At 40.0% G+C, this 144,179-nt stretch overlaps 4 protein-coding genes and 1 pseudogene across 4 annotated transcripts in view; 4 read left to right on the top strand and 1 right to left on the bottom strand.

Annotated features, from left to right (window-relative positions):
• Window positions 1-14,761: 14,761 nt before the first annotated feature.
• On the top strand, window positions 14,762-72,666 carry LOC137259491 (centrosomal protein of 152 kDa-like). The gene is made up of 27 exons (XM_067797133.1): window positions 14,762-15,065; window positions 16,493-16,642; window positions 36,252-36,361; window positions 37,070-38,061; window positions 39,082-39,237; window positions 41,065-41,204; window positions 43,670-43,870; window positions 45,973-46,120; window positions 49,032-49,123; window positions 50,455-50,618; window positions 50,793-50,985; window positions 51,312-51,437; window positions 52,354-52,484; window positions 53,399-53,527; window positions 54,079-54,214; window positions 55,793-55,942; window positions 56,392-56,533; window positions 58,241-58,425; window positions 59,219-59,668; window positions 60,348-60,512; window positions 61,123-61,239; window positions 62,913-63,158; window positions 63,755-63,862; window positions 64,818-65,660; window positions 67,489-67,558; window positions 68,219-68,369; window positions 70,857-72,666. Exons 2-27 carry the CDS (start codon window positions 16,529-16,531, stop codon window positions 72,664-72,666), a joined length of 7,269 nt encoding a protein of 2,422 aa, XP_067653234.1. The 5' UTR covers window positions 14,762-15,065; window positions 16,493-16,528.
• A 6,074-nt stretch (window positions 72,667-78,740) lies between these two features.
• Window positions 78,741-85,980, top strand: LOC137259790 (mammalian ependymin-related protein 1-like). The gene is made up of 6 exons (XM_067797402.1): window positions 78,741-78,872; window positions 79,906-80,010; window positions 80,707-80,791; window positions 82,863-83,030; window positions 84,785-84,882; window positions 85,915-85,980. The coding sequence occupies exons 1-6, from the start codon at window positions 78,741-78,743 to the stop codon at window positions 85,978-85,980; spliced, it is 654 nt and encodes a 217-aa protein (XP_067653503.1).
• A 1,689-nt stretch (window positions 85,981-87,669) lies between these two features.
• Window positions 87,670-101,305, top strand: LOC137259788 (chymotrypsin-like protease CTRL-1). The gene is made up of 7 exons (XM_067797400.1): window positions 87,670-87,789; window positions 89,351-89,497; window positions 90,154-90,245; window positions 91,186-91,283; window positions 95,389-95,657; window positions 99,871-100,010; window positions 101,053-101,305. The coding sequence occupies exons 1-7, from the start codon at window positions 87,699-87,701 to the stop codon at window positions 101,260-101,262; spliced, it is 1,047 nt and encodes a 348-aa protein (XP_067653501.1). The 5' UTR covers window positions 87,670-87,698; the 3' UTR covers window positions 101,263-101,305.
• A 2,951-nt stretch (window positions 101,306-104,256) lies between these two features.
• On the bottom strand, window positions 104,257-124,471 carry LOC137259492 (histone-lysine N-methyltransferase PRDM9-like; annotated as a pseudogene).
• Window positions 124,472-135,735: 11,264 nt separating this feature from the next.
• The window catches only part of LOC137259789 (mammalian ependymin-related protein 1-like), a 10,161-nt gene continuing 1,717 nt past the window's right edge, over window positions 135,736-144,179 (top strand). The window contains exons 1-5 of the mRNA XM_067797401.1: window positions 135,736-135,889; window positions 136,802-136,912; window positions 138,821-138,905; window positions 139,433-139,594; window positions 142,742-142,839. Coding sequence (XP_067653502.1) covers window positions 135,755-135,889; window positions 136,802-136,912; window positions 138,821-138,905; window positions 139,433-139,594; window positions 142,742-142,839 — 591 coding nt within the window. The 5' untranslated portion in view covers window positions 135,736-135,754. The remainder of the gene's footprint in view (window positions 135,890-136,801; window positions 136,913-138,820; window positions 138,906-139,432; window positions 139,595-142,741; window positions 142,840-144,179) is intronic.

Consider the following 144,179-nt stretch of genomic DNA (forward strand, 5'->3'; position numbering starts at 1 on the left):
TATAAACTTTGGGACCCGTGAAGGTCCGCATTAGACTATTGGCCTTCAGTAACCCATGCGTGTCGTAAGAGGCGACTAATGGGATCGGGTGGTCAGGCTCGCTGACTTGGTTGACATATCATCGGTTCCCATTGCACAGATCGATGGTCATGCTCTTGATCACTGGATTGAGTGGTCCAGACTTAATTATTTACAGGCTGCCGCCATATAGCTGAAATGTCACTGAGCGCGGCAGAAAACTAAACCGACTGACTCACGTAGACGTGTGACAGATGTAGTGCTAAGATAGCTTTGTGAAACGTGGCCTACACAGCTGGAATATTGTTATATTTAATATATATCATATATTATATTTTGGAACAGGGATGATCAGGCATATTTATCCTATTTTTTAAATTATCTTTCTAAATAATGGCATGGCTGTCAACAGAAAGGAAAACAACGCAGTTTGACCATCGCTATTTTGGCCAGTTAATCAAAAGCCGGTTGGCCACTCAAGAGTGACATTTATGGATGAGGAGCGGTATACTACAGGCTGACCAGACATCTGTCACAAATGCCTCACGTGACAGTCTGGTCAGGATTCGGCCGATGTTAGGGATATATTGAGTATGCTTTGTGTTAGTCGAGACTTTACTTCGGACAACGGCTAGACAGGTTAGCTGACTATCGCCTCCCGAAGTGCCACCTTGCTCTTGTTATATCATCATGTAGCTCTACACATTGAATCATGAATTAAGTGTTGTGGACCCACGGATGGATTTCTTTACTCGAGAAGACAGTTATCCTTCACACGGGTCGGAATGCTAGCTTCCGTGGAAAGTCAAAACAGACGTACCTTTACTTGCAAGCGACTTGGTCACGTAGCTGTGACGCTCGTCCGTATCGAGGACCATGAGACGCCTTCCTTCAGCATTACATAAGTCGAAACACGCCCCCCAGGTCAGTGGGTCAGGGGTGACAATGAAACACAGGTTCACCGTGGGAACATACGTGTAGCCTTCGTCCAGACAGCATGCTGAAATAAGGAACTATACACGTAAATTCTGAAATATACCGAGTCAAAAAAGAAACTTCACAAAATGTAATTTTTAAAAATAATGAATAATTTTTCTCTGATGATACATCTATGTATCGGAAATGGGATCCCCATCTTCCGACTCTAGAAGAGTGTTTGCAAAACCCACTCAAATCTATCCATTCGTCTTGTAAATGACGTTAGTGGCAAATTAGGTTTTGTACGTGCAGTCGATCACGTGATCTTCGCATCGACGTTTTTTTTTCAATTGCACGTATTTGCATTGGCCGCAAGAATTGAAAAAAACCCACACTTTTAAACCACAGTTCTAACGGGTCTTTAAATGCCACGATTGTCAAATGTGCAACGTGAACGTGCCATTGGCAGATTGCAAGCGGGAAGATCAGTTATCGACGTCGCAAGAGCCTTGCGATGCAGTCGTCGTACTGTGTATGACTAGCGAGGTCGTCTACAACAAACTGGCACCACTTCTGATCGTCCACGTGTGACGTCACGAGCAGAAGACCGTCAAATCGTCCTAGTCACCTACGTGACAGATTTCTGACGGCTACACGAACCAGGGCTGAGATGTTTAGAGGTCAGCTGTCCTCACAGACCATTCGAAATCGGTGGCGGGCTGCCAATCTCTATTCTCGACGCCCATGTCGTGGGCCAACAACGTCAGCGTTATCAACGTCAGCGTCTGCTGCGGGTCCAACGTCACCTCCGATGGACCCAGAGGGACTGGAATCGAGTCGTCTTTAGCGATGGTTGGTGCTAATTTTTGCCTTCGTGCAGTAGTTTAACTTACCAGACATTACCACACCTCATGGAGTTGAGTGCACTTGAAAGTATGTGATACTTGAAAGTATCTGTCCGTACATACAGGTTAGTTTGGGTTGTGTGAGATGTGTGTTTTCAAATGCCACAAATCATGACACTAACTTCACGGCATGTCCTTGACGTCACAAATATGCGTGTAGTAATACATAAGTCAATCCCGCTGACATATTCTTCTGCTGATCACTCATCTGACTGCGGCAGGTCATGTAGTTCCCGGATTTATGCTAAAGCGTGTATTGCTGTCAACAAATCTTAGCTTATGTTTGAAAAAGAACAACACACTCGCATGGAACTTCAGAAATCTACAATTAAACTTTTGAAGAACACATCCACTAAAGTCTTCGCGCGACATTGTGCACCGGGATTCTGATGTTCACAAGCCAATAAAAAATCTCCACTTTTCAATCTACTCCATCTATCATAACCATGCATGACAGTTCACGTCATTCCGGGCACGATCACCGATCCTTGACGCCATGTTTGTTTACAGTGTGAAAGTAGTCCCCAACATTTGTATATAACCTCTCTAATTCAAATCGATATCCATATATCAGCACAATGTTAATGATAATACCCATTTGCTTTATTCTGCAAAGGACGCTATCCTAACATTGTATGATAAACGTGTCAATACATAATATTAAAATATAAAGTACCTGGTGGCAGGTTTGGGCCACAGGAGAGATCCAAGGCTAATGACGGTGAACAACCTGATGCCTGAACCTGTGTACAGGCTATATCCTTCATGCTTTTGATGATCTGTGAATTAGGGCGTGGTGGACCCGGTAAAGTACCCAGGGTACATGTAAATACACTAACCAGAACTGCTACAGTAACCACTGCCATGTTAACACCCGACTAGAATACCCGGATGTGGAGAGATGACAAGAAGGAAACTGACTCCTCGAGAAGCAGACCTCGTATTTCATGGCTTTAGGAAATGAATCTGTTACCTTAATAATGCACATTACCCGTCTCTGTCATTTGACATATTTATCGCTTCAGAAGGTGAATTATTGATATGTAAAGTCATCTTAGGTGCCTCTATGTAATTGCCAAATGTCATCCTTATACTCACGAAGCAGGGCGTACAGTCATCCCACAGATGGCATCCTCACCTTGTGAGCTTGCTGATGTGATTAACCTCTTTGAACATGTGGCCAAGTGTAAGACTACTGGATCGGGAGGTCTGTGTTGTGAATCCCAGCACTGGACTCGAAACTTTTATGACTGCTACATTGGCGCCCAACGCGGGGCAGTTGTTCCTTTTTGGTGGCATGAACTGGAGGAGACACGTGCATTTTCCAATCTGTCAGGTTGAAGAATTCCAAACATGTTTAGAAGTGTCAGTTGAACCGCTCCATTTTGACCATTGTCCATGGCATGGTATTGCATTGTTCTTGAACTCTTCAATCCGGTAAGTGCACAAAGTTCTTCCAAAGTTGGAGCTTTGATCCGAATGGATTATTAATAGTAAACCATCATGTACCACGAAACACAGACCATCGTGTCATTGCAAGGATTGAAGATTTTTTTAAAAGACAATAAAAACATTTTGGGATGATCCCCGACTTGAAACGCGTGTGCTTTATGTCAGGCTTTTTTCAAGCTGAAAAAATAATGAAACTTTCCAAAGAAACACCTATCTACTTTTCTTCTCTGCTCCAAATGCTCCTAAGTCAGTGACGGCAGGTTACTGTAACATCCAAGTTGAGACCTACATCCCCAAAGGTGTATCTACCTTTACATTGTCTGTTGTGTGTGTTCATTGTGGTGAGAAGACACACACAACAGAAGATTGTGACCGCGATTTTAAAAACTGCACGAACTGCTCAGGCGACCGTTCATCTTCTTTGAAACAGTGTCCAATTTGGAAAGAGCAAACCTGGTGAAGAGATCTGACCTTACAGAACGTTATGCTACAGTAGCAAATACATGATCTCTGTCAAGCTAAAAAATAATGAAATCATCCGCGAGGTGCCAAACTACCTTGACCTGGGTGAGTTGCGACTCTCCACAGCTTTTATACCCTGCTATATCATCACAGACTGAGGAATCACTGCCTGGTACATTAAAGTATTCTTCCGATCATAAATCATCTTCACAGTCACGCTCCGAATCTCAGTCGAGAACTGATAGACAACAACTTGCTAAAACTATACCCAAACCTGAACCTGATGCTTAAAAGCAAAGTGGCAGAGCCCCGAAAGGGTCACAAAATAGAATTCAGTTGTTCAACAAATATGGATCTCTTAAAGACATGGACATATCTGAAAACGTCCATTCCAGCGCACTTAGCTTGTCGCCCTCAAAAAAAGTACGGGATAGATCCCCAATAAATCCAGAAGATACTTTATTCCAATAACATTGTACAGCGGAACTGCAGAGGACTGAGAACTAATTTCAATGATTTACAGCTACTGGTCCAAGATCTTACACCTTCAGCGATCTGTCTCCAAGAGACCGACTTAAAACAAATAGATATTTTTGAGCTTCGTCATTACAAGGCATATCATTGCACTTCACCTCCAGGTGATAAGGCCATGGGAGGGTCTTCCATTCTCGTCAAACAGAACATTATCCATAGTCATGTTTCACTTTCTACTAATCTTCAGGCCGTTGCAGTGCCACTCACGTTGCACGTTGCGTTTACATTATGCTCTCTCTATATCTCTCCGTCTTTGACGTTTCACAAAACCGATCTTCAGCTTTTGTATGACCAACTCCCGAAGCCCTGCTGTATTATAATGGGAGATTTGAATGGGCACAACCCACTCTGGGGAGGTGTAACTACAAACTACAAACGCTAAAGGTAAATTACTGTTCTGACAATGATTTATGTATTTATAATGCTGGTTCAAACACATATTTACACCCTGGTACAGGAACGTATTCTGCTCTCGACTTGTCAGTCACAAATTCAGAACTACTAAATGAATTTGAATGGTCAGTCCACGATGACTTTCGTGGAAGTGACAATTGTCCTACTATACTAAAACCTGTAACTCCATCTCATGTTCCTCCATCATCAAGGCGGAATTTTAAAAAGGCTAACTATGAAACACTATGTGCTTCAAAACTTAAACCTGAACGTTTTATTGACGTTCCCGATGCTATTAAATGTTTTTTCTGACGAATTGAATTCCATAGCTGATGAGTGTATACCAAACTCCTCTGCAGTTCCACATATCAGGAAACCATGCAAATCAGCTAGGAAGGCAAGGAAGAAAGCAAAACACTATTTTCGTCGCCATCCTATAATTTAAATAAATTTTGAATGCTAAAGCGCGGCGTACCTTTACACAGAATAAACGCCAATCTTGGCAAAATTATGTATCCAAAATAAATTCTCAGACACCCATATCCAAGGTATGGAACCAGAAAATTAAAGGTAAAGTTACTAAATCTAGTGTCCATCATCTTAAACATGGAGGTCAATTATTTACGGATAAATCAGATATTGCAAATAAACTGGCTGAAACTCTTGCTAAACACTCTTCCTCTTCGAATTATGTACCTAAATTCCAACAACATCAAAAGCAGCAAGAAAAGAAACCTATTAATTTCAACTCAGATAATGGGGTAGATTATTATGAAACATTTTCTATTCATGAACTTCATACTGCTCTTGGTCAAGCTCACTATACTGCTACAGGATCTGATAACATACATAATCAACTTTTGAAGCATAATCATGTTTACAGACACTCATATATTTTTGATGATATTTGGACTTCAGGAAAATTTCCTTCCTCATGGCTTGACGCTATAGTAATACCAATACCTAAACCTGGACGTAATCATACGGATCCGTCCAGTTATCGACCATTGTCATTAACTAGCTGTGTTTGCAAGATCCTGGAACTCATGATAAATAATCGACTTGTTTGGTACTTGGAACAAATAACCTTATAACAAATATGCAATGTGGTTTCCGTAAAAACACTGTTGAAGTAGTACTGTCGATCATTTGTAGAAACACTCTGATTAATAAACAACATGCTGTGTCATCTTTTTTTATCTTGAAAAAGCATATGACACAACCTGGAAATATGGTATTTTAAGAGATTTATATGACTTCGGACTGCGAGGTCGTTTGCCTCAGTTCATTGCAAACGTTTTAAATGAAAGACAGTTTCAAGTCCGCGTGGGTTCTACACTGTCTGATCATTACAATCAGGATCAGGGTATTCCACAAGGCAGCATTTTGTCTGTAATACTTTTTAGTATAAGATAAATAGTTTATCAAAAGTTTTAAACGATTCAGTTGATGGATCGTTGTTTGTGGATGATCTTAATATTTCTTGTCGTAGCAAAAATATGCTTACTATTGAACGGCAACTGCAGCAGTGTTTAAACAAAATAAATAGATGGTGTCTTGAAAGGGCTTTAAATTTTCTAAACCCAAAACTAACTGCATATATTATTGTAGAAAATATAAGTCACATAAGGACCCAGAACATGGCACTGACATCACGGTTGTAACGGAGGCCGGGTTCTTGGGCCTAAACTTTGACTCACACTTAACGTTTCTGACTCATAGTAAAGCCCTTAAACTAAACGTCTGAAGGCTCGTGACTTGTTGAAAGTTGTTTCCAACTCAAAGTGGGGAGGGTATTAAGCGTTCACTGGTCCGTTCGAAACTCGATTATGACCCCATCGTCTATGGTGAAGAAAGAAAAGGCAACCTTCAACTTCTTGATTCTGTCCACCACCAAGGTTTAAGACTTTGTCTTGGGTCATTCAGAACTACACCTATTGACAGTCTTTACGTTGAGGCAGATGAACCATCTCTTTCACAACGGTGTATAAAATTGTCTTTACAATACATTACTTAATTATACACTAATGAATCTGACCCTGCCTATAACTGTGTTTTCAGTCCCCTTTGTGAGGATTTAAACAACAAGAAATCTCCTCTTGTTTCGCCTCTAGGACAGCGAATTAAACCATTTCTTTCTTCGGCTAGCACTAGGTCGGAAAATATAGGTCCTTTCTCGTCTTCTTTCTTCTCCTCCTTGGCAATTGGTTAGGCCAACATTAGCTGCATTTAAAAAATCAGAAACTAATGAATTACAATGTAAACAAGAATATCATCAATTAAAAACAAATATAGCAATTATAAATCTACATTTACTGATGGGTCCAAGGACGGTAGTGCAGTGGTTTGTGCCACTGTCACTGGATCCGGAACAATATCTTCTAGACTACTGGATAACAGCTCTATTCACTGCTGAAGCTAACGCCATATCAACGGCTCTTAAATATATTCAGAAACATCCTAAACATAAACAATGCATAATCTATTGCGACTCTCTTTCGTGTCTTCAGGTTATTCAAAACGTATCATGTAAACATCCACTTTTAATAGAAATTATTGAATTGTGTAATGATCTTGATAGTGGGCAATACGACATCGTCCTCTATTGGTTACCCATACCAGCCCTGTAGGCATTTCTGCTAACACAATGGTCGATCTTGCTGCCAAAGCAGCTCTCAACTAATCTGTGACCCCACTTCTTATTCCATATTCAGATAATAAAGCCACCATTAGATCTTTTATCCGTGATCTGATGCAGAAGAAGTGGGACACACAGGTGGGTATAAATAAATTACATGCAATAAAACCTTACATCGGTTATAATTACTTGGGTTGTCAGTCCAGATTTGAAGAGGTTATCATGCGACGATGTCGTATTGGCCACACGTTTTATACTCATGAATACCTCCTGAAAGGTGAGGATCCTCCGTTCTGCATCCCTTGTGATGAAAAAATCACAAGCATGTCTTGCTTGACTGTGTTGAATATGCCATCACAAGTTATAAGTACTTCAAAGCATGAACAATGAAGGATCTTTTTAGTAACGTAAGTCCTCATTTTATTCTTGAATTTTTAAAAGAATTAGATTTGTCAAATGACTTGTAAACAAGTAAATATTTTATTATTGGCAGTTTATGTTAGTAACTGATGTTGTTAGTGGCTGTACCCTCAAAGGGGGTAAAAGTATTGTAAAATTGTTGTCCCCATGAGAGGGAACGTAAGTCCGAAAACTTTGGAAGTAAATTTGAACTTACTCGGATTTTTAAAAGTAGTATTTCTGTTATTTGGCTAAACTTTCTTACAATCGCCAGCAGCTGAGCGGATGGTGTAAGCTATTGTCCATGCAGGTAGCAAAGGTACTGTAAGTCCCCATGGTTCCTTGTATGGTGATCTACCTTCAGTTGTTGGCGACCTATAGCGTATTATTATAATTTTTTTTGTCGGTTAGAGTTGAAATGTTTTAGATATAATTACTAGTTTTACATGTATATCTGTGATATTCTAGCTGTTTTACGTTCCTTCGTTAACAGGATTGTATAATTTATGTTCTATTATTGTTAATCTACATATTGTTTTAGTCACGATATGGCTGAAATATTGCCAAAGTGACTTTATAAGTGAGTCACTCACTCACTCCTATCAGAAAGACTATGTAGCTTCAGAATTGAGACTTCAGCGCCCAACACAGACAGTGTCTGTAAATGTTCCGGGTGGCAATACAGAAACATTTCAGTCAAAGTCTGTCAGTTTTCAAATCAGTCTTGAAATGTCAGCACTTACAACGCGTGTGACAGGTGATATGCAGGTAACTGACTGGGAAAGGCATGATGGTAAGTGGTATCATTTGCAGAATATTCGTTTCCCAGTTATAGGATGGAATCCAAAAGTAGATCTTTTAATGGGATATTGATTACCTACAGCTTCATCATGCGAAGACAATCCAGATAATGCAGGTGATCCTTTCCCCAGAAGGACTCCTCTTAAGTGGACATGTACATATAAGCCAGATAGATACACGCTCTTGTGCATATTATATACATGGCCCTGGTGCTGAGTTATCTTCAATGGTGACGACTTTTGGGAGATTGCCTGGTCCAGACTCGATTATTTACAGACCGCCGCCGTATGGCTGGAATATTGCTGAGAGCTGCGTAAAACTAAACTCTCTCACTCACTCACTTCATATTCCTTCAAAATTACTTATACCAAACTATACGTTTTCTGACCAAATTAACGAGTTTCACATTCATGTACATGCGTGTGAATTTCCAACTGTATCTTATCTCAGGTAGTGGACTGGGACTCGATTGACACATGTCATCGGTTCCCAATTGCGAAGATCGATGCTCAAGTTTTTTTGGGTTTTTTTATCACTGGATTGCCTGGTCCAGACTCAAGTATTTACAGACCGCTGTAAATGTGTCTGGAATGTTGCTGAGAGCGGCGTAGAACTAAACTCTCTCACTCACGAAGGAAATTTGGTTGACTGGGAAGGATTCGGACGAATGTCTCCCACAGCATCTGCAAAACAAAATAGAACAGTGGACAGAAATACAAACTCTTTAAATACGATGTGTAGAAACAATGCATCTGCTTTGTGGATAATTCCCAGGATGCATACACACAGCACTGCAGTTTATGTTGTTTATACCGGGACAACAAAGCTTCCAGTAGGCTGGTATCTGCAACAAATCGAGTGGCTCCACTGAAATCCATAAGCATACCTCGCCTTGAATTTATGGCTGCAATTATGTGTTAGACTGGTTTCAGAAATCAGCAGTGTTCTTAAAGTAGAACAGTAATATTTTGGTCAGATAGCGTGAATGTTTTGTGCTGGCTCAGAAATAACAGCAGAACATTCAAACCTTTTGTGGCAAACAGAGCTGGGGAGATACATTGTGCCACAAATCCCTCACAATGGAGATATGTTCCCTCCATTGACAACCCTGCAGATATCTTAACAAGAGGGGTCTCAGCTTCATAGTTAAAAAGTAATTAGTTGTGGTGGTCAGGGCCGCCCTTTCTCAAGGAAGATGAAACTGAATGGCCAACAGACAAAGCTTTGTATGTGATATTGATGACAGGGAAAGGAAAACACAAGCAGTTACTATGGTTGCAGTTGTGGATCCTGATCCAAACTGGAGACTTCAACGTACAAGATATTCCAACAAAAGACTTACCCGTGTGAATGCGTGTGTTTTCAGGTTCATAACAAACTGTTGTGCGCCAGTAGATAGTAGGGTCTCAGGGGAATTATCTGTGGAAGAGTTAGAGGATGCTGAAAACAGAATCATTGTTCAAACCCAGCGTGAGGAGTTTTCAAAAACATATTCGTCGCTGATGTCCAAGAAACCTATACCAGGTTCTTCAAAGATCGCGCCTCTTCATCCACAGTCAGATGAACACGGAGTGATGAGGTTAAGTGGTCGGTTGACTGATGACAGAATATTTGCCCTATGCGGCACGATGTCCGATAATTCTACCTTGGAGAAGATGGATAGCCAAACTCGTTGTGAAATCATATCATGAGGCCATGTGCCAGGGACAAATTAGACTTTGGTAGCATTGCCTCTGCCAGAGAGTTTTACCAGAATGGGAAAGAGAGTGCTCCCGCTGTCATGTAATGAAAGCAAAGCCAGTGCAACAAGTTATGGCGCCTTCGCCCAAGTTCAGGCTTCAAGTATCACTTGTGCCTTCAGCAAAATAGCCTTTGATTTTGCAGGTCTGTTCATCACCATTCAAGGCAGAGGAAGAGCACGTAACAAAGAATGCCTATGTGTCTGTACTTGCTTGTCAACAAGAGCTATTCATCGTGAAATATATAGTTAAGAGTCTGGATACAGATGCATTTTTGAATGCATTCTTTCGGATGGTGAACAGAGAGGGCTACCATCTGACGTCATTTCTGACAATGGGACGAACTTTGTTCTGACTTCGACAATCCTCGAGTGGCACGGCAATGATACCATCTGTTTGCCTCCTAGACATTGATATAGGACAGCACCTAATCCTCGTGAACTGGCATCAGTATGGAGCTCATATGGGATAGAGTGGTCACAGTAACCTAAGACTGGCGTTGATGAAAGTCTCTCTTTCAGCTCCTGAAATGCTGCTTGTTGAGAATCACCGCACATCCATTCCACTGTAGATTTTCCTTTCTTGTCTTTGTCTAGAGACTTACATATATATATGATCTGGTATGTTGTAGGATCTGGTGCAACTCCATCCTTGGAAATGACCTGTCCAGCATAGGCAAACATGAAAGTAGTATGTTCCGTATGTTCTTCTGCAAAATCCAACATTTTGAAAAACTTACTGCCCGCGAGGCAGTCTAAAATTTCTCTATCCTCGGTAAAGCAAAACTGCTTCTGATAGTGGAATTGTTTAACTGTCTGAAGAGATCTACGTATAACTCCACAGGCTTGCAACAGTTTAAGATGATCTTTCACCTCCTGAAACATCGAGGGAGGAATACGTCGATGCTTTTGTCTGAGAGGAGTTTCATTCACTGACTCGGTAGCACATTGTACAGCAGATCTAATTCTCCACTTGAAAAGACATCAATGTACTTTGAAATGAGCTTAACACCTTTATCCAACTCCCCTGGGGTAATTCCTTTGTCATTGATTTCATAAGATTTAACAAAGACTCGTTGTTGGATCACTGACAAGCTTCGTCTCTTCTACTGATACTAAATAAAGTTCTGACTGAACAGACCTTGACGGAACAACAACACAACGAGTGGTTACATTTGACAAATGTACCTGGATAGGATCCTGTTTCATAGATTGGTACAACATAAGAGTTGGGGAAACATCTATGTCTGATGGAACAGTTGCATTATGAAAGAAAGAGCTTGAGGATAATTGGTTTCCATATGAACATAACCCGGACAATAACTTGTGAGTGTGCTGGAATAACTATGTTCCTGTTTTCGGCAGTCTTGACAAGTCCTAATCTCCAATAATTCTTTGCTAGTTCTTTCTCCCAAATGGCCATGACAAATACATGGAATGTGTGCTCTCTGTAGAAACCTTGGGCCCATCGTGTACTTGCATCCTTTAATCAAGATTGACAAGACACTGGTATCCAATAATATCGGCACTGACAAGTTATATCTGCTCTCTCGTACATCTCGTAGTAAACGCACACGCACACACAATACTTGTCAAGCAGTACCTCGTGTTGTCAATGATCGGAACCATTTGATTCCTTCAGATTTTGTCTCTGTACTCAATAGCAGTTAAATAGCACTGAAGGCACACATAGTTAGATTACTGTGTGGGGGATATGGCACCCCCACATCACGACGCCAAAATCCAAATCGTGCCCGACGTGAAGCAGACGTGTCACAAGATAAACATATAGAAGCCACACATGACAGAGGCAAAATGAGTCAGTGAAATAAATATGGGCAATAACTGTCAACTCTGGGCAACTACTAAGTTGCAAGTGTGGTTTCGCGATTTACCACCCCTAAAACAGACAAATAGCACAGTGTGAAGATACAAGTATAGATGTTAAGTCAGACAATACACAGGATCTGTAAGGTTCAAAACCCTTATATGAACAATTCTCTAGGTTCACTGATGCACATATGTAAAAATCAATTCTTGTTGAAAAAAGGATTAAAATGTCAATGTCAACAGAGTTTATGGTTCAGAGTTCAGAGTTCAGAGTTCAGCGGACGTCAACACAGGCAAAATATCAACTTGAGGCAAAGTCACTCATTCAGTTTAATTCAGGTTTATTCAGTAAAATTCAAGGCAGACAGGGTAGCAGCTGCGCCATGTGTTCCAGAAGAAATGACCGGAGGTATAAACGCAGTCCAGTAATACGAAACTAAAAGTACGAAAGTAAAACTACGAAACTGAAAATAACCGGTCCTGCTTAGTATATCATTTCTGCTTCTTACACGTTTACATTGCCATTGCCAGGTTTACACATTTCATTATAATGTTTATGGTCGTACATGTTCAGATAACGGTGAACTGTGTGTTGATCTGCCTATATGTTTTTGTTTCGAGTTCCAATATAAGTTTTCAACTTAAAGATTATATGCAACGCAAAACACAGGTTTGCATATTCTGATACCTTCCGGTATGGACTTACAGTAACAAATTATCAAAAGTGCAAATTCATCTTATAGTTTTTTGAAAAACGTGATGAAAAATTCATTTTTTTACACCCCAGCTACGCATGCACAATCCTTATGTTGCGCTGTTTGAACAGGAATGCATAGAAAGTTTATACTGCAGTGTAATATTTTTACGGCAATATTTCACTAGTTTATATGACGTCATAAGGTTCACAGTTATGGCGTCACAATGCTAAAGTCGCAGTGGCACTAGAGCTGGCTTGACTCCCGGAAAGCTGTGAGTCCTCACACTGTAGGCAATATTTCGCCACAGTTTCTATCAATTTATGTTGGAGAGTAATAACAGATTACTAAACTCGCTTCCTTGAAATACAATTTTCATTAAACTCGTGAAAAATTTAGTATCAAACTCGCTTTCGCTCGCGTGACACCAAATCATTAACTCGTTAAATAAAAAAAGGTATTACACGGAAGGTCGTTCAGTATCCTCTATTTAATAAATGATAACTGTGTTTTAATTATGTTAATTGTAATTTAATCATTTTTGGTTTCATCTAACGTTTAAGTGTCACTGTTTGTGCTTGATAACGTAGGTTCCAGTGATTTAGGTTCCCGTTAGTCGCCTCTTACGACAGGTACAGTCGCCTTAATTTTATGGCAAGCATGGGTTGCCGAAGGCCTGTTCTATCCAGGATATTTACGGGTCGATTTAAAAGTTAAATATTAGCTGTTCATATTCCACTCAGAGGCAATCGATCACGTGACGTTTGAGTGACGTCATGCCAGAAGCGTTATCCGCGCATCTTCTTTTCATTCGTAGCTAGTCGTGTCTTTCCAGCAAGCCGGATGCAGGTGACAGAAAGAGGCCAGTAGTTACGAATGATCTTTCTGTTGACAAAACAACCACAGACTGAACATAGAGACCGGAGGCGGTAGTTTCACCACCACTGAAACGCCTAGAATTTCGACAATGCACCTGATTTCCAAACACCATTTCACAACCCATGTGAATATCCAACAAGATGTATCTACTATCTGCCATGATTACTTTTTTATCCTACCTACCTTAAACAATATCGTGCTATTTTGTGGAGGTTTCGGTATGTGTAATGGTTGAAGCGGCGTTATTTCAAAGTCTTTGGTCCAGTCATCACCAGAGATAATCTACAACAGTCTGTATATATAGTCTCCTTGTCATGACGAATTGTTTCGCAGAAATCTCTCGTTTCGAGTGAGTGAGTGAGTGAGTGGTCAGATCGGTGAGTGAGAGCTGGTGTTGTGTTGGAGTAGGTGAGTTGTTGAGTGAATTTGTGTTATTGTCGTTTGATCAAACGTTTCAGTTATATCAGGCGTTGTCGAAACAAATATGAACAAAATCTATAACAGTAAAGAGGCCTTTTTGCCTTCTTTTTAAGAGATAAAAAGCTGTTCATTTCCCAAATACGAATGAGATTCAAGTCGACGGTTTCAAACGTCAGGTAAATAGTTTTTTCGTCAATATTTCCGGGTTGACTTTTCCACCTTAGTCGTCGGAAGTTTTCCTTCTGATGCATTGTGGGTGTGGAAATGGCGGCGCTTTCAAAGGAGGAAATAACACGCCTTTCCCGTGTGATTGCAGGCAATATCTGACGCAGAAACATACATTGATTGTGAATTGTCGCTTGGAATATTTGATTTTGAGGTGAGACACAGTGATTTGATGACATTTTATGTTGCAAACTCTATGGAGACAGTGTATCCATCTTGGAGCTCTGGTTCCATCACTACTACTTTCCTTACAGCTCATATCAGTAGAGTTGACATTCTGATGCGATAATTCAGGCGTCGCTGTGGTATAATGTTTGTTAATGGAATATTTCATTTAATGGGGTAATTTAAGTGTACATGTTTATAAGCGATTGGATTGTTGGAAAGATACAATTTAGACGAATGTCCAGCCATATGTAATGATGGAATGTTAGTTGTGCGGACAGTAATAGGTGCACGTTATGAACATGTTTCTACCTGAAACACGAACACACGCCTGTCAACACATTCATAGCACTGAGCGTCAGTGACCTGAGCTAAGTAGTAAAACCATTTACAAAGGGATCAGTGACACGAAGGGATAGTGTACCATGTGGCTGAAGGAATGTTGCGTGCCACAGCAAGAACTTGGTCAATTTGTCAACATAGCCTCAGATTCAGTCTTGAGAAAGTTGAGTTATTTTTCGTACATGATCGTGAACAGTGCTAAGAAGATTTTGTAAATCTCTAAGTCGGTTCTTGCTTAACAGACGATGAAGGTATGTGCATTTGACAGATATTCATATGTCTGAAGTTCATGATCATGACTGTGGTCTTTTATTTTGGTATTACTGGAATGAAAACAGTTTTTTCTTGCATCTTATAAAAACTAATTTAATTACGTTTACTCTCACAATACAAAGATTCACATCTGTGTTCATGTGCTTGTTAGAAACACTGTTTTTCTTTGTAGGCCATGCATTATGCATGAAAGTGACATGTTGATTTCATTTGGATTTTATATTTTTGGTCAAAGTTACCGCTCCGATGTTTTATTTAACAGTTGATATTTGGTTAGTGACCAGTGTCAGTCACTTATTTGGAAGGCAAATCCATATAAAATGCACATAATGATTTCTACAATTAACTTGTGCATTCAGCAGTTCAGGTTATCAAGTGATCACGGTCACGCTAGTTAAATAAACAACTGAAAATAAATAATACTATCCCTGTCGATTCTACTCACCAGTTTTGAGCTTCATGCCTGTTATCAAAGAAAAACAAACTGTATCATGATCACTAGTATTTTCTTACTTTTGAACTGGAAGTTTTGCAAGTCGTCGATGTTTTGATCGCTATGCTCTATAATTACTATTTGATCTTGCTGATTGGATTATCCCTTTGAGATCAATCTGTCAAAGGATTATTGATTTAGAAGAGATAAGCTTGGCAAGCTGTATGGATTTGAATACCCCTCCATGTGGGGGGTACAAATGTCCCGGTCACTGCAGAGTTGTATTCCTTGCATGTGCCAGGAACCAGTGGTTGAGCTTTAAAGTTTGTCAGCAAAGTTTTGGTTTCATTCATGTAAATTCTACCTGGCAATTTCCTTTCTATTTTTTCTGTTCCTAATTGAATAAACCAGAACTCCAGATAAGATTTAGCTTGTGTGGGTACTCTACCAACTGTATTTTTGTAGGAGTGAGTATTATGGATGTTGAGTGGGTATTTCATTTTCTGTTACCCACTACATTCAAATATCTGGTTATTTCAGTGATTCACTCATCTAAGTTATATGTCATTGATTAATTTGATTGATTAACTTTACTAGGTCGTTTTTTACTACCTTATGTCACACCTAATCAATACCAACTTAAATATAATGGAAATGAATTGATAAAACATAGTTCATCCTATACTGACAGTTCAACTCAGTAGCAATTGATGTCTTTTTCATTATGCAAAAGCGATTTTTATAGATATAATATTCTATATGCTTATGTTTTAAACTTTTTGGCATATCTATCATTTTAAATGTGTAATTGGTACGCAAAAATTATATTCAACTTAGGATAAAATCTGTTTAACAAGCAATCATAGTTTCAAATCACTGTTCTTGGTTTATTTGTATTAAATCTGAAGATTTATGGTAAACTCTAAAATCTCAACATGCTCATGATATTGAACATTGTTGTATCATGACTAGGAATGTCACCATGGGGAAGCTGCTAGAGGCTAAAAGATGAGCAATCTGAGCCTCATGAACCCAGGGACGAGCCTCAACTTTGATGGGGCAGCTTTACAGAACCAGGAGGAGGCGGAATACAGGAAGGAAGAAGAGCAACAACAGCATGAGGTCAGTGTGGAGTTGTCTCCCTTTCTTTAAGAGTAACCTCCCTTGTCATTGACAAGGTCACACAATACCAGAGATTTTCTCATTATCTCTGATTTTTCAAGAGTCACCTCCCTTTCCTTGACAGACACAAAATAACACAATACCAGATATTTTCTCATCGTCTTCAGTTGTTCAAGAGTAACCGTCTGTTTTGTAATCATCATCAGTTTGATATTTTCCCATTGACATAGTAATGTTATATTTTCAAAACAATTTACTGCAATGAATTATCCCAAATAAAAGCACTTGTTAACCTACCGATTCTGCTTTTATGTCGTATAACCTGTAACACTCTCCTAACCAGAATTAATTCCTCTTCTATGGCCAGCACAAAGATGCCAGGCACTCTGATTTGGCAGTTTCTTCAATTTTGTTTCAAATACAAAATCTGCTTCCTGACTTGTCTTTAAAAAAATCTGAAGTGTAAAAGAAAACCTGAATTTTTTTATGGTATTCAGTTATGTAACTTTTTAAGTTAAGAAGATTCATTGAGAGGACACTGGTAAAAAGCATTTGAAAACTTAGCATGTGATCTTTAGGGTCTGGATCGTGTGTTAAGGGCGACCATGCTGAAATGAATGCGTGTCCTAGCCGACATGTCGTAGGCAGCACTCAACCACAACTTGCACCTTCAGTGCTCCAGGGATGGCAAATCTGCAACTTTAAATGGAAATCAGTCGATCTTGGCCTGCCCTGGATGGGGTTGAGGGCCTGCGGTCCCCAGACTTCCAGCTGATTTTTCAGCTGTAATTGCTTTTACCCGTTGCCATTCCTGGTGCTCAAGATTCCTCTTCCAGTAGATTCAGGGTTGGCATCTCTGCAATCAACATGTGACTATTTGTCTCATCTTACCTCAACACTTAATCAATATTACTGAATGAGTGACTCTGGTTTAACGCTGCTTTTAGCAATATTCCATCAATATCACAGCAGGGTGGCACGAGAAATGGGCTTCACACATTGGACCCATATGGGGTATCGAACAGGGATCTTCTGCCTCACAGGTGAATGCTTGAACCACAAACTGACATAGTGAGGCATGAAACTGAACTCACTCACTCTTGCATGGGTTTATGTCTTGTTTGTATTGATACATGTCGTGTCACGGAAGGCTTACAGTGCAGTCAGTGAGTTGAGTTTTATGCCGCACTCAGCAACATTACAGCAAAATGGCGGTGATCTGTAAATAATCAAGTCTCGACCAGACGATCCAGTGATCAACCACATGAGCATCGATCTGCCCAAACGGGAACCAATGACATGTCAACCAAGTCAGCTAGTCTGACCACCCGATCCCGTTAGTCGCCTCTTACGACAAGCATAGTCGCCTTTCATGGCAAGCATGGGTTGCTGAATGCCTATTCTACCCCGGGACCTTCACGGGTTGGAAGGCTTACAGAGGGTATGCAATATGTTGACATGTCATGCTCTTCAATGTTGAAGGAACACATAAAGATCCAGTGTGCGATTTTTAATTTTTTAATATTTTTTTAATTATTCCCAAGGAACAGAATTGAAACACCAGTTCGTTTTTTGAGTTTGGATCCAGGTTGCAATTGGTCTTTATCAACCCTTTAGTATATTTTTGTCCCCGGCATGTAATGCAAGGGGATATAGATGACGCCTCATCCTTCTGTAATCATTTTGTTTTTGGAGCATAACTCAAAAACCCTTGAATTATTTTTCAACAAAAACTGGTAGATATATCAAACAGATCCTAATATGGTACCTTTTGGTATTTACAGGTATTTTTGAATTTATATCTTTCATGATTTTCATGGAAACAATTTGGAACTTATTTATGACACATTTTAAGGTTGACTTCAAGTGTGATGGTCAGATGATTGTTCTTTCAAATATGTTGGGGCAGGGGGGGGACTTGTTATCTTTTGATGACTATTGTCTATTGAAGTGTAACATGCACATTTTATGTACAGTACATAATACAATAATATAAACCTACAGGGTACTTATCACTTTGTATTAAACATGGCTCCTTTTCCCAGAATAAACGCAGTTGAGGTTTTACTTTGCTCGCAGGTTTTACTTTTTGCAAGCAAGACCTATTACCTGGTTTTACTTTTTGTAAGTAAGACCTCTTCCCAGGTTTTACTTTTTCCTTACTCTATATCAACGTCAACATCCAAATCCAAGTTCAGATGATCTCCTGAGTGTTTGAAATCAATTGAAAAATATCCTCAGAGGTCAAATTTAATGTGCAAAATGTCATCTTTAGCAGAATTGGAACCGCATCTGGTAGGTTGATAAACGGATGCTCTACCTCATGACCACTGACCCAACAAAGATGCCTGTGTTAAATTATCTATTTATAGTAAAGCCTACTGTCATTGCCTTCATTTTACTAGCGCTTCAGTTACTGTTATATAGCTTCATTACATCATCATCTAATTATCCATCATTGTGAAGCAAAGTCACTGCGTTCTGTAATCTGATTGATTGAAAAACATGATCAAATGGTATTTGATTCCGGGAAACTGCAAGACTGTTCGATGCGTATTGACACGAAACATCGCAAACAATTGTTTCGTTGTGTCTTCAACAGTGGTGACGTCATATAAATCATATTGTGACATAAAGTTAGAATGACTCAAATCTAACACAGGGTTCGTATAATCTTTAAAAAGCCTGGAATTTGGGTACTTAGCCTAAAAAAGTTACGAAAATCTGTTTTTGCCTTATAAAGCCTGGAAAAAGACTTAAAAGCCTCTAAAAAGCCTGGAATTTCACGTTGAAGAGAAGATTGTGCCTGTTAATGGTTAAACCCATTCGACACTGAAGGCCAGTAAGTCTTCTAGGCAGTAGTTGCATCAAAATGATACACAATTTTAGGAACTAATGTTAGCTGAGAAACAAGGGGTTTGGGTATAGGTTATTCATGAACATCTTGCCTTGTAGTATTTATTAATTACCTTTCTAAACTTATATATTTACCAATTCATGGGGACACTTTCTAGTCAAACTGACGAAAACAGAACTGTAAGTTGTGTTTGTTATTATTTTCATTAGGCTTACTTGTATAATTGCTTGTGTTATTGACGTTAATTTTACCCAGAAAAGCCTTTGAAGAGCCTTAAATTTTGGTGTTGAAATTCTGCACAAACCCAGTAACAGAAATTAACTCTTTTCATACCTTGTGACAATCCACTTAAACTTAAAAGATCACAACAATCATGTCTTTTCAATTTATTGTTTGCTAGATCAGTAAAACATTATGTAAACATGAGAGCTGGATTTGCTGAACACTGTAATGCCTGCAAGAATGGTTTTCGGCTTCATTTATCCCACTGCTCCAGATTAGGTCCGTATTGGCATATGTACAGCTTAGGGGTGGTTGATTGTTCATATTGTGCTATATCACCTATTGTGATGTGAAAGCATATATTGTGACGTGGATTGAAATATTTTTCATGAAATTTCTTTTCATAAAAAACAAACCTACTTACAATTGAGTTAATGTCTGATTTATAATAAAAAAACACAACAAAATCAATATTTGATTTATCTTTGAAAGAAACTTTTAATCATGACAAAATATAAATAATATTTGGGATAAATGAAAGAACAGAAGGAACAATTTAACATCAACACAGTGATTGCTAATTTGAAGTAGTTTCTCCACTCTCAAAAAAAGCCCCAGAGGTTGCCATTTTACTACCATTGGAGGACTTCAGATGTGAAAAAGGGAAATATCCGAAGATTTCCGAATGTAGCGAGGTTTTCCAAATGCACGTCAAAGTACTGTTTTTTACATTGTGCAGCCCTAGTAATTTTAAAAATATGTACGATATGGTAGGAAAAAATTTAGAGAATGTAGCTGATATGCATGACGGTAATGGTGTATGGTCTTACAATCATTTTCAGACATATTTATCTGAAAAGTGTTTATTTTTGTGTGTTTATTGACCTTTTTACACAAGCATATGAAGGTTTTGGAGCATATGTGAAATGAAATACAAGATTTCTGGTACTCCATTAAATTCTATTCAGTATCTTAATTTCTAAATGTTCTCTTCAAGTTTTCCAGTACTCCTATGTTGAAAAAATAAAGATGCATCTGCAGCTCAAGCCTTCCTTGTCTATCTTTTTAACCAATCAGGTGTCTACGCTGGGAAGTTGAGTTTACACTTTGACTTCTTAAATTTTCTAACCGATTAAACTGATACAGGTACTATGAAATGATACAGGTACTATGAAAGAGGTAGAAGGAGTTCTTGCATATATATTTTAAATGTCTCAGGCCTAGCAGTTTGTCTGCAAGATTTACTCTGTTATCTTATCTAGCTTGGTTGCCGGCTGATTGGCTGCTGTGAGAATGTGGAACCAACAATGGGAGATAATAAAATTATCATGCGAGCCATAGATGCATCTAGCCTACTTGTGGAGATTTATCATAATGTATATCCTGGAAATTATCAAGTGTTTATCCTGAACCTATGAACTATGTTATTATCCAAAATGTGTTACATGTTTTGTGCTCTAGAATTCAAAATGGAGACGCCCATGTTAATGTGTAAGATTGAGACTGCCACCCATTAGCAGTTTAATGGGGTGCAAGAATATTTGTTTTATCATTTCACTGTGTTACATTGATCGCTTTTTGCCATTGTGATGATTCGTGTAGTTTGTTGATATCATAATTGTAGTCATGCTTCCAGGCATCAGTCAAAATATTTCATGCGTGCCATTTCAAAATTTACCCTGCCATTTCACACAAATTAAGTACTATTTTGATTTAGGCCATGTATTGGAAAATAAATTTTATTGTAATATTTTGCAATTCGGGTACCCACATTGTGTACATATTGCGATAGATTTGACCGTCATTGAAACTCAGTCTACATGTGATGGTTCTGATAACATCAGTCTGAAAATTATGTTACATGGTCATGGATCATTATTTTCTTGTTTATTTATTTTTTATTTTATTATTTTATTTTATTATTATTATATTTTATTTTATTTTATTGTTTAAGATAAGATGAGATATGGTAATACAGTCAAACCCCATTGTCCCTGCCGATTTCCTTATATTTATCATTATTTTGACCCTGATGTGTCAAACTAGATGTGTCGAATTCCCGGTTGTGTCGAACTGTCAAGGCTGGTTGTTGCAACTGAAAACTTCAGTCGTGCAATCGGAAGTCATCATAAACATGCTACCTAAAGATCAAAAGCCGAACTTTCCCCTTGGCCCCGACGAGTTCGACACAACGGGGTTTGACTGTACTTTATTGTCCATATAGTGGAAATTTTTTTTGCACAGTTCCAGGTGTCAGTCACTTTATTTTCAATATGATTAAAACAAACATAAAAACAACTATGCACAACAACAGCATCAAAGAACAGCAATCTCGAACACAACTGTCACAAATATTTGACCACATTCCCTCGGTAAATAAAATGGTCTTAGTGAAAAAAAGGTAAATCAATGTTCTTTATACAAATCGTTTCATGAATGACAAACTATCATTAATGTAAATACACACTCCACCTTCCAACAGTTTTTGACTGTTTTCTCGGCCACCCTGTCAAAGTGAATCGGCTGTGAAAATGTGGATAAATAGAGTCGTTTAGCCACATTTCAGTGAAACACAGGAGACAACTGTCTCTCAATTCTTAGAAGTTTATACAATTTATTGCATTGCAGTATGTTGTTTTGTAATTGAACAATGAAGGAAAGTGAATGAAGATTTGAATTTAAACCATAAAGAAAATCACGGAGACTTCATATATGTCCTTTACCCAATAAAGACTGTTAGTCGTAAGAGGCTAGTAACGGGATCGGGTGGTCAGACTTGCTGACTTTGACTGACACGTCATCGGTTCCCAATTACGCAGATCGATGCTCATGTTGTTGGTCACTGGATTGTCTTGCCCAGACTCGATTATTTACAGACTGCCGCCATATAGCTGGAATATGGTTGAGTGCAGCATAAAACTGAACTCACTCACTCACCTGGTCTCTTTTCTTTCTTACAACTGGTCATGGCTTTCCCACCATGGGGCAAAATAACTCATGACATGAGCCAGCCATTGGCATATCAAACTCTTGAATAGGATTTATAACAACTTTGGTCATGAGTTAGGCTTTTAAATGGATTTTCTCAAAGGCTTTGCACTTGATCTGCTCTCTGGAAGGCCTGAAAATGATTAGTTTCTCTGTTTTGGATATTACCACTATTGAAGAATAATTGTATTGCCCCTTCGGCAAGAGGCAATTTCCAATCTTGGGGATATGAAATGAAATTGAATTTCTAAAACTCTGCCATGAGGTCGATTTGGAAATGAATCATGGTCTTCAAGTTCAATATGTTCAGGTGTTCAGTGTTTGTAACTAAATTTACTCCATGACATTTGTTAGAAACTTTAAACTTGGTGTTGTTTGTGCTGGCTTTGATCATACTATGTGTCTTAATTCTTTTAATTTTTTTACGCCTGTGGTGATGTTTTTTTTCATTTTTTAGTCATACTGTGTATTTTGTTTCATGCAGTGAGGAATGGGTCTTTATTCCTGTAGTGATAGTAGCATTGTGGTTGAACATTATCTTGTCATGTCAAAGGCCCAGGTTCAATTTTGCAGTTGCCGCTGACTAACTCACTCACTCACTCATTCACTCACTCATGCATTCCCTCGCTCACTCATGCATGCACTTGCTCACTCGCTCGCTCAATCACTCAGGCATGCACTCACTCACTCACTCACAACCTATCTGTTATATTGTTTACATTTAAGAGAGATGAAACCAGACCCAGACACTTCAAGTCTATTGAGGGAGTTTTTGTAAGCTCCAAATATACAAATACTACATGTCATACTCGGTTGCTGTCTTGGAACACTGGCTGTACGAGACCCGAGGAACTTACCTGGCAACTTGTGGGGAGAGTTCTGTAGTGCTGGCCTGGAGAGCTGTCACCAGTAGAGGGGAGACTGTCAGTACTCCAGGGGGTCGAATGGATGTGGGTGAGGAGGGTTGGGAGGGGGTAGGGACATGTGATCATGTGATGGGTCATAGCAACTGGTGGGGAACTGGTACTAGGTTGAGAGCTGTCACTAGTTGAGGGGGACACTCTCAACACTGCAGGGTTTATTACCAAGAGTTTTACTTATTGAGAAGAGAGTAAGGTTGCATACTGTATTGTAAACTCTCTGGGCACTGTGAATGTTGTCTTTTGCCACAGTCACCTTTTATCAAAGTGACTTACAAAGTTCAAGCCCTGACGAAATAAGCATGCAAATGTCTCCAGTGCAATTTTTATCCGCCCGGCATGTAATGCGGGGGGATATAGTCGACGCCTCGTCTGTCCCTCCATCCGTAATCATTTTGTTTCCGGAGCATAACTCAGAAACTGTTCAACATTTTTAGACCAAACGTGATAGATATAGTAATCTCAGCCTATAGTTGTGCCTTTTGCTATTTACAGATTTTTGCCATTTATATGTTTTTTGTTTTTCCATGGAACATTTTAGTGTTAGTCTTATGGTGGGGTGGGCTTCATTTCCAGAGCATAACTCAAAAACCTTTCAATATTTTTCTGCAAAACTTGGTAGATATATCATTCAGAACCTAAAGTGGTGCCTTTCGCTATGTACAGGTTTTTTATTTTCTCGGTTTCCATGGAAACGTTTCTGACTTACACTCAAAAGTGAGAGGTGGTTTTCATTTCCGGAGCAGAACTCAAAAACTTTTTAAAATCTGGCAGTAAAAATTGGTAGATATGTGTTGCAGACCCCAAAGTGGTGCCTTTTGCTATTTACAGATTTTTATGATGTATTATTTTCTCAGTTCCATGAACACGTTGCTGACTTCGTTTCCGGAGCACAACTCGAAAACCATTTCATATCTTTCAACAGATCTTGGCAGATATATGAGACAGATCTTAAAATTGTGACTTTGCTGATTACAGATATATGACATTTATAATTTTCATGAATTCCATGGAAACAATTCAAATTTATTTTAAAAGGCAATGAGTAGCTGTAAGATGATTTGTCCTTTCAAACGTGGGATCCGGGGGGATATGTCATCTTCTGATGACTCTTGTTTATTTGTTATTAATCATGTTGATAATGAGACTTTGGAGAGAATATCACCTTGTTGAATACACCTCTCCAAAACCTTTAAATTATTTCAACATACAAGATGCATCATCAAAATACTAAAACTTGTAAAAGACTCTCTACCCCACAGGAAGAGATACAAAACTTTTTCAACATTTGATATTCTGCCAAGTGATTGAGAAATGTACTGAAAGCAAGATAGACAAACACATTGAAATGGACAAATTGGTTGAACACTGAACACTTCTTAAATAATCTTCATTGGAAACATTAGTGGTGAAGTCATTGAGAAATGCACTCCAAGTAAACTGAACAAACCCATATAGTATGAAAGCAAATGAAAGAGTTAAATAAACCTAATTCCTAAACTTACATTTAAGGATGCATCAAAACCATTTCTAAGATGATACAATAAATGATACATTCAACACTGTATTGATAATATGTTTTGAAAGTATCAGTTTAAATATGTTTATATATCATTTACATGTTGCAATGGTATCACAGTGTTTTGTGTTACGTGCGTTATATATGATTATTTTTCATGCACAAAGATCGGAAATTAGAAATTTTTCATCTGTGAGAATAAAAAATATTGATCTTTTCATGGACAATCATAAAATATGAAATACTAATGTTCAAAATGTAACTAAATTTACGTAATTAAGATACTTATAGATTCATGAAATTTTTGTATTGTGACATCCCTACTTACATGCTTACATTCCAGAGGGCACTATGCATAAATTTGTTGACATTTCAATCCTGGAGGTGTCACAAACCACCCAGAAACTTCTCTTGTTCTTTTGCAGTGATAAGCCTTGGGAGAGACTGTGTCCTGGCTTTATCCCCTTGTTTAAAGTAAACATGTTGATTTAAATATATCTCAGTGGCATCGATGTCATGATGATTGATTCTCGCAAAAACACAACCACTGTGTTGCCGGGATAGTGGCAACAAGATGGAGTGGATCTGTGCATTTACGATTACTAATTTATTAAACATGTACACGCTCAGATTGCTGTTGCGGGGCTAAGTGACAGTTTTAGGTTGTTTAGAAGATACCCCCGGATAGTCCGCTTCAAACAATGTTTGGTTATCAGCTTTTCAGTTTGATGGGATCATGGTACAATGGAGGGCTCCAGGTTGGTATTTTCCAATGGTTTATGATTTTAATGAAGAAACTCTCTGTTGGTGGTTCTTGTTCATTGTATATTACAAGTTCTTATTAACATGTTTTATGATGTCTCTGTATATGTTTAAGTGACATGTTTTGTCGTATTTCATGATTTTGAATGTTAATGATTAAATGTTTAATAGAACAATGGTGTGTTTACAAATAGAAACAATGGGGATGAACCTATCTAATATGTCTTTTCACATCTAAATCATTGAAAATAACATAGTTAATGAGTTCTCAGGATACAGTATCCTGGTGCATGTTTAAACTTATGAGCCTTGAAATATCACACAAGCATGCTAGTAAATTACACTCACTTTAAATTTATCTGCAAGGTCTGAACATACTGTAATAAAATATTTCCAATTTCTCCAATGTTCATGTTTACGATGTGGTTATATACACTAGAGATCATGACATTCTTGTCATCCCCCGCAACATGTTTTGCAGGGGGTATTAAAATGGGACTCTGTGTATCCATCCATGCGTCCTCTATCTGTGTGTGCTTACGTGCACATTTGACTTTTCCAGAGCAGATCTTTACAACCATTCTCTGTTTCTTCATCAGACTTGGCACATATATAGGTCTGGTGGCGTACTGGTGTCTTCGGAAGTTTGGAATTCAGATTTAAGTGTTTTTGGCATTTCATGGCAACAAGTTTACATTGACTGACTGAGTCAAATTGGTGGTAGTGCTCTTTTCTGGAAGCAGTACTTTTCAACTGCTCTTTGTTTGTTCACCAAATTTCATACATAAGCATATCTAGTGGAGAACTAGTGCCTTTTGGTAGTTTTGTAATTCTGGATTACAAAACAATTTTGTTTTCATGGCAACAAGGTTGGTTTCAACTGAAATTGGTAGTAGTGTTCTCTTCCACAGCAGAACTCTTCAAATCATGCAATGTTTCTTCATCAAAATTGGTACATAGATAGGTCTGGTGGTGTACTGGTGCCTTTTGGTAATTTTGGATGTCTGAATTCAATACTTTTGGCGTTTCTGTTGCAACAAGTTTTACTGATTGAGTCAAATTGGTGGCAGTGCTTTATTCTGGAGCAGTACTTTGAAATCATTCTTTGTTCCTTTGCCAAATTTCATACATAAGCATATCTAGTGGTGAACTAGTGCCTTTTGGTAGTTTTGTAATTCTGGATAAAAAAGGTTGGCTTCAGCTGAAGTTGGCGGTATTGGTTCTTCCTGGAGCAGAACTTAAAACCCATTCAATGCTTTCCTGACGCTTTGCTATATATACCCTAAAACATTTGACATGATCACAACTAGTAGACATATGCTTGAAAATTATGTTGCCGTTCTAAGGAATATTGATGACTTTGTCTTCTTGTTTAATTTTCCAGTGAAGTAACTCACTTGCCCTGTCTCTCTGTTGTGCAGTCAGTTGTTCACTGCAATAGGTTTTTAAGCAACATGTAATTGTAAGTGTGCGTCTATTGTGTCTAGTAGGCACAAATGAAGAGATAGGGTTCAGAAAAAAGATTCACTGCATTGATGTCTTTTAGCTGCATTTCAACCCATGCTTGCCATAAAAGGCAACTATTCTTTTCCTAAGATGACACCTGTCATCGGTTCCCAATGACGCAGATTGATACTCGTGTTGATCACTGGATTGTCTGGTCCAGGCTCGATTATTTAAAGACCGTCGCCATATGGCTGGAATATTGCTGAGTGCGGCGTAAAACTAAACTCACTCACTCACTTTAGCGGCATTTAGAAGTTGTTCATGTGGCCAAGATCTTTTATGGATAAATCTTCTTTTAATTCTTTGACATATAATGTTGCCGTGTCATTTCAGACCCCTTCATCAGCAATTATACCAGCACTGATTTTCAAATTTCCTTGTAAGCAGAATATTACTACAATGATCAAATTCACTCATTCAGTTGTGGACCACCAAAGATTTTCTTACCAGTTTTCCATATAAGCAGAGTATTACTAAAACAGACATATAACCCAACTCGCTCACTCCAGCATTGATATATGTTTTGGGTTTTCTACAAAAGGTTTGCATACAATGAAACTTGTAATTGTGAGTGAATGTGTTGTGGTGTTTCATGTTGTTGATTTTGTGCATGGTTTGTTAAACTCATTAAGCCCGAGAGCAACTTCACTGCTCAACACCTGGAACCCCATGCTGATTGCCTGGCTGGCTGTGGCGAGACTAGTTAAGGCTATTCATGCCTGATATCCCTGACAGGTTTCGGAGATTACAGGAAACTATCTCGTCATACGAGCAAGTCCTGATTGTTTAATTGTTTAATTGTGTGGTAAAGATATATGTTGAAAGAAAGCAGGTATGAATACATATCACATATGTAACGTTTCACGTAATTTTATTGCACTTTCTCTTGTAGACCTTTGGTGGCGTGTACAGATATATTTTCTTATCATATGTATGTATTCTTTGTATGTAAGACATGAGACATACTTAAACAAATTGTGTGAGGTTAAATTGTACAAAACCTCAATGTCAATGACAGTAAAGAATTTACTTACATGCTTAATAATCCTCTATGAAATAGCATTTTCGCTGATTCGTTGCTAGTGTATACTGAATATTTGAAGGGAAGTACTAATATGCTAGTCTCTGACTTAAAAAGGCGCAGATTCACAGTTTTTGCTTTGGTTCATCTAGATTTAACGCAGAAAACATACATTATCATACAAACATACATGTATACATATTGTATAATACTATTCCTTGCAGCTCAATACTAATAATACTATTCCTTGTAGCTCAAAACGCTACAATACGATTATTATTACCGCGGATAACCCAATCCAACCATTGAGTAGATATAGTATTTAGCACACACTAGTACATCAAACGTAATGGCTTGCTGAACATTTAAATATAATTTGCTTATTGTTACGAATGAACGTATAATATATAATAATTAATACATGATTATAGAATTCAAAAAGGGACACGGTACTGATTTATTATAATGTATACACTTGCATTTGAATACCCCCAAATATTTATGAAAATGGGCATGCCTATATTTATTTTGAATGCAACCGAGATTCAGAAGATTGATAATGGACGTGACTGCATAAAACAGGTTGTCCAATGATGTAACAGCGCATTAGTTTGTTTTACACTCGTCACGGGACAAAACTTTCAACAAGGGCGTAACTGGACATGCATTCTGCCAGAGGCTGTTCAAATATCTCATTACTGTTTTCTGATTGAATGATTATAAACATGAGTATCAGTTCCATAACTGATGTATTATCCTGCTTTTATGGACGATGGGTCCAATATAGACTTGATACACGTGATAATTACACTGGATCAGATAATTACAGACATCAAGTACAAACACAGTGCGCATGTAAATTGCATTGAAAGATCACATTTCAAATCAACATTCAACAACACAAACTTTCAACAGCTCGAACAAAATTTGTATGGTTTATGTGTAATTTATGTATTATGAGTCGATGCAAGAGTTATCACTTCATATTCAAGTATGTAACATTATCAACTTTAGAATTATGAAAAATCAATTGTGAATGCTTTGTATGTCCTAGTCATTTCACATCTTGATTTATATTTATTAGGTAGTACATGTATTTGCATTTAGAAGAAGGTTTTGTAACCTTGTCACCGTTAATTCAAACAATGTGCAGTAATAATATTTTAGTATTCACTTCCAGTGACGAGTAACAAACACTTACCTCCTGTAACAACATCTCATAATCCCCTTTCTTGCAGACACATGTTCCTTTACCTGTATAAGCCTATGACATTGCTAGCGATTGTTATCAAAACACGTTAATACTTCTTCTGATTAACACAAAAGGTAACCTCTCGTAGGAAAACCTAATCTTTGATCCGTACTACTACATTGATTGAACTATTTGGTACAGTACGAATTTAAAACATAAAACGCACATGTGAGTCTCTCGTTGAATGAGAGGTACTTTCTGCTGATGAACATTTGCGGCTCTCGCTGAATAAGAGATGCTTTTTCTTACCGCCCATACACAGCTCTCGCTGTGAGAGGTTAATTAATTTGCCGCACATATGTGTCTCTCGGCTTTAATGAGTTAAAAAAATCCTGTTTTTGCTGTTACCTGTGAAGTTTTTCTTGTAAAGGTCCTTAGACTCCCCTTTCTCTAATGTCTTTTCTGTAACAGGGAAGCAGGAATTGAAATTATTTTGATTTATGTTTCATTTTTCCACATGAGAGGAATTTTAATGAATTGGGCATTAAACCCAGATTGCTCCATGATTTTGTTTTGTTGTGTTTTTTTTCAGTTAACTTTTACTCATAAAATATTATTAAAATAGGCATGAAACCTATCTCACTCACTGACTCAATTTGTCACACTTGTGGAACATCATTGGTTTTCCAAAGAATCATGCCAGTTTGCCATATAAGAGGATTGATCCTTGATATCATGAGAAGCACGTTCAGACAGGATTATGTAACAGAGACCAGTGAAACAGTAGTGACCTCATTGCAAACATGAAGCTGATCATTTGTTCAGCAACATGGCAGGCTAGAGATGCTTCTATTGAAGTCTAGTTCAGGGACCTAGTCCAACAGGAAATTCCTGAGCATCATCGACAGTTAGTGAAATTTTCATTTCACGTTTTGTTGAAGGATTATACAGGTTGCTTGAAATTTTTGTTCAGAAAAGTCAGTGTAGAGGATGGCCGAATGGTTTCTTTGTAGTTTCAAGGGCATGTATTTGACATGTTTAATGGATATTTGTAGAGGAGTGTTATAAGGTATATAGTGGTTTCTGATCTGGACCTTAAGTTTTGTATTTATGTGTAAGTCATGAACTGTTCTTTATGTGATTTCTAAAAGGGATAATTCATCACTGACTCAGTTTTTCCAATGTGGTTATAACTGTCTTATGGAATTATTAAGGTGTGTTTGTGGAGGAGAGTTTTGAGGTGTGTTGTTGTCCATTGTTGTCTATTGTATGTGCGTTTGGACGTAAGTGTATTTATTAAATTAAGGGCTATCCATTATATGATGTCTTAACCCTCATTTATTAATGAGTCAATCTCAGATTTTTCAATTTTGTTTAAAGTATCTTATTAAATGATGTGTTTAATGTATAATAAATTGTTTAGAGAATTTGTATGTACAGCTCGTCACGTTGAAAACCCGGGTTCTATTCCCTACATGGGTATCTCTCTCTCTCTCTCTCTCTCTCTCTCTCTCTTTCTCTCTCTCTCTTTCTCTCTCTTTCTCTCTTTCTCTCTCTCTTTCTCTCTCTCTTTCTCTCTCTCTCTCTCTCTCTTTCTTTCTCTCTCTTTCTCTCTCTCTTTCTCTCTCTCTCTCTCTCTCTCTTTCTCTCTCTCTCTCTTTCTTTCTCTCTTTGTGGGTGTGGGTGTTTTGGGTGGGTCCAGCGGGTTGTGTACTTATCTGCACTTTTTCTGGATTTGTCCCAGACTATCCTTCAACAGTATACATAATCTGAGATGTCCCTTCAATCATTGTTTCAGGGTTTTCCAATGTACAAAGAAGCCTAGCCAGTTTCAGTACTGTACAAATACCACCCAGCATAGTGTACAAATTAGCAGGATTAGACCAAGAAGAATTCTATTTGCATTGTAGGTTTAAATGACAGCTTGTGCAATGTAAGAAGGCAGCTTGTTTCTTATTTCTGCATATGTGATGTGTCCACTCAAATGGTCAGTGTGTGGAGGTCAGACTGTAGACTGGGGGTGGACTGACTGTAGAATCCAGTCCAGATATGTTCATTCTCCATGGTCAGTGTGTGTCTAAGAGATTACTGGCATGTCATGCAGGACATTTGGTAAACACGAACAATTTATTATTCTGTTATTGGAGGTTTCGGATTTTATGGAGGAGGTGTTGACAGGTTTGATGAATTATTGTAGATCATTTTTGTTTCTGAATTAGCACAGTAATCTGATTTTGCAGACACAGGCTGTCTCTTTGGCTGCTGATTTGATCAGAGATTGATATTACATTTGGTGGCAGTTAACTCATGGGAATTTTCACTTGACATTATCTTAAGTATATTGAGGAAGTACCTATATTTATAATTAAAACAAAGCTAATGAAAGTATCATAAACAGCTGATCATATTTGAAACAAATATTTTTGTAAGAAAGAGGGAACACATTCTGTGCTGGATATCACTTGATAATAGTAAAACTTCTCTAAATATAGCTCTGTCTCCTATTCTCGCGGGTTTCGTATTCTCGTGGTAAACATGTTTTCTGCTGAGATCTCCAATACACAATACTTAGCAGTTGTTTGCATCATTGACTGGTAACTACAAAGTGGCCCAAGTCTGCGAATGATCAAACGTTTACAATGTGATGATTGTTGGGTAGATTTTACCAACTTGGACAAATCATAACTTTTTCTCGCCTTTGCCGACATGATTCATCTAACTTGCACTTCATAACGTTACTTCTTTGTTATGCCACTAGAATAGGAGATGCCTCATTAAGTCAGAGGCCGATGACCTTGTTTTTCATCATGTTCAAGAGTGGTAATACCCATGATGGATCAAGCAGTTGATAGATGCAGATGTTAGAGGTGGAATCTCTTCATTCAATAACAACAAGCATTCATACGATAAGAACTGTTTTTATTATTTTGGAGCCGATATTCGTAAGTGCCGTAAGAAAAGGAAACAAAGTGTAAGTGAAGTCTACCTTAGGCCACCATGGAGGAACTGAAGGACATCCAAAGAGCTCTGCTACAGGTAGGTGTCCCAAAGGTGTCCCAGAGGTGTCTGTGCCATTACATCTGAGGTACACTTTTGTGGTTGTCTAGTAATACCTGGGTCCTAGGGGATGGGCGATAATACTGGTTAACCAGCATGTTGGAATTCAAACTTCACAATACAAGATGTTGCGGTACTCTTTCCGCAAACCGGTACACCCGACATTTGTATTTCATTTATATTATCATACATTAATGGCTCAAGAAAATACTGGATTCTGATTGGTTGTTCAGAAAAATAGCAGTTCGAAATTTTTTAATTGAACATGTGTCTGATTTCACGGCGCTTCACTGTGCATGTATATACAAGATTGCCGCACTACTTCAGCTTGACCACCAACATGACTGATATGAACACAACAGACGTGATGGAAATGCTGATAAACATTTATTCAAACTCAAAAAATACAATTATATGATATTTCCTCCACAATTCTGTGGGAATTTCACTATCATATTACCCTCTATTATAAAAACATTCAATTACAATACACAGCCCCTAACTTAAATAATATCTAACATATAAATCGGAATGCCTTGCCAAAATACACCCCTATCTATACAAAATTGTGCAGCAAAACGTTAGTAAACATTTACCTACCTGGAATATGGTATATTTGTTTCCATTTAGACGGTTTGGTTCCCATTGAAATTTAGTCGCCATCAATGCAGTACAGCATGTCTCTGATTTTCAAACACAGAAGGTTTATCTCCTAATTATCAATCGTAAAAAACATATTTTTGATTAACTGGAATTTTATTGTGTTGGTATAACACACTTGAATGAAGTAAATTGACCTCTAATCATGAAGAAATATGATCATGAGCTGATGATAAATGTCCAAGCCATGGACGGGACTGAGATTTTACTCCACTGTTGACAATTTGCCGGATTGGACAGATGCTGGTTTTGACAGCTTCCACTGTAGTTTCATTTTCACGACATTGGTAAATATTACTGTATCCAGTCTGTGAATAAGTTTTACATCTAACAGCAGAAATGCCAACCACTCCGATTTTGGAGGAGTTATTCTGATTTTCAAACACAAAATCTTCTCCCTGATTTGTCTGAAAATAACTCTGATTTTTAGAAAATGCAAATATGTTTATAAATTTCGAATATTTGAAAGAATTTTAGTAAATAGCCGGTTGGATATGCTCATTTGAGTTAAGTATTATCTGGTTACATATGCCCAGAAATTGCATATTTCCAGCAGACTAAATTTATTTTTGTAGGGGAGGTCCCCCAAGACACCCACTGTCAAAAGGGTCCTGGTCCCCTCTTACGCTCACCCCCAACTCGCACCTAAAGGGCTTGAGAATTGCTTTGGCTTTCATGACTCCGCTTTAATTTGATTCAGGGTTGGCATCTCTGTATTAAGAGCAGTGAACTGGTTTGATAATTTGTTTGATGATTTTGAAAAATACTGAACAGCATTAGTTTTTGCATCATGGATCTGAAGGCATCCATGACCTTGAACCAAAACTGGGGTACAAGAGGTCAAACCACAGAATGGTGTCAAACATAGAGGCATCTACAGGTGACTGCTGTAGAAAATAATATATTGACTCCAGATACACCAGCAAGAAAAAGGGAATATGAACTTAAGGACTGTAAGTAATATGTCAGGACATGAATCGTATGACACCTATCTCTAGTATTTCTTGGTTGGCAGTATCAGTGCAGTGCTCAAAACTTGACTGTTTCTGCCCTGACTCAGTTGCAGTATTGGAGAGAATATGATGAGAAGTACTCAGTCAAATAGGACAAATTGTATGGATAACAACTTTTTTATTGCATGATTGCGACGTTTCAGTACAGATACTTGTACCATTGTCAAGCATCATTCCTGCTTGACAACTGTACAAGCATCATTCCTGCTTGACAACGGTACAAGAATCTGTACTGAAACGTCACAATCACGCAATAAAGAAATTGTTATCCATACAATTTGTCCTATTTGTACACCTCAACTTCTAAAATGCCACTCAAACAAGTACTCAGTCAGGATACAAATCCCTTTATAAACTTTGTACTTAATTGCATGCCCAAAGCACATAAAATGTTGAATGGCACGAATGAAATATTTTCACAGTGCCATGGCTTCATGTCTGAAGTTATACAAACAATATTCACCATGGTTTACTTGATGAACAGTTGCAACAAATTTGACTTGTTAAAATGCCTCGAAATGTGTTCATTTCGTCCAATCAGACTAGTTATTATTGACACTCAGTCTCACGACTTAACATGGGTATTGCTGCATGATATTTAGGCACATTTTAGGGATTTGCATAGTTTGTCTCTAGGACAAATAATGCTTAATTATTCTTGCAGTCATTATAGTGTTTAAGAAATGTAGCTCTCAGGTTTATAGGTTTACATGTTGTTTACTGATTTAGCAAACTGACAATAATCATAATAATAATAATTCACTTATACAGTCATGCCCCTTTTATCCGAACGCTTGTGTTTTTATTGAAATCATCCGGATAAGCAAATTTTTGGATGTCTGAATCACAGGCCATATGTACAAAGAAACGAACATAGTATAGGCATCAGACATAATCTTTATTGATTACACTTAAATAAATATCAGTGCATACATATTACAATGTCTCGTACCTGTTCATGCTCGCTTAAAAAAATATCAGTCATAGCCTTTTGCACTGTCTGTGTAGAAAAGCGAGAGGACTTTGCTTTTAATAACATTTAGAGGTCTCACTGTCACACTTGTAATAGCTAATCAGCTGATCAAGGCAAACACAAGCTCCCTTGTCAGACACGGGTGAGGGAAGTGGCAACTGCTCAACTTCGTCATCATCAGCAGCATCACCATCCTAACACACTGCTTGGAGGATGTCAGTGTCATTCAAAGATTCGCCGGTCACTTCGTCAGTAATTATAGTGACCTACAAATTGACACGCCGACTTCTTTCTTGTTACGACACGTTGCGGCCCTCGGTAATTGCATGTGTAGACATACAGTGCTCAGCCATCCGGATATACGAGAGAAACCATGTACATAAATTGGTGTTTTGTATGTGAAAATGACTGTACGGTTACGGAAACCGGATTTCCAGATAAGTGAGTAATTTTACAATGTTGTGAATTGGTTTTAAGGAATTTTCGTTCGGAAGGCGAGTCTTCTGGATATTTGAGGTTCGGATAAACGGGGCATGACTGTAGTGCCTAGTATTCATCTGACGCTGTAATCAGAATCTGATTATTATTACCCCGGATAACCCAAGGCGCTCGAAGGTTATAGTCACATGACTTAATCTCACTGGATTATTAAGAAACTTAATAATCTAGATGAAGCAGTTGTATGGCTCCAGGGGACACTTGATGAACTTTCGTGAATACATTTGACCCATGACCATACTAGTGAGAACTGCTCATGCTGTTGATCACTGGATTGTCTAGTCCAGATTGCGATATAGCCGGAATATTACTGATCGTTGCGTTATACAAAACAAAACACTACTCATCTAAGCCCTAATTCTCCCACCAGCAGCTTGTAGGTTTCAAAGCGTATCTACATGATTTTTTCTTTATGTTTCAGCTACGGCAATTGCTGACAAATGCATTTGACGACCTCCTTGATGACGACATTTTGTCAGTGACGTCAGATGACTCTGTCAATGTCAGCGGATGCCAGGAGCTCACAGAAAGGTGAGGAGCTTCGTTTGCTGTTTGACTTTTTACAGCCATTATTTCACATTTATGTTTTAAGAAGTAGTTTGTTACATGTTGATGGTGGTCTCACCACATAATCTTGCTCTTGCGCTAGATATTATCTTGACCATGTAGGACAGAGGTTTTGAGGGAATTAATGGACATCAACGTAATGTGACGAAACTGATGGAGTTTGTGCTACTCATATTAGAGAAGTTGACTTAATGGTCATGAGGGCCCATGAAGGTCAAGGGTAGAATAGGCCTTCAGCAACCCATGTTTGCCATAAAAGGCGACTCAGCTTGTCGTAAGAGGCGAATAGCGGGATCAGGTGGTCAGGCTAGCAGACTTGGTTGGCACCTGCCCAATTGCGTAAATCGATGCTCGTGATGTTGATCCCTGAATTGTCTGGTCCAGAGTCGAATATTTACAGACCGCCGCCTTATAGCTGGAATATATGATCATGAGTGAATTGATAATGGTTTAAAATACTCCCCGTTCCACAAAGTGATCATGGCACCAAGATTATCGTAACTCTCATGGATGTTTATTGATAGCTTGACAAGGCTACAAGTTTGAGAAAGTGGTTTCAGGTGACAGTGTTTTTCATTCAGACGTACATCCCACATTTTGTACCCATTTTCTTTTGTCTGATGCCATTCAACTAATGTTTAAAATTTTTTCTTTTATATCTTGACTCATCAGTGGACGGACGCCTCGTAGAAAGAGAGCAAGTGGGCGAATCTCTGCAGCTAAGGCCAGTGGTCAGGAGTGGGGGTATCCCGTACCCCTAGCCAATGGCAGACGTGAACTGGGGTCACATGATCAAGATTACACACAGTCACATGGAGAGACGCCAAATTTCGGAGGAACATACAACCTTTCTTCCCAAGCTCCAGTACAAGATTATGGATCCAGTGAATACACAAATCCAGATTGTGTGACTGATTATAAAAGTCAAGGTTACCTGCAGTGGGGTGGCAGTGTGGAACACCTTGACCCTGGCAGAGGTCATATTGAGGTCACAGAGCAGGCTCAGAAGCATGAGCACATGCCAGGATTTCATTACCATCAGCCTTGCTTTGGCAACGACACTGAAAGAATGGATTCAATGGAGAATCGTATTATTATTGGTGTTGAGCGAGGGGAAACGGAAGGCGGGAATGAACATTTAAGAGCAGAAGCACAAAACCAGCTCTGGAGTCAGAATTATAACCAGCATTTCAGAGACGTCTACAGGGAAGATGACATCCCAGGGGGAGATAACTCTCACGAACAATTTCAAATTGGGGCCAGTACTTTCGCGAATACTCATCGACATCTTGATAATGAGATTCAGATTAACTTTGCAAATGGACAAACCCTTCCAGACAAAGCCTATGACTTTGGACCTGAATCAGGTCAGTTTTCGTTGAACAAAGAATCTCAACCAATAGAACCTCATTACAACCAAACCTACCACAGTTCCCTGGCATCAAATATTAATGAGGGTCTGACAAGACACATGACCCAGAGACAAGACGTTGGTGTTCCTCTTCAGGGTCCACCATCACCACGGAAACAGGATTACCCAGAATCCTACAAGGTTCAGTACAAAGCTCCTCAACCTGAGCAACCAATTTCATCAACCAATCAGATGCTGCCAGATTCAGCCAATCAGGAGAGTGCAGGGAATCATAGGGCCTTCCTGCAACAAGGTATGTTTAGTGTGAGATTTTCTAATCCACCTGAATAGCATCACATTTTCAATATGAATGTTACGGATTTGATTTATCAAAACTACCATGTTCATCTGATCATTGAAGAGTATTACCATCCATTTCATTCGCATAGTGAATCCAAATTTTGCTTGCCAGACAGGCTTCCTATGCCCAAAAGTTGCTAGTCCACAAAATAATGCACAAGCCCAAATTTTGAATAAAGAAACAAGCAAACGATAACACAGAGGTAAGCTGCAAATATGATGAAATTTAAGGATTGTGAACAAACATAACAGTTCCGACAGTGGACTTGCTTTGAGAACAATGCTTTGTAATCTGGTTGCAGTTGACTAAAATTACAATCTGCTGAATAAATATCTCTGTTACTTCAGTTCACAATAGTTTATGACTGAAACATTGTATTACATGGGCAGAAGCAGTCAATTTTATCAGACATTTTCCATTGAAAGTATAATGATAGAATGGGTATAAATTAAAATAAAAAATAGTAATAAAAAAGACCGATCCTGAGAAATTGTTGGTTGTCCTGAACAAAGAGAGGTAACTCATTGTAGCAGTGAACATAGTTACAGACAAAAGTTGTCTAATCTGGACTGTTTTACAGTCAAGACAAGTGACTCAGTACCAGGCCAGTCCATAATCGACAGATTCCACTATATTTGATTTCACTGACATGTTGTTGGAAGCTGAATTAAAATGCACACTCATGGTGGCCTGTGAAGATCTGTGGTAGAATAGGTCTTCAGCAACCCGTGCTTGCCATGAAAGACAATAATGCTTGTCGTAAGTGGCGACTAATGGGATCTGGTGATCAGACTCACTGATTTGGTTGACACATGTCATCGGTACCCAGTTGCTTAGATAGATGCTTATGCTGTTGATCACTAGATTGTCTGGTCCAGACTTGATTATTCACAGACTGCCACCATATAGCTGGAATATTTCTGAGTACATCTCAGCTCACTCACTCATTGTTATATGTGTATCTCTCGACAGACGGTGGAGAGGATGAGAGACAGCTAGGGCAGCTGCAAATCCTGTACAACGCCCGAGGTCGGCAGCTGGAGGACCTTCAAAGTGACCTCGAGACCCTCAAACAGGAGTCCGGCAGGGAGAACCGCATCCTCAAACACCAGCTCTCTCTGGCACAAGGTCTGTAGTTTCTAGGATCCTTTACACTGCATTTATTTTTAGCATAATTTAGAAACTTTTTTGATGTAAAATATATACATTTCAGAGACAAAATTCATTTCACAGAACAGATCTATGCTTTTCAGAAACATGTTTTCTTAAGACAAAATACCAGGGCCCTTATTTACGAAATGTTCATAGCCCTAAGAATTCTTAACTTTGATCGTAGCCAATGTGTTAAGAATGGACTTAAAAAGTTCGTAGGGCTACGAACGTTTTGAGAATGGCTAGCCTGTTACGTACAATGATACATTGCCATTTTACGTAAAGATTTGAGCCTTTATTTGAATGATTATTTGAATGATATGAATTTGATCATGTTCGTAATGAGATGTCTTGAAATACACAATAAAAAATCATGTCATTTCAAAATTATAATACATGGGAAATGTATGTGTTTGCTGATGTACATATGTGATTCAGTATTGATGGGTTATATAAGAGAGTAGTATGATAATTATTGATTCATGATGTTACACTACAGGAAGTAGGGTAAGAGACACAAAGATAAGGGCAATATTGATTGCCAAAATATACAGACAGATATTTTGAGTAACCTGTAGTTCTTTAAAATTCACTACAGTCTGTTATGGTGGACCGATGAATTGCAGTCTAACTGAAAAAAAACTATATGGTATTCAATGAAATACTAATCATAATGTAAACATCAGACCAACTCTGTGACTTTTTTTTTTTTTTTCAGAATTTTTGTCATAAAAATGAAAAGTTGTTTAACAAACCATCATTAAAACATTTACACAGTTCACTGTTTGTTACAAGATAGGAGTGCAGAGAAAGGGGCAACAAGGTGGATGTGAAACACGTGCACAAGTGCTGACAAAGTTATTTATTCATTTTACTGTGGTGTGCCATCTCCATTCTTTCTCGCACACCTGGCTGTCCCTCTCTTTAACTGGTCACTCTAAGTAAATTTACTCATTACACTCCACCACTGAGTCTAACAAACCCTAGTCGAAGGTCGCATCAGGTAACCTTGGAGCGAACCATGACTGTCCAATCAATAGCGAGATGGTTAAATTGATTTGACCAATCAGACAAAGGCTACTACTTAAGGATCGGAGGGACTTACAAAATAATCAGGTCACTGACACAGATCTCTACACAAGCAAAAATCCGCATATAACACAGTTATTTAACCTGCAGTATATACACCTTAGGGTTACAGTTGACATGGTTACCATTTTAATTAATTAATTAATATTTCCGCAAGATGACATCCTTGAATATTGCCAAAAACGCTGTTTTCAGCAACTGTTTACTCACCGTTGTCATGGTTGTATGTACGCCATGTGCGTCACCCAGAAGGAATTGTAGGCCAAATAGGATTTGGAATTGTTCGAGTACGAACCTTTTCAAGATAAAATGTTCAAAAGATATGTGCGAATGTCCTCTTTCATGATTTGGTAAGCTGTGTTCTGATTGGTCAATCTCAAAGGTTACCTGATGCGAACTCCCACAAGGTTTTGTAAGACTCAGAAGTGTAAATAAATATTAGTAAAGGTCAGACACTTTGTACATCCTTCCCAATAAGAATTATCATCACCCCCCTAGCCATAAATTATGACTGATCCCTTACGACATGAAAATTTGATTCTATCACTTAATCCTAATTGTGCAAGGGACATGTACAATGCCAGGAGAGTTAGCACTGCTAAACTTTTAGCATCAATGTAGAAGCTGAAAAATATTACATGTCAATGCATTGATGACTCAAACAGACATTTAATATTGCATGCAATAAAGATGTTTACCTTACTGGTCCGCCAGGTGCGAAAGAGGGCTTGGCATCCAGTTACCGCCAGTGTCAGGAGTTGCTGCAGGAAACTAAGGATGAAAATGCCCAGCTGCTGGGGAAACTACAGGCTGTGGAGGCACAGGTGGAGAGCCTCAACACTATCAGGGATGAGGTGAGATCATATGTATTGTATGCACTCACACATACACACACAGAGGCCCTGAAGGCACAGGTGGAGAGCCTCAACACTATCAGGGATGAGGTGAGATCATATGTATTGTATGCACTCACACATACACACACAGAGGCCCTGAAGGCACAGGTGGAGAGCCTCAACACTATCAGGGATGAGGTGAGATCATATGTATTGCATGCACACACACATACAAACACAGAGGCCCTGAAGGCACAGGTGGCGAGTCTCAACACTATCAAGGATGAGGTGGGATCAGACACTCGATATTTATCAATACACACACCACATAACAAATATTTCTGATGACATAAATACTTTATTCTTGAAATACATGGACAAATTCGTATAATTACAAATAATGACAAATTGGATGTAGCACTCCCGGATAGTTTAATCAGTGTCACATAACAAATACTTTAATTTTGACAAATAAACTTACTGGTGGATTATCGCATTGAGAAGACCGGATGCCCTCCATTTACGAATGATTGAATCCTTGTTTTTCTTCACACTGTCCAAGCTGGAAAGGATCCAACCGGCATGTAGAGGTTTCAATATACTAATGTGTAGATCAGCATGTTCATCACCCCCAGCCTTTAGATTCTTGGCAGCACAATCAGCATACAGTGAACTGTGTTTTCACAGCTGACTTAAACTCCGAATTAACAGACTGGTCCATTGGCTGCAGTTCGCCAGTGCAACCGGCTGGAACAAATTTGACAATGAAGTTCCGCTGCTTCAGCTTGCTCAAGAATGATTCACAACGATGTGCTACAAAAACGTCAAAGGTCAGCAGAGATTTTTGTTTCAGTGACAACTTGGGTTCTTTTTTCACAGTCTTGGTGTAAGGTCCAAGCACATTGTTAATATACTTGAGCATGCTTGATTCGTTGCTCCAGTGGTTTACGGAGTGAGTCACGTGCCAGGTTTCGGGGAATTTGACGTGGACGTGGCATCTATTAGTAAGTCCTTGGTAAATCAGCTGCTTATCTTCAAGGCCTACAATGCCCACTTGTTTTGATCCTTGAGTAGCTCATGTCCAGATCGGTACAACTTTGACTTTAGTTTGGTCAAAATTAATAACCAAATCCCATGGGATGTCATGTTTGGAGACAGGCCCCCCTACACCACTAGTGCACTGTTCCTTCTGTTCGGCAAAGTTGTCAGGCAATTTTCTAGCTGCTTTCGTACCTTTATGTTTGACAAAGCCTGCTCTCATTAAGAAAGATTCTGCCCATGTTTTTCGTAAGGAAATGGTGACTCCTTTTTCAGCAAGACGTGACCTATTTTCAAGAGAAACAATACCCTTAGCAGTAACCAAAATAATATTGTAATTGACAATGCCCCCCCATAGTCACGAATGGCAGTCACATGTTCTTTCACAAATTTGTCTAATTCTCCAAACAAGAGGGGGCGGCCACATTGTTTGGGCACTAATTCTTCGACATCAGCAGTCTTGTTTTCTTTCTTCTTAGCAAGGTAAGCCTTCTTCATGAATCTGACGGAGCTTTCCCCAATGTTCGTGTTCAAACAGAACTGAAGTGCCTGGCAGCCCAGGTATTTCTGTTGGCAGTCGCATACAATCTTGGCTCTTGTGGTTAGAGAGAAATTACTATTTTCTCGTTTTCGCTTGACACCACGTTTAGTAATGGTTGTGTCATGGCTACCGCTATTTAAACTTTCTTCAGTGGTCTGGTTAACAGCTTCCATCCTCTTGGCCTTCTCTGGTGTCGAGGCCTTCGAGCGATCTGGTAGCCCAATCTCTCCACACCTCTGTATAGTTACAAAGTTCCACATTTCGATGTTGTGAGAGATGGCCAATCTACCATTCATAGTCACATGCTGATGACACTGAGTTGATACTGTTCAGATCAAAGGAATTAACAAGAAGCGATGTAGTTTAAGGTTACAATGCTGGTTTTGCAAAGGCTCCTACTCTTGCAAAAATAATAGTCGCAGAACAGGCTGGGTGTACATTGATGCAAAATTTTCAAGGTGCAGAATATTTCCTGGTAACTTTCATCTGCAAGATTTTTGTTGGTAAGGGCATGCAAATTCTGACCAATGAAGAGGAATTAGGTAACTAATTGATATAATATTTTGTACAATCTCAAAGCACTCAGTTGCTTTCTCATATGTGTAGGGAGGGGGCCTTCTGGGTAAAGCATTCGTTTGTCACGCTGAGGACCCGGGTTTGATTCTCCACATGGGTACTATGTGTTAAGCTCATTTCAGATGTTCTCTGCCATGGTATTGCTGGAACATTACTAAAAGCAGAGCGAAATTGTACTCGCTCAATTATGTTCTCTGCTTCATAGGGAGTATACATTCCCAACTGCAAGAAGGGTTTCCTTTTCAATCTCATTCTACCAGGTACCCAGTTACCCATACCAGTGAAAATACTGTACTGTATCTGAGTTGAGGTGTGTTCTTATTTTCAGTATGTGAAGAAACTGCAGACGACCGAAACGACCATCGAGAACTTAACCCATGAGTTGTCGAACCTGCAGCAGTCTGACAGCCTGGCCCGGGCTCGCAATCAGCATGAGGCGGTGGTGAACAGCATGCAGCAGAAGTTTGACAAGGAGGTCCTGGACTTAAAGGAAAAGCTGGACATAGCCAATGAAACCATTAACCAAAAGGTAGCTATGGTCTCACTTCAACCAGGGTAGTGGTTGAAGTCGCCACTTGCCACGCTGAAAACCAAAGTTTGATTCTCTAAATGGGTGCAACGCCTGATGCCCTTTTGTAGTGTGCCCCTTGGAGATCTTGCTGAAATGTTGCTAAAAGTAGTGTTGGTTGAAAGGTTGGTGTTGATTTCTAGTAGGCATGAAAGTCTTGGCTGAAGTAGCTGTATTGAAAAGAAAAAGAAAAAAGTTACTTCATATCCAAAACGTGCCCATATTTTTTGTTAAATAATTAAATCGAAATCACACCACATTTCTGTAAACATAAATAATGCATTTCACTCAACATTACCAACTATGAGCCCTCTTGAACGCTACCATACAATTTATTCTCCCAAAATGTACATATTTAGATTACAATATTAAATTTGAAAGAACAAATGAAAGTATCAATGCAACTTTGTATTAAATCAAGTCTTGCTTCTTCTACCAGGGATAGAATACTCCTTCAGCAACCCATGCTTGCCATAAAAGGCGACCATGCTTGTCGTAAGAGGCGACTAACGGAATCGGGTGGTCAGGCTTGCTGACATGGTTGAAACATGTCATCGGTTCCCAATTGCGCAGATCCATGCTCATGTTGTTCATCACTGGATTGTCTGGTCCATACTCCATTATTCACAGACCGCCACTATATAGCTGAAATATTGCTGAGTGCGGCATAAAGCTAAACTCGCACACTCACTCACTCTTCTACCAGGTGAACATTACTTCAAGCAAACCCTAGTATTCGCCCTTGGAGCGCTCTTTGAACCATAACTATGAGGGTGGCCTTGTGGTTAGCATGTTTACCTATCACACTGAAAATCCTGGTTTGATTCCTAACCCAGGAACAATGTCCCCAGACATAATATTGTTTGAATACTGCTAGAAACAGCATGAGAAAAAAAGCTCTCTCTCACTACAAGCAAATGCATTCCAGTTTGTGAATTAGTCATACTACTGTATGACAACTTGTAAATAATGAAATCTGGATCAGTGACAATGGTTTTAGACTTAGAACACTAAATTGATATGGGTTTGGGCATATACAGTGAAAGCTGTCTAAACCAGCACTCATTGGGGTAAATAATCCAGTTTAGAGAATGTGCCAGATTGAAGAGCTGATTATAAATGTACAAGTCACAAATGGGACTGAGATTTTATTCCGGTGTTGACAACTTGCCGGATTGGAGAAATGCTGGTTTTGAGAGTTTCCACTGTTGGTGTTATCAAGGATTTTTGTTGCCCTTTGGAAGGCATGAGCAAATACACATCAATAGAATGAATTACGAAAATGCACCACACCAATGAACGTGTGGGTATCATACACACTTCTCTTGAAGTCGAACATACACGAATTGTCACCACCATCGATGGGTATAAGAGTTACTCAAAAGTTGGGTTTGTTGCTTCCTGCTTGACAATACCACGTTTAACTCATATTGAAAGAAAGGAGACCGTCAAACGTTTGTCCCAAATGTCTTTTCAACAAAAAAATAACCACAATTTAGCATCTGCAGCATTGATACAATGCTACTACACAGACCCTAAATGACCCTCCCTGGAGCCGTCATCCAAATGGCACCATCCATCAACAAGATTGGCACATTTCTTGGCAACACCAGCAAGATTCATTCTTGTCAAAACCTTTACCTTTCAAAAACTGGCATCAGTCTTGGTAGTCAATGAATTGTCTTCACTCAATTTTTGTCTGCCTGACCCTGTTTGTAATTCTTGTATTTAGTATTGAAAATTACATAAATCTATTTATACTTGACTTGCTTTACTTTTGCATGCGAGTATATATATACAATGTCCCATACTGCTAAGTGCAGTAACACTATCAATACAGGCATATGACCTGACTGTCTGATCCTTCTATACAGCCTTACAACCATCACAGTTTGCTTTTAAACAAGTCTGTCAAATACGATATTTTCACTTTGCACAAGTTAAAGGACAATTCATTTCTAGCTTTGCAAAGCGTTCGTTTCAGATGATAGCCGCACATTTAGTTATATCAGTGATGATGATGATGATGATGATGATGATGATGATGATGATGATGATTTCAGAATTCTGAAATCACCTCCTTGCGTCAGCAGCTGAGTGAACTGACCCAGGTCAGTGAGAAGTCTCAGATATCAAGAGCAGAGACAATCAACCGACTGACCCAGAGCCTGGAGGAGAGTCAGAGACGATGTCAGTCGCTGTTGGAAACAGGTGGGTCATGGTCACACAATACTACTCATGGAGTGATCTAGGATTCAGCACAGCACACCCTTGGAAGGGAAAAAATGGCATTTTGTTCAATACTGGATTGTCCAAAGTGAATGTTTTAAAAAATTTAGAGGTATTTTATCTTTGAATCCAATAATCTTATGGTCAAGGTCAGACAACAGCATTCACTTAATGAAATATCAGTTTCAGCACAGAGTGTTCATGGAAGGGAAATAGGGATAAATCATCATTTTGTTAAACATCTTGGATTGTCATTTACATTATTATTTTCTAAAATTTAGAGGTATGTTATCTTTAAATGCAACAGTGCCTGTTCCGGAATTTATAAAGGATTCAACATGGCGGCAAGATGTTAAAAATGATGTGTTTAGTTCTTAAACTTGGGATCAAACATTGTCCTATGAGTTCACATAGATAAATTCTTTATATTAGTACAAGGGGGTTCGTGTAGCCTTGTACTTAAAGTGTTCGCTTGTCATTCTGAAGACCTGGTTTCAAATCCCCACATGAGGATAATGTGTGAGGCCTGTTTCAGGTGTCCCCCACCGTGATATTGCTGCAGTATTGCTGAAAGTTTCATGAAACCATATTCAGTGAGTCAGTTAATCGGTCTGTCCATCCGTCATTATATCCGTCGTGATATCCGTCATATTAGCACAAGAAATAGCATTGAATGTAGTGGAGAGTCTTGTATGTTTTAAAAGTTTTTTTCATGGATGTGATGATGTTGATGGAATCAGTTGTACAGAAACAGTGATCGAAATAACGGCCTGCTCGACTGCCCGCGGCCGGTAAATTTTGAGTCGGGCTGCCTGGAAATTCTTTCCTCAGATTGTCTTGCTAAAATTTTTAAGATTGACCTACTTTCAGTTCACTCTCAGGACGATCATTCCATTTTAATTGTCTTGTCATACTTTGATTTAAGAAAGGTGAATGAAAGCTCCGAGCATATTCCATAATTATACAACTCTTCAGCCAGTGAAGATAGCAATAGGACACTAAAAGTGGCTGGCTTAGTAAGCAGCGCTATGATTGGACATCTGTAGTCACATGGTTCATTAAGAACCAATCAAAGAGATGGTTACTTAAAGGTGGGCAGGCAACATTTATGGGCCACCAGCCCGGCTGTCAAGTTGAGTTGAAAAATTATTTCAGTCACTGCTTACCTCACACATAAATGTCACCGTGTGATTGGCTGAGCATTCTTGCATTATTTTCGATGCACCCCGTGTACAAGCAAGGTGTACTGCATTACACACCCATTGCTAATAGCAACTCATTTGGTACTTTGTGGTAGTTACCTTGAACAAAATTGCAACACGCATGATGCACGGAAATTACCGATGTTTTATGAATGCAAATCGATGGAAGGGAGATAACTCTAAATCTATTTCTCTTGTGTCGTCCGCCATATCTAGCGATGGCTACGAAAAAATTTGCCTCTCATTTCAATAAATAAATTTTGACAAAACATTCAAATGTAGTTCGTGTGAATATTAATACAGGGAATTACATCAAGGTGACTTTACAACGACAATTCCTATGTGAAAAAACAGCAAGTTGCAAGATTAGAATCGTTTGATTCACAGAGGTTGGCTGAAGTGTATGATCCGATTCTAAGCTGCAAACAGTTCAAAATTAACATTGAAGCGATTACAGGATGCCATTTAGAAAGTGGTCAAATGCAACATATGTCATATTTATAATTTCACTCTCTCAGTAAAGTACAAATTCTAGTACTTCTTTGGGATTGAGTCCCATCGGGGATTAGAACCTGCACCTTCAGAGTCAGGCACCTAATCGCCAGCACACAAAGTCAGCCGCCTAGCCCGCTCAGCCACCGCGACTTCCAAAGGAATGAAAGTCGGACAACTGGTAGTCTAGAAGGCGTACTTTGTGTACCCCTCTGATAAGTGTGAACTGGCACGGCTCCCACGGCTCAGTGAACATATACAGACATTGAGGGTACCTCAACCCATGGTTACTGAGGGACCAGTGAACAACTTATGATATGTACCCTGTGTCAGTGATGTCAAGGTGGCAATATTAATAAAACACATACCATCTGTTACTGAGTTGTTCTCATTGTTCAGCTCTGATAGATTGATGGAAAGTCATTTTTTACTTGGCCTGTCCTTAAGATGTTGTGAGGCCGGAGTTTGGTGGTGTGAATTTTTTTAATGGTAACTTCTTTGAAAGTCATTTTAGAGGTTTATAGGTGAAGGAAAACCAATTTCTATAGATAGTCAACGTCTTGTTACAGTTAGTTCAGTGTCGATCTAGGTACTCAACACCATTAACAAGCAAGTCGACTATCCATAGACCTTGGCTTTCCTCAATTTTACTGATACTGAGAGTGTACAGAGTTATACTCCTTCTGCAGGCTGAAATCAAATACAGGACTGCATTGTAGTGTTTCTGCTAACTTTTAAGTGAGTCATCATTCGCAAAATTCCTATAGACTTGCAAGCATAATTAATATTAATTTTGTTTTGTTCAAATTGTTTTCAATACTTATCTACCAGCTGGGGAAACCATCTCAGCTACATACACATAATTCCCACTTATTTTTCTAATAATTATTACAAAAACCGCAACTATGTTAACGACATGTATTAGGCATACTAACCAGGGAAGAGATGAAAATTAAGTTGAACTTTTAGTACTTAATCAGGGATCATCAGGTAATCAGCAGAAAGATTGTGTACACATCGCTGAAAATCATTTCCAAAATGTTTGTAAAATATCAAAGTAAAATGACTTTTTACTCAATTAATGAAAACTATTCTTGCAACAGTTAATTAACATAGGGAAATTGCACTGTGACTCACTTATGACCAACTATTGTACTTCCATAGTGATGCTAATCTCACAAGATGAGTTTGTTTTGTAGCTTCATCTCAGGAGGTTAGCGAGTTGAAGATATCACTGAAGCAGATGACAGCGTCACAGAAGATGTCGTCAGAAATGTGTGATACACTCCAGGTATGTGCACAGGAGTTCCTACCAAGATCAACTTCCCTCAAAGTGAGTCATACCACTAACCGATATGCTACTTCTTGGTCCCTGTCTGGTGCTTGGCACTACTCACATAACCCTTCACATACCATCTGTTCTCCATCCACAACCCTATAATCATGTTCCAGTGTTGTACGTATTCCCCTATGAACACCATCCTCGATATCTCCAGGGTATACGTTCCAATAAGTCTCCACTATACCCTGGATGCATCGACGACTCAAAAATTTTACTACCTCCCTTTGCTGGCTCCGCATTCTGATAGTAGCCAATCAGCTAAGCCGCTGTTACAACTGATCTTGCCAGTGTCAACAAAGACAACAGTCTCTGATGCGAAGGTTTGTTTGTAGTGCGACTCTGATTTGGGGGAAATCATACAGACACATTGATAAATTCAGAGGCCCTGTGCATGGTTTGTGTTGTTAAGTGTAATTGGTTAGATAATTTAAAAAGCGAAAGTGAGTTGTGATTGGTTCACTCAACTTCCCAGCTTATACACCTGATTGAACAAAAAAGCCAGCCAAGGGAGGTAATAAATTCGTCAGACAGAGCCGCAGATGCATCCAGGGTATAATGGAGATTTATCAGAATGTATACCCTGGAGATATCGAGGATGTATCAACACCAGCCAGCTCCCATCCACGTGGCTCCCATCACTGTGCAGATAAACGATATGCAAGATGCGGTAGTGAATAATTTAGAAAACGTAACAGGTATGCACCACAGCAATTATGCATGGTTTTAGAATCATTTACAGACATATTTATCTGAAATGTATTGTTTTATTATTTATTGGCCTGTATAGACAAGTACAATAGTTATGTTGTGCATATATAAGACCAAACACAAGATTAATGGTACTCCATTGAATTCCATTCAGTATTCAAAATGTACTCTTAAGGTTATCCAGTGTTCCTGTCGTGAAAAAATAAAGAGTACTGCTTCTGATGTTTAATAATTATCTGGAGCCCAGCTCACCTACTTCCATACCCATCTGACTGACTAGCTTTCATTGACCCGTGAAGGTCCCGGGGTAAAATTGGCCTTCAGCAACCCATGCTTGGCATCAAAAGCGACTATGCTTGTCGTAAGAGGCGACTAACGGGATCGAGTGGTCAGGCTTGTTGACTTGGTTGCCACATGTCATCGGTTCCCAGTTGTGCAGATTGATGCTCATGTGCTTGATCACTGGATTGTCTGGTCCAGACTCCATTATTTACAGACCGCTGGAATATTGCTGAGTGAGCATAAAACTCACTCACACTTAACTGCCCCCTTCCCTGATCTTGTTGCTGCAGAATGAGGTAAAAGAGCTAAAGGAACAACTGTCAATGTACGAGTCCGCCTCCACCCTTGGAATCTTCTCCAACACCCAGACACGCAGTGGACTCGGTGACGACTCCATGACTGACCTTGGCATTCGGAAAACACTTGACTTCAGCACTCCAAGGTCACAAGCAAAGTATGTAGAACATATATTATCTTACCTTCATGTGACTGCATTTGCAGTTGACTGAGCGAGTGTGGTTTTGTGCTGCTCTTAGCACAATTTAATTTAATTTAATCATTCCTTTGGAGAAGACACAATTTTGAGCCAGTCATTGAGTGAGCTGACAATGCCAGCTTTGATTTGCAGGTTTGATGGGAGCCAGTCATCAAGCGAGCTAATCACGAATCTGAAGGTTGAGCTGGAGAGATGCTTGACCAGTAACAGACAGAAGAGGTCACAGATCAGCAAGATCCAAGAGGAGCTGAAGGATTACAAGAAGGAGGTCAAGGCCTTAAGGGGAGAAAACTCTCAGCTGGAAAAACTCACAGGAGAACAGAAGGTTAGAATATTATTGAATAGTCAAACAAATATACAGACCCCTTTTGGCTGTCCAAAGGAAATTTGTGTTGATGATCCTAGATGCTTGGAGGTCATTTGTATTGTGAGATATATGCAGTTGTGTCATTAAAAATGCAAATTGGATAAAAAACCATTACACCTATTTTCATGCAAATCCAGCTGAGTTGGCATTGTTGTAACAATTGAGATTGGATACCTCTGATTGGCCAATCAAAATGACTGAATTCATAATTCTGTGATGTGATTGGATGATGAAGTTGACTATTTCCCCAATTCATACTTGGATGTTACTTTTGTTTGTGACAGACGAAGCTGCAAGACTTCGAGGAACTGCTGCAGCCAGGGCAGAAGATAAGCGCGGTTGAGGCGAGGCTGCGCAAAGATATCGAAAATCTTACCCGTGAGAAGACAGCTATATTAGAGGATAATGAGGTAAAAGGAAGTAAAAGGCAATGTTGATTCACCTCAAATTTAACAGTGTCTGAATATACCATAGGTACTGTGTCTGAAATTAAGGATGTTCCTTGTTCCTATTTTACAATGTGATCTTGAATGCCAGGGTGATTGTAACTCACACACTTTCACAGAGTTGCATCTAGGCAACATAATTGTATACTTTGCTCAGTTTCAGTTACTAAACCCCTATTTTTATTTTTGATGAATCACATGTCACTCAAAATTAATGTTAAGCAGGCACTTTTGTTATAATGAAGTGAAATCTGTATAATTTTTCTCACCATAAAATATGGTTAAAGTAAGTATCAAAGATTCAAAATGAAAGTCAAACATATTTCGGTAAAAAACAAGCCTTAAAGTAGATATACTCTAGACATCTGTGAAGAATTAATAGTCCTGAGTGGCTGTCAGATATCATGTCTCAATTGATACCCACATTTGAAAAGCTGTTGAGTTGCCAACCCACATATGGTAATTCCTACATGCAACACTGCATAGGCTTGCAGCAATTGTTTTGTTATCGCTAAGTGGACACACTGGAAGAATGTTGTTCCTCTCTGTATTCAGTATTGTGCACAACTGAAATAGGTGAATGTGGTTTTGACCAAATGTCCACAAGAGATAATGATTGGACAACGTCATCTTAAGGCCAAACACTTAGTTATAATGGCATGGAACCTGGCTCTGTTGTATGTTCTTACATTTCAAGTATTTTAAGAAATTGAATTCAAAATGTTTTTCATCTCTTGGGTATGTGATGTCTAATGTGCTTTTTATTATATAAACTGTGTTGCAAAATATTCTGAAAGGAAATTTTCTTGAATGGCTTGTCAGTTGTATTACCCTCGAAACCCTAACTTGCTTTGTTCAAGGGAGATAACTTGTGTTTCAGGAGTTGAAAAAGAGGCTGGAGGAAGTGGGTGCTAATGACGAGCGATTGACGGAGATCAACCAGGAGCTGACAAATCAGATTTCTCAGATGGTGCGAGACTACGACCATGACAAGAGAGATGCCCTCGAGAGGTGGGACATTGGGGACATTATCTTGGGGGACATGGGGGACATTATCTTGGGGGACATGGGGGACTGCTTGCAAACTGATGATTGTGAATTGAGTTATCTAGCTACAGGTACTGATATGACCAGGATTGTCAGTGCTGGCAGGAGTGATAGATTATGTTGATAGTGCAAATAAATGTTTGTTATTTGTAGATCAAATGGACCCATGAAGGTCCGGGGTAGAATAGGCCTTCAGAAACCCATGCTTGCCATAAAAGGCGACTATGCTGAAAAAGAGGCTGGAGGAAGTGGGTGCTAATGACGAGCGATTGACGGAGATCAACCAGGAGCTGACAAATCAGATTTCTCAGATGGTGCGAGACTACGACCATGACAAGAGAGATGCCCTCGAGAGGTGGGACATTGGGGACATTATCTTGGGGGACATGGGGGACATTATCTTGGGGGACATGGGGGACTGCTTGCAAACTGATGATTGTGAATTGAGTTATCTAGCTACAGGTACTGATATGACCAGGATTGTCAGTGCTGGCAGGAGTGATAGATTATGTTGATAGTGCAAATAAATGTTTGTTATTTGTAGATGAAATGGACCCATGAAGGTCCGGGGTAGAATAGGCCTTCAGAAACCCATGCTTGCCATAAAAGGCGACTATGCTTGTTATAAGAGGCGACTAACAGGATCGAGTGGTCAGGCTCACTGGCTTGGTTGGCTCATGTCATTGGTTCCCAGATCAATGCTCATGCTGTTGATCACTGGATTGTCTGGTCCAGACTCGATTATTTACAGACAGCCACCATATAGCTGGACTATTGCTGAATGCTGGACTAAAACTGAACTCACTAACTCACTCATTCATGTATGTGTGAGCAGGTGCAGGTTCTCAAATAACTCACTCACTTTTGTGTTTTTGCAGGTGTCAACGGACGTGTGACCAGGTACATGAAGACGCCCGAGATATGTTGAGACAAGAGTTAGAGACCAAGTTCAGTGTTGAGAGAGCACAGATCGTCACCAAATATGAGACAGAAATTGCTAAGATAAGGTAGAGTGGTAATGTCAACTGTTCCTGATCTAATATATTTGCTTTATGGCATGAGTTCATGGTCACTCACCAGTGACTGGGTATAGAAAAGACTGATGCCAGTTCTATTTGATTCTGTTTCAACTTGACTGTGCAACACTATGTTTCAACATGCTTGATCAAAATATTCTACTGATGATATTTGTGTTGTGTGTAGGTGGTGTTGTCTTTTGTTGTGTACAGGTCCAAGTAATGATGCTGAGTTGTTTACAGACCAAGTGATGATGCTGAGTTGTTTACAGGACCAAGTGATGATGCTGAGCTGTTTACAGACCAAGTGATGATGCTGAGTTGTTTGCAGGTACAAGTGGTGATATTTGTGTTGTGTGTAGGTGGTGAAGTCTTTTGTTGCATACAGGTCAAAGTGATGATGCTGAGTTGTTTGCAGGTACAAGTGGTGATGTTTTTTGTTGTGTACAGGTCCAAGTGATGATGCTGAATTGTTTACAGGTACAAGTGGTGATGATTTTGTTGTGTACAGGTCCAAGTGATGATGTTTGTGTTGTATACAGGTCCGATCTAATGGCAGCCCAGCAGGAACTGGACAGTGTGAAGGACCTGTATGTGAGGACAAGTGAGGAGAGGACAGAACTGGAGGATGTCCTCACTAGACAGTTTGAAGAAAAGAAGGAGAATGAAATGAAGATTGTGAGTCAGTTTTCAAAACTGCTGTCTGCTGTCCTATAGAATTACTGCCTTCTGCCTCCGTATCTAAATCTAGGCAGGACTACTTCTGCTGGACACGTATTAGATGAGCCTGCACAGTAAACGCCTTTGTGCCAAGTAGGTGGGGCAGGGAATGTAGACAAATACACATGGCTGCTACAGGTACATGAGGTAGATTGACGATTAATCACGTGCAAAACGCGCTGACCATGGCGTGAACTCAATGCTGCTTCTATTTAACACATGTCCAGTAGTATGATATAACAATCAAAACACAATTGGCACTAGGAAATTTAACTTTTCAATATTTAGACGACAGCCTGTTTCCCTCATGTTTCAAATGGAATGTTCTGGAGGGCGTACCCGTAGATGCGAATTGGGGTCATTTGTCAAGTCTTGGCTCATCTAATAGCCTCTGACCTTGTTGTATCGCGGTACTTGACATATCCGTAATCGGAAAAGAAATTCTGATCTTACGGGGTCTATTTTATTGTAAAATCCAATCAACATGACATTTAATCAACACAAGACGAACAGAGACGATTAACATTTACCAAAAGAGAGAACTCCATCGTATCGTGGTAAACAATAAAATTTATTCCCCAGGAGATAAATATACATCATGACATCACTTCTGCTTTATTTTGGGCAACAAGGATATGCAGACGACGTAGTTCAGATGGAGTGGGAGGGTCAAATATGAACTGTAAATATTATTGCAAGTATTTCATGGATGGGGGTCAGCCAGATTCCAGAGTTTAATGTTGATAATTCTGCTTGATAAAACTTACAGGGATTCGATACATCATGACGGTTTAAGAAAAGTAAACAAGATACTGATCTTAGGCTGTTGATTTACATAAATAATCACCTCTAAAAGGCATGTCTAGTGCGTAAAAATGGAAATACTGATTTGCCGCGCTAGAACAAGGTCCGAGTATGCTTGTCAAGCAGTATACCACCAGTAAAGATGTGAGTTGGGACACAGAGAGGAGCACTCCTTCATTCATTCATTCACACATCACTTAGGACGACAAATGGCTAATATGCTTCTGTGTGTGAGGTGTGTGTCAGTGGTCTGTAAATCATTGAGTCTGGACCAGACAGTCCAGTGATCAGCAGTATGAACATCAATCGGTGCAACTGGGATACGATGACGTGTCTACCTAGTCAGAGAGCCTGGCTACCCAATCTGGTTAGTCGCCTCTTATGACAGCATGGGTTACTGGAGATCACTTTTAACCCTGATCTTCATGGGTAATGTGGTCGTGTGTGGTCCTGTGCATAGAGGTCACAAATCGGATGAAGTTCAACAACATTGGGCACAGAGAGTCCTTGGATGGCCTCACAATTGGCTTGGATTGTCCAAGATAATAATGAACACTTTGAGCAGGATATGTGGTCTGGAAAAGGATTGTTATAATATATTCTCAGTATTATTATTACGTATGATTGCGATACAGTATGTGATCTGCTATTACACAAACAGTAGATTATTTGTAAATGTCAGATCCCTGCAGGCCAGAAGCCCCTTCTATGAAGGTGTTTGTTTTGTTGTAGTTGCGAGATGAGCTAGAGAAGGAGAAGCAAGAGGAGATGGAAAGACAGATTGAGCAGCTGGACTTCAAACGTGGGGAGATCCGTGCTCAAATCATGGATAAGGTCAAGGTCACTCAAGAGGAAGAGTTCAAACAGAGGCTTGAGGCTGAGGTAGGTGTGGAACTCGTGCATAAAGATTGTTTATTTCCGAAGGTTGCTTCAACTTCATGATGGCTAGGTCCCATGTATGGTCGAAAACAATTAACCTTGGTTCTCAACCATCACAGCTGTATCAAAAATCCTGCCGCATGTCCCATTTTATTTCCTTTTTTTTTAAAAAAAGGAGTAAATATGCCGCATCTCAAACACAGTGGAATGCATCAATATTCAAATACCTCTATCCAACAGTCTGATCCTTTTACTTCCCCTACACATGCACTTCATTACTGCACAGCTTGTGTTGTGATCCTGCCACATTTTCGCGTGTTTTTCAACTTGGACTGAGTCAAGTGTGTTGTGATATGACAAAAATCAAATCTTCACGATATTTTTTTTTCCATTCTCTTTTTGACATGTTGTCGTCAAAAATGTGTTCCTTTTAATTGCCTTGACTTTGACAGCTTGCAAAGGCTCGTGTTGATTGGCTGGAACAGCAGGACACTGAGCATGTGCGACAGGAAGTAAGGCAGGCAGTGGAAAAGGAGATGGCTCTCAAACATGAGACAGCAATGGAGGACACGCTTCAGGAGAAGATTGAACAAGGTGAGTGTTTTTTATGACAAGGATCAGGAAATGTTATCCATAAATCTGACATATATACAGACCCAATGAACATCCAAATTAGAATTGGTCTTCGGTAAACCATGCTTGTCATAAAAGGTAGCTCAGGGAATCAGTCAGTCAGACTTGCTTACTTGGTAGCATGCTCGATATCTCCAGGGTATATGTTCCGATGAATCTCCACTATACCCTGGATGCATCTACCGTTCCACCAATAAATTTTTTACCTCCCTTTGCTGGCTCTGCATTCTCACAGTAGCCAATCAGCTAAGCCACTGTTACAACACTGTTACAGTTTGCATTGTCAACAAAGATAGCGGTTGCAGCTGTAGTGGTTTGTTCGAAGTGCGACTCAAGTTTCAGAGGAAATCATACAGATAAATTGATAGGTCCAAAACTTTAAGAAAATATATGTAAGAACTCCATCAACCTCTGTCAGAGAACTCTGCATGATTTGTATTGCCAAGTTTAATCGGTTAGATAATTTAAAAAGCGAAAATGAGGTGTGATTGGTGCGCTCAACATCCCAGTGTAGACACCTAATTGGATAAAAAGCCAGCAAAGGGAGGTAGTAACTTTATCGTAGAGCCATAGATGCATCCAGGGTATAGTGGAGACTTATCGGAATGTATACTCTGGAGATATCAAGGATGACTTTATAGTCATATCCTAGTTGTGTAGATCGATGTTGTTGCTGTTGATCACTGTGTTGTCAGTCCAGGCTGGATTATTTTCCCCTGACATGAGGATATTGCTTTGATCTCCGTCCTTCCATCTGTCCGAGATGATGGGGACAGATTTTCTCAAAAACGCCATAGACAGAGAAAGCAAAATTAATATGTGTTTTTGACTTCAAAAACGGAAACATTTTACAGTTTGTTACACAGTTCTGGCCCTTGTCGTGTGTTTCTAGACTTAGTGCAAGGTAACCCAAACAGGGACAGATTTTCTCAGAAATAGATTCAGATAGGAAAATCAAATTAATATGTGTTTACATCACATGAATTCCTTGCCGCAGTTCAGGAACAGAGACTGGTACAATTTGTTACAGAGTTATGGCCCTTGTCATGCGTTTCTTGATTTAGTGCACAGTATTAGTAGGAACAGATTGCCCCATTATCGGTATAGAAATAAAATGTGTTTTCATGATACAAATGTTGTGGTGGAGTTTAAAAACAGGAACCAAATAGGAAGAGATATTGATGACAATGTTGACTTGTTTACAGATTATCCTAATGTACCTGGAATATTGCTGTGTGTGGTGTTGAACATCTATCATGCACTCTGCCCAACTTGGACTCTATCTTTCTCGGAACTTATGGTCCAAGTCTTCATTCATCAATAAAAGAAGTTTTTGTGTAATTTGGACTGCTGTCTAATTCATTCTTTTTAGTCAGTCCAAATTAGACAGGGTGCCCTGTACATGCTATTTCCACAAATAATGAAGGCTTCTCTGAGTTTTCCTGCCCAGTGTGAAAGGTTTCTTTGTTGGGCCTGTACAAGCTATACCCTGGGTTCAGGTTTGAATCCCTGATTGTGTTTTTTATTTGTCTGCACCATCTGTGAACGCAGGTTTTTCCCCAAAACCTTCATTGCTTAGTCGTTCCTTGTACCTCAACTGAGAAGCCATCATATTATTGTTCAAACGTCTTCAAACGTCTGAGTAATAATACTATTTTGTTTTTTCAGCAAAAGTTACCTGGATGGCTGAAAGGAAAATATTGTTTGAGTCTGAAATACAACAACGTACGCAGAGTGAGAAGGTCACATGGCAGCAGTTAGCCAATCAGAGGCTAGAGGAGGCAGTTAACACAGCTATTGACCAGGCTAAGGCTCAGTGGCTGAAGACTGAAGATACAAGTAACAGATACGAGGTAGGTTCAGTCTCCACAACACACAACAAAAATCTGTGATCAAGCAAGGAGTTCAGTGATAAACCCGAAACGCGGCATAAGATGTCACTCACCTCACCTCACCTCACCTCACCTCACCTCACCTCACCTTGCCTGACTCATACCACTCACCTCACCTATCTCTCACTCACTCACTCACCTCGCTAACTGACCTCACTCACCTCGCCTCACTAACTGACCTCACTCACATAACTCACTCACCTTCGCTCTATTACTCACCTCACTTAAAATGCGCTTAGTCACTCACCTTAACTCTATTACTCACCTCACTTACAATGCGGTCAGTCACTCACCTCACTCACCTTCACTTTATTACTCACCTGACTAAAAATGCACTCAGTCACTCACCTCACTCACTCGCTCAGATGTGACCCAGATTCTTGATTTGTTAACACTGATAGGTCTGATTAATCATAACAGTGACTCATTCACTCACTCACTCATAAGTGTAAGCTACTGAAATTGGCACAGGTTTCACTCCCCATGTATATTGTGTGAATCCTATTTCTGGTGTCCCCCATCATGATTTCGCTGGAATATTGCAGAAAGCTGCATAGAACTAAACTCACCCACTCGTTCAAGTCATCTCATATATCAACGTCACTAGCCCGTTTAGTCACTCATTCACTCACTCACCTTCTCCAGGCATCAAACTCGACTAGTCATCCTCATCACTAGCCCATTCAGTCACTTATTCACCTTCTTGCTGATACACTTACTCAACCACTTCACTCACTCACTCTCGTCATTGTAGGATCTGCTGGCATCTGCCAAAGCCAAATGGATGGCTGAATCTGATCAGAAGCTTGAGGAGACAGTCAAAGCAGCTGTGGAGAAGGCCAAACTGGACTGGGAGAAGACTGCTGCTGAACAGCACAAGGATGCAGTTGAAAGCCTGGTGAAAGAAAGGCTTAAAACAGAGAAAACCTTATGGCAGGTGGAAGCAGACGCACTCCACGAGGTGGACATCAAACATGCTGTGGAAAGCGCTTATCAGAAGTGGATGAGTGAACGAAGTGGAAGGGAATCAATGGATCCAGCTTTTCAGAATCGTCTTCAGGCTGAAAAACAGAAATGGCAGCTTGAGACAGACAGGAAGTTGCAGCTGGAGGTAAATCGGGTCATGGAGCGTGCTCAGAAGCAGGGTTTGTCTGAAGTAGAGAAGAAGAATTTAGTGGAGGAAGAGGTATCCAAGAGACTGGAGGTGAGTTGGTAAAATGTATCTGGTATGGAAATATTTGAGGTGATCGGAATTAAATAGGGCTGTGTATTGGCAAATGAGTTGTATTGCAGTATATTTCAATCCTTGTACCGGTATTGCAATATATTGGGAACTCTAATTGTGCATGTCAGTCCTAATTTCTACGTTGTTAGTCCCTAAAACATATATCTTGTGGATCTGATAACAGCAATTTCAAAGTTAGGTTGCATAGTCAGGGATTTTTTTTGTTATTCGATTTATAGAACAACAATATGTCATTTATTCATTGAATAGCAAAAGAAAATATTTGTTGTGAAAGTCTGTAGAATTGAATTGAAAACCAGAGATAATCACAGAAACTTCATCTATGTATTTTGTGTGATTTTCATCAATAATACCCAAGTATTCTTCCATATAACTTTCATTGTATCTACTGTGTGCAAATACAACCCATTGCAGAACGTTTCACTGGAAAATATGTTCAGCCTTTCCCAACACCCACTTTCTACTTTGCTGACTTCAATACTCAGTGACTTACAGTTTTCAGGTGATGTTAAAATAAACTTTTATATACACTGTCTCACCATTTGCAGGTGGAAGGACAGAACCTTGAATACTCACTGGCTCAATTTTGCAGGTTGAGTGAAATAAACTTCATTACTCACTAACTCATTGTTTGCAGGCTGAACGAGAAAAATGGAGAAAGGAGATGGAGGCACGGGTTTTGGCGGAGGTAGAGACGACGGTGAAGGCGGCTGAGACAGAGTGGCATCGTCAGGAGGAGGAAGAGAGGAAGAAGATGAAGGAGCTTTTGGAGGATGAGATTGGAGGAAGACTCCGACAGGAGGTGGGTGGTTGAAAATCATGTTAAAGGTATAGTCTGGTAGGCTTAAAGGCGGACTGATGGTTTGACCAACTGGGAAACTAATAAACATATAATACTCAATGAAATGCTGATCATAATCAAAATGTTTGCAGAATTTATGTCCTAAATATAGAAAAATTGTTTAAAAAACTATCATTAAAATTTCATCACACTTCAGTCTTTGTCATGGGGGAGGAATGCAGAGAAAGGCAACGCCAGAGGTTTGAGAATCAGGTGCACAAGCGCCAGTAACATAATTGATTCATCTACCTGTGCTGTCACCATCCGTTCTTGCACACCTGGCTGTCCCTCTCTTTGCATCCCTTTGTCTTTTTGATAGTCTTTCAAATTAAAAAGCTGAAAGGTCTTGATATGTAGGGACTCTCAACCTTTTTTCGGGTTAGCAGGAAAAAATCCTCTTGCCAGTCCTTCATGGCAACTAAAATAGTGTTCAGAATGACTTGAAACCAAAGTCACATAACTAAATAATGTACTTAACTGCAGCATGTTGTAGGATTGCGTAAGGGAGAACCTGAGAGTAGGTGCTGACTCATCCGCTGACTTTGTACTACAGAGTGTTCTATTATTGCAGATGAACAGAGCTGTAGAAGATGCTAGACAGGAGTGGGAAAATAAACATCTGTCCCAGCATGCAACACTCGCAGCTGGCCAATCAGCTGCTGAGGTCACAAGGTCTATCTTGGAGCAGGTATGTAAATACCTCATTGAGTATTAACAAATTTGTGGCACCATTGTGAATTCATGGGAAAGATATCTGCATTATTGTGTCACTGTTTCAGTGATTAGATCACCTGCTGTTTGTCAGTTTGTATTATGTATCTAATAATTTTGGTTTGTGAGTACTGTTCTTTTTCTTGTGGTGACATTAGTTGCTTTTCACAAAACTGCTGAATTCATCTCTCTGGACATTCATCTTTGGGTAAAACCCACCCAGAGACAACCTCCCTACCGTTGTGAGCAGAGAGTCCTACTGTTCTATAGTCCGTGTGGCTCAAATCAGACTGATGAATTGCAGTCTAGCTTGAAAAGTAATAAACATAACATACTCAATGAAACGCTGATCATAATCAGAACATCATACCAACTCTTTGAGGTTCTTTTTCCTTAAAATAAAAAAGTTGTTTAACGAACTGACCTGTGAAGGTCCGGGGTAGAATAGGCCTTCAGTAACCCATGCTTGCCATAAAAGGTGACTATGCTTGTCGTAAGAGGCGACTAACGGGATCAGGTCGTCAGGCTTGCTAACTTGGTTGACACATGTCATTGGTTCCCAACTGCATAGATTGATGCTCATGTTGTTGGTCACTGGATTGTCTGGTCGAGACTCGATAATTTACAGACTGACGCTAGTTGGAATACTGCTAAGTGCAGCTTAAAACTAAACTCACTCACTCACTGTTTAACAAACTATCATTAAAATATTGACACAGTTCACTATTTGTTACGAGAGAGGAGTGCAGAGAAAGGGACAGCCAGGTGTGCATCATTTGAAAAGATTATTGTGGTATGCTGATATACTACAATGATATACCACGAAGATATACTACAATGATATACCACTACAATGATATACCACGAAGATATACTACAATGATATACCACGAAGATATACTATGATGTATTCCATACTCATTATACTGTACAGAGTTGGGCTGTTTAAAATGATCAATAATCAGATATGTTGTCAAGAGGACAAATTATTATTGATTACCAATATGAAAATTGTGTTGTCGATAATGTCGTACATTTAGTTTTGTGACAGAAAAAAAATGTTCTGCAGATAACCCATACAAAAACATGTCCCCATTCACAATGGATGTAAAAAATATTGAGAACTTGCAGACATTTTTGGCGTTTTTTTTTTCAAAGTTACACCTCCGATGTTTATCGATAATCACTCAATATTTAGGTAATGATTATCGGTCTCTATGGTAGCTTCTATATTAATAGTACAGTCCTAGTACAGTCCATACAGGGCTTCAAAAATCCTGTTGCCCGAAGCCTGGGACAAGTCAGTTTTCATTACAGGCAGTCAGATAATGGTATCTTACTTCTCCCTTGACTACTGGACAGTTCCACTTATGGTTTCAAACTGCAAATAAAGTTGGATTTCATTTCATATCTGGTCATAATGGAGCTGTAATGAGTATTAAATGTCGCAGTAATAATAAAGCAGAGCTATCGTTCTTGGAAATTTATCACTCCTCGATAAATGGTCCAGTAAACGTTACCATCAAATATTGTGTCATGAAATCAGGGCAAGTTGAAAATTAGTCAGAACAAGTTACTTTCTTGAAGTCACTTGCCCTGTTTAAAACAAATTTGGAACCCCTGCCATATGAACTTGTTCTCTCGAACCAGGAGGTGGCGACACTGAAGCTGGAGAAGACCCGCCTAGTGAATGAGCTGAAGGAAAAGGAGTCCACTTGGCTCCAGGACAAACAGACGCTCATCAGTCAGAAGGAGGCGGAGAGACGGCAGGCCGTTAAGGAGGTGGCGGAACAGTGCGAGAGGGACTACAAGGCATTCATGGAGGAACACCAGAACACCCTCACTGAGGCCCTGCGGAATAGCCGACAGCAGCAAGATGTCATGGAACAAGAGAAGGTAGGTACTGAAGGGCAAGGTTACAGTCGAAGGTTACATTCCTATCAAAAACAAACCATGAAGGTCCAGGGTAGAATAGGCCTTCAGCTGCCCATGCTTGCTACAAAAGGCGACTATGCTTGTCATAAGAGGCGACTAACGGGATTGGGTGGTCATGCCCGCTGACTTGGTTGACATATGTCATCGGTTCCCTATTGAGTAGATCGATGCTTATGTCGTTGATCACTGGATTGTCTGGTCCAGTCATGGTTATTTACAGACCACCGCTTTTTTACTGGAAAAATTAAAAGTCACAGATACAATGGCATGTGTGAACCAAGTCAGCCTTGGGCCTATGGTTTGTAAACCAAGTCAGCCAGCCTGACCAACAGATCCTGTTCATCGCCTCTTATGACAAGTTTGGGTTGTTGAAGAACAGTTCTAACCGGGATCATCACGTTTGTACTAGTGAGAGCACTAATTATTGATATGAGGAGGATGTCCAAAACTGCAGCCTTTTGGGTTGCAGGAATTTGTGATTGCGATTTAAATTCAGATTCATCCTGATTATCTTTTGATAATTGTACAAAATTGTGTTTGACTTTTTCAACCACCAGAGGGAGCTGCAGGAGCGTATTGAAGAGCTGACAGACAGGAAGTCACGGGAGCTGCAGATGGGTCAAGGTGACTTGTCAACCAGTATCACCGTTGATGGGGACCTGGAGGTAAGCCAGGATGATGACCTTCGTCAGAATATGATATTCACTGGAAGCAAATACGAGTTACACTTCTGTTTCCACATGACTGAACATGTAGGCCATGTTGGTCACAAGAAATTGGTAATATTGTGTACGACTGTTACAATTCACTCCTATATTCAGTTAATGGAATAATCTTCTTTGAATGCAATTCGTGATCAGCAGAACCGATATTTTGTTAATGTGTTCCTGAATATATTAAAAGATACATCAAAGTTGTGGTTGATATTTTTTTGTTCGTTTCCCAATATTCCTCATATGTATCAGGACTTTTAACAGATGTTAACCTACTTGCCTAATATAACCAATATGAACCCTAGATGCACCAGCCAAATTCTATTTGATAAATTATTCGTTTCCCAATATTCCTCATATGTATCAGGGCTCAATTTAAGAGATGTTAACCTACTTGCCTAATATAACCAAATATGAACCCTAGTTGCAGCAGCCAAATTCCAGTTGCACTGCTTTCATTGCACTACTACGGAAATATTCTGTTGAATTATTCAAAGTTAGAAGAAAAATTAGCTGACATGCTTAAAATGTCCGATTTATTTCTAAAAAATTACTTGCACCTGGTGCAGATAACTAGGTAGGACTTTGTAATATTGCATCAGTGCATGTAACAAAGCACTGAATCAAGCACTGTGTATCGTAATTGACTGAGTGATTGAGTATAGTGTTACTCCGCTTTTACCAATATTCCAACAATATCACAGCAGGGGACTCCAGAAATATATTGTGCCCATGTGTTGTGATGAGCAAATGCTGTAACCACGAGGCTACCCCACTGCCTTTTGTTTAGTGAAATAAATTCTTTCAAAATTAGGTCCTATTAATAGAGAAACATTTTCCAATCCACGTTTCTGAATGTTGAGAAGATTTGATTATACACTGAAATATACAACCTCAATGTTTTCAGACCTCTATTTTGGAACAAGAAAGAGAAATATGGCAGAAACAGACAGACAAATTAAAAAAGTCTATTAAGTGTCGGGACTCGCTTCTCAAGCAGGCAGATGAGCATATGTCTCAGGAAGTTGAGAAGTTACGAGAGGAGCTTGAAGCTGCTTACCAGCAACAGTTGGAGATGGAGGTACACAAACTACAGGATCAATACCAGTCAGAACTTAATCATTCTCTGCCTACAGGCGAACATGAAATTGGAAAGATTCAAGTTCAGATTCAGAAAATGGCTGAAAATTTTGAAAAAGAAAGGGCTTCATATGTTCGTAAAATTGAACACCTGGAAGATCAACTGGCAGAAAAATCTCAGCAGCTTATTGACTTGGAGCAGGAACAAGAACAGGAGATGAAAGAGGAATATAAGAAAGAGCTTAACCGTCTGCTACAAGAAAAGAATACTCTGATAGAAAAACTTGCATCAAAACAGTCAGAATTGGATGAACAATTGAAGGAAAATGATAAATTACTCAACTCTGTGAAAAAAATGGAATCGGCTTACAAAAATGACATGAAATCCCAGAAAGAGAAGTTCGAAAATATTAATAATCGTCTCCAAAAATCTGAAAAATCATTGCAGGAAGTCATCAAAAAGAATTATCTTGAAAAAGACGAGTTGAAAAATGCTCTGAGTGAAAGTGAATCTGCCATGAGGAATTTGACACAAAAAATGATGGAACATCAGAAGACCAACACGATGACAGTGGAGGCAATGAAGAAACAACACAAGCTGGAGAAGAAGGAGTTGTTGAGGCAGCTGAAGAAAAGGAGTGACCGCACGATGACCAGCACACCAGTACAGGTCAGTTTTAGGGTTCAAAATCCAAGCATCTGTGACAATCCACCTCAAAATCGGTCTTCAGTCATCATGCTAGTTGTAAGAGGTGACTAACTTGATCAGGTGGTCAGGCTAGATGACTTAGTTGACGCATGTAATCGTATCCCAACTGCTTAGACCGATGCTCATGATGTTGATCACAGGATTGTCTGTCCTAACTCGATCATCTACAGATTGCCGCCATAAAGCTGTAATATTGCAGTCTGGCATTAAACAACAAACAAATCCAATCAAATAAACATTCAGTATGAAAGTCATACGAGACTAACCGAACTGTTTTCACAAATGTGATTGTTTTGCAATCCCACACTACGCGATCAAAGGCCACAGTGTGATAGGTATTAGTATATTCATGTTTAGGTCAAATCACATGGAAACTTGGTGACTGAGGCATGTTGTACCGTGTTCTTTATCATTATCAGCAGGCGATGTTTTGTATGTTTCATTAACTTTTGCTCCACTTAAAGTATGAACACATCAACAGAGACATCCACCACAAATGGGATTCACTGATGGTGCTAGTGCTGTAACAGTGCATTGAACTGTCAATCGATTGCAATCGTTGAGTCTCCATTAGCAATTCTCCATTAGCAATTCAATGAAAAGACTGTTAATTCATCAACAATAAATGTGACTATCTACAGTTTAGTATTTGACTTCCATTGATAAATGTGGAAAGCAAAATACAGGAAGTTAAGAGTTATCTGCCAATGTTAACACTCATGGCATGCAATTTAGAGTTTGAGATTGTGAATAACTATACGTCTATGTTTTAACTGTTTACTTGATCTCGATTTCGAGATAGTTGAAAAGAGACTGAAACTTCAAATTGTTTTATATGACAAAAATGTTATGGATGTCAACTTTCACAACGTTTCTGAGCTATTCCTTGCCCCTTCGTCAGGTGGATGAAAAATGTTACGGATGTCAACTTTTTTATTGTTTTCACGTTTCTGAGCTATTCCTTGCCCCTTCGTCAGGTGGATGAAAAATGTTGTGGATGTCACCTTCTTCTTTATTGTTTTCACAACGTTTCTGGGCTATTCTGGATGATATTAGAATACCGACTTCTAAATGCCTCTCAAGAACCTCTTCAAATTGTTTTGATCTGGATTTCGAGATAGTTGAAAAGAGACTGAAACTTCAAATTGTTTTTGTAAACTTAGCATTTATTAGGGAAATGACTTCAAATGAGAAAAATGAAACACTATTACAGTGTTATTGCAATAGTTGGTCGCAACAGGCTGTTACTACTGCAGTAGTATGTTGCAATAGATTATCACTAATTTTTTTAATCGGCACGACTTCGATGTTCAGATGTAAACAAACTACAGGGGCATGACTTGTGACGCTCTCCTAGAGTGACTATCTTTTCCTAAAAACATAAACTATTGCCCCGACAACACCTCATACCTAAACGCATTCAACACGGGTGGTCAAAGATGGATAAGTATAAAAATGTAATAGTAGAAACTAAAAACAAATCTCAACGAGATGGGTGCTTCTTCCAACGACGCCATGTTTTGCTGCGTGAGTTTCCGCTCGCGACCGAAAAATCTCCGAAGATGGCCGATCGTGTTTCCAGTATTACCGACATTGCTTCCGATAGGGCCGATGTGTTTCTGTTATTACCGCTAAATTACCGATATCACTGCAATTGTTTCGCGAGTGGGCTGCGTTTGTTTACATTTGAGATGCAATTCCTTCAAGTTTGCTGTAATTCCTTCAATTACTTAGGGGGGCCTGAACAAGTTAGAATCTCAAATATTTGACTGTTTTTGTGTTTTTTCAGACAGAAGAATCGGGCGATATGATGTTGGACCTGAGATCTCAATACTTGGACACGGTTAACAAAATTAGAGGTGAGTTATCAGATCTTGAATATCATACTTGATGTATTTAGCACCTCAGGCACTTATCTTATAAAAATTCAAAAGGGGGATAAACCAAGAAAGGGTTGTGGTGGTAATTTGGAAGAGAATTAAATGACACAAAACCGTCAATCAATAGGTATTGCATGGCACATCCTGTTTCAGTTCCTATGTTGTGTTTTTGTTCTGTTGTTGAGCACATTATAGTAAATATGTCAACTTTGGTACAGTTACTTATGAGGACAGAATACAGTTTACATTCTGTGCATATCATTGCGATGCTCCCCATACATTTCTGAACTCATCCAAGAATACAAACCTGAGAGATCTGTATTTTCCTGTAGCCAGTACCTTTTGAAGATTCTGTCAGCTTGTACATCATTTGACAAGGACAGTTTTGAAGTCTCAGTCTGTTTCAGTGTGTCATTGGCCTTCCCAAAAAGCTATTGGCATATCTGACAAGTTTAGACTGACAGATTTTGTCCCAAGGAGGCGTTTTCTCTGTGTGAGCATGATTGTTCATTTGAGCTAGATTGGGACAGTTATGCCCTCTACTTTCGCAGTTTTCCTATAGTGTCCCTTTTTTATATTTTTTCTCATCAGTAATGACAAATTATGCATGGTTATTATTCATGGGCCTAATTTTTTCAGAGGATGTCATGCAGCATATTACCCAAACAAACCTGCGAGCTGCCGACACTGTCCGTACTGGCATCACTCGGGAGAAGCAGGTCACGGTAACTCAGTTGAAGCGATTCTACCGAGTCAGCATTCATAAAATTCTACAGAATGAACTTATTGGGTAAGAAAACTTTAAAATTGAAATAATTACTGTTTCACAAACCACTCTCTTGAGACATTGTCAGAATAGTCCATGCCTTTCATAAGAACTGATGACAATTCATTGGTTTAGAGTGATTACAATAAATCTCCTTTCTGACACAAACTGTCCTGAAGGCTGGTTCGATTTTTACCATAGCCCTTTTCTGCCTTTGCTAAGATGCTGTTTGACTGGTTTGTTGTTTTACGCCACATTCAGCAATATTTCAGTCATATGGTATCGAGTGTAAATTATTGAGTCTGGACCAGACAATCTAGTGATCAGTCTCAAAGGTTACCTGACCTCCCATAAGGTTTTGTTGACTCAGTAGTGGAGTGTAACGAAAAGTACTGAGGATAAGTTTACTTAGACTGTATTTCAGCCATATGCTATCAGAATGTAAATTATCGAGTCTGGACCAGACAGTCCAGTGATCAACAGCATGATCATCCAACTACAACATCGGGATACAATGGCATGTGTCAACCATGTAAATGAGTCTGATGACCACTTGTAACCCGCATCTTCATGGATACTTTGCTGAGAAGACACAGTGAGATTATCTCAAACACCACTTATGTAGTGGGACTGTTTCATGTACAGGGCCATATCCTATTCTCGTGGTAAACACGTTTTCTGCCGAAATTGCCAATGCATGATACTTAACGATTCTTTACATCACTCACCGGAAACTAGGAACTGGCCCAAGTCAGTAAATGATCAAAATTTTGCAATGTAACGAATATTCGTGAGTTTTTACCAACTTGGAAAAATGATAGCTTTTTCCCACCCTTTCCGATTCCTTACACTTATAACGAGACACCTCGACAAGTCAGTGGCAGATGACCTTGTTTTTCATCAAGCTCAAGAGTGGTAGTACACCTGATTGATCAAACAGTTGATAGATGCATATGTTAGAGGGAGAGTGTCTTCATTTAAAAACAACTAGCATTCATACGAAAAGAACTGTTTTTTTTTCAGCCAATATCTGTAAGTAGCGCGAGAATAGGAAACACCAGTATAATTGACATCACAGTGTTTGTCACAGAACACTCGGGTTTTGTTGCCCACATGGGTACCATGTATGAAGTGTATTTTTAGTGTTTCTTGCTTGCATCTTGCTTAAATGAAAGTGGCATAAAACCTCACAAGTCAAACCTGTTTTGAGCGGTATACCATGGAATGCATCACTGTGTGATCACAGAAAATTATTCTGATCTGAGCATGGCACATTTGGATAGCATTTGTTACAGCATTTGCTTGTTGTGTAGAAGATGTAGGTATAATTCCTCATATGAGTACAATATGTGAATCCCATGTGTGTGTACCTCAACATATTATTGGAAAAGAGTCATAAAACCATGATTCCTCACTCAGGTGACACTGACGTGGACACTGAAAAGTAGTGGGACCCATGAAGATCCCGGCATAGAATAGGCCTTCAGTAACCCATGCTTGCCATAAAAGGCGACTATGCTTGTCGTAAGAGGCGTTTAATGGGATCGGGAGGTCAGACTCACTGACTTGGTTGACACATGTCATCGGTTCCCAATTGTGCAGATCGATGCTCATGCTGTTGATCACTGGATTGTCTGGTCGAGACTCGATTATTTAGAGACGGCCACCATTTAGCTGGAATACTGCTGAGTGCGGCGTAAAACACAACTCACTCACTGGAAAGTAGTGGTGAATACCCATGTGCAGTTGCCTAGGGAGTATTCTAAGTTGTATATTTGTATTCAGAATGTGTGTATGTTGTTCAAGTTATGTCAGTGATTATATTTGGTGTGCTTCAATAGTTTAGGGATGAATAGATGAAAATATATTGATTAATTGAATTTCAGGTCTGACAGGCAAAAAAACTAATGACAGAAAGGTTTCTTTACATCAGTAGCTTTGGTAATGGTTTTAGTATGTGTAGACCTGTCCTTAGTCTCTGAGTGGATTTTATTGGCTAATTGCCACCGTCACTGTAATTTTGTTGCTGACCATTTCATCAAAATGGTATATCTAATTTTGTGTTTGTTCATGTTTAGACAAACTTTGAAATAGCAATTGATTGTATGTTGTGTGTTTAGAATGTGAAATAGATGATGAATGTCTTAACTTACAAAAAATTGTAGCTTGTGTGCGTCCACTTTTTTTTTAATTACAAAAGAACTTTCCCAAAAGAAATGCTAAAATTCTAAACTTAGAAAATGAAACATGACATGGTTTTATATTCATTAGCTCATGCTTATTTTCAAAAGATTTTCTTCTTTTATACATAATTAGGTAGGGTTTTAAGGCATGCTGAGAAAGATTTCAGATAAAGGGACAGAAGTAGTTAAATTTAAAGACCTACCAACAAGTTCAAGAAAAAGTTGAAATGTATTGAAACAAGAAATTCCAAAAATCATTGAATATATATTTCTTTTAATATTTTGGAATACAGAGGAATAACTTCATACTTTCTTGTTTGTTCAACAGGGCAGACCTGGAAGGGAAACTGGCAGCCATTGATCAGGCCCTTGAAGCAATGTCCATCAGTCTCAGCAGTTCAAGGTCAAACACTCCTGACCAAGAGGTCAAGGCCACAGACCTGTCGCAGGCCAAGAGTTCAAATTCTTCAATATCCCTTGATGTGTCAAGTACCAGCAACCTGACTCCTCGCAGTGAAAGCAGCATTACAAGCTCAGGGTCCTCATGTCAGAATTTCCAAGTGACCTTGACCCAAGCTAATCACTCATCAGGGAATCCTGGGACAGCAAGTGATGTAAAACAGAATTCTAAAATGGTGCCAAAGAATGGAAAGGATGTGTTCCCGCGTCCATCTAAAAATCTATCTCTCTTTGATCGTAACGGATCACGTATTTTGATAACACCTTCACCGGTTGAATCAGATCGTGAAACAAGAGAGCCACTTCCAGTTTCATATGGAAAAGACGATGCAAGGTCATTCAGACCAGTGGATCCTCCTGAGAGACGCACCTCAACAAGGCCCAAGTTTGGACAAGGTACAGTTCAGACAGGAAAAACATCCGAAGCTAAACCCAGAGAACTGAATAGTTACGGAAAATTATACGACAATGATGGCTTCAGGAGACCAAGAGAGCCTGTCCCAAAGAGAAACACAAATGGTCATACTATAGGTATAAGTTCTCACCGTGGTCAAAGCACACATGGTTCTCAAAGCAAAGATGCTGGATCTCATCAAGCCCGTATCTCAGAGGCTGGTTCCCATCGAGCCCATGAGAGAAATACTAGTTCCCATCGAGCTCATAGCATAGACGCTGGTGCTAATCGAGTCCATGTCAGAGACACTGGTTCTCATCAAGAACCTCACCTTATCAGAGATTCCTCTCTGCCTCCATCAGTGTCAAAGAGACGTCCACAAATGTCCCTACTTCGACGCAGCATGGAGGATGAATTTTCAACGCCGAAACCCTTACAACAATTTTCATACAAAGGTATGAGCAAAGCTCAGTCTGAGATGGCCTTGAACATGTTAGCCGACTTTGACGATAACCAGGAGGAAAGGCAGCAGGTGATGGAAAGTACTGGAAAATCTCCTGTTCAGATCAAGTATAAATACACCCCTCTGCGACAAAGTCTGCAAGCAGGATCGCCATCCACTAGTTTAATCTCCAACCACAGTTTATCTGAGGGAGATTTGAGAATAGCAGAAACCGATGAACCAGTGCTTAACTTTCAGTCCCTGGGATTAGGGAAACCGTCTCCCCGTAAATTCAACCCTGTGCCCGAAAGACTGGAAAGTGAGAGTGGATATCACACTCCAAAAAAGTCGCCCAAGAATTTGTTTGGGAGCAAAATGGCCCGTTCTCTTGAGAATTTGTCAGTTCTGGGTTTGACTCTTGAAGAACAGTCTCTTGAAGAAGAATTTGCTCCCTTAGCATCACTGAAATCGGACAAGGACACAAGTAGTTTCCGAGCATTTGAGCGTGTGGGAGAGTTTCCAGCTCAGTTGGAGAAGGGGAGACAAGCCAGAGATACAAAGTCCGGTGAAAGGAGACAGCTAAAGGAGAAACAGTCAGATATGATTTCAGCATCCAACCAAACTAAAGGCTTTTCTGAGGGTGGTGATCATTTGAACAGTAACCAATCAGAATCAAGAAGTACATCTCGAGCAAGTGGGGCCCACAGTTACCGAGATTTTCACAAGGGGAGGCAACTCCAATCGTCACGAGACCATGATTCTGGCAGAGAGAGTTTTCACCTGTTAACTCCACCTGTTAATGTTTCACTGCGTGTTGCAAAGACTCACTTGTTTGAAAAATAATTATAATTTATGTCTTTGATATTCAGATCTTGGACAGTGCTCAGAATGATGCATGTTGATGGTTTGTAAATAGAGAATATTTATTTAACTCTTGTTCACCATACTTCTTTTGTTTTCATAAATCATAAATTCTGTTCATCATATTCCAACTCTATTACCGAAAACAAGAGAGATCCAGCATCAGGCTGATTAGAGTGTCTCCAGTACATGACACAACAATAGTGGGTACTCATTAGTAACACAAACATCATTCCACTTTGGATACAAATTAAATTATTTCTAATATGGCTGAAATATTGTAAAATGTAAAACATATTCATGTTTGTAAAAAGAAATCATGTTTCTACCTACCAGAGACAAAAGGTACACCATAGAATAATATGAATATGTATATGATCATTTAGAATACAAAGTCTGTTGATCACAATCTGTGTCATATTTAGCAATGTTTTAAATGAGCTGTTGACTCTTGGTCTCACTCGTAGTCTATTTTGGGGATAAAACTGTCTGGATTATGCCTCACCCTGGACTAACCAACAAAGTGGCCATATCTGTCCCTGATGCATTTAAGACTGAACAGGAGCGGGAACAGAAATATTTGAACATATGTTGATGTATTTTTGCCTTGTGACCCATCATAATTGTGTCTTGGCTTCTCAAACTTCAGAATAGGCCTTCAGCAGCCCATGCTTGCCATAAAAGGCGACTATTCTTGTCATGAGAGTGATTAAAGGGATTGGTTGGTCAGGCTCACTGACTCGATTAACATATGTCATCTGTTCCCAAATGTACAGATCGATGCTCATGCTGTTGATCACTATATTGTCTGGTCCAGACTCAATTATTTATAGACCGTCACCATATAGCTGGAATATTACTGAGTGCGGTGTAAAACTCATCTTGCTCTCGCATTCAAACTACAGTGCGATGGCTGTCAGCTATCTGCGAGTCATGCAAGGTCTATCTCCATTGTGACAGGGGCATTACCATTGTGACATCATGTAAGTCAATATAAGGTCATACATCTAGCAGTATTACACTAGTGTACTATTGGCGTAAAAATATTACACTGCAGTATCTTCGACAGGCGAGTAATAATTACGTTTATTACCAAATTTTAATATTCCTCATCAAGAAGAGTGACTTTACACAAATATTCTGAGAATAGGCAAGGATGTATATGAACAAGGATGTATATGAGAATGACAGAACTGGGGCCCGTTTCACAAAACTCTCGCAAGCCTAAGATCTCGTAACTTTATTCGTAGCTCTTGTACCTGGCATACTGTAACATAGGAGGTGCAAATGCTAGAGAAAAGTTATGAGATCTTAGGCTTACGAGAATTTTGTGAAACGGGGCCCTGGTTTAGTTCAAGTTACAGGTAACAGTGTCAGCTCTTTAATCCTGTACACTGGCTAAACCGGATTATTTCTTCAGTCCAGAGTGCCAGTTTACATCTTCCACTCTGTATAACCTTGCATCCCTCCCAAATCAGAATTTTTTCTGTGTCAATTCTACACATTTTATTTTGAGCTTCAACCCAGCTGTTGCTGAATTGGTCTTGAAGGCATACAGGGTTTCATCACTTGTAAAGTAAAACTGTGTTTTACAAGAAGTATATTATGGGGGAGAAGCTGAGCAAGATAGCTGTGTATTTGGTACAGTAATGTAAATACTTTGTATAGTTGTATGTGATATTCATGTGCATTTTTAGGAGGATGAAAATATCAACACATCTCCTTGAATTTTTTTCAGCACCAGAGAATTATGTTGAAACTGTCAATTCAATTTTTTACAGAGAAATACAAATATTATGCTCAAGTTGCACATTAAAATCATAACGTGTCACTTGCCTTGTATTGTATATATTTTACATTGAAAAAATGTTATGGTGAGCTAGTTAGTTATAAATTATGAATGTATATATATATAGGCCAGCAGATTCCGTCCAGTAAACATTCTTGATTATAACCAGATCTCTTCTCAGTAGGATATATCTCTGATTCATGATCTGACAAACCCTGAACATTTTTTTATTGAATGATCAGGTGGAAATAAATAAGACCTGTGCTTTATGTGTTGTTCTCTCTGCTGTATGGCATATGGTTCAGTGTGTGTTGTTTGTGAGTTTTCTATGACTAAGACAAACGTTATGATATGTGTTGAAAGACATGAAAGTAACCCATTCTAAATGGGCGACTGTCACGGGTACTGCAGACGTGTTCTCCAGGCACGTTTCTACAGAAACATACCGAGACAAAATCAAACTACAGAAATGTACCGAAGGACAAAACCGTTCCACACTGTTCCTTTCTCATGATTCTAACTCTTCTGCTGCTGTATTGAATGATTTTGATTGTGTCATATAAACAAGCACACACAGAAAGGAGATATTTAGGATGCACAACACTACTTGTTATTAGTTGAATGATAAGTACGGTTTCAGTTTTTGGTTGTGGAATATAGTCTCATCAATGTTTTCCTGTACACAGAAACGTACCTGGGTATATATGAGTAGTAAATGTGCCATCAACCCATTCAGCCTACTGGTAGCTCATTTTGGAAGAGACTCGAGAAGTCATGCATACTGCAGACTTGACCTCACAATACGCCAGTGGAGGGTTTTAGCTTCACACATTCATCTGAAACCTGCAACTTTCAGAAATATTTTCACTTCACAGAGGACCTGTTTCTGTTTTGTACAAATGTAACGTTATTCTGTCTGTAATTTTAATGTCTTTCGTTTCACTGTCAATAAAATGTTTAATAAAACAACAGTTTCTGTTTCATATCTTCGAGACAAGTTAGGAATGTAGTCAGTGTGTTTTGGTCATGTAATTTACATGTTATGTTAAGTGAGTGAGTTAATATTTAACATCGGCAATATTTCAGCCATATCGTGACGGTGTTATATTAAGCTGAAAATTTACATGTAATATTAAACTGATAGAAAGCCAGTTGGGTAGCCATGTTAATCCTCTCAATGCTGCTGCTGTCGAACCCATTCGACAGGAGTGCAGGATAATGACATCTCCAAATGTAACTTGTAATAATTATTGAGATGTTTAGATGCAGCAGGGTGGTGGAGTTGCTAAGTGGTAAAAGCATCAGCTACAGCACAGGTTTGACTCCCCACAGATGCAGTGGGCAAAGCTCGTCACTAGTCCTAGAGCTGGAACATTGTGGAAGAAAAGTAAGGGAAAGAAAACAACAAACAGATGACAATCTGATTATTCTGGGTGTTAAATTTGTTCTCTGAAATGCATAAATGATATAACTTGTCCCCAGATACCATTCAGTAATATACTGCATGGACCGAAGCTATGCAGGTGAAAATCATCTCCTTTCGTTGGTTTTTCAATACTAAAATTAAAAAAAGACATAATTGTGTCCAGGGACACACGTGCTCCCGCTGCTGTAGAAAGTGCTCCCTACACTGTGTGTGTACAGGGACACAGGTGGCCCCGATGCTGAGTGTGCTCTGGTGATTAATTTCTACTAAAGTTCAATATACATCTATGCAACTATGAGATGCACACCTCTCGAGTCCCAATGAAACACTTGTATGAGCTTAATCAATTCCATTGAGCAGTCTTTGTGGAGACGTGGACAGACTTAATCCCTATTTCACCATCACCAGAGAGAAATACCACAAAATGTATCTAAGTTCAAACATCTCTTAATATTAAAAAAAATCCCATCAAATACAAAAACAAGATATAAGATGTACACCTTAGTCTCTATAAAAGACATGTAAGCTAAGTGAGTTTTGTGCTGTAGTTTTTGAGAAGTGGATGGTACGAACGGGATGAATGGAACCAAATTAAAGTTCAAACATCTGGAGAAGTGACAAAATGAAGAAACTGGATGAACAAGGTATGAGATGAACACCTTTAGAGTCACTAATCACTATATTCCGAGAGAAATTCAACAAAATTTAAGTAAGTTCAAATTGCATAAAAACTGAAAAAAATAAATAAAATACAAAATCAAAATATGAGATGCACACCTTTAGCGTCCCTATAAGGCACGTGTAATCTAAATGAATTACATAAAGTGGTTTTTGAGAAGTGGATAACGTCCCCTATTACACTAGCATCATAGAGAAATTCAGCAAAATGTACCTAAGTTCAAATGTCTCTAAACGTACCAAGAAAAAACCCCATAAAATGCAAATACAAAATATGAGAAGCACACCATTAGAGTCCCAAGACAGCCCATGCATAAGTTCGGTGAATTCCACAAAGCATTTTGTAGACATGGATAGAGTACATCCCTTGTTTCGTACGGACGGACACGGAGGGTAAATCTATACGCCCCTGCCATACATGGCGGGGGCACAAAAATTAAAAACACCCATCTAGATCTAGCTCAGCAGTTGATGTGGTGTTCAATGAAAAGGGTGAAATTAACAAATATTTCACATAACCGTTAAAAGTGAATTTATAAGATTGTTTTACCTAGATTCCAGCAACATCATGGCAGGGGACACAACAAATGGGATTCGCACATTGTATAAATGCAGGGAATCGAACCTGCCTCTCCCAGCTGGCTTTAACCATTGTGCTAGCCCACCCCTCCCATCCTCCCATCTACTTCCATTCTCAGCGTCTGCTCTGGAGTTAATGCACATCAAAACCTCGTGCAAAGGAAGTAACCCACGATTGGTTCATCTCGTAACCATGACATTACGTGACAATATGTACAACGCCTCCAAATAAATTGGCATTATACTCCTAGTCTCTCTCGCAGTCCCTGAACCACATTATTTCCCCTACAGCCAAGCCCTCCCAGCAATGCAGTATGTCTCGCAGTCCCTGGACCACATTATTAATTTGTAGACAGGTGTCAAAATTTGTTTCTGAGAAAGTCTGAAACGAAGAGCCCAACTCAAGTTTCCGGCACTATGTATTATTGGACTGTCACCACACGGAAGTGTTTACGACCATGGGCAGCACTTGAGTTCGATGCGTGAAGCTCATTTCAGGTGTCCCCTGCTATGATATTCTTCGAATGTTGCTTAAAGCGGCGTAAAGTCATACTCAGTCTATCCCACTCACTCGCTCCTCCAAGACACAACCGGTTTTATTCCGACATCTATATATGTTCGTCTTACGACTAACGCTTTTGCCATGTTTGTCGTTGTGGATGACAATCTGTAAATGATCGAGTGTGGGCAAGGCGATCTATTTATGAACATCATGAATAGCCATCCTCAGTAGATGTCATACGATGACAAGTGTCAACCAAGTCAACCGATCCCTTTAGTCGCCCCTTACGACAAGCATGGGTTGCTGAAGATCAATATCCTAACCCGGATCTTCACGCGTCTGTGTCCATTCTGCAAAGCGATCTTAGCACAGAGGTGATGGTAGAGTCCCATACTTCAACACTGTGGTACGGTAGTGCGAACGCTAAGATCGCTTTAGTATAGGACGAACAGTGCAGAAAGGACAATCCTAAACGGTTACTGACACCTGTAAACCCAACCCCGTGCAGCTCCAGGTTAGACCTGATCTTCAGCACCCCCTGCTTGTCGTAAGAGGCGACTAACGGGATCGGGTGGTCAGGCTCGCTGACTTGCTTGACACATGTCATCGGTTCCCAATTGCGCAGATCGATGCTCATGTTGTTGATCACCGGATTGTCTGGTCCAGACTCGATTATTTACAGACCGCCCCCATATAGCTGAAATAATAATTGCTGGGTGCAACGTAAAACCACACTCACTCACTCAAGATTTGTACAGTTGAATACCAATTACTAACTGACAATTGTGAATCAGGGAGTATGGCTTCATAAGGTTGAGTATAGAATGATATGTAATCTATGAACACCATATCACGTGACCGCAGGGTCGGGTTACCAAATGAAGCCTAGATTAAATGGAAACGATACTTCTAACGAGCTTTCACCTGCCAGACAATGGGCTCGTTGATGTAATTAACCTTTACCCGGATAATTAAACCTTTATCCCAAGTCCACGTGGTGTAGACTTCATAATGAACACGTGGTCAGAACTTAACTAGGTGACGATCAAGTCCCAAGACGCAACACTGGACACACTACAACCATGGCGTTGAGACTCTGTGTTCTTGCTCTGCTGCTGGCGACGGTAACGGCCTGTTGTTCCCCTTTGCAATGGGAGATGAGAGGCGGGACTGTGTCCGGCAGGGTGGCCATAGATGACCTCCGTCTTACAGAGGTAGAAGACACTTATGTTCAGTGATGTTATTTTACTTTGCAATATTCTAGCTTTGCTACTGCTGTCATTGAGACAAGCTATGTACAGACAGTATTCTAGGCTGTGTTTTGGTGGGGTTTTTTTAATTTAGTTTTTCTTCTTCTTTTGTGTGTCGGGGGAGGGGTGTGTCTTTTTTGTGGGTGTGGGTTGGGGGGGGTTGTTTTTCTTTTTTTATTCTTGTTTTTTTAGGGTCTGTCTGCATATGTTCGGACCTGGAACCTAACGGAAAGAACTTGACGTTAGGAAAAGATGACAAACATTCAGCCAAGTCACTCAATATTTAAGCCCTGGACCAAAGTGTTCTACCAATGACGGGCCTGCTAACAGCCTTATTTGCGCGTATTTCAGTTCTAGTTATCGTGTGAGTGAGTATATGTTTTTACGCCGCTTTTTCTTTAACAATCTGCCAGCAACATCACGGTGGGTCTCCGGTGTGACGAGCGAATGCTTTAACCAGTAACCTAGACTACCGTGAGAGTGTGTGTTGATGTAACTGTATGCCATATTTACTGTTATTCCAGCTTTTTGGCGCTGAGAAACCTGGAAATATCATGAGTATTCGAACTCAAACTCACATGTTTCTGGCGTGCACAAGATAACCCATTCTGCAGCGAATAGATGTACCGGGTTATGTCCCTTAGGCGTTCACGGATTCGCTGATCGTTATTTTGAGATCCCAGATTCGTATCGAATTTGGATCTGTGAGCACCATACCCGTTACCAACTTACAATTGTGAAACCGTGAAACCAGGGGGTGAGTTTAGTTTACACCGTTTCAGCTACATTCCAGCAATATCGCGGCGAGGGAAACCAAGAATTCACTTAACACTTTTGTACCGTCTTGGAAATCTAACCTGTAACTATGGTGAAACGAGCGAACCTTCTAAGCTCTTATCTACCCTACTGTCCCTTACGAACGTCTAATTGCCACTAAAAAATGTAGTATTTGTGCTGTTTATGCGTATTTTTTAGAAATATTAAATTGTCGTTTCAGTTCCACTATGATCTCCACTATGACGCTATCAACCTGAAAGTCGCCATGAGGAGTGAATACATCACCTCGGACGTCAGGAATTTGACCATCATAGATTATAAAGCAGTATGTATTGACCATGATATAATTACATCATCGTCGTCGTCATAGTCATCGTCATATATCATTATCGTCGTCATCATCGTCATCATCATCGTCGTCATCATCATGTATCATCGTCGTCGTCGACGTCGTCACCATACATCATAATCGTCGTCGTCGCCGTCATCATCATCATCGTCGTCGTAGTCGTCATATATCATTATCGTCGTCGTCACCATCGTCGTCGTCGTCATCGTCATCATCATGGTCGTCGTCATATATCATTATCGTCGTTGTCATCATCGTATTCGTCGCCTTGATCATCATGTATCATCATCGTCGTCGAGGTCGTCGACGTCGTCACCATATATCATCATCGTCATCATCGTCGTCGCCGTCGTCATTATCATCGTCGTCGTTGTCGTCATCAAAATCATCATCATCAACGTCGTCCTTGTTATCATCATCGTCTTCGTCGTCATCATCATCATCAGTCACTCGTTACGCTGAAGGCCCGGGTTTGATTCCCCACATGGATACAATGTGTAAAGAACATTTCGGGCGTTAAAGCATACTCACTAACTCCACCCTCATCCGTTCTCTTCCTTCCTTCCTTCAGTACATAAGAATGTTACATGTTTCTGGATGGAAGTGTGTATTTCCGTAAAGTTACTGATCTGACGGACGGAGGTCACGATGCTGTTTTTCTTTTTTGTACAGGAACGGATTTACCAGATAAACGAGGTCACCGAATCATGTGAGATTCGAACCCTTGAGGTGCCCTTCGATCCCGCGTGTACTCCAGGTGAGTCATCATATAACATCACACATATAGCAATTATAGCATTCCACAGTGGTGAGATGAGGTGAGGTGAGGTGAGGTGAGGTGAGGTGAAATGGGTTTTAACGTCGAACCTAAGAATATTTCGCCCATATGACGACGTGCATGCGTGTGTATGTGTGGCTGCTTGTACTAGCCCAGATTGAAGCTGGTTTTATCATGCTAGCTCACTGAGATACCATGCCGCAGTTAACCATGAATACCACAGTCCTTGCTGTACGGAAGATTACCACGCGAAAGGCAGGGTCCAAGAAAGTACCGCATTTTAACGTCTTTTGGTATGGAGTATTCCAAACAGAGATCTACCTATGTGTAGTAATAGCGCCATACACGATGTGCGGAGAACAGCAGGTCATCACGGAAAGTAGCTTGTCAGCAAGTAGCTGCTTTTAACACGTTGATTAACTTGTCACGGGATAGCAGCTAGCAGTATGATACCTGTACAGGGAATAGTAGCCTTTAGTGGCTTGTCACTTGACAGAGGTTTATCATGGAACAGTAGCTTGTTATAGGATAGTTGCTTGTTACAGGACGGTGTTTGAACAGCAAAAGAAACGCAACTCTGGTTTGTTTGGTCAAGTTTTTAAATAGAAGACAAAAACATGAACGCTTACTTTTATGAGATTTATTTATTTATTTATTTAGTTTGGAAACGTGCGTTTCTTTTGCTGTTCAGTATAGGGTATAAGGTTGACATGGAATATTAGTTTGTCATGTGGTAGAAGCTTGACAGCAGATTTTCTGAGCATGAGAGCTTGCAACGAACCAGGAGCCACGCCACAGTAGCCCGTCCATAGATACTCACCGTTGTATAATTTATAGCGGAAGTCAAATCCGGGTAGAGGCGACTAACGGGATCAGACCTGGTTGACACATGTTTCACAATTGCGTAGACTTATGCTCACGATGGTGACCATTCGATTGTCTGGTCCAGACTCTATTATTTGCAAACCTCCACCATATAATTAGCACGTATAAGGGGAACATATCAGGGTTCATATTTTTCATACAATGCCCTAAGGCAAAATATCACTTTGTCGTGGTGATGTGACGTCATGAACAGTGTTATGACGTCACGGTTCTTTTGTGACAATGCATTCTACATTCGGCGGCGGCGGGTAGCCCGGTCTGTGATTGAGAGCAGATTTGGGCTTATTTTCCTCAAACTGACGACGTCGTTAATAAACAGAACATTGTATTCGTGCCCGTATCATACAATGCTTACGACTCTCGCTCGGGAAATACCAACATTTTGGCACTTCGTGTCGTAAACGTGGTATGCCATGGGCTGTCATGTAATACCCTCTGCAGATCCGCCACTAACAACACACAAACAAATCCATAATGACAAAATAAATGATTGTCCAAAAGTGGCCACCTAAACATTTACGGGTCTGTTATGGGTCTGTAAGGCGTTATGGATTGCAATAGGCCGAAAAAGGAATTTTCCAAAGGTAATCTTTATTAACACTTCAGTGTTCATATTCCTTCGACCCGTGAAGGGCCCGGGGTAGAATAGGCCCTCAGCAACCCATGCTTGCCATAAAAGGCGACTATGCTTGTCGTAAGAGGCGACTAACGGGATCGGGTGGTCAGGCTCGCTGACTTGCTTGACACATGTCATCGGTTCCCAATTGCGCAGATCGATGCTCATGTTGTTGGTCACTGGATTGTCTGGTCAAGACTCGATTATTTACAGACCGCTACCATATAGCTGGAATATTGCTGAGTGCGGCGTAAAACTAAACTCACTCACTCACTCACTTCATATTCCTTCAAAATTACTTACACCAAACTATACGTTTTCTGACCAAATTAACGAGTTTCACATTCATGTACATGCGTGTGAATTTCCAGCTGTATCTTATCTCAGGTAGTGGACTGGCACAGCCGAAGACACAGGTTCGATTCCCTACATGGGCACAGTCCATTTCTGGCGTCCCTCGCTGTCGTATTGATGGCATGTTCCTAAAAGCGCCGTAAACTCAAACTCACTCACTTACGTATCTCAGGCACTACTCCGTTTCCATTTCAGATGACGCTACAGTGAACGATCACTTTTTCGTCGGAGGCGGCGACCAAGAACGCCTTCAGGCGGCATCGTTCAAGTACGTGAGGCCAGAAAAGACGGGCTACGTGACCGTGACAGAAGGGGACAGTCCAGATTCTACATGTGTACCAATTCTTGCTTTAGATTATAACCGTACGTATATTAGTTGATGCGTAGTTGATACGCTTTTTTAACTTCGGTTAGGATAATTAAAAAGTGAAGTGTTTCTCGGGCATTGGCGCGTCACTTTTATTACCATTTAAAGAAAATATTTTCGGCTTTGCTGCGTCCCTATCATCCATTTGTCCACCATAAGAATGAGTGTCTGTAAGAACTGTGTGACTGAATCTACATCTCATTAACACGCGCTAAACTTTCCAAGCTGTATTTCTGATAGAGAAAAATAGGAATATGTTCCTCCCTTATTACTTTTTTTTATTTAATTTTTTTTTTAAATAAAAGAACTACCGCCCTCGTCACTTTTGAAAAAAATGTGCCTGAGAAACGTTTGATTTTTTATGCAGCCTTTTACAACTACTGGAACATTCCGAACATCTCCTTACCTTGTTTCCGTTAATTGTTGAGGAATAAAAGCCGGATGAGTTTACTTAAATGTGAAAATAAAGAATACTAAGCACGATGTATGTGTAATTTTCATTGTTTCATTCGTATTATTTTATTTTTCGATTCATTGGATGATGTTACTTATCTAATGGTGTGGATGATATGTTATAACGGGTTATATTTGCAAAAGTATGATTATACCTTAGACACCTAATTCTTGGAAATAGTCGAGATAGGATGGTGAAATTATTGTGTCTTTAAGTTAGGGAGCTTCTTGTGCCTTGTTTATCGTGATCTTTTAGTTAGGTGACTTCTTGTGCCTTGCTTATTGTGATCTTTTAGTTAGGTGGCTTCTTGTGCCTTGCTTATCGTGATCTTTTAGTTAGGTGGCTTCTTGTGCCTTGCTTATCGTGCTCTTTTAGTTAGGAGGCTTCTTGTGCCCTGCTTATCGTGATCTTTTAGTTAGGGGGCTTCTTGTGCCTTGCTTATCGTGATCTATAAATTAGGAGGCTTCTTGTGTCTTGCTTATCGTGATCTTTTAGTTAGGTGGCTTCTTGTGTCTTGCTTATCGTGATCTTTTAGTTAGGTGGCTTCTTGTGCCCTGCTTATCGTGATCTTTTAGTTAGGGGGCTTCTTGTGCCTTGCTTATCGTGATCTATAAATTAGGAGGCTTCTTGTGTCTTGCTTATCGTGATCTTTTAGTTAGGGGGCTTCTTGTGCCTTGCTTATCGTGATCTTTTAGTTAGGTGGCTTCTTGTGCCCTGCTTATCGTGGTCTTCATCAACCACAAAAATCACCCACCTACTCACTCATTCACCCAAAAAATCTCACTCGCTCCGCAACCCACTTTCTCACTCAAACTTCATTCAATTAAACCCTACTCACTGAAACATCGTCTCGGAGTCTCTATTAACTACCCAACCACTCACTCACCCAAAACCCATTTACTAGTCATCCACAGCCGACCCACAGCTCACTTGAAAGCCTTATCGGAATGTTCACTCACTCACTCACTTGAAACTCTTATCGTAATGTTCACTCATTCCGTTAAAACCCTTATCGGAATGTTCACTCACTCACTCACTCAGTAAATCCCTTATCGGAATGTTCACTCATTCACTCACTCAAAACCCTTATCGGAATGTTCACTCACTTAGTAAAACCCTTATCGGAATGTTCACTCACTCACTCACTCAAAACACTTATCGGAATGTTCACTCACTCACTTAAAACCCTTATCGAATGTTCACTCACTCACTGACTTAAAACCCTTATCGGAGTGTTCACTCACTCACTCACTAACTTCAAACCCTTTCACTCCCTCAGTTGCCCATCTGTTACAGTGTCGGAGATGACATTTATGGTATTCAGGGACATCACGGACGGCATCGCCGACCCCAGCATCTTCAACCCACCCGACAGCTGCGTCTTCGCAAAGGAGGTAGTGTATTTCTGCTAAAGACGTTTAAGTATAAGATACATATGCATTTCACGTTATCTGTCGGGATGGTTATCGAAACAGACCAAAGAGATCGATAATCGTTAACGAATATCGATCGATTATCGATAAATATCGGAAACGTAAAGTTGAGCAATACTGCAAAAGGTTTCTGAAAGAAATGAATATGATACACATCATTGTTGAGTGGTGACATGTGTTTGGATTATCAAAACGGGGCCCTGGAAATAATTTAGAAGCAGACCACGAATGAAAGCCCCAATTTGTGAGAAAATTTACACTTTTTTCCATCACAAAATGCAATGTACGATATTATTGATATCACAGTTTTTCTGTCATTAATCGTTAACATATTTTTTCCTAATGACGAAATTTCCGATTATCGATCATTTTGTCCAGTCGTTATTACACGGCTGCCCCGTGAACTGAAGTCTACCGGTGTAGCCTTTAGTCCCCGTAATATTTATTACAATGTGGTTGAATACTTGTGACAAGAGATCAGGTTGGTGCTTGTTATCGTATCCAAACTGGAAGGTTGGTGGTCTGCACTGTCAGGTTAAGACTCGACTCTGAGGTACAGATCGTCGTCCTGTACAGTGAGTGAGTGTTTTAATCCGCTTTTAGCAATATTCCTGAATAATAATGAGTTTTGACATCAACAACGAGAAACAGGACAAAGCAAGCGTTGTCGTAGGATGAACACATACCTATGTCGCTACTGAGCTAGTTGCGCCTGCTGCTCGTTAGAGGAGTGCGTGTATGTTTACGCCGCTTTTAGCTATATTCCAGCAATATCATGACGGGGGACACCAGAAATTAGTTTCACACACCGAAATTGAGCGAGTTATCCATGCTAAATGGACATAATGATCTTGAACACTACATTTCCCATGACCTTGTAAATGTTAGCTTTATTTTTGTGCTATCTCTGTATATCATTTGTTCATTTCATTTGCGTGTTCTGTGTTATTGTGTATGTTTCTGTGTTATTTTGAATAATTTTTTTTATTCCAGACACCCCTGAGACAAAAGTTGAACGTGCACCCGTTTCTCCGTTTCCCTGTAACTTATCAACATTAAACAGTATTTTCACCATTTAAAAATGCAAAATACGAGTCAGTTTTTATTCAAGAAAAGAGACTTAAAGGATTACTGTTGTGTGCTGATGCGAAATGAGGTACAAAGAGGGTGTGACCTTTTGCGGACACCGGGTGTGGTCGCTGTGTTTTTGCATACTGTAGGTGTGCAATGAAATGTCAAACAATCAAGTCATACTGAAACACGACAAATTAGGTCAAAAATAATACTAGTGAGTGAGTGATTTGGATCTACGCCATTGTTAGCAATATTCCAGCAATCACGGTTGGAGACACAAGAAATTCATGGGCTTCACACATTGTACCCATGAGGGGAATCGAACCAGGGATTTCGGTGTGACCAGTGAACACGTTTCACTACTGGGCCACCCCACCCCTGCTATGCTTTGTAAACCATGGATATACACACAAGGCTATACTGAAGGTCAGTGAGATGAACACTCATAATGTTTCTGGGACCCTATTGCAATGCCCTGGGTGTGTCTTAGTTGATTGACGTACATGGGATCGTTCTTGAAGGAATCGGTGAAGGTAAATGTTAGAAATATCAGAAGAAACATATATTCGTGGAAACAAAAAAGAGGAACACATGGATGTACATGTGTTCCTTTATTCTTCTCCAGGTTTCTTCATGATGTATGTATTGTACTGTGTTTGCAACTTAGGAAATAAAGGAACACATGTAATCTCATGTCTTTCCTTATTTGTTTCCATGAGTATATTTCAGATAAGTATCCTGCTTGCATTCAGCCATTAAATACGTTGCAAGTCAGTTATAAAGTCCCGGGGTAAAATAGGCCTTCAGCAACCCATGCTTGCCATAAGAGGCGACTATGGTTGTCGTAAGAGGCTGCTAACGGGATCGGGTGGTCAGACTAGCTGACTTGGTTGACACATGTCATCGATTCCCAATTGCGCAGATCGATGCTCATGTTGTTGGTCACAGGATTGTCTGGTCCAGACTCGATTATTTACAGACCGCTGCCATATAGCTGGAATATTGCTGAGTGCGGCGTAAAACTAAACTCACTCCCTCACTCACTCGAATCGCACACTTCTCGTCCTGAAATAGGTACCACTCAGCTTCGCCGAACAAATTTTTAAGGCGACTGAAAACACATACTACATGTTTATTCAACGGTGATGTACTTGATAACCGATTTTAGACCTTTGCTATGTTTTGGCCTCTGTTTTCAGCCTAACGTTTCGAAAACGCTCGTAATTTTGTGGTCAATCCTTTTTCAAGTACATGTTTCCTGTTGGCATGGTGTTCAGCGCTGATATAAAATTTAATCCTATAGTGTTGTATGGAAGACGGTAATATATTGAACACAACACTGCCTATACTAGCCACAGACAAGATAAGCTGACCACTTTGTTGCTGATAAGATACTCCTGTAAAACAATCTGAAAATAGTACTACCCACGTAGGTTATGTGGGAATGGCGCACACTGGCGGGGCTTATTTGTTTAGTTGCCACGGAAGTTCCAATGACTTACAATTAAGACATATTTGTTTATTACCTTTGGCTGATACTTATCACACTCCTAACCTTTTTCTTTATGTTACTTAATTCTTTAAAATATTAATGCGTTTGTTATTACGAACAGAAGACAACTTTGGAGGTGAATGGAATGTCTCTGGAGAATGGAATGTCTCTGGACATTCCTTGAGTTATTCCAACTGACTGATAAGCTTCTATGTTGAATATGGGTCGTGATTTCAAAAACATGCTGGGACTTGCGTTTATTCTTTGTGCATGTACTGTCGGATATGTCACATCCCTGACACGTGAGTATTTGTTAGGACCAGTACGTTAAATACAAATCAACATCAATTGATTATGAAAGTGTTTATGAAGATGCTCATTTTTATTCAGTTTTTTGTTGAAATAACGACTGATTCATTGTTTACATTTTTTAAGATTTTGCGAGCGTTCTTAGTGTCACTGGCAGTAGATTAGTGAAGGTCCCGGGGTAGAATAGGTCCTCAGCAACACATGCTTGCCACAATAGGCGACTATGCTTGTCGTAAGAGGTGACTAACGGGATCGGGTGGTCAGGCTCGCTGACTTGGTTGACACCGGATTGTCTGGTCCAGACTCACTCACTCCGCACAACTGCTCGCTGTAACTCTAGTTGGTCACGAATGAAGATCATTATGTGTTCTGATGGGAAATAACTCCAATCCACGGGTCAACCTGTGCTGTACGGGTCGTTGCGGGCAGAGGCACAACGAATGTTTAAAGAAACGGACCATAACCAAAAACAGAATACAGAAACGTCCATGTGTGGAATCGAACGCGAGGCTTTGGCGTGACTAGCGAACGCCTTAACCACCAGAATACCTGACCTCCTTCTTCTTCACCTACTATAGTGGGGTGGATGACGATATATATTTACTCATCCAAGTGACTGAATCGCAAGATCTCCGTACGCCTTTGCTGCCAGTTTGAACTAGGAATAGGTGCGCAGGTCGAAATAGTACTACTAGTGTTATACGGTTAAGGGTATTTCCCCAGTGAAAGTAAACCATTCTATCACTGATGTGTCAATATATGTGTCTCACTTATGTGTCATTATATGTGTCAAAAAGGAACACAGGAAAACATATACATTATAGTGCAGGTATCTCACATGTACTTTTGTACTATTTTTTATCATATGGAATTCTGGGTAGGAGTGTAACTTGTGACGTTTACAGATAGGGCCATCCAGCGTTACCCTGTAGCACAATCACTGAAAAATGGTCATTTACAAAGGAAAAATTCGGCACACATTCTGCAGTATATTAATCTAGCACCATTTGTTAAGGAAAACCCTTTGACCCTTGTTCATTACCCATAAGTGCCCTTCAAAGAAACCATTCGTTTAGGCTCAAAGTGGGACGTGAATTGACACGATACGGAACGTAATGATAAAGTAAAAATGTAATTGATTTTTAGAATTTGTGAAAAAATATCTTTGTTTGGTTTATTAAGGTACAAACATTTAAGGGGGACATGAATAACGGATGCGTGGGTTCGTTTTAATCTTCTTTAGACAGTGTTCCAGCAACACTCCTGAGGCACGTCAGGGAACACCAGAAATGAGCTTCATACCTTGTACCCATGTGGGGAATCGAACCCGGGTCTTTAGCTTGACGAGCGAACGCTTTAACCACTAATAAATCGCCTGTCTCCGATCAATAAAGTTTATATTTTCATTTTATCTTGTTAGATATGTTCTGAAGCGCACGCGGGCTAACGCAACAATGAGCTTTCGCGTCTCTATAAGCAGATTGATGCCTGCCATTACGCCACTACCTTTGAAAAAATTATCTCCCAGTTGACGATGACATAACTACGTTTCAGAATGCGAGAGCCAATACGGCGGCACGTGCGTGAACTTCGTCTACAACCAGTGTCTGTCTGGCTACATGTATACCTATAATGGGTGTGGCTTCCAGGAGATGTGCTGCATTCCACCTGTACACCCGTCTGTGATCTCGATAGCAGCAGGTACTCCTAAACTTGTACTTCGGCCAGACTTATATTGTTACATTAAAAGAATTTTGTACCAAATAAAGTCAGCAGGTCAACTTTAAATGTGAACTAACGGGCAAGAGAATGAGTGAGTGAGTGAGTGAGTGAGTGAGTGTACCCCGCACTCAGCAATATTCCTGTTATATGGCGCCGATCTGTAAATAAGTAACAGAACATCCAGTGATCAACAGTATGAGCATGGAACTGCGCAATTGGGAACCGATGACATGTGCCAAACAAGTCAGCGAGCGTGACCACCCGATCCCGTTATTCGATTTTTACGACAACCATAGTCGCCTTTTATGGCAAGCATGGGTTGCTGAAGGCCTGTTCTACCCCGGACCTTCGAGGATCAACGGGCAAGAGAAACGATACCAAGTCGAAATCACTGATATTACAAAACGACAAACCACTGTGAAAAAGGACAGTGAATTTTAATAACAGGTGTTAATTTTACTAACACCCACATGCATGTTCAACCTCTTTCTAACATCAAAACCGCAGACACATGCACACCTAACAGACGCTCGCAACCACAACGCACACACAATTATATGAACGAATTAGTAAAAAGACTGTCATGTCATTCAAGATATCATACAGAATATAGTCTAACAATCCTGTTTGTATAGGTCAGTGCGGAGTCGCTTTTCCCGACCCATTACCAGCGACAAACAGAATAGTAGGGGGCACAGTTGCCGCCCCTGGCGAATTCCCGTGGCAGGTCAGTTACCGTCAGTTTTATTATTTATTCTATTGTCTATGGATATTGTTCACGGTTCCGCTTCGAGACAGATAACTGTCTTCATTGGAGTGAGTAAGTTCAGTTACAAATATATTCCAGCTACATGGCTGTTAATTTTCGAGTCTGGACCAGACAATCCAGTGATCAACAGCATGAGCATCAATCTGCGCATTTGGGTACCGATGACATGTGTCAACCAAGTCAGCGAGCCGATTATGCTGACTCAGCAATAATTTTGCATGACCTATAGCTGTTAAGAGGTATATAACTGTCTATAATTGTGGGGTAGTCTAGTAGTTAATGCTTTCGCTCATCACGCCATAGATCTGGGTTCGATTCCCTCCATGGGTACCGTGTGTGAAGCCAATGACTGACCATACCCAATTTTTCCTATTGCTGGAATATTGCTAAAAGCGGCATAAAGCTAAATTCACCTACTCACTCCAAGCTCTTAAACGTTCATTCATTTGCTTTTACTCCCAAAAGATTCTACTTCGTCGGATAATGACTGTTAATACTCGCCCGTTTAAGATACTGCGGTGTAATAACTTTACGGTAATATTACACTAGTGTAATATCGCTTGACGTATGACGTCAAAATGGTTAAAAGTTGCGACGTCACAACGCTAATGTCGTCGTCTCAATTTTGTTAGATCTTGCTTGACTTGAAAGCTGAGGGTCCTCACACTGTAGGCAATTTTGCAGCAGTTTCTGTCAATTTATGCTGGCGAATAAACAGAATACTAAACTCGCTTCCGTGAAATACCATCTTCATTAAACTCGAAAGCGAGTTTGATACCAAATCATCAACTCGTTTAATAAAAATGGTATTACAAGGAAGGTCGTTTAGTATCTTCTATTTCTCTAGCCATTATATGTGTATGACGTCGTGTATGCATGGTGATGCTTCTGCTCACAGGTGTCTTTGAGGGTTTATGAAGCTAACAAGGGCCACGAGTGCGGGGGCATCCTCATCAGTGACCAGTGGATTCTGACGGCAGCTCACTGCTTCAAACAGTAATCTCCTCTCAGGCCTTGACTTTACGATATATCTGATATCTAAGCAATACCGACCCGTGAAGGTTCCAGGCTAGAATAGGCCTTCAGCTACCCATGCTTGCCATAAGAGGCGACTATGCTTGTCGTAAGAAGCGACTAACGGGATCGGGTGGTCAGACTCGCTGACTTGGTTGACACATGTCATCGGTTCCCAATTACGCAGATCGATGCTCATGTTGTTGATCACTGGATTGTCTGGTCCAGACTCGATTATTTACAGACCGCTGCCATATGGCTGGAATATTGCTGAGTGCGGCGTAAAACTAAACTCACTCACTCCCTCACTCACTCTAAGCAATACCAGAATATGCGGCGCGTTGAGGATAAAGCGTCACGCCGTAAGCCTAGATTCGATTCACTACATGGGAACAATGTGTGAAACCCATTTCAGGTGTCCCCCGTCGTGATATTAGTTTAATATTGCTAAATGCGGCGTAAAACCATACTCACTCACTGACAGTAACATGAAGACGGAGGGGAATCCGCTAGCTTAACCGTATTACTGGTAAACACATATAAGATGATCCACGACCTGACAAATGACTCCAATTTGCATACTTGGGAACGCCCCACAGAACGATCCACTTGAAACAAGAGGGAGACAGGTTGTCTGATAAATATCGAGAAGTTCATTTTCCCCGTGCGTTTCACGCATGAATTGTTATAGCACACTCGATTTGGGAACAGGTACAATCCCAACGAATTGAATCAACACAATATACTGAGCAAATATGTTTAGTACCACCGATCCATTTCACGAAGCAAATGACATTTTCCTGTTTTGTTTTTTTTAAACAAAATTGTTGAATACCTAAAATGCTTGTCAATGCCCCAATCATCTATTTGTCTTCGTCTTAACTAAAGGTTAGAGTGGAATATCAGTATCATATGCCTGAAATTGCAGTCTTATCATTCGAAGGAATATGCGGTGTTGATTTCATGTCACGGTTAGCATGTTTTGCACATGCATAATCGTCAAGTTACCTGCAGCAGCCAGTGCGTTTAGTGCGCAGAATAATCTAATATGTGTCTAGCAGTAGGCGCCATTCTGTGAGCAGATTTACCGCACTGTAGAAACCTTTGTGCGGTTATTGGGTAATAAGCACAACAGCTTATAAACATCTGAGACACATGCATTAAATTATTCGTATTTGATGTAATTGAGATACTATTCCGATCATGACTCCAACTTGAGCATAATATTAATTATTAATCACGTGATCGTATGGTCGTATTTATTTAGAGACCTCGGCGTTAAACAACAAGCAAGCAAACTTACTCACCTACTCCATAGATTGCAAAAACCCAATGTTTCATGTTCTACTCCATTCAACTTTACGAAGGGGTGGTTGGGTAGTTTAGAGGTTAAGTGCTCGCTCGTCACGTCAAAGACCCGAGTTCGATTCCCAACGTGGGTACAATGTGTGAGGCCCAGTTTCTGGTGTCGCCCCAGTGATATTGCTGGAATGTTGCTAAAAGCGGAGTAAAACTATACTCACTCACTCACTGGTATGATTTTAGCTCTAGTTTGTCATGTTTCCGTATGACTTAATTGTTTGACATTGAGTTTGTGAGGGTAATGACGCACCTAAACAAAAACACAGCGACTACACCCGGTGTTCGCAAAAAGTCACACACTTTCTCTCTACCTCACCTCTCATCGGCAGACAACACTAATCCTTAAGGTTTCTTTCCGTGAATAGAAACCAACTCGTATTTTGCGTTTGGAACTTAAACTATTATTTTGCCTGTCTCATGAATTGATATCACACTGAATGACCAACCCAGCTAACGTCACGTAATTGGGCCAATACAGTACAGCATTGTAGTGTTCTGTTTACAGTAACCATCCATATGTGGCCCGGTACAGTTTTACTGAAGGAAAATAAGCACTGGTCCAATACCAGCAGTACAGACCAGAACGATGTCATCACTGGCCAAGTAATGTGATGTTAGCTGGGAATCCCTCTGAGATGTCTGTTTTAGAGAAGAATGTGGTTATAGTCTGTCTCAGAAACCTATGAAAGAAGGATATGATTCCCTTTTCCCACCCAAATCACTTCAGCTAGTACAGCTTATTTCTGAATGGTATTTAGAATGGCTCAGTAATGTGATGTTAGCTGGGAATCCCTCTGAGATGTCTGTTTTAGAGAAGAATGTGGTTATAGTCTGTCTCAGAAACCTATGGAAGAAGGATATAATTCCCTTTTCCCACCCAAATCACTTCAGCTAGTACAGCTTATTTCTGAATGGTATTTAGAATGGCTCAGTAATGTGATGTTAGCTGGGAATCCCTCTGAGATGTCTGTTTTAGAGAAGAATGTGGTTATAGTCTGTCTCAGAAACCTATGAAAGAAGGATATAATTCCCTTTTTCCACCCAAATCACTTCAGCTAGTACAGCTTATTTCTGAATGGTATTTAGAATGGCTCAGTAATGTGATGTTAGCTGGGAATCCCTCTGAGATGTCTGTTTTAGAGAAGAATGTGGTTATAGTCTGTCTCAGAAACCTATGAAAGAAGGATATAATTCCCTTTTCCCACCCAAATCACTTCAGCTAGTACAGTTTATTTCTGAATGGTATTTTAAATCCCTAGAACACCCCTTAACATTAATCTTTTGATGTTTTCTTCGTTGATCTTGCATTCTCTGCTTTTATTGTAGACCACATTACCATAATTCCTATGTTTATATGTTTAGAATTTGTTCTGAAAGAAACTGATCCATGCTAAAGGGTCATGGTTTGGAAAAAGGCAATTTCAGCTTTTCCTCTTAAGAATATTTGATTGTTCATTTTTTTCTTGTCTTTATATCTGCACGTAAACTACTTTGGTTTATAAGATCTGTATATTGCATCAGCAGAAATGTTTGGACAAGAAGTGTGCATAAAATTTATTGTCACGTCTCAGCTTCAAATCAAAATGTTATTACCGCAATGGCCTAAAGAAAATTGGAAAATCTAGTCATAAAGTTTGCTTAAAACCGGCTATGAAACGGAAAGAGTTTTTGGGCGTCGTATATAATCTATGTAAACATAGTAACTGAAGCAATAATAGCTGTTATCTCAAACAGTTATCAGGAAAGGACGAAACGTTGAATTCCTTTGACCCTCAGACAAGTGAAAATGCTTCAAAGAAATAATTGGTTGTATCATCCCAAATAATCCGTGCAAGGTATCTACGTGAGTTTGATATCCATTATTTACGGTAACGTGACCCAGCACACGATCACTCAACCATGCCCATTGCCGGGAGAGGTACATTCACATGATCACTCAACCATGCCCATTGCCGGGAGAGGTACATTCACATGATCACTCAACCATGCCCATTGCCGGGAGAGGTACATTCACATGATCACTCAACCATGCCCATTGCCGGGAGAGGTACATTCACATGATCACTCAACCATGCCCATTGCCGGGAGAGGTACATTCACACGATCACTCAACCATGCCCATTGCCGGTTGAACCACACCATTTTTAACTCAGGTTTTCTTAAATATGGCTTCCCCGGGCTGTAACCTTCGACGAATTGTAGATGCTTCCTTTGAACTTAGTAGGACAACCAACGAAAATGTCATTCCCAGTGATACTCAGTGATATACGACAAAATGTTATGGATGTCACTTCTTTCTTGTTTTTACGAAGTTTCTGGGCTATCCCTTGCCCCTTTTATCGTATATTAGAATATCGACTTCTGAATGCCCCTCAAGATACTCCGTGCGTTCAGTAGGGCGATACTGATTACCTCGAACTGAAAACATGTGCCTGTGTCCCGATCCACAAAGCGTTCATAACTTTACGACCTGTCGTAACTCTATTGTTTATCGTAGGCTTACGAGATTTCGAAGCTGTCTTAGCAATAAGTTAGTTGGAAGTGCCATACAATAACACATATTTATGACTATTTTGGCTTGAGAGAGCTTCGAAAATCTAGGCCCAGGTGTCGTTGTTCAAAGTGATCTTAGCGCTAAGGTGACCGTAACTCCCATACTTTTAACATAGCGGTAAGGTTGCTTTGTACAACCACACCCTGTGCCCTGTTTACTGTTTTTCCATAGGGAGAAGAACCCGTTTGCGTGGAACGCCGTTCTGGGGGAATATGACCGTGCTGTAGTGGACGGCCACGAGAAGATCGTCAAGGTCGAAACCCTCATCGTACACAGTGGTTTCAACGCCACCACCAGCCAGAACGACATCGCCATGTTGAAGATAGCTACTCACATCCATGCGTATACTAAATACATACGGCCAGTGTGTTTACCGTCGAAGGCGGAGACGTTTGACGGCATGTATTGCACCGCTACAGGATGGGGCGCCATGCACACAGGTAATATTTTCTCGTACACTGGCCCTGTGACGAAGTACGTGAGTTGAGTGAGTTCAGGTTTACGACGCTTTTGGCAAGATTCCCGCAATATCACTGGTTCACACATTGTACCCATGTGGGAAATCGAACCCGGGTCTTCAGCATGACATGCGAACACTTTAACCAGAGGGCTACCCCACCGCCCGCCACGGGTCTTGTGGTCTTGTACCTGTGAAGATTCGGGTCAGAATTGGTCTTCAGCAACAGATCCTTGTCGTAAGAGGCAACTAACGAGATCTGTTGGTCATGCTTGATGACTTGGTTGACACGTCTCATCGTATCCGAATTGAATGAATCACTGGATTGTCTACTCCAAACTCAATTTCACAGGCCGCTGCGAAATTAGGACCCGTGCCAGTTATACGCAGACGCTTAATATTGCTGAATTCGACGTTAAACATCCAGCGCTTGTCAAGTATCACATGAGCCAGCGCAGTGAACGCGTTTGTGATAAGCAGGCGGGGCAAGTAATCTGGACGAATACACTTGGCTGCTACGATTGGCGATTACGCATGCGCAATACATGTTGACCGCGGCGTGAAATCAATATCGCTAGTGTTTAACATGTGTCTCGTAGGCCGATTTAGTTCAGCAAAACACCATCACGACACGATTCGCAGGAGGAAATTGAACACTTCAACATTTAGACGACAACCTGTTTCCATCATGTTTCAAATGAAATGTTCTGGATGGCGTTCCCATGTATGCAAAGTGAGGTCATTTGTCAGGTCGTGGCTCATCTAATACTTGTCAAACAGTAAAACCAGACATGTGGCCAAGGGGTTATGAGCGTTTGCCCGGGTGCTGACTATCAGTGGTTCGATTCCCGGAGGCTTCAATAGATGGCACTTGATGTTACTTTGCCTTGTCGAGAAACAATACTGCGGCATGATATTCCAGTAGGCCAATGCGGGTGACTAATGCATTAGTCATGCATTACAAGCACATGCACATGCACATGCACATGCACACGCCCGTCACTATATGAGTGAAATGGTCTTGAATACAATGTCAAAACCTGATTCACCTCCAGTTCTTTCAACTGTTTAACACCATGTTCCGTATTGGCGCGTAGCAAGCCAGTTTTTTTGCATGTGCCAGGTTGCAAGGGTTTATACTTAGACAGGTTGTAATTTAATGTAATCGGCGATATATACTACCGACAAGAAATAAGGGAACTAAAGAAATTTGAAACTGCTTTAAATATCCACTAAATCAATTTTAGGCGTCCAGTTCAATATCTGGTGTGTCCACCATGTTGGGCAACACATTCACGGCACCTTGATGGCATGCTGTTAATCAATTTCCGGATGGTTGCCCGTGGTATTGCCCGCCATTCCTCTTTGAGAGCTGCACCAAGCTGGCCCAGGTTGGCTGGTCCTGGGTCCCTGGCGTACACCCTTCGACCAAGAACGTCCCAGAGATGTTCAATTGGGGACAGGTCTGGGGACTTAGAGGGCCAGTCCAATGTCTGGATACCTTTTTGTCGGAGATAAGCGGAGACAATTCGGGCCCGATGTGGTCTGGCATTATCATCTTGGAATACAAAATTTCGGCCGATAACTCTAGCCAATGGAGCCACAACAGGACGCAATATTTGGTCAACGTATCGCTGACCAGTCATGGCTCCGTTAATGATGACCAAATCTGATCGTCTGTCATGTGTAATCCCACCCCACACCATGACACTATCACCTCCATATCGATCATGGTCAAGAATTGCTTCTCTGGCATATCGCTCCCCGCTCCGACGCCAACAACGTTTTCTGCCATCTGTGAATCGTAGGCAAAACCTTGACTCATCAGAGAACATGGTGTAACGCCAGTGGCGCATAGCCCGTCCCTGATGCTGCCTAGCCCATGCCAATCTTTGGCGCTTATGGTGAGCTGAAAGGGTGACACCCTTAAAAAGCCGTCTTGCTTTCAGACGAGCTTGATAGAGCCGGTTTTTAACGGTTGAGGTTGAAATGCGTCTTCCAGTGAGTGTGCGGAATTCTCTATTGATGGCAGGGGCCGATTTAAACCTATCGCGTAGAGCAATTAACGTAATGAGACGATCCTGTCAGGGTGTCGTTGATTTTGGTCTACCACGCCCAGGTCTCGTTGCAACCCCACCCGTTTGACGGTACTTATCCCGCAGGCGTGAAATTACACTTTTTGATTTACCCATCTGCCGGGCAACTTCACATAATGATGTCCCCCCCTCTATCATCCCCACAATTCTCCATTTTGTTGCTTCACCGAGATACTGCCTCGGAGGCATTTCTGTCAGTAAGTGTCAATCTCTATTGCATTAGTGATTCCGACTTCTCCAGTACATTTGCAGGAGTTCACTTCTGTGTGCACGTGTAGCACGTGCTGGGCATGCATTATGCGAAATTCCATTGTCATTGGATGTTGCGTTTGGGAGATACGCCACGATAACGGACCCTATCACAGTCAAAGTCATCTACATTCAATTTCTTAGTTCCCTTATTTTCTGTCGGTAGTACACTATATTCTTACATTTCCCGCACTAAATTCATATCATGAACAATACATACCTACCACAAAATGTCTTAACAACATAACAAACCTAGTCTTTGTTCTTTAACTAGTTGACCCGTGATGGTCCCTGGGTAGAACAGGCCTTCAGCAATTCATGCTTGCCATAAAAGGCGACTATGCATGTCGTAAAAAGCGACTAACGAGATCGGGTGGTCAGACTCGCTGACTTGGATGACACATATCATCGGTTCCTAATTGCGCAGATCGATGCTCATGTTGTTGGTCACTGGATTGTTTGGTCCAGACTCGATTATTTACAGACCGCCGCCATATAACTGGTATATTGCTGCGTGCGGCGTAAAACTAAACTCACTCACTCTTTCACCAGTTACCATCAGACATGAGAAACTTCTGTCAAATTTGATCATACAGCTACAGAAAATGCTAGCAAATCTTTAACAAGCGTTATCTATCTGTTATGTTTATCTATCTGTTAACATATGCCCATATTTATGTATAGGGAAATATATACACGCATAAGAATTAATTATTGTGCTCAACTGTCAAAGACGCATACATAAAAACTGTACATGGGTTGTTGTTAATATATGCTCTTGTATCACCGAGGGTGGTTTTTGAGTAATAAAATGCAATTTAGTACTTGGGGATTGTCCAACTTTTTCAACAACAATCGTGCAAGCCCGTGTATTGTTTTTTAACGTAGCTACGCCCCCTGCAGGCGAAAGATGCACCTTACCTCCACGTGATAAATATTGAGATTGTGGTCTCTTTTTAAACGGTGCACCAATATAAGTCTAACGGTTGGCAGATATTTTCAGAATCCAAGTTCATGCACTCCTATGTGACATGTTCCCTGTCCAATATTTAGAGAAGAGCTCACAAGGAATAACGGACTTTGTCCCGAGTGAAATTAAAGTTCAGTAAACGGAGCTATAGCGACGAGGTCATCTAGTGAATGACCCAGTCTTGAAATAAGCTGTCATTTGTTGCGCTGAGTTACTTCCCTTAGCCGTAACTGTATCCTATGATGGGAGGTCCGAATTCCAGATTTGCACTGTTCGTGTTGCGAGATATCTCTACGATCTGTATTGTTGAACATTTATATTCAGTTCGGTGCTGAAACAGATCACTCGGTCACCCAACAATAATTGTGGGCCAACGTCTTTCTGTGAAATGCTACGATGTCATCTTCCCAGACAGTGAGTGATGCAGATAACTGCGATACACTATATCTATATGGACAAAATCTAATCTTTGGTGCGGTAGTAATATTGACCGCATGATGGACAACGCTATCCTTCTTGGGGTTGCAAACATCTTTGGGCAGGTCTGTCGTAGTTTTGTTTCACACGCATATTTTTATCGTTTCGCTGGGCGTTGAACGTCAAGTTTTGGCTACATGACAGTTGGTAAGATTAACAATGACAAAGTGACAATGACAAATGACAATGACTAGTGACAATGACAAATGACAATGACAAACCTGTTCAAATTACTTACCGTGTTTAGAGGAAATGATCCTCGGGCACCAGCGGTACAATTTGTTTTGTTTGTCAGTTCAAAATAATGCTTTCAAGCGCTTTTGTTGCTAGCGGACAGCTCTGAGTTTTTGAAATACAGCTACTCTTGTGGTGTATGGTGACGATGTTGCATGTACGCTCCCCAGACGGATACGGGACCCGGCGTCTCTACAAGGTGGACCTGCCTCTAGTGAAGAATGATATCTGCTCCTATCTGATGGACCAGACAATCCCCAGCTCCGAGCTGTGCGCCGGCAACAAACACGGAGGACACGACACCTGTCAGGTAACCATCCTCAATTAGCCAAGGGTATTTTATCTCGGCAAATCTCCATAAATACTCCGGGCCGTTCACCATTTCAACTTCGGTGGACCATTGGATACTCAAAATGCATTAGTCAGTGTTCGGCTTTCTTACATTGAATTAACTGCAATTGTGATGCGTGGTTGCAAATCAAGGACAGTCTCTCACAGTCACTGAACCACATTATTTTTCCTAACGCCCAGTCCGTTCTAGATTGCTAAAGTCCTAGATGAAACAAATCTAGATTTTCTCATGTTCATATTCTGTGTCTCCCATCCCAAAGATTAAGTTACAATGGAATTCTTTGTTTCTGTTAAAATTATATAAATTCAAAGACTATACTTTATTGTGTTATGTTTGTGGGTCTGGCAACAAGATATAAAACCAACAGAAACTTCAGATCTATCCGGAAATATATCACTACTCGGTTTACCGCAAAATTTACAGTTTCTGTAGTTTTCCGTTTCGAATATCGCAACAGCCTCATTACTGGAGCACCAAAACTGTCACATCTAAACTGCAGAGAATCCAAAACACAATAAACTGTCTCACTCACACGCGGATAACGGGATCGGGTGGTCAGGTTCGCTGACGTGCTTGACACATGTCATCGGTTCCCAATTGCGCAGATCGATGCTCATGTTTTTGATCACTGGATTGTCTGGTCTAGACTCGATTATTTACAGACCACCGACATCTAGCTAGAATGTTGCTGAGTGCGACTTAAAATTAACCTCACTCACTCACTCTTAAGGCCACGGCTGCTCGCAATGGTCAGAGAAACTTTTCCTACATTGCAGGTGTAGAGTAGAACAACCTCTAAGTGTGCGTGAATGTTTCACCATCTCTTCTGTCAGGTTTCTGTTTAAACAAGATTTCTGTGCCTGAACTCTGAGCTGTGTGACATGCAGAGACTGTATTTAGTTTTTTCCTGTTCGCTTAGAACATGTTTTATTTGATCGTTGTTTTATATTGTTTTCATTTTTGCATACTAGACTGATTACAAGTTGTTCTGTAATTCAAGGGTGACTCCGGCGGGCCACTTGTTTGTAAGATTAACGGCCTCTGGGAGGTAGCCGGAATTGTGTCATGGGGATACAACTGCGCAGATGCATACACGCCGGGAGTCTACACGAATGTGCCCTACTTCCGGGACTGGATCAGTACCGTCATGCAATACTATACCAAGTCCTCCCGCCGGGGAACGGAGCTCACCGGGGTGCACTATCTCTAAACCGATGTCATATCCTGTACATGCATTAAACAAGTAACAAACACGTCTCTGTGCATATATGTGACCATTAAGTTAATAGAATCTAAAGTAGGCTTAATAGAATAGCTTGTTGAGATCGGTCTGAGGTACCTTTCAGATGCCGGAAATGCTGGATGCCGGAAAGTTTAGACTTACTGAAAACAGTCAATATATACTGGACAAAATAGTAAGGGATATTTGTACATTTTGAAATTATGAATCTTGATGTATTTATTCATTTACATACTGATAAAATAGCAGTCATAATAATACCAATATCCCTAACTTATTTTGTCCAGTATATGTTATGAATACATACATGTACATGGTTTTATCGAAGACTGATTTGTTCCACTAACTTGTAGGAAGCAACTGCAAACCTTATGCAGATGAATTGCACGAGGACTATGCTTAACATTGCTGAAAAGCATGTGCAAATATCAGATATGCGAACAACTGTCGTTCGGTGTAAGTTTTGTTAAGAATTCGCCAATTTTCTCTTCCTTTTATAATTTATTGAACTCACGACAATAATCTCTTCAACTGGAGGAATATATTTCACAATATATCAGTTCATGCATAAACAGTGCAAAATTTAGTATAATGAGTCTAAACCTTTGATGGGAAGTACATGATTGACACGTCACATTTACGTCTCTTCTCACTTAACGTTAGAACTGCAAAGCCGATGGAGCCGGGTGGAGCCATCACAAAACTTCGGGACTTTGTATTATTTTGTTCTAGTGGACTGTGTTAAAAAAGGGTTAAATGAGAGAGAGAGAGAGAGAGAGAGAGAGAGAGAGAGAGAGAGAGAGAGAGAGAGAGAGAGAGAGAGAGAGAGAGAGAGAGAGAGAGAGAGAGAGAGAGAGAGAGAGAGAGAGAGAGAGAGAGAGAGAGAGAGAGAGAGAGAGAGAGAGAGAGGCGAAGCCCATTTCTGGTGACCTCCGCCTTGATACTGTTGGAATATTGCTGAAAGCGACGTAAACCCATACCCACTCACTCACATGTGAAATACATTCTTCCCAGTCTAGTCAGGGTTTGGAATTGCTTACACTGTACATCCTTTCCGTGAGAGAGTTGGGTCAGCATTGTCAGGTTTCGCAGCGTGTCAGCTAAAAGAACACCCAGTTTCATTAGTTCTGTGTGGTGTTCAGATTTTTAGTGATCATGACACGAAAAATGTGCAGTAAGATACCATTCAGTACAGGAATAAAGGTAGTCCGTTCGTCCAGAGCCCAAGTCGCCGTACTTTCTTAGTTCATAATGTATGGAAGGGTGCGTGTGGTGGTGGTGGTGGTGATGATGATGGTGATGGTGATGATGGTGAGGAGGAGGACACCCGCCCGCACTCATCAACACTTGAGCCATAACGACATGACTGCCACAACAACTTCGGCCACTGGCCCTTGGCATAGTTTCATCAGGGTTGCGTTCCTTTCAGTGTTCTGGTGACCAGGTGTTGTTGATGAGATGAGATCATGATATGTTGCCGGCAGCAGTACCATTCAACAGTACGTCTAGTATTAGTAATTTAGTACTTTCCGTAGGTGTGCAGTCTCGCGTATCGCGTCGGCGATGTACATTTTATGTGGTGAGCACACATTTAATCTGACATTTTGGAATGACTTTCTCTAATGTTATTCTGTGACTGACTTTGATTTGTCATGACTATTACCCATGACATACCTATATTACGCGCTTCCGCATTTGGGAGTTGACTTTTGTGATACTTTTATCACAGGAACTTTTGTTGAACGTTTGAACGTGTTTTGAGGTGTTTTGTTAGTTAATCATCTCAGCTTCGACTTTTAATAGGAGAATGAAAACTTGAGGCGAGTGTGAGAATCGTCATGGGAAATTTATCGCATTCCTAACAACAGTTACAGTAACTGCATCGCAGACTTTGACTTTACAAGTTCATGGCACGCCAAGTGCTTATACGACAAGTGGCAGAATAAAATCACAGAACACCAGTCCAGTGATCGTATTTTAAAACTTGCGACATATGTGCACAAACCTGCTTGTGCGCGCGCACGCACGCACGCACGCACGCTCACACACGCACACACGCACACACGCACACACACACACACACACACACACACCACGACCCTCCTAGTACATGTGTATAAAACTAACGACCCCTTCCCCCCAAAAAAACAAAACAAAATGGATGTAGTGCGGTAAGTCTATTAGGGACGCAGAAACGTGTGATTGTGAGTTCCGATGTGTCAAGCATCATGTCCGAGTCTTGGATCACCTCGGGATATCCTCCAACATTTAACAGAGGAGTATGGTTTTATGCCACTTTTAGCAGTTATCTAGCAATATCCCAGTGGGGGACACAAGAAACGGACTTAACACATTGTACTCATGTGGGGAATCAGACCGGGTTTTCAGCGTGACGAGAGAACGATGTAACCATAAGGCTACCCACCGTCCTTTAATGTAATTTTATAGGTGACTTTTAGTTTCATCCAAAAGGTAGTACTGGCTCAGATGTCAACGGAATCTGTATGGTTCCCAAGTTGTGGGTTTCTTTGTTTTTCAACTGAGCAGAGTGAGTTTAGTTTTACGCCACACTCTGCAATATTCCAGCTATACGGCGGCGGTCTGTAAATAATCGAGTCTCGACCAGACAATCCAGTGATCAATACCATGAGCATCGATCTGCGCATTTGGGAACCGATGACATATGCCAACAAAGTCAGTGAGCCTGACCACCCGATCCCGATAGTCGAGTTCCATGGCAAGCATGGATTGCTCGAGACTTATCCTACCCCGGATCTTCTCGGGTATCAACGGAGTAGAATATCCCTGTCATGTTTATGGCGGTGGTATGTACAGTTTGGAAACTCTGTAACTCATCCAATAATATGATGCTAATAGCATCATGACGAGCTCTGAATATTTGATAACTGGCATAATTGTTGACGGACACTGTTTCTTTACTACTCTATTACATACACGTTTCCATTAGTTCTTGCATGTCTTATGCTGGAATACTGCTAAAAGGAGCATACAATACATGATACAGGAATGGCAACAGGAAAATCGGTTTTCAGCTGAAACTTAATATTGTGTAGTCGAATGAGGGTTCAGAAGATTTACAAAATGTTTGTTTGAAATAAAATCGGAGATTCCCCATCCCTGACCGATAAATGTAGTCTCACCATTGGCAATTTACTTCGTTCAAAATTTCCTCTTTTCACCAAGAAGAAAATGGGTACCCGACGGGGTACTGTCAATGGACTGTAAAATTCTACTGCCCAAGAGGCAGCTTGGGTTGTAAAATGCATCAAAATGGGATAAAGATGCGTTGTTTGTGCGCACTTTGAACTTACACCTTTGTTATGTAGAGTATTGCGTGGTATAAAAGTACCCTCTTTAATTAAAAAAAAACACTCGCTCATTTGAGCCAAGGTTTTGATTGTTGGCTTATTCAGTCAAAATAAATGCCTGTGGTGCATACCAAACGCACGAATTAAACTTCCTACTCTGTAAACGATCCAAGCACGTATTTTTGACCCAAATGAAAATAGTTATGCAAGAAAAGACGGCTGTCGTCCCGCGGTGCACATTAACACGTCCTGCACGGGGAGTTCGGTCTCATGATTCGAATTCCTGTACCTGCACCTTTCTGACACATTTTACTAACCATAATCCAACTGAACTGGTACACACGACCAAGAGGTAAACCAACAAACCGTCGGAGGTTAAAAATAATAATAAGGCATTCAAATAGCTTACCGATTTTAAAACATGTAGTAAAGAATTGTGAACAGTGTACTCATTTCGTAATGAAACTTTATCTTTTGATGTTGGGTCGAATGGTTAAAGTGCTCCTCACGCAGATCCCATCTCCCTACATGGCTAGACCATAACGTGGGGACCCAATTTCTGGTGTCCACCGTCGTGATATTGCTGAAAACGCCGGGTAAAACTTTACTCAGCCAATCATTTGTTGTGTTTTTCTGATCCCGATGACAGAATACAATTTAATGTATTATATTTATTTCTCTCATCTCGACATATAATTACATATTTACAATACAATATTTCATTGGAGCATCATAACTGCTTGGTAATATTAAATCACAATTCAAATTGCATGCTTTAAAAGACTGTACAAAATAACAATTCGTGCAATCATTTGAAAAATATGTAGATATATTTCATGTGGAGTGTAAACATAGGTTAAAACAATTCAGATTTAAATTAAAATATTGCACTACGCCTGTTAAATGTTTATAAAATATGACATTGTATGTGACTCTTCAGGGAATGCCTATATGTAAACCCCTTCCCACACTCACTACACTTGTAAGGTTTCTCTCCAGTGTGACATCTCATGTGTTTCTGCAGGCTACCTGATTCTGTAAAACCCCTTCCCACACTCACTACACTTGTAAGGTTTCTCTCCAGTGTGACATCTCATGTGTTTCTGCAGGCTACCTGATTCTGTAAACCCCTTCCCACACTCACTACACTTGTAAGGTTTCTCTCCAGTGTGACATCTCATGTGTTTCTGCAGGCTACCTGATTCTGTAAACCCCTTCCCACACTCACTACACTTGTAAGGTTTCTCTCAGTGTGACATCTCATGTGGTTCTGCAGGTTACATGCTACTGTAAACCCCTTCCCACACTCACTACACTTGTAAGGTTTCTCTCCAGTGTGACATCTCATGTGTTTCTGCAGGTTACATGCTACTGTAAACCCCTTCCCACACTCACTACACTTGTAAGGTTTCTCTCCAGTGTGACATCTCATGTGGTTCTGCAGGTTACCTGCTTGTGTAAACCCCTTCCCACACTCACTACACTTGTAAGGTTTCTCTCCAGTGTGACATCTCATGTGTTTCTGCAGGCTACCTGATTCTGTAAACCCCTTCCCACACTCACTACACTTGTAAGGTTTCTCTCCAGTGTGACATCTCATGTGTTTCTGCAGGCTACCTGATTGTGTAAACCCCTTCCACACTCACTACACTTGTAAGGTTTCTCTCCAGTGTGACATCTCATGTGTTTCTGCAGGCTACCTGATTGTGTAAACCCCTTCCCACACTCACTACACTTGTAAGGTTTCTCTCCAGTGTGACATCTCATGTGTTTCTGCAGGTTACATGCTACTGTAAACCCCTTCCCACACTCACTACACTTGTAGGTTTCTCTCCAGTGTGACATCTCATGTGGTTCTGCAGGTTACATGCTACTGTAAACCCCTTCCCACACTCACTACACTTGTAAGGTTTCTCTCCAGTGTGACATCTCATGTGGTTCTGCAGGTTACATGCTACTGTAAACCCCTTCCCACACTCACTACACTTATAAGGCCTTTCTAGTGTCCCACATTTGTGTCTCACTAAGGACTCTGAATGTTTAAATGTTCTCCCACATTTGAGACATGACGCCAGTTGCACTGATTTAAAATGATTTCTACTAGCTTCAATATTTCTATGAGTATTTTTGGGGACCTTTAAATCAACAGAGGGTTTTGTTTTTACATTTTCTTGTCTGCTTTTCTGATTTCTCCCATCTACAGTAGAGAGTGGTACGAAGATGAATCCAGAACCCATCTTGAAAGTGAAATCTCTGACAGTGTATCCATACAACTTGGCCATGGTGCAGATCTGATCAGTGACTCGGCCCTCGTGTTTGTTCTTCATGTGCTTCCAGAGGTAACCAATCGAGTTGAAACTCATATAACAGGTATCACATGGATAAGTATCTGTAAGGTTAAAAACATGAACATTAAAACATAATAACTTCCCTGACAACTTTAAAGCTGCTAAATTTTATGAGCAATGCTGACAATTTAGTACATAACAAAGGAACTGATGCTGATACACCATTACATATAAATATTGCAGTAGTGCTCAACATAGAGTAGAATTCATTCATACAAAACAAGATATTGAAAATAGTTTCATTTACTAATTTTAAAACTTTATAATATTGTTTTTCTTTTAATTCTTTCAAAAGAATTCTTACTGAGGAAAACTGATGTTGTGTTTCTTGGCAAAACCTACCACAGAAAATACTACCTGGAATAGCTGAATGATGCACTTTCATTTCTCTTCTTATCCCCAAGTCTCGTGCATAATCTTGTCCGTACCAAACCAACAGCTCATGACCTGATGTAAACAAACCATCACAAGAGTTAGTGGGTTAGTGAATTTAGGTTTCACACCCATGTCAGTATCATAATGGCATTACATATAAAGCTCAGGGTAGCCTCCAGTTACATAAACAGTATAAAGATAGGTCAGCATTGAACTACCAATGGTTGTGTATAATGCAATATACATTTTAAAAAATCATACTGCAACATATTTTTCTGTGCTAGAAAAAAAATGATTCCTTTTAATTTATATGTTTAACCTAAATTCATTTACAAAATGTTTACCATTAAAAAACAAAAACAGCTGCTGTAATTTCTTCTAACTTCACTACTATGCTACAAATAGGACCTATATACAATATGTATCCTATAAACAAATCAATAATCTTTTGGGAAATAATTGATCTCTTCTGGTTTGGTTATGTTTAAGATAAGCAACAATTAGTGTTCTACATTTCGTTTTGTGACGTAATAACAATTATTAACTCAATCTTCTGTTAGTTCAAATATATGACAATATGTGCCATTTCAATAAATGCTCAATATGTCAAAATTCAATGAAATGCAGAATAGATTATTTGGATCTGTAAGTTCACCTGGTAAGATTGGCTTGTATGATCGATAATATATGCTTCCCTCGTACTGATATGCTGTCACATTCTGTTCATCCTCTGTCCGTGCGCAGTTCACAAATCTCATCCAGTTGGCAGTTTCCATATTGGCAGCATCCACAAAGTGAGAACCACGACCATCTACACAGATCTGAAACACATCAGCTATCAATATCATACAAGACAAACGTGTAACAAAAAACAAATACTGTCACATTTAGATTTGAATGAAATTATGGGGACGACATATTATAACATCTGCATAATTTCTGTGAAGGTGATTTTTCAACACGACTATACAGGGTTTGAAAAGTAAACCTGCTCACATGACAGCTTTTACTACAACATTTTTCCTGACAAATTGATCACAATCATATTTGTGCATCTATTTTGAATTAGGCTGACACTTTTCTCAGCAGAAACATTCAAAACTTCTATCGAGAAATAATTAAAAAGTGAAGAAGTGAGCACAGCTGAAATACTTCCCACTTAGGGACATGGAAAAGACTACTGATGTTGACATATTTATAGAATGTTACAAGGATCAGCAGCTCACAAAACTTTCTCCTTGAAATAACCCTCTATCCGATACAGCAATACAGGAAATGAAGAAAATTTAGGGTTAGTTGATCCATGGAGGATACTCCACCATGATAAAATGCAATATACATGGTGCTAAACAAATCCCCTTAAACAAAGTAGACCTGACTGATTTCAGAAGATGATCTGTCCTTGACCAAATCTCCATCAATATGTTTTAGTTACAAATCAGATCATTCATGCATATCATTAGAATTCTTATCAGCCTAATGAGAGAGGTCCTGGATATTGGAAATTCAATACTACTACATAATAATAGTTATGAAACAATAAGTGACACTTCAAATGGGATCAAAGACATAATGTCCAGACAATTTTCTATAAATAAGCAAAACCTTTTTGAGCTCTTAAAAATGAGAATAAGAGTGAAACTACTTCTTACTCAATCAAAACTACAAAGAACAATCACACACACATGCACACGTGTGTGTGTAAAAATAAAGAAATAAATTTTCATTTCAAAAGTTAGGTAAAATGCATCATGCAAATTTATAACACTGAAAAAAAACAAGCAAACAAACAAAAAAAGGACTATGTAACTTTATGTACATGTCCATGTTAGATAACAGTTTTGCTATGTACAGATGACAGCAATAATTTATGGCAACATCAATAAAAAATTCTGAAAAACCTTTCAAATAGCAAAGGTGTATCAATGGGTCATGATTAACATTGTGTGTGAAGTTTGGTGAACCTGGCATGTAAACTTTAAGAGACATGTTCTGGACAAAGTTTCAGGACGAAAGGATGGAATGAACGCTATACACCCTGTTATTTCGTAGCAGGGGTATAATCGTGTTGTTACATTTGACCACAAGTTCATTATTTTGAGATAGAAGATCAAGTCATAGTTGTTAAAGGTCTTTTGAATGTATACGTGAAGTGCTTGACCATTATTTAAAAAAAGTTACAAAATCAAACTGCAAATTATCATTCACAGTTCTGCATTTGGATAACAGATACTAGTCTCCAAATTTTAAAACTAGTTACTAACTACTTCCAAAATCAATTAATCTCTTAGTGCACAAGAAAATCGTAAAATGGAGCCAGAAACCAGCTCAGCACTGGAAGTACTGCCTATAGAGACTTAAGGCACATCTTGTCTCTGGTTCATTACCTGCCAGCAGTATCCAGAGTTGTGTGCCACATCAGCATCTTTAATCAGGTCTCCCTCATACGGACCAAATCTTGTGCGTGCTTGGAAGTCAGTGGTGGCAAACACTCCGAGACCAGCATCTGGGATCGAGGATTTTTTAATCTCCAGACCTGGTGGAAGTGTCTTTTCAGCTCGTTCACTCTTCTTGCTTGGAGACAAAACCTGCATTCGGAAGCAAGAACATCACACATTAAGTATTTATTACCCCAGAATAATATATTACAGAAATCAGATAGAAAAATGATGCCTCAAGACTCTTATAAAAATGCCATGAAATAGGTTATGAGAAATAGAAAAGGAAAATGAAAGACAGAAGGATGGAAATATAGTTTCCGTTTTCAAACTCTGTCAAGGCATTTATGTCCCGAAGACACACATCAAATTAGATTTCACTATCCATACTGGTTTCTGAGAAAATCTATCCCCGTCATCTGGGACAGGAGGACAGACAGAGATCAAAACATTATCCCCCTCCACTTTGCAGTAGGGACAATATTATTTCTGGAATCAAAATATGTGAAAGGCCTCAATGGAGATGGTCTTGTTCATGTAACATATGTAACTAACAATATACCAAACAGCTACGCTTTAATCCTGCTTTATTAAAGGTCACATGCAACCAAAAACTCAAACATAATTAAAACACAGGTTATCAATTATTCATGACACATAATATACATTGCTGCTTGTAAAAAATACATTAACAAAATTATAAGCGTACAATCACAATTTGAAAGTGCAATATTTTGTACTTTGGCTTACTTCCCTTGAAACGAAGCCCTCGGGAGACCGAACCCAGTCCTAGCAGATGGGTGTGCACTAAAGTGTAACGACAGCTTCCGATTTGTTTCGGTAAGTGCATACCAAAAGGTACCAGAATCTGTAAAGTTGTGTTTTACGGTGCACATGACCTTTAAGGTTACAATGAATATGTCTGGGAGAAAATGATCGCTATTTTACCAGAAAATGCACTATTAATCCCTCCATCTGAATATACAACTATTTCCATGAGAACTGGAAATGTATATAATAACTTGTTTAAGTACCCTCTCTGTTTGCATTCCCTGCCCCTAAAGGTTGAGGGGAACATAAAGAAACAGAAGGTACAAGCAGGAAAACTGTAGTGTAAATGTGGTTGCGCAGCATAGAGAAAATGACCAGTCTTCTTAGATGCGAGCAAAGCAAGCGAAGGTTGGCAATGTACTTTCCTCGCTTTGATCTGAAAGATATTTTTCATGTCAAAGTAAAATATTGCCACCATCAAAGGCATACACCCATTACGTCACTGGGTTGTGCTCTCACATCTCCAACCCCATGTTGAACAATTACTCACATGAAATGTTCATGTCAAGTGAGGAAACAGGAGTGTGCCTTTGATTTGTGCTACAGTTTACCTGTGCATCAACCCATGGACCTAGTGAAAAATGTATTTATCTTACCAAACACATCATATTATTTCTGAACTGACTAAAGCATGGTATAATAGGTGTAAAGGAGTAGGTGACAGCCCAAACACTGCTAACACAGATTCTCACAGACAAGATAAATCATTATTTCTAATCTTGTTCAATAATCAGTTTCGTTTTGCACAGAACACATGAAACACATATCCAATATGAAAAAACGGAACCTTCACAATGGCTAATCCCTTCCAACTTTTTTTTTGAAGGGATAATTTAAAGTGTGGCATTGTGAAAAAAGTGTGGCTATACCCTTTAATGATTCAATTGAACTTAAAACATCGCAACAATTATTCAAGAAATCAGTAATACATAAATCTGTAGACATCAGAGCTGGATTTCTTGAGTACTATCACAACTTGCCAGAAGAATTCCCATTCATTTACATCCAGGACCCATAAACTATGTTATCATCCAAAATGGGACTGCCTGTATTGTCCACTGTCATTCAAAATGACCATAACCATGTTAAGCTATGACACTACGGATACCCTCAGAAAGGTTTGGTGGGGAGCAAAAATTTATTTTGATTAATGTGAGTTGGTCAAATTAATAGCATTTTCTCTGAAATGGATCAGCCTGTGTCTTATTTGCAAACTTTTTGTTGTTCTTCACACCAAACTGGGAAGATTTTCTGTGCCATTTCAATATTTAGATCTTCAAAATCTGTCTTATCAGCATTATATACAATAGACTTCACTGTCTGTACAAACCTGAGTGTCTAAGATGACTACTAGTGGTCCATGAACAGGACAATCTCCTTCATACTCCTTGTTGCATTCTTCACAATCTGTAACATAATTCTAAGTTCAAAAACTGATGATCTATTGGTGTTGGTTAAGAGTGGAATAAAGTTTAAATAATTAAAGATGCCCTAAAGTAGTAAAGTCAACACTGTTTTCTTTCTCCATTACGAGCAAAACAAGTGTTTGCCACTAACATGGCAATGTGAAATAGTCAGAAATTGGGAATTAGAACTTTGACAATGGTCCATTTTCAGGATTATTAGCCATTTTCTGAATATAGAATGGGCCCCTGCCCTTGTATCAATAGTAAACTTCCAAATTTGAAAGGTCATTTTCATTGCAATGTGCAAAATGGCCCATGGCCCCTGCCTTTCCCAATGCCTGAATAGTTATAACACATCCACTACTTTTCACTTTTTGCTCACACACAAGATGCTTGAGATGACTGGTGTCTGGATATAACCCAAAGTAGGCTGTCGACGAAATCGAGGATAGTGGTTGCAACGTTTTATGGAATATTGCGTTAACATAAGTTCAAAAAGGTGGCAAAATGTTGTGGTCCTACTGAAATGAGATCAAGGTCACTCAAATCGACTGGTGTCTGCCTAATTCCCCAATGTAGGCTGTCACCAAATTTGAAGATATTCGGTACTCCAGTTCACGAGATATCGCTTTAACAAGAGTTTACAGAGTGGTCAAGGAGTCGTAGACCATGAAAATAAGGCCAAGGTAAAAAAAAATTTCTGCTGCTGTCTGCACAATCCCCAAGAGTAGGTTGTCACCAAATTTGAAGAAATTGGATATAACTGTTCATGAAAATTAGGTTAAGACCAATCAACTTCCTGGTCTGCATAATCCCCCAATGTAGGCCTGTCACTAAAATTGAAGACATTGGGTACAACAGTTCTTGACATATTGCGTTAACAAGAAACAGGATGTATGTACGTATGTACAGACGCTGCTGAATACATAGTCCCCCGTGAGATGAGTGAGTCCTCATAATGATCAAATTTTAGCAGGGATTTGGAAAGGCAGGGACCTTGCACCATTTTGTGCATTAGAATAAAAAATGGCCTTGTAAAATGCTGAAATTTACCATTGATACATTGATTCATAAAATGGCTAGCAATCCTGAGAATGGCTCAAGGCAAAGCTTTCTATCCTAATCCCTGATTTAGCAAAAGCTAAGGCATGGGCAAATCAGCCAATCATGCTAATAAGCAAACAGCTAACTGATAACATCTCTACAGGTACAAAATGTCTACACTAATGAATGCAAGTTTGAATGAACCTTCTGAAACAGATTATTCACATAAAGACAGAAACACTATTATCATATTTTTTTTTATATTATATTATTGTTAAAGGTGACATGCAATACTACATGCAAATAAATAAATAAATAAATAAATAAATAAATAAATAAATAAATAAATAAATAAATAAATAAAATTAAAAAAAGAACAAACCTGGTTTGAGCAGTTGGGTGTGTGCACTTTTTTTGGGCGTGCACTTATGTGTAACGAAGACTTTTCATCAACTGCTTCATTTGCCAATACGCAGAAGGATCATTGTGTGTATATAGCAATGATCTGTTTGACTGACATTTCAGAAGAATGGCGAGTAATAGGAAAGAAAGATTTGTTTATGGATAACATATTCTTTCATTGTATATGATGCAACGTTTCAGTATGGATTCATATACCACTGTCAAGCATAAGTGATAATGGTATAAGAATCCACACAGAAATGCCACATCATAGACAATAGAAGAAGCTGTTATCCATAAATGATGTTTAGAGAGATGTTGTTTTTTGTATATACATGCATTTCTGTTTGATCCAATCAGCGTATATTGAGATGGTGAACTGCTGCATGTCTGGAAACAGTTGTTCATTCAAGTACAAGGCAGAACTTGAATCTGACAATTTGAGTTTGCAACAGTTTCTGTCCGATCCAGTCATTCGGGGAAATGTGTACAAGTTTCACACCTGCTTCGCTGTAATTACATGATGTGACAGAGACAGGTGCATGAGCCATAAATCAATGTATTCTGTTTGTGGTACATAATCCGATACTTGTTGAATTCAAATCGCATGTGGTCAATGACTGATATTGTGTATTGCCTACTGTCATTTGGAAATGGAGGCAGACACCTAGGTGTCAATAAAACAGACACTGAGTTTTGTCAGCGACAAAGACAGCTTGCTGGGATCTGGGAAGAGAACTTTGACAATGGGCCATTTTCAGGATTATCAGACATTTTCTGAATTTAGAATGGGCCACTGTCCTTGTTTCGATAATCAACTTCAAAATGTTTATGGGCTATTATTTTTATTCTGATGTGCAAAATGGCATATGGCCCCTGCCATTCCCAATCCCCTTTTCCGTTTCCATAGACATGTATTAATGCCAATGCTGCATTCTCTAGAAAACCTGGTTTGCAAATCTGTATGTATGGGACCAGTGTATATTTATTACTGAAGACCCAAGATCACATAAACATCTCTTGTTCTCCAACTTCAATTGTATTGACAATCCTTGCATCACTTTCTGTGTTTGTACTAGTTTCCTGGTTTCAGTTCTGCAAAACTAATCACTGGCATGCACTAAGGGCACAGTGTAGCAGGTGTGGTGTAACCACTTGCCCCTCCCCCCAGCGCTGTGGGAAAATTTGTGAATTGTTTCAACTGCAATTTTGCGGCCATTTTTTCACTGCACTATCTTTCAACTTTACAAGTTGAACTTGCATTTTTGATGACTTGTTTCTGTAAGTCCATACCGAAAAGGTATCAGAATCTGCAAATTTGTGTCTTGTGTTACATGTGACCTTCAACGGCAAAGTTTACTAGATAAAAATACATCATGAAAGACTGAGATCTGATCTTGTGAAATCTCGCTTTCCCCATTGGGGAAAACAATTGTTGACATGTTATCATCTAATAAATGTGACTTTAATCTAAACAAATTGTATATAGATACCCATTTTCTTTCAACCATACTTTGTTTTGAGTGCAGTATGTTTGTGATTGAATAAGGTAAAGTAAGTATTGGACTGACAAGAGATTAACATAAACCTGAGCTTTTATGCAAGTTTCACCCAAAAATGCATCTTACCTGGGCCTCTGATAAACATTATTGAATGACATTTTGAGAAAAATTAATAAACTAAATTACAAATATTAGTTGAGATACGCAAAGAACATGATATGGAAGATTAACGTGGACACATCCCATGGTCCTGAACTTTTGAGCATTGCAACATGTAAAGTATGCATTTTCAAGTTTCAAACTTCAGGTTTTCATCCACAAAACGTAAGACACATAAGAAAACATTCGACATATTTCTTTTACATTGGTTACAATGAAGGAATTAAAACTCAGTTTGCAAATGTTTCTTTGTATGCACTGCTTAAGTAATGTCACTGCTCATGGTGAGCAGTGAAACTCACAAAGAAAATGATCATCATCGGGGCCTTCCATCCTCATGTAGTTCAAACCAGGTCTCGGTCGAAGTGGGTAGGGGGTGCTGACAGTCTCAGTGGCTACTGGTTTAACAGCTGTCTGCAACATTTACTTCTGTATACATCAATAGTTCAGGTAAAATCCTATACCCATGTAAGTCAAGCTTTCAGGGCAAAAGAGAGACTGCAATTTTTTGTAGCTATTTTCAAGTTACAATATGAAACCATGTGAAAAAGCAGCAGATCACAATTTTGGAAACAAGCAAATCAAAACAAGTTTCTCACCATGCTAAATATTATTATTTTGGGTCACTAGAATGGCCAGAGACCATTATATTTTCACTGGCCAGAATGTACTGTTGGATCAAATGTTTTTCATCCTACTTATTTCATGACCTCCTCAGTAATGTCATCATTTTGGAAACAAAACAAAATTATTTTGTTTTGAGAGTAAGCAGTAAAACAAGCATGTTTCCTTAACTATCATACTATATTCCTTTTTCGTTGGTGTTCTTAAGATGTTACAGTTTTGCATGAATAATGTTCCAAAAAGAACATTATTTAAACACAGAATCGTTTCCCAATGAAACTGCTCCAAGTTAATTATTCCATGTAAGAAAACTGTCCAATTGGTTAATTCTACTACAAAACACATATTCTTCTGACAATTACACAGTATAATGTAACCCAGTAAGTATTTACAGTTTTCAATGTGAATTTGACCCATTTAGTACTTAAATGTAATACGCCATTGCAGCCATCTTGAGTCCTGCAAGTCAATATCAGTAATAAAGACAAGCAGGTAAGCACATGCCAAGGAGCTTCCCGATTCACTCACAAGCTTAAGACTACATGTGAATGCTAACAGCCAATAGCAAGACTCGTAATAGTCTCGTATAATATTGCTTTCTCTTTCACAAATATGTTTACCTGGAAGTTAAACACTAAGGCCTTTTGTTTGCTGGAGATGGTCCCTACAGCACAAGTGACCTAACAAACAGGTGAAGCAGAAATCAGGTCCCATTGTTTCACAAGTTGAATTAACAAGTGTTGGAGAACATGTGTATTGGTGATTGCTGAATAAACACGCTAAGTGTGAAACCGAAATAAGATGGGAGTCACTGATGAGTCCGACACTGAATTTGATGGATTCACGGCAGCTGACCTGTAATTCTGCTACATCAATGTCACATAACTGTACAAAGTAAATGACTTGAAACTTGTACTTCAACTTTGCTTATATCTTACAGGTGTCAATTTCGCGTCGCACCGTTTGAACACAAAATGGCAACTTGTTTTGGGGTTACTGGTATACACCCGTCAAAGCTAGAAAAAACAACAACGCAAGACAAACTCGTATTTATTGGATGTGTGCTGGTAATGTGCTGTTGTTTTGGTGTAATACGCTCCACAAACCTTTGTATAAAAACAACAACACATGACAAAACACTTCTTTATTGGTGCTGGGATGTGTTTCATCCATGGTTGCATTATACACATCATTATATATGATTAATCCTCGATTTTGAAGGGGTGTAGAGGGAGGTCGCATTATATGCCGGTATATATACGGTAAACTTTGAGATTGACCAATCAGAGCACAGCTTATCAATTGCATACCATTTAACTTTTACCCATGCAAAGGTTTGTACCTCAACGCTTCCGAATGCTATTTTCCTTCAGACTGGTTCTGTGTGATGCACATCGAGCATGTCACAACAGTGGCTAACAGTCGCTGAAAATTAGCGTTTTTCACAATATTCAAGGATGTCAGCTTGTGGAGATATAAAGCTAATGGTAACCATGTCAACAGAAACCAGTAAGCATATATACTGGAGTTAAACTATCAGTGTTATATACAGATTTTCGTTTGCTGAGAGATCATTGTCAGTGACTGGTGTATTTTAGCAAGTCCCAACAAACCCTAAACAGTAGCCGTTCTGATTGGTTGAATCCATTTAGACATCTTGCATTTGATTGGATGGTCATAGGTTGTTCAATGGTTATGTGATGTGACCTCCTACTAGATTTTGTTAGACTCCATGTAGGAGTGTAAAAGATCAACACAGGGGCTAAGCTTACTTCGACTGGTTTTCTAAGAGCCCTATCGACACGGGTCATTCAGACAGTGAATGTTGACAGGATGGTCGATTGATTTAATAAACAATTACACATTTACAAATGTGTTATAAGTTTGTTCTTTACTTCTTAAAAAAATACATAATATAAAAACCCCTACATACCTAGAATTAATTTATGTAATCGGAATCATAACACTTTTTCTTTTATTTGACCTCATGACCGCATGTTTATACCAGACATGAGAATGAAAAATTGTAAAAAAAAAATCCACTGAAAACTCAAACTGGTCCAGATGAGTCAATTGCCAGACGAGTCAATGTCTTTTAGACGATCATCATTTTCACCTCGCTAGATAATGGTAGCCATTTTCCCGCTAAAATGCTGCTCACCACAAACCCAAAGGTATGGCAATTCACTCCTTATACATTACCACTAGAACAGGTTAGTGATTGTGCCATATACTAAGAACTGGGGTTCAGAAACTCAACACATGGCACAGGTTTCGCTCTCCACATTAGAAATATAAACTTCACACACAGTTAGCAAACATTTCCGTGATTCACAAATGGCGCTTCCCTTTCGACATTACACCCCCTCACCCCACCTCAAAGTTTTATTGCAAATTTATATCATCTCAGAAATGGTCAAAATGACACCAAAAACACAGAAATCTGCGGATTCACAGATAATTCTCATGTCTGTTTTACTGATATACTGCAAAATACCTATTTCCAAAAAGGGCTACAGATATCTTTTAGGGTTGAGTTATGAACTGGGTATCCTCATTTTCCACTGAGTAACCAACTGCAGCCATCTCACTCAAACTCAATTGGGTATTTTACCATTTTCCATTGTAAAATACATTAAATTTTAAATTTTGGTTTACACGTTTGTTTTCATATTTGATCTATAACATGAAAAACAATAAGAAATACTGCAAGTTGCCACATTCAAGTGTTGAAATAGAACCTCTCAATATACCTCAGTCATGCTATCTATCCAACAGTATGCGAACTAATATTTGACAATGTTGTGAACGCATGCAAGATCAAATTTATTGAGTACTTACAAAAATTTAAGCATACTTGCAATAGGCTTAATAGGAGCTGCGTTTTCACACCAATATCATAACATAATTTACTCAGGTGTGCGGCTGATCTGTACCTCTGAAAAGAAATTTGCTAATTTCACTGGACATTTGAGGGAAACAGCACAGGACTTACCTTGACACATGGGACTTTTTTCACCTGCTTCACTTTTTTCTTTTTTGGCTCCTCTTTGACAGGATACCTGAATGTAGCCACTGGCTGGACAGCTGGAGTGTTCGACATGACAGATACAAACAAATCAATACTAAAATCTATCATTACTCATTGATATCCCACTATCATCGTTAGAAAGTAACACTAAATAAACATTGTTAATAATTCCTGACTTATCTTATTCCCATCCGAGTACACACAAATCAAGAAGATATTACAATTACAACTACCGCATGGTTGAACCTATACCAACAATGTAGCATTACAACATACCGCAATTACCATCTTGTGAGTATCTTTTTAACTCCAAGACACTTTCATGGAGTTTCAAGGACACACTATGCACTAAGCAACCAATTTTTTAAAAAATATTGTAATCATCACTAGTCCTGAATCCTGAATCATATCTAAATTTCTCAAGTCTCAAGGTCGCACACCAATATCGATTTCGAACCCTGATGCTTCATTTTTTTTTTTCTAAACCTTGTCCACCCACCTCGGCTACTTTTCCTCTGTGATGCTGGTATCCATTCCTCATCACTATCAGAGTCCTCAACAACTTTCTTTACTCGCTTCTTGCCTTTGGGTCCTCGCATGAAGTCAGGTTTGATGACTGGTAAACCTGACCAAAGGAAAGTAAAAGTGAATTTTACTAGGAAATTCGACAATAAAGAATATTTTGTGAACCCTTTTCAAAGGACCAATGACTTCCTGTGGCTTGTATGGGAATCACAATAACTCCATGTTTTAGAAGCAGAAGCAAGCTTTTTGAATGGAGTGATAAAGAAACACACCCTTAAATAAGCCTTCCCTTATTGCCATTTCCTCAGGATGAAGCAACACCATTTAAAACCATGTTTCATCACTTTTATAATGTTTCCAGTGGAGATTCACTAAAATCAGAAGACCCTTTCCTGTATTGGTCCTTTGGACCATGGACACATTTTGCCAATGTTAAAAAACCCTAGTTTTCCCCTGATGTTTGGTGTTTAACACCACACTCCAGCTGGGTAATGGCAAATAATAATAATAGTAATAGTAATAATGAAGACAAAGCAGTGATTAACATCATGAACATCCAAATATAAAACTGACAAACTGTGACATGCATCAACCAATGCAGAGTGAATGAATGTTCATTGTCACAGTATGATGTCCCCATTTGTCAAAACACGTATTGTAATACACAGTAGCGATGTTTTCATAGTAAATTACCTTGAAGGGCGGTGATTTCAGTCCGAAATCCGAGTTACATGAAGTCCGAATTAGTTAGCCTACATGTAATGATAACTTACTTAACTTCTGCCGGGACCAACAATTTGGTCCGATTTATATAGAAAACAGAGTTACTTAGGGTCCAAGTAAGACAACTTCCACTGTATTTGTTACCCCATTTTTGTGGTTTTCATCATGCTGATTGACCAGTGAAGGTCTCTGGGTAGAACAGGCCTTCAGCAACCCATGCTTGCCATAAAACTAAAGGGCGACTATGCTTGTCGTAAGGCTAGCTGACTTGGTTGACACATCATCAGTTCCTAAATGCGCAGATCAATGCTCATGTTGTTGATCACTGGATTGTCTGGTCCAGACTCGATTATTTACAGGCCGCCACCATAGAACTGGAATATTGCTGGGTGGTTTGGTTTTTGTTCAACAAAATCAAATCACACCCTGGCAAATGTTAAAGAAGAAAGCTTATTGCTACAGTATCAAACACATTATTTTGATGCTGACAAAGTAAGGTTGCTGTGTAATGAATGCTGTAATCCTTCATCTTAAATATGGAATCTAATAAAACATCATCCAATAATGTATAATACCTAAATCATCTCATAGTTTCTCCTCATATTCTCCTATAAAACACTTTTATTTTGATACTGACAGAGTAAGGTTCCTGTGTAATGAATTACCCTATAATCCTTCATCTATAAGATGGAATCTAATAAAACAACACCAAATAACGTATAATACCTAATTCAGCCATCATCTCATAGTTTTTCCTCATATTTCGTAGTCGCAACTTTTCATAATCCGACAAGGTGCTCAGTTCTGCCTTGGTGAAGAACTGATCGATATCATCACAAACTTTTTTCTTCATTATAGCCTTGTAGTCAATGGGACTCTCACCATCTCTGTGCAAAGCTGGAAGGATCTGAAGTGTAAGCAATTCAAATAAACACTGGGCTCGATTTAAGAGATGTTAACCTACTTGCACCTGGAGCGACTAAAGATAAAAACCTCATCTCACCAGTAAATCTAGCTGCACTGCTTTTGCTGCAATACATAGATGCAAATATACTGAACCACAAAAAAAAAATGTTGCACTGATAGTGGTTTCTTGAAGCATTGACTCTCAGTAGCAATATAAACAGAGGATTGAGCTCAAACGTGACAATTATTGTCAACACATTTGTGGAAATCACACCTAAGAGTTCACACAAACAAAATCACCCGAAATGGTATCACTAAGATACCCCTATGACATTATTGTGAATGGTCTCCATGGACATGAATCATCTGTACTTGGAATGAATTAGCTGGTTGGTGAAGGCCATTTGCTCTTGGGTCCATGCACTGCGAAGTACCTAATCAAGTCCAGCTGCAGTTGTCAGCTTTGGTTGGAGGTCATTCAGTCTACTTTAAATCTCGTCCCAAATGGTGTTCTATTGGACTTAAATCGTAACATTTTGGCCAACTTGCAACTGTCTGAAGAGTTTGTCCCTCTGGTCTCTCGTAATTTGTGTCATGGCGATTTTGTCAAAACATAGTTCAAGCAAGTTTGGGAATTTCTTTCAATGGTAGGGTTGTCACGATATGCACATGCATTTTCATTTTCATAAATGACCCATGAAACCTTTTACCATGTCTGCCTCTTTAGGTGCGTTCAGTCAAAATTGCATTTTCATCAGAAACCACACTGATGTTGGTAATAACTGTCAATCTGGATTGAACACCATGTTAACAAAAATGATACAATCAAAATAAAAACACCATTTTGCATTTGGTTTTGACATGACATTTCTTTTGTGGTTCAGTATATTTAGATGTTATATTCAGAAGTTTTCCCGCTAAGAAATTGATTTTCACCCTGTACAAGTTAGATTAATGAGTAAATTGCACTTTGTAATATTCGGTTGCACCAATGCAAGTTACAGAGCACTAAATCAAGCCCAGGAACATCATGGTAGGTAAAATTAACTCTGACATACATATAATATGAGACCGAACATCTCTATTTCACTAAATATGTTTTTCACTCATGAAGTGATGATTCTGTCACTTTCTGCTGTAGTGGAGGATGCCACAATACATAGAAATCTATTTTCATATTTAACTCTTGATCATGGTTTGATTTTTTTTTTCTCTTAAGAACTCTTATTTTAATTTTCATCTTGAATCATTTTTCTTTTTTAAATTCATGAAGATAATACAACTATATTGCTAAAACAGGGATTTATCTGGACCTGTTCAGAATCAGCTTTTTGGACCCTGCTTCACAGATATGACACTAATTATTCCCACTTCAGATAAGACTACTAGCTATTAGCTTACTACTTGAAAATCCTGAAAACATCATCAAGCTGACAAGGTAAGGATGTCATCTGTGGGACAAGTCCACACCATGCTACACCCATACATGCAGTGTTAATAAGTTGTTATTTGTAGCAAGTGACACTTGTTTGCTGTTTAGAAATCTTATGTTTATCATCATATAATGTTAATAATTTCAATGCCAATTATAAGAAATGTCAAATCTGAAATGTTTATTCTGTGGGTCCTGTGAATTTTCAGTGGGTCAGACAGACATCTGAAACTTACAGGACCCAATGTCCTGTTACTTTGAAAAAAACATCATGAACACTGTACATGTACTTCATACAGAATAAAGGATCAATCTGTTTATATTTGACTACAATGCAACAAACCAGTGCTGATATGTGTGCATAATAGCAGAACTGGATGCATCCAAAAGAAACTAAGTTTTGTTCAGTTTATTCAATATAAAAACATAGCCTGCCAAAGAGTTCATTCTGAAGTGTGCTGTTTCAGGTCACAGGCATCATTTAACGTTCCAGCTATGAACAATCAAGTATGGACTACGCAATCAAGTGATTGACTTCATGAACATCAATCCAGCTAAGTATGAATCTCTTGGTCAGAATTTTTTTTCTTTATAAGAAGTATAAGAATTTTCCTGAATATGTAAGTTTTTTGACATAGTCTGTTAGTGACACTGACACTAACTCTGGTTGTATTTTTTGCCAGTTTCAATGAGGGAGTATAGTTTTATGCTGCTTTAAGCAATGCAATTGTTGTGTCAATGCTACTGGGCCCTTAATTCAGTTTAAGTTCATTTGCTGTTGTTTCAAAACTACTTAGTTAAATATTTGCCAGTTAACTGCTCATTGCTGATTGAATATAGTCATTTCCTTAGCCTTGTCCTTTTGTTGTCATTATTAAGCAATCACATTTGAAGCCACCTCCTAAATGTATGTCCAGGACTCCCTCCCATGGCACCATCACTACTAAATTTGTATGCACCACGGCAAACATTAGATAAATTTGTCTTTATTAAGTCAGGTGTATAAAATACACAGCAGGCTTACAACCTGATTTTATAGTCAGCCCTGTGGGCCAATACATGTTCCATGGGTATATATTTCACCATGTCACTGACTATGATTGATTGAAAATAGTTTACAATTGTGGTAGCTAGACAATGTATGTAACTGTATGTATAGTTTATGATCAATCAAACCATAATTTCTACAGATCAGCCTACCCTTTCATCCAACACTAAACATGATTGGTCTAAACAGGGATAATCTACAACAGTCTCCCTGGTGTTAAGAATGCTCTCAGTGACCAAGTCGTTTTTTGTTAAATTTACTGTTGCGCATGTTTACTTTCCACAAGGAGTGCTAACAGCATGAAGAACATGTAGAGACCACTCTTGCCAAAGATACTGACCTTCCTGACTTTGCCTGTTTGTCTCATTTACATGGCACTGACACTAAATGAATCAACAGGGATATGTTTAAATCTACCTCACTATAAGTAATTCTTTGAAAATAGTATCTTAACACCTTTCCAGCCAGCCCTACTTTTGAATACAGGTCTGGTTACAATGCCAGCAGCATTTTCACTTATCAGACCAGTGGGCTTCCTACCTTTATTCAGGAGTTTCATACACTGATTAAGTTGGTGACATGTTTCACAATTGTTCATAATATCATCGAAAAAGCAACCAACTGTCATGGTCTTTCTCATCCGAAAACCCATGACCCGAGGATAATGGCTTCAATTCATCAATTCTGATCTTGGTTTTAGTCAACGAAGCAGCTTTCTAATGAAGTCTGTAAATTACTTCCACAAGCAATTTCATGCAAATAAACTAAGTAATTCAAAATTATACCTGTAACCAATAACAGAATCCGATTAGTGCCCAACAAGTAACATGGGCCTGGGATTGAGAAAAGCAGGGCAAAAAAAAAATGGTACATCAAAATTTTTAGGTTTTCTATTGATACAAAGGCAGTGGCCCCTTCAAAATTCGGAAAATGACTAATAATGCTAAAAATTAAAATGGCCCATTGCCAAAGTTCCCTATCCTAATCCCCGATGGCGTATATTAACAAAATCTAAAGAGGCTTCAGCAGAAGTTATTTACTTACTGGTATGTCCATGACGGAAGTTCGATACTCAAAGTCAAAAGTCGCAACCTGAAAAGTGAACATGAAGATCCTTGTTTCAACGTAGATCATACATAACAAACATAATTACATTTGGTTATTACACAAAATCGAAAGGCAGAAGCCAGCACCGAGTACTAACAGGCAACATGGTTACGGCAGTGTTGCCAGTACTTTCAGAAACACCTTTACAGGGACTGGGAAAGGCAGGGGCCATTTAGAATAGAAAATGGCCAACTAAAATTTTAAAGTTTACTACTGATACAAAGCAATGGCCCTTTCTAGATTCAGAAAATGGCTAATAATCCTGAAAATCGACCACCGTCAAAATTCTCCATAACAAATCCCTGCTCATGTTGCCAAAGTACTGTTCTGAAATCTGCCATAGCACAAATGCCCAATGCCAGAATATCACAAAGTTATCTTAAACTTACCGAGAGCAATCGATCAAATCCAGATCAATAGCACGACTAAAGATTTTCTGCGTTCTCTTAGCAGTTGTCTCTCATTCGAAACAGATAACTGGGTGCTCAGTCACACCCTCTCGCAAACTTTCGTTTAAGAATTGATAGCGCAACAGAAAGCCAATGCCAGTACAGAGCAGCAGACGACATTGGCACTTCCGGTAACCAATTTCCCGCGTCACGCTCACGTGACACATCTTAAATGCGGTGGTTAATCACAGCCCATCAGTGCAACTTTGCCCTTTGAATTATGATTTTAAAAACTAAAGACAGGTTCCATAAATGGCACCGAGTAACATTCCTAGTTAAAAGCAATATTAACCTTTCTTATAAAAGCTGACAATTAACAGACGGAAATAGTGTGATCTTGTTTAATTTCTGCTAACAAATAACAGGGCTCGAAGATTAACTCGTTTTCGGTCTTGAACATGAGGAACCTACACCTATTTCTTTTCTTCAACTTAATTTTCTTTTCTTGCTTATGACACACCCCCACAGTAATTTTCGCGATGGAGGGTGGGAAGTAACGATGTTTCTTTCTAAACTAGTAAAGCTTACGGGGAGGTGGGGTATCCCAGTGGTGAAGGCGTTCGCTCGTCATGCCGAATGCTCCCGGTTCGATTTCCCACATGGGTGCGGTGAGTGGTGCCCATTTGTTCTGTCAGTCGTGATACTGCTGGAAAATTGCTACACGGCGTAAAACCATACTCACCCACTGACACATTATATGCATGCATCCATCCATTAATCCATCCACCCATCCATCCATCCATCATCCATCCATCCATCCATACACACACATACATACACACACATACATACACACACATACATACACACACACACATACATACACACACACACACATACATACATACATACATACATACATACATACATACACACACATACATACATACATGCATGCATAGATACATACATACATACATACATACACACACACACACATACACACACACACACACACACACACACACACACACACACACATACATACATACATACATACATTACAAATGGGGTAGCCTTATTAGTTCATTTTGTTGAAACCTGCCTCGAGTAGTTGTGTTTTTTTGTTTGTTTGTTTGGTGGTGGTTAACGCCACACGCAGCGATATTCCACTTTGTGGCGGAGGTCTGTAAATAATCGAGTCTGCACCAGACAATGTACAGTAACATCGATCTATCGCATAATGAGATATACATGCATTGATATCAAAATGCATGCAAGTCCGCAAACGTGACCATCCGATCCATGGGTTGCTAAAAACGGCGTGTGAGGTGCGGTGGGGTAGCCGTGTGGTTAAAGCGTTCGTTCGTCAAACGAAGACTGGGGTTCGATTTACAACACGGGCCTAGTGAGCGAAGCCCATTTCTGGTGTCACCCCACCTTGACATTGCTGGAGAATTTGCTAAAAGCGGCGTAAACCCAAGTTCACTCACTCACTCTAACCACGGGTCGTTCTCTCAGTGGATTAGATCGCTAATTGTCAGATTGTTTGCTGACTATTAAGTGAACCGCCCTAAATTTTTTTCGGCATAATATAACAGATCTGTAGACAACGGATCGCCTCTATCCGTACCAGGGGCGTTGGGGTAGTCCAATGGTTAAAGCGTGGCTCGTCACGCCGAAGATCTAAGTTTGATTCCTTACGTGTATGAAACCAAAGTCTGATGTCCACCCGCCATAATATTGCTAGAACTTTGATATGAACGTCGTAAAACTAAACACACTCACTGATTGTTCTTTGAGGAATGACTAGAATTTGTACTTAACCAAACGAGTGTAATCCCAAATATGATGTATATCGGACATTTTCTGAAAGGCATTGTCTCTTCACCATTTCAGTCTCTGATATTCAGAACAATAAATTCAAAATGACGTTTCTTTGCTTTATTTTATTTTATTTTATTTTTTTTCTTTGTTCATTGTAGGTGCAGTACCTGATCTCATAAAACTAACCTTTGCATTATTTTACATCCGCTTCATTGACTAGAGAAACTGTTAGCGTGTTAGTTGTTAAAAAATCCCAGCCAGATGGCGGTGGGCTGTAAATAGTCGAGTCTGGACCAGACAATCCAGTGATCACGAGCGTCGATCAACACTACAGGGATGCGATGATTCCGATATTTGCCTCTTAGCACAAGGGTGAGTCGCTGAAGGCCACCTTCATGGGTTATTCTGGAAAACGAAACGGTCGGAGTTAGTGAGTGAGTTTAGTTTTACGCCACACTCAGCAATATTCCAGCTGTACGGCGGCGGTCTGTAAATAATCGAGTCTGGACCAGACAATCCAGTGATCAACAACATGAGCATCGATCTGCGCAATTGGGAACCGATGACATGTGTCAACCAAGTCAGCGAGCCTGACCACCCGATCCCGTTAGTCGCCTCTTATGACAAGCATAGTCGCCTTTTATGGCAAGCATGGGTTGCTGAACGCCTATTCTACCCCGAAACCTTCACGGGTCCATAACTCAAGGAGTGTGAGTCCATTTTAGTTTAATGTTAATGACCAGCGGCTGACGTGATGATGTAATTCAAACTTGGTCCATGCAAGAAGCAAATGTACTGTACTGGCAAACAAGGATAAGTTGGACCGGCACAGAGAACGCGTTTACGAGAAGTAGGCTGTGCACGGCAATGAGCAAACCCATTTGGTTTGTGAAAGGGAGAGCAGACGTAGGTTGGTACACGTGCAGTGCATGAAGATGAAGTTGATTCCACACGTAGCTGCGCACGACTTGCTCATACGCACGGCTCTCGCGTGGTCGGTGTAGCAAGTCGGTAATATTCGGACTATGTTTAATTTAATCTCGACCAACCTGGGGCCCCTTCGCACAGTGGCAAGTGTCATTGATCAACACTCATTCATGCTAACACGGGCCAACTGACAGAGTGCGCAACTTATCCTTTTTTGCCAGGAAGTCCCAGTGGTTCCTGGTATGGTGATCTACAATCAGTTTTTGGCGGCCTGTAACCTGTTGCCCATTGTATTGTCTGTAGGTTAGACTTACACGTTAGTTTTACTGCTATATCTTTGATATTCTAGTTGTGTTTGCTTCCCTTCGACGATAGTTTTTATATATTTTTTTTTTATGTCATGAACGTATAACCTGTCCGGCTAGACTGTTAGCTGATGATACGGCGATTGGAACTATTTCATAGAAAATAAAATCCTAAATAGAAAAAAGCATGAATGTCGACTGTCATAAACATCTGGGATTCACTTTTTCTTCAAACGCCAGTTGGCTTTGTCACATCGAAAAGATTGTGGGAAAAAAACTCTAAAAAGGAAAGAAAAAGAACAACTCATTGTAACTTACGTATTGCTAAAAATTATTCTGTACCTAAAAATAAAAATAGACTGAAATATTCAGCCTCTTCATTAATTCTATGTAAGCCTGGAACAATCTGCCGTCAGCAGTGAGATATTGTGATTCCACTTCGTCGTTTAAATGAAATATTAAAACAATGCATAACGGTGTTCCATCATACTTTTCATCTGGTATACGTAAACTAAATATTTTACACACAAGGTTAAGATACAACGTAAGTACGCTCAACTATGATTTGTACTGAATCAGCATTTTTACAGATCCATCATGTTCTTGTGATGTATTCATTATTTCTTGGATTGTCCCCGATATATAACACATAGAGAAACTTTGTTAGCTAAAACTAGTGATATTTTCCATAAACGACTAAATATATTTGTTATTTTACACGGCAATGCAGGTCTCTCAAGTGAAGAAAATCTGAATATCTTCAAACATGTCCATCAAAACATGAATGAAACTAAACGATTCCTCTGTTCCTCCTAATCTGTTATATTCTCAAACTCAAGATCTCTCATTGTCTCTTTCGCGTGTAAATATATTTGTTGCAAATATTGGAAGAGGGTGACGTTAGGTTGGATACCTTTTACCCAATCCATTTGTCAGTGAATAAAATATGTCTATATAAATGGAAAAAAATAACTGTTTTAGTCACGATATGGCAGAAATACTGCCGATTTGACTAGAAGTATTTATTGACTCACTCACTCACTCACGTATGGATGGGTGGGGTGGGGGTGAGTTGAGGTGAGGTGGCGTTTAACGTCGTACTTAACAATATTTCACCCATATGACGACATCCATGCTTGTGTGCTCGCTGCTGGAACTCGCCCAGGCATAAGCTGGTTTCATCGTGCTAGCTAACTGAAATACCACAGGTAAGCATGAATACCCCACCGTTGTGTTTCGACTGTAACTGAAATCATACAAATAAATTCAACGACTTTGTCACTGTTATTCGATTACTTACATGTCAATTTACTTTGTTTGTTTGTTTGTTGATAAATGCCAAGTTCTGTAAAAGCTCTGTAAATATTCGAATCTGGACCAGTCAACCAATCGTCAACAGCACGAGATTCTATCTAAACAAAACTATAGAGTATAATGGCTTGTTCAGCTCCTGTTGGCCGCCTGTATCGTCCAACTGAAGATCAATTCTTATCCGGGTCTTCACTGAGTACGACAAGCATGGGTTAGTGAAGATCAATTTTTCACGGGTGGGATCTTCCCTGACTCAATCATGTATTTACGTGCAGATCGTCGATTCCACACAAGACCTCCTCGGACTATTCCGTATTTCCTCTATCAAGCGCCCGGGAGCTCCAGACTCGGCCCAGTGTTTTGTACATGTATATATTTTATACGTGGCAAGGCACATGTTTGAGTCCAAACGTTTTAGCAAAACGTTCAACACATTTCTTGCGCTACACTCATAATATTACATCCACTCACACAAGCTGAACAATATAATCATGAACGCGACTTTAAACCTACTTTAATCTTACCCCTTTACGAGGTCCTTATGCTTAAAGCGTCACGCCGAAGACCCGGGTTCGATTCCCCACATGGGTACTATTTGTGACGCCCATTCTTGCTGGAATACTGATAAACCGGCACAAGAAAACGCAGCAACTCACTCACTCACCACTTGATGCTATATGTGACTCTTTAATTCTTTTGAAATGCTTTCTCCCCGAAACGTTTGATAAGCTTACACGCAATTTGCCAAAACGAAATGGACCTGTCAAACATTTGATAAATATTTTTTTCTTTTCATGTTATGACAGAAAACATGTTCTGTCTCAATTGAAGACGCCCACATCTAAGCACTTTATTCCCCTAAGACTTGTCCTAAACCCCAAACCCTCCACCATTTCAATCACCTGCCCCACCCCACACCCTCTAGAACATTAAAGTTGCTGAATCAGCTATATTTGAGTCCGCATGGTAAACACATATGAGGGTAACGAGTTAAGAAAACACTTGAGCGCGAGGATTGTTGATCGGTTTAACGAAGTAAGCGGATAAATGGATGTTGAAATGCCGGTATTGTAGGTCAAGGAGAGTACCTGGTGATAATGGTTTGTGTCAGAAAACTATATTCAGTACATTTGGGGCTGGTGAAAAGTTATCTGACAATATACTGAAAGGCAAAAGAAACGTCGTAATATTGGAAATAACATTCAAGTATCACTGGAGTATTTGAACCTGTTTTTTTTTTAAATATCCTATGTTTTTTTTAAATATCAAGTCAAGTTAAGTTTGAATCGTGGCCGTTAAGGCTGTTTTGCCCACTAAAGTATTGAGACTAGGTTAGAAGTGTGTTTTTTGTGGAAACGGTTCGCACAAACGTAACACTGAAATCGAGATGCACGTGCATCATTCAGGCATAAATTGCCGGCTTGAATGGTACTATTGGTATAATTTTAGCGTTGTTTTGAAAAATAAATCCAACCAAAGCGATGGATAAAAAGAGTAAAGTTAACCTATTGATTGGACAAAATCGAACTCAGTCCATGAAAGAAACAGATGGAAATCATCACCATAGCAGGTCCGTTTCTTTTTTGTTTCATTTTTTGCCGGTTCCGTAGCCGAGGAGTTAAGTTTTCTTTCGTCCCGGGTTCGATTCTCCAAATGGTTACAATGAGCGACGCCCATTTCTCCTTGCCGCTGCCGTGATATTGAGAGCCCGTTGCTAAAAGCGACTCAAAAGCTCATTCGCTCACTCGTATCAGCGATCAGAGGTTTCAATAAACCCCTTACTGATAAGGGTCGCTTTATCTCTCGATAGGCGCATAGCAGTCACAGTTCAATATTGGCACATCGTTTTTAGCTTTACAAATCGCGACGATCAACAGATTGTGCTGTTTATCATATGATCGTCCGGCTAAGGTTTAGCAAGGTACAGACTTGTGTACATAGATACCGATACAGATACAGGTTTCTGTATGATTACTTTTGTGCATACAGGCCATGGCGTTTTACATATTACCGACAAGACAGGGCCCTCTTCCGGCAGGTGCCCGGTGTCTTCGATGATTTACAAAGATTCGTTCATGTCATATTCACTAAGGGTTTGCCTATTTCTCCCAATGGAGCCTATTTCGTTAAATCATCGAGATTGTTTTCTCTGTCTGGGTTGAGGGTGTAGGGTTATAGTTGTAACTTTTTTCTATTATTATAATCTAGTTTTCCTGCTATTATTATAATCTAGTTTTCCTGCTATTATTATAATCTATTTTTCCTGCTTTTATTATTATGTATGTACATAGCGCCGAGTTCCAGCAAGGCTGTTCACAGTAATTTTTTCCTCGATCATAGGATATCAATCTCAACGGCACTTCGTATCAGTCTCAACTCCCTGGAAAGTATACATCTCCACATCCACTAGCTGTGCCAGGTTTATGTGACTTTCCCATCCTTGCGAGATACCTACTCGCAGTACTTTGTCCAAGTTTACTGCACGTTGCTGTACCGGCGTTTGCACGTATTCGTGTGGCCACCATCTGGTCAGTTGATGGATCCGTGGGTTCTTTCAGGTACTCAGGCTGTACTCAAGGAGGTATGGCAACACTGAAAGAATCTGGATGCACACAAAGTTGACTCCAAGGTTTTCACACCCAGTCACAGTGGACACGATCCCGGCACCTGTAGCTCGCTGGATCTCTAGCCTGGCACCTTCGAGGATCGCCCACCACTATTGGGATCATAAAAGTTTGCTAAATGACAACTGAAATTGACAACGTCACGTTGGAAACTTTAGGTTTTGTCTCCATTTAGTAACACTACTCTACTTGAACGCTGATATCCTAGGGGAGGAGGGTTAGCCTTGTGATTAAAGCGTACGTTCGCCACTCCGAGGATTCGGGTCCCCACATGAGTGAAGCTCATTTCTGGGATCCTCCATGTCCCCAGCCGTGATTTTTGTGGAATATTGCTAAAAGCGGCATGAAACCCAACACACACACACACACACACTTGATATCCTGATCGCATTTTCAGCTCCCGAGGAGAATCTTACCTGTGAACATAAGTGTTAGAATCGATCTTCAGAAACCCACGCTTCTCGTAAAAAGCGAATAATGCGTTTGGGTGGTGAGACTCCCTGACTTGGCTGACACATGTCACCATATCCCAAATGCGTACCCCTTTTCGCGAACACCTGGTGTCATCACTGACCGGGATCGGGTGGTCAAGCTCGCTGGCTTGGTTGGCACATGTCCTCGGTTCCCAATCGTGCAGATCAATGCTCATGATGTTGATCATTGGATTGTCTGGTCCAGACTCGATTATTTATAGACGACAGCCTTATAGAATATACCAGAGTGCAGCGCTATATAAACAACCAGTCAACCAACGAACTCACTCCAGGAGAATGCTAAGCCTCATCAGCACCGACTATCATTTACTTGGTTAAACCACACCTGAGTATTATAGCAGTATGTACACATTGCCAGGGGGATACTATATGCTATAATATAATATCTTGTTTTATGACATGACAAAGACTAACGCCGTTGAATATGCCAACATTTCAGGCAGGGGACACCTGAAATTGGCCTCACATATCCTTCGACTGCAAACATACCTATAAAACCGACGTCTAGGCTTCAGGTGACGTCTAGACATAAGGAAGCGTCTAAACATAAGACAACGCCAAGAGTTAAGGGAACGTCTATACCCAAGGGGACGTCTTGAAAGATGGGAACGTCTAGACTTAAGGGAACATCTAGGCATAAGGGAACATCGAGACTTAAAGGAACGTCGAGGCACAAGATAATGTCATATTTAAGGGAACGTCTAGACTTCAGGGAACATTTAGGCATAAGGGAACATCGAGACTTAAAGGGACGTTGAGGCACACGATAATGTCATATTCAAGGGAACGTCTAGACTTCAGGGAACGTCTAAACATAAGAGAACGTCTAGACATAACGGAACGTCTAGATATAATGGACTTCAGAGGACGTCTAGGCATAAGAGAACGGCATATTTAAGGGAACGTCTAGACTTAAGGGAACGTTTAGACATAATGGACTTCAGAGGACGTCTAGACAGAAGAGAACGGCATATTTTAAGGGAACGTTTAGACTTAAGGGAACGTTTAGACATAATGGACTTCAGAGGACGTCTAGACAGAAGAGAACGGCATATTTTAAGGGAACGTTTAGACTTAAGGGAACACCTAAGCATAAGAGAACATAAAGACATGGGGCAAGCCGGGATTTAAATGAACGTCTAGACTTAAGGGAACGTCTATGCATAGGAGAAAGTGTAGACTTAGGGAAAGCCGAGATTTAAAGGAACGTCTATACATAGACGTCTAGACATAGGGACATAGTACAACGTCTAGACAAAGGGGAACGTCTAAGCATAAGAGAACGTCTAGCCTTAAGGAAGCAAGGTATAGACATAAAGGACCTGAGGGAACGTCCATATGAGAGACAAGTTTTGCAACCCCAGCTATATTCCGCCATGTCTCTGACAGTTTTCGGCTCATAAGAAAAGAATAATATTTTCATCAATTTTTATCCAAAATAAAGATAAATGTGCATGAGTCTATATTTTAGACTTTGTTATGAATAACAAAGATGGTGGAAAGGGACGTTTTGAAATCTAAGGGAGTGGCAATATTTTTGTTACAACTGAATGGGACAAAATACATATTTTACATATATATATATAAATAAATAAATAAATAAATAAATAAATAAATAAATAAATAAATAAATAAATAAATAAATAAATAAATAAATAAATAAATAAATAAATAAATAAAAACACTCTCTAAAATACGCCCACTTAGTACATGCAGATTTGGTATGAACAATTTATTCCTTTTTTTCAATTACTCAATACCCGAAGTTGTTAACGGGAATATCATGCACAGTGTCAACTCTATAAGCTCTATTTCATCGGATTACGTCGAGTGATATCCGTTGACAGCAGCAGTTGTGAACACTTGATCAGAGGCTGATTGAATATATTTGCATACAATGCCTTGACTGGTGGCCTGTGGCCAGGTTACACTAAGACGTGTTTACGAATTGGCATCAACTTGCGATTTGACAAAGCTCCACGCAAACTTACGAAAGAAAAAATTCGCACCCTTGGAACCGCAACATCTTCAATTTATGACAGATCAATTGGAACTAAACAGTTCGATTCTGACTTTGACCTCTGATACTCCAGGACCTGTAAATGTATCAACATATGTATAGTCACGGAGAGGGGACAGTTCTCTTTATGTTAAAAAGTAGTTTTGATACAACTCCTACGGAGTGGTTGGATGGGTAAAGCGTTCGTTCGTCAGGCCGAAAACCCGGGTTCGACTCCTCACTTGGGAACAACGTGTGAAGCCGATTTCCGGTGTGGAATAAGCAGTGTTAAGCCAAACTCATTCACTTAGTCGAAATTTCGTTCTTTCAACTCTTTCACTGTTCATGAATTTTATCCCAATTTTGTGATATTTCATGGAATGTACTTGAATGTTGCATGGCTCTATATCAGATGACAACTTTTACGAGGCAAGGAAACTCGTGAAGGTCTGGGGTAGAATAAGACTTCAGCAACTCATGCTTGCCATAAAAAGCGACTATGCTTGTCGTAAGAGGCGACTAACGGGATCGGGTGGTCAGACTCCCTGTCTTGGTTCACACGTCATCGGTTCCCAATTGCGCAGATCGATGTCCATGTTGTTGATCACTGGATTGTCTGGTCCAGACTCGATTATTTACAGACCGCCACCATATAGCTGAAATCGCGCAGAGCGATGCTCATCATAAGTCAGTATTTAAAATCACCTGTTTTTTTCACTGTCGATGTATTTTATTGCTTCTAAATAATACAACCAGTCCACATTTCGGCTGGCGTTCAAGCCAAACTGCAGGTGAAAATTACATGAATGGATCTCTAAACGTCAGTGACGAGCGAGTGAGTTGAGTTTTACGTAGCACTCAGCAAAATTCCAGCTATATAGCGGCAGTCTGTAAATAATCGAGCCTGGACCAGACAATCTAGTGATCAACAGCATGAACATCGATCTGCACGATTGGGAACCGATGACATGTGTCAACCAAGTCAGCGAGTCTGACCACCCGTTCCCGGTCAGTGATGACACCAGGTGTTCGCGAAAAGGGGTAAACAAAGCCTCCCGTACATAAGCACCAAGGACTGTCGCGGGGTAAGCTTTCCTGACGGCTCTTGTTCGTGGTGTCAAGCTGGACCAAGGACATTCGATGCGCTGTTTAAACCAGGACAGGGTTAAACACTCGATTACAGCTCGGGTGACCTCAGCAAGCATGTTTGAAGTACATCCATACACATTTCGACATCGCTTCAAGGCTCCGGTTACACTCCAGCCAAATAGCTACCGACAATCAAGTCCACTTGGGTGTATATATAAGGCATGTTGAGCGGGCGTCATTCCATCGACGCATCACAAAACTGTCGCCATGATGAAAATCGCCGTGTATGCTCTTCTCGTTGCCTTCGCTTCAGCTGATCCATGCTGCACCCCCGACCAATGGGAGGGCATTGCCGGCAGCATTGTTGGATCTGTGACCAACGGGATCACAACCTCAGCTCAGGTATGTATGATTTTGTCTGTTTGTTTGTAGTTTAACGCCAGGCTCAGCATTAGTCCAGCTATATGGCGGTGGTCTGTAAATGATTAAATTTGGACCAGACAATCCAGTGTTTGATGTCATGAGCAATATGTTCTTCCCAGACAAGTCTTCCGAACTTGAGCGTAGTATGCCCGTCATGGATGTGTTTGGGAGGCACGTTCCAAAACCTATACTAGCAACAGTTATTTGAATGAAGAACAAATGCGTACCCCTTTTCGCGAACACCTGGTGTCATCACTGACCGGGATCGGGTGGTCAGGTTCGCTGACTTGATTGACACTTCATTGTATCCCAGTTGCGTGGATCGATACTCATTTTGTCAACCACAGGCTTGTCTGGTCCAGACTCGATTATTTACAGACAATGACCCCGTTTCAAGAAGCTGTCAACATAGACTTGGGGACCCGTGACAGGCCGGGTTAGTTGTTGGATGGTGTTGTCTTTTTTTTGTTACTCTCTAAAGCATTCTGCTAAACTCAAACACACCAAGGGTTGATATTGTTAACCAGTGGATACAATGATTGAAGGTCTTTAATATGTGTTGCATTGTCTGATCAAAACTCGATTTACACATTAAGTCCTCTTTATATCTGTCTGCTTGACTCAAGTTTGGTTCCGATGTTTTTGTGTTGGTTGTTTTGTTGTTGTCTACCATTTACACCAAACTCCAATTATTGTAAATAATCTCCCACACCATCTTACATGATCAACCTCTCCTGCTGAAAACACTTGCAAAGGTAAGTCAACTATTCACTGGCAAAAATACGTTAACATGTGTTGTGAAAAAGGTCAAATACAACTGGTGTCATTTTCCATGATGGTTTCATTGGACATTTATTTTTCGAGACGATTTATCGGTGTCTTCTTCTACAGTCAACGACTTTCGTGTCCTACGACTTCACCAACATGAAACTGGCATCTAACACCACCACCGTGGTTGACGGCATGACCTACAGGAACATGACCATTATCGACTACAACAAGGTAATCTCTATACTTTACGTTGTGTCGCAGTTAAATAGCTACATACAGTGGAAGCTGTCAGAACCGGCATCTGTCCAATCCGGTAAGTTGTCAACGCCAGCATTCTCAGTCCCATCATTTATCATCAGATGTACAATCCGGCATGTTGCCTAAACTGGATTGTTTCTTCAGTCCCGCTGAGTGCCGGTCTACACAGCTTCCACTGTATATGCAAAACGTATTGGCATTTGACGTTGTTTCCATAGACTTACATGCACATTTAGTGAAGCATAAGTATTTTTCTTGAATTTAATTTTTATAAGATCCAAGCCAAATTTTGTACATTTGTGAGGAATCATCTTACTTACGATCATACAATTTCTGTGTACAAGGTCACGTTGCTTTTTTTTTATCGAACGGGGGCGAGTGAGAGAGTGAGTGGGTCGAGCTGTACGCAGCATTCAGCAATATTTGAGCTATGTGGCGGTGGTCTGTAAATAACAGATCCTGGACCAGACCAATGATCATTATCGAATGGCAACAATTTCATCAACGTATTTACGGTGCCGTGAACTCCTTTAACATGCCGGCCATACGTGGAACCATACGTAAGTTGATAGATGCGATGTCAGCAGCTGAATAGGGGTCAGTGAAATGAACTGAAATTCCGTGCGCAGAGAAGAGATGGTTTCACATGTTCCTGTCAAACTTGACAAGGATCCACCCTAAACTCACTTCGTAGACATTATTTATGTACACTGAAATAGCATCTAAATCTATGGAAACAAGTCAAGTGTCCGAATACGTCGTACAACGCCGTACTTCGAGTTATCCGAGATTTAGTGAGTCGATAAGAAAAACGCAATGTCAAGCACTTATGTCGATACAAGCGTAAGTTCGGTACATCAATATTCGACGGAAGGTCGCTAGCTCGATCCACGTCAGTGCCTTTACCGGAGACGCAAAAAGATGATGCTACTTGTTGTCCTGTCTGGTGGTCGCCTTTCATCATGTTCTCATTATTCGGTCTTAGTTTCCTCTGAACACCCTATTGTTATATGTTGCAAAATGTAATGTGCCCGTTTATGTCTATACAAGTTTCCTTTGTGAAACGAGCGTTAAATCCTCTAACTCCCTTCCGATAGCCTGTCGGTTTCAGGCCGAAAAATACTACCAACGTATGTTAAATGTTTTCAACAATTTAAGATTAAGATAATTTAAGATTAAGACAACATTTAAGATAAGTGCGTTTTTATGTAGACGACAATCCGTGAATCATGTTTCACAGATTCGTTGGAAAATCTAGTAGTGGTGACCCTGGACATAATTACTCCAGCTGATGTCATCTGGACGACATTACTTCAGTGGACGTCAACAGGACGTCTATAGTTCAACTGACGTCAGCTGGACGACATTTCCTCAACTGACGGCAGATGGACGTCATTACTTCAACTGTCATCAGCCGGACGACGTTGCCTCAGCTGGCGTCAGCTGGACGTCGTTACTTCAACTGACGGCAGATGGACGTCATTACTTCAACTGTCGTCAGCTGGACGACATTGCCTCAGCTGTCGTCAGCTGGACGTGTTTACTTCAACTGACGTCAACTGGACGTCCTGATTTCAACTGACGTCAAATATACGTCGTTATTTCAGCCATTGGTAATACTGGAACAGTCCCCGTGACGTCCTTTCCAGAGTGACGTCATGTCGTCATTACCTCTCAATATGAGAGGTTTGTGCAAGGTTTAATGAAATAGTTTTTCTATGAGTAACAGACTTTGATATTACTAAGCGACAAACACGTAGCATTACTACTGTCTCGTGGGAAAGAGGACCTGTGTGCATTAATGCACGTGTTAATGTTACGTCACATTTGACGTCATTTGAGAGAGTATATCAGGGGTGATATATCTGGATAATTTTACAGAAACTGATGTATCAGTACAACGAGATGACAGGCGTATGTGCCGTGACAGAGTTTGACCAACCCTTTAAGAAGGCCTGCGTCCCAGGTGAGTGAGTGAGTGAGTGAGTGAGTGAGTGAGTGAGTGAGTGAGTGAGTGAGTGAGTGAGTGAGTGCGAATCAAGCGAACTTTCAAGCAAGTGAGTGCGAAAAAGTGTTTGCAAGCGAATGGGTGACCGAGCGAGCGTGCGATGAGTGAGTGGGTGTTTAATTATTTTTGTTGACAAAAGCATGATCGATTTTAATATGCAAGTTGATGATGCAAAGACGGTATGTATTGATACAAAGATTCGATGCGATGATACAAAGGCGGTATGTGTTAATTCAAAGACGTTATATGTTAATGCAAAGAATGCTATGCGTTGATACAATAATGCGAGTTGATACAAAGAAGATATGTAATGATACAAAAATGTCAGTTGATGATACAAAGTCGGTATGTGTTGATACTGTGACGAGAAGTGTTGGTACAAAGATGTGAGTTGAGAATACAAAGTCACCCCCCTACAGATAGGTTGTAACGATGCGGATAATTTGTGGCTTTCTAGCTAGGATATGTTATTATTTCTTCGCCAGATAATGCAAAAGAGCTCGGTAATTTTTACTACGGCGCCGCTGACAACATGCTGAAGGCAACGTCATACATGATCAAACAAGACCCCTTCACAGCCTACGTCTCTATGACCGCAACAGGGTGCATCCCCATCAGCGAGGTCGCCTACGGTAATCTCGGGACAAGTACGTAGCTAGCCGAGTGAGTGAGTGAGTGTGGTTTATGCCGATTTTAGCAACACTAGAGCTATATCATGGCGGTTAACATCAGGTATGGGCTTCGCATATTGTACCAATGTGGCGTGTCGAACCCGGTGTTCTTTGATTGAGATGTGCAATGCTTCCTCTGCTGGTGCTCTTAATTAAACGTGCATGATACTTTTTGGTTCAGGTGTATCATGGCGCTTTATTCAGGCGTATGCCTTGATTCATGTGTATGATGACCCTTGATTCAGGTGTGTGATGACCCCTGATTCAGATGTATGATGTCCCTCTGATTCAGATGAATAGAGTCCTTTGAGTCAGGTTTATGATGTCTTTTGATTCAGGTGTATAAAGCCATTTGATCCAAGTCTACAACACTCCTTGATTCTAGTGTATAAAGCCCTTTGATTCAGGACTATAATACCCTTTGATTCAAGTGCATGATGTATCTTTGATTCAGGTGCATAATGCCCATTGATTCAGGTGTATAAAGCCTCTTCATTCTAGTATATAATGCCCATTGATTCAGGTGTATAAAGCCTCTTCATTCTAGTATATAATGCCCTTTGATTCAGGTGTATGATGCCCCTTGATTCAGGTGTATGATGCCCCTTTATTCAGGTGTATAGCCCTTTGATTCAGGTGTATTCAGGTGTAAAATAGCCCTTTGATTCAGGTGTATAGCCCTTTGATTCAGGTCTATAAAACCTCTTGATTCAGGTGTATGATGTCCATTTGATTCAGGTGTAAAATAGCCCTTTGATTCAGGTGTATAGCCCTTTGATTCAGGTGTATGATGCCCCTTAATTCAGGTGTATAGCCCTTTGATTCAGGTTTATAATACCCTTTGATTCAAGTGCATGATGTATCTTTGATTCAGGTGCATAATGCCCTTTGATTCAGGTGTATGATGCCCCTTTATTCAGGTGTAAAATAGCCCTTTGATTCAGGTGTATAGCCCTTTGATTCAGGTCTATAAAACCTCTTGATTCAGGTGTATAGCCCTTTGATTCAGGTGTGTAATGTCCTTTGATTCAGGTGTATAAAGCCTCTCCATTCAGGTGTATGAAGCCCTTTGATTCAGGTGTATAGCCCTTTGATTCAGGTGTATGATGTCCCTTAATTCAGGTGTATAAAGCCCTTTGATTCAGAAGTATAGCCCTTTCATTCAGGTGCATAAAGCCCTTTGATTCAGGTGCATAATGAACTTTGATTCAGTTCTACAATGCCCCTTGATTCAGGTGCTTGATGTTCATTGATTCAGTAGTATAAAGCCCCTTGATTCAGGTGTACAAAGCCTTTGATTCAGGTCTGTAATACCCCTTGATTCAGGTGTCCATTGATTCAGTAGTATAAAGCCCCTTGATTCAGGTGTACAAAGCCTTTGATTCAGGTCTGTAATACCCTTTGATTCAGGTGTCCATTGATTCAGGTGTATAGTCCCTCGATTCAGATGTATAAAGCCTCTTCATTCTAGTGTGCGATGTCCCTTTGATTCAGGTGTATAATACCCTTTGATTCAGGTGTCCATTGATTCAGGTGTATAGTCCCTCGATTCAGGTGTATAAAACCTCTTCATTCTAGTGTGCGATGTCCCTTTGATTCAGGTGTATAATACCCTTTGATTCAGGTGTCCATTGATTCAGGTGTATACAGCCCCTTGATTCAGGTGTTTGATGCCTCTTTGATTCAGGTGTATAAAGCCCCTTCATTCTAGTGTGTGATGCCCCTTGATTCGGGTGTGTGATGCCCCTTGATTCGGGTATGTGAGGCCCCTTGATTCGGGTATGTGAGGACCCTTGATTCGGGTATGTGAGGCCCCTTGATTCGGGTGTGTGAGGCCCCTTGATTCGGGTATGTGAGGCCCCTTGATTCGGGTGTGTGAGGCCCCTTGATTCGGGTATGTGAGGCCCCTTGATTCGGGTATGTGAGGCCCCTTGATTCGGGTGTGTGAGGCCCCTTGATTCGGGTGTGTGAGGCCCCATGATTCGGGTGTGTGATGCCCCTTGATTCGGGTATGTGAGGCCCCTTGATTCGGGTATGTGAGGCCCCTTGATTCGGGTGTGTGAGGCCCCTTGATTCGGGTGTATGAGGCCCCTTGATTCGGGTATGTGAGGCCCCTTGATTCGGGTGTGTGAGGCCCCTTGATTCGGGTGTATGAGGCCCCTTGATTCGGGTATGTGAGGCCCCTTGATTCGGGTGTGTGAGGCCCCTTGATTCGGGTGTGTGATGCCCCTTGATTCGGGTATGTGAGGCCCCTTGATCGGGTATGTGAGGCCCCTTGATTCGGGTATGTGAGGCCCCTTGATTCGGGTATGTGAGGCCCCTTGATTCGGGTGTGTGAGGCCCCTTGATTCGGGTGTGTGAGGCCCCTTGATTCGGGTGTGTGAGGCCCCTTGATTCGGGTGTGTGAGGCCCCTTGATTCGGGTATGTGAGGCCCCTTGATTCGGGTGTGTGATGCCCCTTGATTCGGGTATGTGAGGCCCCTTGATTCGGGTATGTGAGGCCCCTTGATTCGGGTGTGTGAGGCCCCTTGATTCGGGTGTATGAGGCCCCTTGATTCGGGTATGTGAGGCCCCTTGATTCGGGTGTGTGAGGCCCCTTGATTCGGGTGTATGAGGCCCCTTGATTCGGGTATGTGAGGCCCCTTGATTCGGGTGTGTGAGGCCCCTTGATTCGGGTGTGTGATGCCCCTTGATTCGGGTATGTGAGGCCCCTTGATCGGGTATGTGAGGCCCCTTGATTCGGGTATGTGAGGCCCCTTGATTCGGGTATGTGAGGCCCCTTGATTCGGGTGTATGATGTTTCTCTTAATCCATTGAATGGTGTCCTTCTATGCAAATTTAATAGGAAAACCTGTCTGAATAACTGAAGACCGGACCTGCCATTAAAACTAAATGTTGATTCATTGATGGATCTTTCAAAAATTGTAACCTGATATTGTTCCTAGGTTTTAACTTTTGGAAAGGGATTACCCACAAGGGGTTAGCGGTTCTGGTATTTACTCTTAAGGGTGAAAACCCTGATCAAATTCATTGTGTGTGTGTTGAAAGTTGTTTTTGTACTACAGTGGAGGAAAAATCGACTAACTCATTCACTGAATGAAACAAGTGCCGTCTCTGTTTCAGCTGCCGTAATGACCAGTACTGGGTTTGTGAACATCACTCCCGGCATCAAAAACCCATCTGTCTTCGTCCCACCAACCGCCTGTGATGAACCCAATGCGGTAAGTGTTGCATATGAACATCTACCAGAGTTTGTGATCACGCCAAAGTGGTAAGTGTTGCCTATAAACCTCTACCAGAAGTCAGTCATCAGGCCAAAGAGGTAGGTGTTGCATATAAACATCTACCAAAGGTCTGTGATCACGCCAAAGTGGTAAGTGTTGCCTATAAACATCTACCAGATGTCTGTGATCACGCCAAAAAGGTAGGTGTTGCATATAAACATCTACCAAAGGTCTGTGATCACGCCAAAGTGGTAAGTGTTGCATATAAACATCTACCCGAGGTCTGTGATCACACCAAAGTGGTACGTGTTGCCTATATACATCTACCAGAGGTCTGTGATCACAACAAAGTGGTGTTGCCTAGAAACATCTACCCAAAGTGTTACGTGTTGCCTGTGGGTATTTTCCAGGGAGCTGGGATCACGTCAAAGAGTGTGTTAATGATACAAAAACCCTCACTGATTCGATCCTCTGCTTTTCTGTCACAATACCCAGACGTGTTCCAACGATCCAGGATACTACTAATGCGAACAAATAACGATCCAAGTCGATGCATCGAGACTGGTGATTTCCTGTGTGTTGCTCTACGCTGCACTCAGCAATATTCAAGCAATACGGCTTTGTATGGTTTGTAAACGTACTAAGTAATCAACATCATGAGCACTGATCGGTGCAACAGTGATGATAGGTGTCATTTATGTCAGAGATGATGGTGTCATTTATATTTGAGATGACGGGTGTCATTTATATTTGAGATGATAGGTGTCATTTATGTCAGAGATGACAGGTGTCATTTATATTTGAGATGACGGGTGTCATTTATATTTGAGATGACGGGTGTCATTTATATCTGAGATGACAGGTGTCATTTATATTTGAGATGATAGGTGTCATTTATATCTGAGATGATGGTGTCATTAATATCTGAGATGACAGGTGTCATTTATATTTGAGATGACAGGTGTCATTTATATTTGAGATGATGGTGTCATTAATATCTGAGATGATAGGTGTCATTTATATCTGAGATGATAGGTGTCATTTATATCTGAGATGACAGGTGTCATTTATATCTGAGATGATAGGTGTCATTTATATCTGAGATGACAGGTGTCATTTATATTTGAGATGATGGTGTCATTTATATTTGAGATGATGGTGTCATTAATATCTGAGATGACAGGTGTCATTTATATTTGAGATGATAGGTGTCATTTATATTTGAGATGATAGGTGTCATTTATATTTGAGATGATAGGTGCCATTTATGTCAGAGATGATAGGTGTCATTTATGTCAGAGATGACAGGTGTCATTTATGTCAGAGATGACAGGTGT

The sequence above is a fragment of the Haliotis asinina genome, chromosome 13 (assembly GCF_037392515.1).
Source record: "Haliotis asinina isolate JCU_RB_2024 chromosome 13, JCU_Hal_asi_v2, whole genome shotgun sequence".
NCBI lineage: Eukaryota > Metazoa > Mollusca > Gastropoda > Lepetellida > Haliotidae > Haliotis > Haliotis asinina.

Coding starts and splice junctions, on each gene's coding strand:
- LOC137259491 (XM_067797133.1), top strand. CDS start 16,529: ATGAGCAATCTGAGCCTCATGAACCCAGGGACGAGCCTCAACTTTGAT. Junction 46,121..49,031: donor TCAGTCGCTGTTGGAAACAG/GTGGGTCATGGT, acceptor TTTGTTTTGTAG/CTTCATCTCAGGAGGTTAGC. Junction 58,426..59,218: donor ATACAAGTAACAGATACGAG/GTAGGTTCAGTC, acceptor TCGTCATTGTAG/GATCTGCTGGCATCTGCCAA.
- LOC137259790 (XM_067797402.1), top strand. CDS start 78,741: ATGGCGTTGAGACTCTGTGTTCTTGCTCTGCTGCTGGCGACGGTAACG. Junction 78,873..79,905: donor ATGACCTCCGTCTTACAGAG/GTAGAAGACACT, acceptor TTGTCGTTTCAG/TTCCACTATGATCTCCACTA. Junction 84,883..85,914: donor GCTGCGTCTTCGCAAAGGAG/GTAGTGTATTTC, acceptor TTTTTATTCCAG/ACACCCCTGAGACAAAAGTT.
- LOC137259788 (XM_067797400.1), top strand. CDS start 87,699: ATGTTGAATATGGGTCGTGATTTCAAAAACATGCTGGGACTTGCGTTT. Junction 91,284..95,388: donor GCAGCTCACTGCTTCAAACA/GTAATCTCCTCT, acceptor GTTTTTCCATAG/GGAGAAGAACCCGTTTGCGT. Junction 100,011..101,052: donor GAGGACACGACACCTGTCAG/GTAACCATCCTC, acceptor CTGTAATTCAAG/GGTGACTCCGGCGGGCCACT.